The 144,179-nt window shown below is 39.2% G+C and overlaps 1 protein-coding gene across 1 annotated transcript; it reads right to left on the bottom strand.

The window, feature by feature from the left end:
* Positions 1-34,974: 34,974 nt before the first annotated feature.
* CDH20 (cadherin 20) lies at positions 34,975-110,932 on the bottom strand. The gene is made up of 11 exons (XM_063298777.1): positions 110,601-110,932; positions 82,965-83,259; positions 80,961-81,080; positions 78,204-78,371; positions 73,990-74,177; positions 71,874-72,127; positions 60,607-60,743; positions 57,759-57,880; positions 48,951-49,068; positions 36,905-37,156; positions 34,975-35,623 (listed from the first exon to the last, which is right to left on the bottom strand). Exons 1-11 carry the CDS (start codon positions 110,841-110,843, stop codon positions 35,124-35,126), a joined length of 2,397 nt encoding a protein of 798 aa, XP_063154847.1. The 5' UTR covers positions 110,844-110,932; the 3' UTR covers positions 34,975-35,123.
* Positions 110,933-144,179: the final 33,247 nt, after the last annotated feature.

Raw genomic sequence — 144,179 nt, 5'->3', positions numbered from 1 at the left:
CTAAAGCACCCTCAGGGAAAAATTTATGTTTTTTTAGAATTAATAATTTATTGCAAATAGTGACGGAAAGCAAGGGAAAAATACACAAACTTAAATCCAAAACTTCTAAGAATGTTAGTAAGACTCTGACGTGTGTTTTGGGAAGTGGCTTTATTGTAGCCTTTCAGGTTGTTGGAAAGTGTCCTATTATTTGAGGCTTTTTTCAAAAAACGAACAAGGCTAAGCTAAAGTTAATTCTGTGCAAATCTGTTTTATTTAAAAAGAATGGAGTTCATGCACATTTAATCCCTCCATCATTTTTTAAAAGAGATATAAATGTTTAATTTTTCATGTGCAAATCCATCAGACTTGATGAGGCATTCATGAGATAGTTTACTTTCAGGTAGGAACAGATGTTTTCCATAGGTTCATCTTTGAAACTAGATGTCTTTATAGTCAGCATCTTCAGACATGATCTAAAGAGTGCCAGCCTGCTGTCCTCCAGGCATTTCCCATTTTGTTGTTTATTCGTTTAGTCGCTTCCGACTCTTCGTGACTTCATGGACCAGCCCACGCCAGAGCTTCCTGTCAGTCATCAACACCCCCAGCTCCCCCAGGGATGAGTCCGTCACCACTAGAATATCATCCATCCACCTTGCCCTTGGTCGGCCCCTCTTCCTTTTGCCTTCCACTCTCCCTAGCATCAGCATCTTCTCCAGGGTGTCCTGTCTTCTCATTATGTGGCCAAAGTATTTCAGTTTTGCCTTTAATATCATTCCCTCAAGTGAGCAGTCTGGCTTGATTTCCTGGAGGATGGACTGGTTGGATCTTCTTGCAGTCCAAGGCACTCTCAGAATTTTCCTCCAACACCACAGTTCCAAAGCATCTATCTTCCTTCTCTCAGCCTTCCTTATGGTCCAGCTCTCGCAGCCATATCTTACTACGGGGAACGCCATTGCTTTAACTATGCGGACCTTTGTTGTCAGTGTGATGTCTCTGCTCTTAACTATTTTATCGAGATTTGTCATTGCTCTTCTCCCAAGGATTAAGCGTCTTCTGATTTCCTGACTGCAGTCAGCATCTGCAGTAATCTTCGCACCTAGAAATACAAAGTCTTTCACTGCTTCTACATTTTCTCCCTCTATTTGCCAGTTATCATTCAAGCTGGTTGCCATAATCTTAGTTTTTTTGAGGTTTAGCAAGCCAGCTTTTGCACTTTCTTCTTTCACCTTGATCATAAGGCTCCTCAGTTCCTCTTTGCTTTCAGCCATCAAAGTGGTATCATCTGCATATCTGAGATTGTTAATGTTTCTTCCAGCGATTTTAACTCCAGCCTTGGATTCCTCAAGCCTAGCATGTCGCATGATGTGTTCTGCGTACAAGTTGAATAGGTAGGGTGAGAGTATACAGCCCTGCCGTACTCCTTTCCCAATCTTAAACCAGTCCGTTGTTCCGTGGTCTGTCCTTACTGTTGCTACTTGGTTGTTATACAGATTCTTCAGGAGGCATACAAGATGACTTGGTATCCCCATACCGCTAAGAACTTGCCACAATTTGTTATGGTCCACACAGTCAAAGGCTTTAGAATAGTCAATAAAACAGAAATAAGTTTTTCTGAAACTCCCTGGCTTTTCCCATTATCCAGCGGATATTGGCAATTTGGTCCCTAGTTCCTCTGCCTTTTCGAAACCCAGCTTGTACATCTGGCAATTCTCGCTCCAAGAATTGCTGAAGTCTACCTTGCAGGATCTTGAGCATTGCCTTACTGGCATGTGAAATGAGTGCCACTGTTCGATAGTTTGAACATTCTTTAGTGTTTCCCTTTTTTTGGTATGGGGATATAAGTTGATTTTTTCCAATCTGATGGCCATTCTTGTGTTTTCCAAATTTGCTGGCATATAGCACGCATTACCTTGACAGCATCATCTTGCAAGGTTTTGAACAGTTCAGCTGGGATGCCGTCATCTCCTGCTGCCTTGTTATTAGCAATGCTTCTTAAGGCCCATTCAACCTCACTCTTCAGGATGTCTGGCTCTAGCTCCCTGACCACACCGTCAAAGCTATCCCCGATATTGTTATCCTTCCTATACAGGTCTTCCGTATATTCTTGCCACCTTTTCTTGATCTCTTCTTCTTCTGTTAGGTCCTTGCCATCTTTGTTTTTGATCATACCCATTTTGGCCTGGAATTTACCTCCAATGTTTCTAATTTTCTGGAAGAGGTCTCTTGTCCTTCCTATTCTATTGTCTTCTTCCACTTCCGTGCATTGCTTGTTTAAAAATAATTCCTTATCTCTTCTGGCTAACCTCTGGAATTTTGCATTTAATTGGGCATATCTCCCCCTATCACTGTTGCCTTTTGCTTTCCTTCTTTCTTGGGCTACTTCTAGTGTCTCAGCAGACAGCCATTTTGCCTTCTTGGTTTTCTCTTTCTTTGGGATGTATTTTGTTGCCGCCTCCTGAACAATGTTGCGAACTTCTGTCCAGAGTTCTTCCGGGACCCTATCTACTAAGTCCAGTCCCTTAAATCTATTCTTCACCTCCACTGCATATTCCTTAGGAATATTAGTGAGCTCATATCTAGCTGATCTGTGGGTCTTCCCTAATCTCTTTAGTCTGATCCTAAATTGTGCAAGAAGAAGTTCGTGATCTGAACTACAGTCAGCTCCAGGTCTTGTTTTTACTGACTGTATAGATGTCTGCCACCTTTGCTGCAAAGGATGTAGTCAATCTGATTTCGGTGTTGTCCATCTGGTGAAGTCCATGTATAAAGCCGTCTCTTAGGTTGTTGGAAGAGAGTGTTTGTTATGCAGAGTGAGTTGTCTTGGCAAAATTCTATCAGCCTATGTCCTGCTTCATTTTGTTCTCCCAGGACATGCTTACCTGTAATTCCAGGTGTCATTTGACTGCCCACCTTAGCATTCCAGTCTCCTGTGATGAAAATAACATCTCTTTTAGGCGTGCTGTCCAGTAGGTGCTGCAGATCCTCATAGAACTGCTCTACTTCAGCTTCTTCAGCATCTGTGGTTGGGGCGTATATTTGGATCACTGTGATGTTAGATGGCTTGCCCTGAATTCAAATTGAGATCATTCTATTGTTTTTTGGATTGTATCCAAGCACTGCTTTAGCCACTTTACTATTAGTTATGAAGGCTACTCCATTTCTTCTGTGGTCCTCTTGTCCACAGTAGTAGATCTGGTGGTCATTTGATGTGAACTGGCCCATTCCAGTCCATTTCAGTTCACTGACGCCCAAAATGTCTATCTTTAATCTTGACATCTCACCAATAACCACATCCAATTTGCCCTGGCTCATAGATCTTACATTCCAGGTTCCAATGGTGTGTTGATCCTTAGAACATCGGATTCGCCGTTCACCACCAGCACCGTTGGCCGCTAGCCGTCCTTTTGGCTTTGAGCTAGCTGCGTCATCATGTCTGGGACTAGTTGAACTCATCCTCTGTTCCTCCCCAGTAGCATTTTGACCATCTTCCGACCTCGGGGTCTCATCGTCCGATGGTATACCGACATATCTCTGGTTGTACTGATCCACTGAGTTTTCACGGCAAGAATACTGGGGTGGGTTGCCATTACCTTCCCCAGGGATCACGTTTAGTCTGAGCTCTCTGTCATGACCTTCCCGTCTTGGGTGGCCCTTCACGGTTTAGCTCATGGGATCATTGAGGTGCTCAAGCTCCAGCACCACGACAAGGTAACGATCCTTTGCTGAACCCTTTCCCATTTACTTCTACTCAAAGACAAACATAACATTATATTAGACTCTTATACTGTGGCTGCAAACATCTAGACCAGTGTTTCCAAACTTGGCAACTTTAACATGTGTGGACTTCAACTCCCAGAATTCCCCAGCCAGCCATGCTGGCTAGGGAATTCTGGGAGTTGAAGTCCACACTTCTTAAACTTGCTGAGGTTGAGAAAAACTGATCTAGGTTATCACTAGATGACAGCAAAAAGATACAGAAAAGAAGCTCATGTCTTCTGGATTTTTGCAGCTGAAATAGGATAACTCTATTTGTTTGTTTGATTTATAACCTGTCTTTTTATGGGAGCTCTTATATGGAACAGTTCCTTTCAGGCTCTGTGCTTCAACATACAAAATTATTTAAGCTGCAACAATATATTTGCCTATTGTATATGGAATTCATCTGCCAGAGTGAAGGGAGGATTAAGATAATTTAAACATTTTATCATTTATTAAATTTGTACACCCCCAAGGACTTTGTAACATGCTGTTTCTAACAATAGCCATGTATTACACACAACTGCAGCACAATACCCCATCCAGATAACTCATTCCCCATAGGGGGAAAAGAAAGGCTGTTAGCACATCCACAAGGGAAATTTTCATGCTTTTTATTTAATTTTTCTTAATGTTTGTTCTGTCAAGGACTTTTATAGGTTTATCAAAACTCAGTAATTTTTCTGTCCTTTTTTACTGTTGCACAATTGCTATGTAAATTACAGAGTATACTTGAATGTTTGAAGTCAGGAATTACAAAAAAAATCTGATAGGTTGGCTCAGTTTCTATGGTAATCTGAATAACTCTGAATTAATTGTGGGCTGTTGCCTTGGTTCCTGATGATTATTCCATGTTGATAAGACTTGTAATCTATGGGGAAATGCTTTATTCATGTCTTTAGTACCTGTCTACATATTCTTTAGGATACTTGAAGAATCTATTAGAACCTTAATTGGGATGTTAAAAGATATTTAAATTATTCCCTTTCCAACCAAAGCTCCATTTATGTAGGCCAGAGAGAAGTAAAGTGAAGCCAGAAGTAAAGTGAAGGTTATACAGGAGTTTAGTTCATATACTGTATAAAAGTTGATTGCTAGAGAATTCTTTCAGTGTCAAACAATGCTAATTCATTAGCAATTGCTAAAAGTGGCATCTTCCATTACAGTCATGAAGAAAAGATCCCTATCTTACTCAGTTTGATGAGGAGAATTTGCTTTTGAAATTTCTTTCAAAGGAAGAGAATTTCTGTGCAATGTAGTGTACGTGCACTTGTTTAGGTATGAGGCAGTGAGCAGTGTGTACAACGCCTCACTAATCTCAGCCTTACTAATCTCAGGTTTATTATGAACATAAAATGTGTGCATGGAGGGCCCAAATAATTTATACTGTCTTGGGTTTTTGAAGGAAAGGCAGGATGACTATGAAATAGATGAGAGCGTATAGTAAGAAATAATGTGGTTATTTATTTATTGCATTTATATCCCATTTTTCATCTGAGAGCTCAAGGGAGTTTAAAAGGGAGTCTTCCCTAATTTTTTCTCACAACAACAATCAAAGGCACTTAGTCTATGTCAGTGTTCTCACCCTTAGCAACTTTAAGATGTTTGGACTTCAACTCCCAGAATTCCCAGACAGCATGCATAGGCAGTTGTCCGGGCTGAAAAGTTAACTTGTGTATGTGTGTGCCTGTGCACATTATCCATCACACTTGATGGGTTATTATAAAATAACAACAAGAACAACAATTGTTCATAAGAAAAACAAAAAAGTCTGGGTAGTGGACATTGCAATACCTGGAGACAACAGAATAGAAGAAGAACTGGAGAAAATCACAAAATATAAAAACCAGCAAATAAAAGTAGAAATGTGGCAAAAGAAAGCAAAGATAGTACCAAGAGTAATAGGCATCTTGGGTGCAATTCCCAAACATCTGGAGCACCACTTGAACACCATTGGCATTGACAAAATCACCACCAGTCAATTGCAAAAGGCAGCTTTACTTGGACCAGCTTATATCCTGCAACAATATCTTTAACACCATCAAACAACAACATCTGCCTATCCCAGGTCCTTGGGAAGGGCTTGATAGGTGGACAAAAATGCCAAATCCGTGTGATCAACTGTAATAATAATAAAATTAAATTTACATGCTGCCTGACTCCCAGTGACTCTGGGTGGTTATATGTATAGCTAAATAGTTTTGTTTTGGTTGCTGTTTTTACCAAGTCTTCTCCTGAAACAGAGTTCTATCTGTCTCAATCTGGTCTTCCCCTCCAGATCTTTGGAGATTCTAGTCAATTAATTCTGAGGCTGCTGAGAAGATGAAACAAACCCTGTTTCTTTTCTCCACCTCTGTTCCCAAGTTCTGCCCTTGTTTTTAAAAAGACAAATAGTGTTTCTCTCTAGCAGAAAAGGAAGGGATTGGAGGTAATCTCCCTCTATACAGGATCTCCAGCCATGCCTCATTTGACATGATGGTGTATGGAATGCTGGTGACTTGCTTGCCCATTCACTAGTAAAATAAATCTTTCCCTTAAAGGAAGAAGACTTTGTACACAAGACATTTCTTTCTTTTGTTGTGACTCTTTGACAGAACAATAATTGTAACTTTTCAAGTATTTTTATAGATAAGGGAAAGGGCTTTTTTTGTCTACCTTCAGTATGGAAAACCTGTACCACAATGTCTTGTCTGGTTAAGGGCATTGCTACACAACAACTTTCCCCAGTCTGGTGCCTTACGGATCTGTTGAAATACTGAGCATCTCACCTCCCACCCTATAATCTCCCTTCGCTCTCATAGCAGAGCAGAAGATTGAGTTAACTTTCCCTGCAAGAGCAAACTTTCTTCTTGCATGAGTCAAGCATTTTCTTTCCTTCTGCTTGATGGTTGCATCACGTAAGTTTCTTTACTTGTTTATAGGGCACAGCTGGGCACTTCTGCCCTACTTGCTAAGTATAGGATGGTGTTTTAGCTACTGTAGCATGAAAACACTGTTGATTTGTGTATTTCTGCACAGCAATCCAAGATGATAAATAGTATTGGTCATCATTACTGAATCTTTTAAAAAATGTAATGACAAAGAGTTTGTCTTGTCTTGTGAAAAGGTGCATCCAGCTTTTAGGAATCTCTGTGGGATGAAAATGGGTGTTAGAATATTTGCCCAAGAGGAATCGATAGAGAAATTAAGAGGAGAGAAAGGAAACAGGAGTTTCAAATTTATGCCCTGGGATTCTCTCCTTTTCTTCTTTTAAGTTGTCCTGCCTAATCCTTCTCCTTTATGTATGAAAAAGGGGTATTTTGATAAATCTTCTATAATACCCCATTTTTATCCTGGAAAGCAAACACATACACACACCCCTTGCAGTGAATCAACAGGCTGATGTAGCATGTTGTGCAAACCCTTCTGGTGATGTTTTATTCAATAATCTGTGGTTACAAACGCAAAGCCTAGTGTAAGGTGAGAATCCTTACAATGTGTATATTTTTGCACTTTCCCCAATTGGTGGATCTTGGAATTCAAGCAAAATGCAATGGATCCCTGCAATCTCAATCTACCAGGCTTGATCTACTGTGTTCCTTCCAGTTAGTTTTTAGAGAGTGGGGTCTATTTATATAGGATTCCACTAGCAGGCTAGATGCACTCACTAACTGCACCCATGCGCACACACACACACTAACAAATGGCCACCACTAGTGTTGGAAAGAATTCCAGAAGCCACTTCATTTTGGGTGGCTTATCAACTTGTACAAACCAGGCCATTGTAGGTTGGCACAAAATGTATGGAAAACATTTTGTGCCAACATGTTATTGTAGCTAAGGCAGCTTTCCCCAATTCGTACACATTGGATTCTAGTTCCCCAGACTCCTAGCAAGCATGGCCATCAGCTGGGAATATTGGCAGTTGAAAAAACATATGGAAGGCACCAGACTGGAGAAGGCTTCCTTAAAACACTGGGTGAAGACCAAGAAGTTTATTTTTCCTTAACTCTTTCAGTGTCCAGAATAGACTGACCTGTTTTTCCCTATTAAGCACACAGCAGAATGTGAGAGTCATTTAGGGCTATTTAGTCAACAAATTTCACACACAGAGTGCTATGCTGTTTAGAGGGTTTCCTTCCTTTGCTTACACTTCCTTGCATAACTAGATTTCTAGTGTTTATGGAATAAGGTCTAACCCATATGACCAAAACAATCCATGACTGACTCAGAGGTGACTCTTAGGGAACATTTGCCAACTCCTGAAGCAATGGGAAAAAATCCTTTATTTTGACTTCCTTGAAGAATTATTGTGGCACCATGTACATCATTTATACCATGCGCCATGAATCTTATTCAGTAATATTTGCAACAACCGTGTAGGGTGAGACTATTACTTTAGTGTTATTGAGCAATTTCTACTTGATTTATCTTGGCAGCAGGTGCCCATTCTAATAATAAATAAGGTGAGTCTTATCACAGTGAGTTGGAGTGCAAAATGCTGTAGTTGGTAGTTCTAGCCAATCAACTATATCTTCTTCTAGAATATTCCAGGCTATGTTGCAGCGAAGGATCCCAGATACTTTACCAAAATCTGCCTTATATTTCCTCAAAAAAAATTCTCATGTGGACAAGGATTTTGCTTTTCTTCCTTATTCTCAGGGCAGGCGCTTGAGAATTTCTTTCCATTTTCTTTTGATGGTATTATTATGGTTGGTCACACAGTCAGCCAGATGTTAAGACTGGATTTGGCATTTTTGTCCACCTATCGAGTCCTTCCCAAGAACCTGAGATAGGCAGATATTGTTGTTGTTGTTGTTGTTGTTGTTATTTTCCTTGTGACTACATGTACATACAGTTTTCAAGGCAATGTTTTCACAACTAGGCTAAGGCAGGACTGGAACTCACATTTCCCTGTTTCTAATCCAATACCTTTACCTCAAGACCAAACTGGCTCTCTTTATAGAGCTTTCTTAAAGAGTCACAGGGTGCCACTGCTGGTGTTGTTTCCTGTTACACATCTTTTTCTTACTCTAGCTCTCCACATTTCCCGGTCTGAAAAAGTCTCATGAAAGGAATTCTCTTCTTTGGAATCTAACTGACATCTGCTCAAACTTGGGGGCTGCTGTATGCTGAAATGATTGCCCACTGAAAGACAGAGCCAGCACCACCTTTAACTAAACAAATACATGAACACCACACTCCATCTATAAGAATTTCACTTCAATTATTTTCTCTGAAAGAAATTTCAAAAGCAAATTCCCTTTTATCAAACTGAATGAGAGGTTCCTGCCTCTTGCATACCACTATTTCAAAATACAGTATCTCATGATTCTATCTTCCTACTTTTCTCTCTCCTCCAATCCTCAACCACCTTTATATGTCCTAAAGTACTGAAGGCCAAACCCACATTAAATGAGAGAAAAATCACTTCAGAAATTCAACAAACAGTACTCAGACTATGGGTATAAAGATGTTTACATGAAGGGAAATGTGAAATATGAAAATACAGGCAGGCTTTTCTGCAGCTATTTTCAGGGGGGCTGTATTTGCAAACTGAGGAGGAAAAGAGCGAAAATAAATGCAGGAGGAACTGGACAAGCACAATACTGGCAGATATGCCCATCCCTGGTGACAGGAAACTTTTTCTATTGTACCCTTATTTATTTTTTATCCTCAGTTACTTATGGTGCATCCTTAACCCATCAAACTGCACCATTAATACCACAGTCAACTGAACAAAAAGCCAAACCAAATATATTTCATCCTATTGTATTTCCACACAAATACTATTTTCTGCTATCCCAGTGGCCGCACTGAGTGGCCTAGGGTTTGCGGGTTTTTTTTCCAAGCCTTATTTTAGTGAGAATCAAATGTCCTGTTGTGTTTGTCTTCTTTGACATCTATGCATAGACTATTCATAATAAGCATATTTCAGCATGTCTTAATGTAGTTTATCTTGACTAATTGAATTTTGCAACATTTTAATTAGTTCAGGCATGCTCTTGTTTGTGTTATCAGTTCTGTATTTTTTAAAATTAAGCTTATCATCCCATTTTCCCTGAGGGTGAAATATGAAATGATTACATTTAATCAATCCATATAAAAGTTCAAACAAAACCATTCAAACCATAACTTAGGCTTCAGTCTTAACTCTGTGGATGATGTTGGAATAAAATGAGGAAAGGTTTTATGTACTGCCTTGAATTCTCAGGGAAAAGTGGGAGATGAGCAAACAACAATAATGATTATAATAATTTAAAATAATTCCAGTTCCCTGGTTTTGTGAAACTTGCTCCAGTATGTGATACTTTGGTGTTAAATTGGCCAGGTTTCTTGATTGTTAAATAAGTAAATTTCAGTAATTTGAAGAAAGAAATACAGTCATACAGCATCACCATCATTGTCCTGGCTTAAGCAAAAAACACACTGTGATGAGGAAAATGTCTCTAGTGTTTATTAAACTGTTATTGTAGACAGAAAATCCTACCAAACTGAAGAAGTGGGAAAACCCAGACAGATAAACCCCCAAACTCAAGGCGGGTCTAGCATGCATTTTCCCTGCATGCTTTTTCCCCCCTGGATAGGGGCCCCCTCCTGCTCACCATCCGTACTCATAACAATCATCATCATCATCATCATCATCATCATCATCATCATCATCATCATCCGGATCATGGGATACCATCTTGGTCAGGCTTGGTGAACTTTGAAAATTTAGTTTTCCCTTTTAAAGACTTATAAAGTCAGGTGAACTTGGGATATAGGTGTAATTACAACTTCTTTGTTTTTTTCTTTATGAGTTTATTATGTAATATTTTTTCCCTTTATCTTTGGTGAATGTTATGTTCATTTTTATTTTATGTATCTTTGTTTGAAAATTGATTAATTTTCTATTCAAATTTAAAAAAATCATGGAATACCATCTTGTCATTTGATGAGGCTTCACATCCTCAAGAAAGCTAAGGCTACGCTAGTGGTAATGTCAATATTGGCAAGGTTCCCTAAGCTAGACAGGCCTTTACTGAGATTGAACCAAGAGCATCCCAATTACTCATTTGAATGGTGAATACTAGAAAACAATTCCATATCACATCAGCTGTTGCCTGGCTCAGAAGGGCTGCATCTGATGCTATGGCTCCTGGAATCAGGTGACAAGTGGGTTACAGAGTTTGGTTCCCTCGGCTAGGCAATCAGGGCAAGAAACTGCAGTGACATGAAGGAAATCACAATAAAACAAACAAACAAACAAATAAATATAAATGGCACTCAGTGCAAATCAAGCAATTGTAAAATGGTATTATGAATTGGATCCATTGACTTCTGGTTTCTAGAAACGAATGTATGACATTTGGAAAATAAAATATCTGGAATCACATGTCACTGAACAATGACTTATGGTTCATAGATGTTTCAGGCTCAGAAAAAAGGGTCTTTATAGACATTGAACTTAATAAATTGGAACAAATATAAACAATACCAAAAAAATGGAAACTGAAAAAAATGTATAACCAAAGCAGTAGAAAAACAAAGAAACATAACCATCCACTTGGATGCAGTCAATGAACATTCTGAACAGCCAATTCAAAATAGTGAAACAAAACCGTAATTGTCTGAATATCAACAGCAATTCAGTAAAAAACTGGAATGTATGAAAGAAACTGTAAGAGAAAAATTACCTCCTTTGAAGTCCACTCAAAAGAAATATTTAAATGATTTTTTCATGATGCATGTATGGTTGCTCAATTAATTATGACAAAAATGATCAAAGAGATGAATCAGCCCATGTACAGCCTTACCAAAATAATAACAGAACTGGATTATAAATTGAAAGCAAGCTGCGAAACCAAAAAAACAGATGGAAAAGTGGAAAATTAAAGTGGAAAATAAAATAGATCAATTTTGAAAAGATATGCGTGACCTACAACATTTAAATAAAAAGAAACTGAAAAATGAGAAAATAAAACAACTTTGAAAAAGCAATACAATCTGCACAGCAAAATGATTGCAGAAGTCAAGGAGGAATTAAAGCAAAGAGTAGTGGTAGCTTCTAAGAAAATCGAATTATATGGAAGTAGGATCAAGCAATTTCAAAAAGATAGGCAGTTTCAAACAAATTAACGATGTTGTTTCAAAGCCAGCTGAAAGCATGAAACTACTGAATCCCCTAAAAACAAGGAAGAAATATTGGAATTTTGGAAAAACATTTGGGTAACCAAATAAAACACAATGAAATGGCCACACATATATTTGTCAGGAAAACTTGAACAAATAGAAAATATTTTAGTAACAACAGAAACTGTAAAAGAACAGCCTAAAGGTGAAGAATTGGAATCCACCAACAAAGTCTGAGCTTCGTGGATTTTGGCTCAAATATCCCTCCATATTACATTCTTGTCCTGCAAATCATTTCAATCAACTGTTGTAACAAGGATTAATAGATGACTCGCTCACTACAAGCCAAATATTTCTGATCATGAAAACAAAACAAAAGAAATAACACCCATAGGTTTTCTTCCAATCATTTGCCTGCCTAAAACATTCAAGCTGTTAACAAGAATCACTGGTGGTAACATCTACAGACACCGGATATCAAATTCATTGTACCTTGTGAAGCAAAAAGGAAATTTAAAAAATTCTACAGGTACAAAAGGCCAACTTTTGATTGATAAAATAATATTTTAAAAGAAAACTCTAAAAGACATATGATTTGGATTGATCATAAAGAAGGCATTTGATTCACTAATCAACAATTGGATTTAAAATGTTTGGAACCTTTTTGAATTTGGAAGTTTAACTGAATTCAAGCAAGAATGGTTCCCATATATACAATATATTATGCAGCAAGGCAAATGCAAACACTTACAGTATAGTTTCTAAGGGAGCCTAAATGTGTATAAACACTGCAAATTGGTTGAGGTATAAAGAAGGGGGAAGTTAGAAACTGAATAGCCTTTTTTCCCTTTTTTTTTCTTCTTTTCATTTTTCTTCTTATCTTATTGTTGTCAAATTTGCTTTGTCTATCTTTTTTTTTCAACATGCACAAATAATAAATAACAATACCGTGGACACCTTAATACTAAGTGATCAGCTTAAGCCAGAAACCCTTATTGTACAACAAATATTTTGACATAATTTGCAGTGTTTTTTAAACATTCAGTTTTGTATGCAAAGCCAAATAATCTTATGCCAATTAACGTTGACATTTTTAATCATAATTAATGTTGATATAATACTTTCTCTTTTTTCTGCCTTTAATGGTCTAAGTTACAGGTAGTCCTCGACTTGTGACCACAGTAGGGACCAGAAAATTCATTGTTAAGCAGTGTAGTCATTAAGTGGCCGCACCTGATTTTAGAACATTTTTGCAGCGGTCTTTAAGTGAATCACATGGCTAAGTGAATCACATGGTTCCCCACTGATTTTGCTTTTGGAAGTCAGTTGGGAAGGTCTCAAATGGCGATCACATGTCCCCAGGATGCTGCAACTGTTATAAATACATGCCAGTTGCCAAACACCTGAATGTTGCTCATGTGACCATGGGGATCCTGTGACAGTCATAAGTGCGAGGACCGGTCATACTGTATGTCACTTTTTTCAGTGCTGTTGTAACTTTGAACTGTCACTAATGAATGGTCATAAGTAGAGGACTATCTGTATCTAAACACTAATGCTAAATAAGTGTTAAAAATCTTTAGCCAATACTATAGAAATACCACTGTATCAAAATAATACAATGTGCTATATATGTTTTACAATATAATAAAGTAACAAAAAGGAATATTAAAAAAATTAACATTTTAGAAAACATAGTTAATATTGACATAAACTTTTTTCTTTATCTTTAAAGGTTTAAGTTATCTAAATCATCTGGTCAATACTGTATAAATACCACAGTATCTCAATAATATAATATACCACTCATGTTTTCTAATAATACAAACAATATATTAAAAAAATAAGAAACTAAATGGGCCAGTGATGTAACTAAATGTCTAGCTGCATATATGAGCAACCCAGAATACCTACAAACTGAGGCAGATGAACCATTGCTACTCCACTCCTATGTGTTGTTTTTTGGGCATCCTTTTCAACAGTACCTAGCTGTGATGAAGGGGGAGATTCATTTTGCCTAATGGTAGGGGTATGAGAGCCAGTTTGGTGAAGTGGTTGAGGCATCGGGCTAGAAACCAGGAGACTGTGTCCTACCTTAGGCACGAAGCCAGCTGGGTGACCGTGGGCTAGTCACTCTTTCTCTCAGAGCTGGGAAGGAGGCAATGGCACACTACTTCTGAAAAACCTTGCCAAGAAAACCTGCAGAGATTTGTCCAGGCAGTCTCCAAGAATTGGACACGATTGAACAGATTAAAAAAACAAAATGGTAGGGATGGCTCTGTATGTATGGCTTGACAAGGCACTCATGACTTTTTCTACTTATCCCTTCAGCCTTGAGCATCTTCTCCTGCATTCTGCATACCCAAAGTTCTGATAGTAAGGCAGGCAGAAGGAGGGTTGAAGGACCTAATTAAAGCAAGGTATGTGGCTTTGTCATGTTTTACTGCACTGTTAGCTTAAAAGTATCCCCATGTTCTCTGGACTGTGTCCTGGTAATTCTACAAAAGAAATACATATTTTGCTCCCTTTGTCCTTTTTTTCTATTAGAATGTTGCAGGGATCTGCAAGATCAGCGAAGATACTAGAAAGCTGCTGATTTCAGTCCAACAGCACCTAGCTGTAATGAAGGAACATATGTTCCCAGCCTCCTTGCAATATTAAATAGACAAAATATTTATTTCTTAATTAATCAACAGCTGCTACCACCCACATTCATTTACCTTAACTGAATATATGGAAACGATACCTGAGACTTTTTTCTTTTTCTTTGGAGAACAGAAAAAGCTTCTAATAAGCAAGCAAATTGCTTGGATATGAGAAAACAGCACATGAATTAAGACCCAAGAAAAAATATTCAGTATATCTGAGAAAAGATGTAAGAGAATTACACAAAAAGAACATTGAGGCTTAGCTAATATAAATGCATACTTTCGTTATTTTCAGCAAATTTGTTTTAAGCGCTAAGGTGTGTGGAAAGCATCACTGAGATGTGCAAGCAGGATTTCTCAAGACAAAATAGACACCTATGCCGAGTTCCAGGATGGTTAATGAGAGATGCCAGAAAGTAAGAATCGCATAGGTATAGAACCCTGGAGTTATTGGGTGCAATGTGTATATATAGATAATAATGAAACTCAATTTTTAATTGATAGAACTACAATATAAACTTGAGGAAGTATAAACTGAGGAGAGACCACTTTTCCATCTGTTCTAATAAAGCTCCATTACTGTGCAGATTATCCTCCCCCTGTTACAGAATAAGGAGTGTTTGGATCACCACTTATTTCAATTAGAGCAACATTTCTCAACCTTGTCATCTTTAAGATGTGTGGACTTCAACTCCCAGAATTCCCCAGCCAGCATGATTGGCACCTGGGTCGTCATGATGATGGGAGAGGGCTGAGAAGCAGGGAAAGAAGGAGCACAAGGGCTTTTAATCTGCTCAGGCAGTCTGTCCTTCCACAGTAACTTTACAGTGTCCAGGAACTAAGTTTATGAAAAAAGTTGGAACACCACAGGACACTGTAAGCAGGACGATGACATGATGTTATGAAAGTGTGCAGAATAGAACTTCAGGGGTTATTTATTTTCATGTCTGGTGTGAAGCTTGCAGATATTTTGTTTTGTTTTCTTAGTGTGTGAAGTGTGCTTTCTTAATGGTTTAAGACCCAAATTTGAGGGTGTGACTTCTTGAGTGGTTGTGGTGCCACAGCAGGTGCTGATCTTCATTGATCACTGGCAAGCTAAGCTGGATCAGACCTGCTAATGTTTATTTATCTACATCATTTGTTTACTGCTTCCCATTAAAACTCTCAAAGAGGTTTACTTTAAAAGTCAAACAATTAAAACAGTAAGTTGAAAACAATTGATAAAAACATATATTAAAACATAGAAAATACTGTTAACAAGTTACACAGTAATTTAGAAAATAAAAGCAGCAGTAAAAAGTGAAAATATCACAGCAGCATTGTTAAAAGGCCTGGGAGAATAAACATATGGAAAAGATAGTAAAGATGGTTCCAGGAATATCACACTTGGTGGTGGGGGGGGGGGGGAGGTCAAACTGCTTTCATATTACTACCAAGTAAACTACATGGAAGGTTCCATAATCACTGAGTATCAAACTCAAGTTGAGTTTGATTTTTTAAAAAAATGTATTTTAAATGCTCAGAAGAGAACATATTTCCATAGCCTAGGAGTAATACAGGAGCAACCTGTCCTGCATGCCAGTTGGATTAATCTGAAATAATACAGGATCTTCATAGCAGCATCTTCTGCAGACTTTAGCAGCTAGATTGATACAACTTTGGAAAAGGATTGTACCTATGTATATTATAGGTCATATGAAGAATGTCTGATATACTGTTTGCCTATTGTGAAATGGGAGTGGACAAGTCTCATTCCAGAATACACTTATGGGCATTTATGTACATACTTCTTATTTTCTACTCAGACAGAATGGTTAGGGAGAATGCTCTGACACCTGCTTCTTATGAGCAACCTGCACCAAGCAATAGCTCAACTTAAGTATTTCTTTATATATACAGTACATCATACTCTATTTAGGTGTATTGTAATTTGCATATATAGGTGCCAAGTTGTATCTATGGGCATAAGCAATAGAGTGTTTCCAACCCTGACATGCATATATAAAGTGACCAGTATATAGTTTTCTTTATATTTAAGTGCCCTTTCCTCTTTAAGTACCCATGTAACCATTTATGTAAGATAATCCATTGTAACTTCTGGCACTTATTCATCAAGGCAACTTTAAACCTCATCTTCAAGTTCAAATGCCTTTTTAATCCATTTGCCCACAGCTCAGTATGTTACAGAAAATTAATCAAAAGCAGTTAGCATCTGGAGCATGATTCCTCTGAAGACCTGACACATCATTATCATCAGCAATTTTCAAAGGATAAGAAAGAGAAATGGTGGGCAAAAAAAAAAAGCTTGATAACTACTGCTACTGTTTTCTCGGAGTTAGTCACTCTAGCCAATTCATTGTATTCATGTTTATGTCACATTTAATTTGTCCTGAAAAGTTGATCAGGTGATCTATCCAATTCACTTCAGATGATTGTTTGTATTCTATTCCATGTAGAATCAATGTGCAAGGGGTGGTAGTGGTCAGAATCTTAGAGTAAGGATGTTTGAACTCTTTCCCTGTTACCTTCACACATTGGGGGAAGATGGACAACTCTCGGTTAACAGAAGATCAGGGTTCTGCATTCAGCCCTCTCTTCCCCTCTCCCAGCAAAAGGGATCAACTTCTGGAAAGTGAAACAGTTAGCCCTAGAATATTTTATTTAACAGTTTGCTGTCTTTCAAAATGAAGTTTCCTAAGAAGAATTAATTGAATGGAATAAATAACCTTAAATAGAGCCAGTTTGGTCTAGTGGTTAAGGCAACGGGCTAGAAACCAGGAGATTGAGAGTTCTAGTCCCGCCTTAGGCGTGAAAGCTGGCTGGGTGACCTTGGGCCAGTCGCTCTCTCTCAGCCCAACTCACCTCATAGGGTTGTTGTTGTGGGGAAAATAGGAGGAGGAAGGAGTATTAGGTATGTTTTACCACCTTGAGTTGTTTATATATAAAAAATAGTAATAAAGGCAGGATAGAAAATAAATAAACAAACCCTTTAGAACCAATATCTAAACATTAAAACTAAGAATAGCAAATTAAACAAAATGAGACATTTAAATAGTAGTAACTGCTAGACACTAGAAACTAAAAGTATGCTTTTCCTCACTCTCTTACTGCTTTGAATCAGTGGAATGCCTAGTGGAACACCTAGATAGGTCTCCTGTCAAATAATCACATTTTTACAGTGTTGTATAATTTAGAACAATAAGAAATTGTTCTACCTGCTACATGCAAGACTAGAAGACCCAACCTTCTGCAGAACTCCACAAAAAGAGAGGACCTTCCTCCTGTCCCAATGCAGATGTGGTTGACTTAGTCATTGTCCTATGTTCTAGTACTACCTAGCTCTGAGGATATCCAGATTTATTTATGGGTCAATATGGTGTGCAAACCCATAAAACTGGGGTAGTTCAATAAACCCATGATTCAATTAACCATTGATAAACCCATCATGTAAACACAGCTGACTGGTAAACATAAGTGCTTCTGAATATGCACTTTCAAGTGATACAGCTGATAATGTGGGCTGAGAGCAGGGCTATTATATCAAGGATGGCCAACCTGCTCCCAAGATCACATGTAGCCTTGAGTCAATGTTTTTCTTGTCCTCAATGCACTTTCTGAGTCTGATGCCTAAAAACAGATAGCACAGTCTCACATTTATTTACTTAAAATATTTCTATATCAGTTCCTTTTCAAAGAAGATCTCAAAGCAGTTTACAATAACAAACAATAATTTACAAAACATGCAATAAAAACATACATTAAAATGTCATATGAAATATACACAATAAAATAAAGGAATAAAATAACAAAACTACAACAAAACGCAGCAATAGAAGGTTCAGATGATGGTGGTGATGATGATGATGATGATTGGGAGAGTAACACTGTCTTTTCTTGATAGGTAATAAAAATAGTGCCAGGTGTACTGGGAGGAGATTCCAGAGTTGGGGAGCCACCCCTAGAAATTCCGCCTCCTTGATAGTCACCCACTGTGCCTCAGCATGGAGGGCCCCTGGAGTAGACCCTGTGAAGATCCTTAGGATTCAAGAGGGGCAAAAAGGAAAGGTGTTCCTTCCAAGATTGTGGTGCCAAGCTGTGAGTGTTGGAAACACACATGGAAAATGTAGAATAAGCCTTTAAATAGAGAAATTACAGTTTAAAAAAAGAGAGAAAACTCTCAACCCCTAGTCCCACCCAGATGAGGTATGGTCCTTGGGAGGCAAAATATTGTTGCCTGTTCTTTCAGTGCCTGAAGGGCTCAAAAACTCTCATCGGACTGATGGGAGAGAGCTTGGCCTCTGCAACATGTTTGTTGATTTGCTGCATGGCATCTGGAAAAACAACCCACAAAGGTCTTTTCCTTGGTAGCTCTCACATTCTGGAACAAGATGCCTCTGGAAGTACATTTGGGTCACTTTCTCCTTGCATTTACAAAGCCATAAAAACTGTGTTATTACAAATTGATTGTGGGTACCTATCTTGGGTATGTTCATATGCGAGCAAAACAATGCTTAGGGTCATGCAATACAAATTAAACCTTTAGATGGAAAGAGAAATGCCAGATGTTCAAGCTGGCTTTAGAAAAGGCCAAGGAACAAGAGGCATTTTAGCAATGTACGTTGGATAATTGAAAAAGCCAAAGAATACAAAAAAGAAGCCAATACGTGCTTGTTGATTATAGAAAAGACTTTGTGTCAACCATGTCAAGCTGTGGAACGTCTTTAGGAAAATGGGAATCCCAGAACATCTCATTCTGCTCATGCTAACCTATACACAGGTTAGAAAGCCACAGTCTGGATGGAACCTGGCAAAACAGATTGGCTCCAGGTCAGCAAAGCAACAAGGCTGTGTACTCTCCCCTTATTTATCTAACTCATATGCTGAGTATATATTGTGGGTGGCTGATTGAAAGATGAGCATAAGTTCTGCCAAGTGTCCAAGCAGTGATCAGGTGCCCAGACAACTGGTTCTTTAAGCATAAACAGTATAACATAAAGAAAGAAAAATCATAACATACCAAGCAAGTTGATAGCCAATCCATTTCCACAGCACCCAGCGCTCAGGTCTGTGCAGAAGCTCCCAAACTCAAAAGGCAATCCTCGGGTTTTTATCAGAGTCTGGCCCTAAAACCTCGTGACCCTGTTTCCATGGTACCGAGGCTGCAGGATCTGACCTTGACGGGATAGTTCCCAGGGTCTGGAGCACCTGTTTAACCCAAGAGCCTGGGAAAGTATACAGATAAGTCAGTGCTTAACAAACATCTTGGGGTTTTCTCTTCTCCCCCCCGCCCCCATTTCAAACAGAAATAAAAAACAAGCCAGCTAAACATTAGCATAACTCAAAAATAAACTCTAATCTTCGTCATGTGAGGGAGAAAATCAAAATATAACACTTAAACTCCCCGAAATAACGATCGTCTTCCACGTTGCCACTACAGCATAGTTAAAAATGGATGAAGAAACATCAGTAACCTGTGCTGTGCTGGTGACAATATTCTGATAGCTGAAAATGCAAAGGATCTGCAAGCTTTAGTAGTGAGAGTTAAGGAGCCCAATGAAAAAATGGGCTAAGATTAACTATAAAGACCAAACTAATGACAAAAATTTGACAGTGAAGATTCTGAAGTGATGAATAGCATTTGCCTTTTGGGATTGACAGTAAAGGAATCGGCAATCAAGAAATACTGCATTCCCTAGGGTAGCACCAGGTAGAGTAGCAATGAAGGCTATGAGATATGCAAGTTTTCCCATTACCTCTCTGATGTCTACCTAGTGAGATTCTGAAAGGAAATCTTTTAGGTATATTTCCATTTTTCATTTGGGGGAAAAGGACCTGAATGGTTTCAACATCTCATCCTTCTGCACATTTGCTTGCCGTAATGATATTGCTACCTGTGTAACTAAACTGTTATGTGATTTAAAATCACACCGAGTGCTGTTTCCCCTGGCAGCTTTAAACAGAATATAATGAGAATTAGGCATAATGAGCAAATATTTCTGTCAATCATGTTTTCAAAGTAGCACCTCAAAACCATTTTACAGCGTTCACTTCACTTCCAATTGCTTCTATCCCCAAGATATAACGATAACTGAGGAGCTTCTTGTTATGCGATAATGATGTGCTGATGCCAAAATAACATTCTGTTGTGCCAAATGATTAACGAGGCAGACAGAGTCATTTCTTTGCTGAATGTTAATGTGCGCATGAGAATTTTTCTCACCATACCTTTACTGGAAGGCTGGATTCCAGTGAGGTTTTGTGTACAGGCCATTTGACGTAACAGCCAATAGGATGCTCTGTCTCTTCCTTAGGACACCAATGGCCACCTGTTTCTTAGTTTTTGTCTACTGGCATCAACAGAACATGGATTTTTTTTTAATTATTATGTTGCAAATAAATCACTCAGTGCAATCAGACTGCTTGATCCTGATATTGATTGGGTTTTCTAGAAGTGCTGATTAAAGGATGGTGAAGGTGAGATAAGCAAACACATCAGAGAATGAGCGGAAGGGAAGCAGTGATAGAAGATGGGTAGCTAAATCAATAGCTTCTTCTTCCAAAAAGTATGCAAAATGTCATCCTCTTAAGAGTTCCAGGTAATCTATCAATTGGCCTGAAGTTATTTCCCCCCCCCCCCGAATTCTCCCCCATGGAGCTGTAGTACAATACATGGTCTATATGGAAAAATTTTAAAGTTCTGCAGGGACCGGTCTTTATTTATTTATTTATTATTCCAATTTATATCACCACCTCTTGCACAATTTAGGATCAGACTAAAGAGATTAGGGAAGACCCACAGATCAGCTAGATATGAGCTCACTAATATCCCTAAGGAATATGCAGTGGGGGTGAAGAATAGATTTAAGGGACTGGACTTAGTAGATAGGGTCCCAGAAGAACTCTGGACAGAAGTTGGCAGCATTGTTCAGGAGGCGGCAACAAAATACATCCCAAAGAAAGAGAAAACCAAGAAGGCAAAATGGCTGTCTGCTGAGACACTAGAAGTAGCCCAAGAAAGAAGGAAAACAAAAGGCAACAGTGATAGGGGGAGATATGCCCAATTAAATGCAAAATTCCAGCGGTTAGCCAGAAGAGATAAGGAATTATTTTTAAACAAGCAATGTGCGGAAGTGGAAGAAGACAACAGAATAGGAAGGACAAGAGACCTCTTCCAGAAAATTAGAAACATTGGAGGTAAATTCCAGGCAAAACTGGGTATGATCAAAAACAAAGATGGCAAGGACCTAACAGAAGAAGAAGAGATCAAGAAAAGGTGGCAAGAATATACAGAAGACCTGTATAGGAAGGATAACAATATCGGGGATAGCTTTGACGGTGTGGTCAGTGAGCTAGAGCCAGACATCCTGAAGAGTGAGGTTGAGTGGGCCTTAAGAAGCATTGCTAATAACAAGGCAGCAGGAGACAACGGCATCCCAGCGGAACTGTTCAAAATCTTGCAAGATGATGCTGTCAAGGTAATGCATGCTATATGCCAGCAAATTTGGAAAACACAAGAATGGCCATCAGATTGGAAAAAATCAACTTATATCCCCATACCAAAAAAGGGAAACACTAAAGAATGTTCAAACTATCGAACAGTGGCACTCATTTCGCATGCCAGTAAGGTAATGCTCAAGATCCTGCAAGGTAGACTTCAGCAGTTCATGGAGCGAGAATTGCCAGATGTACAAGCTGGGTTTAGAAAAGGCAGAGGAACTAGAGACCAAATTGCCAATATCCGCTGGATAATGGAAAAAGCCAGGGAGTTTCAGAAAAACTTATTTCTGTTTTATTGACTATTCTAAAGCCTTTGACTGTGTGGACCATAACAAATTGTGGCAAGTTCTTAGCGGTATGGGGATACCAAGTCATCTTGTATGCCTCCTGAAGAATCTGTATAACGACCAAGTAGCAACAGTAAGAACAGACCACGGAACAACTGACTGGTTTAGGATTGGGAAAGGAGTACGGCAGGGCTGTATACTCTCACCCTACCTATTCAACTTGTATGCAGAACACATCATGCGACAAGCTGGGCTTGAGGAATCCAAGGTTGGAGTTAAAATCTCTGGAAGAAACATTAACAATCTCAGATATGCAGATGATACCACTTTGATGGCTGAAAGCGAAGAGGAACTGAGGAGCCTTATGATGAAGGTGAAAGAAGAAAGTGCAAAAGCTGGTTTGCAGCTAAACCTCAAAAAAACCAAGATTATGGCAACCAGCTTGATTGATAACTGGCAAATAGAGGGAGAAAATGTAGAAGCAGTGAAAGACTTTGTATTTCTAGGTGCAAAGATTACTGCAGATGCTGACTGCAGTCAGGAAATCAGAAGACGCTTAATCCTTGGGAGAAGAGCAATGACAAATCTCGATAAAATAGTTAAGAGCAGAGACATCACACTGACAACAAAGGTCCGCATAGTTAAAGCAATGGTGTTCCCCGTAGTAACATATGGCTGCGAGAGCTGGACCATAAGGAAGGCTGAGCGAAGGAAGATCGATGCTTTTGAACTGTGGTGTTGGAGGAAAATTCTGAGAGTGCCTTGGACTGCAAGAAGATCAAACCAGTCCATCCTCCAGGAAATAAAGCCAGACTGCTCACTTGAGGGAATGATATTAAAGGCCAAACTGAAATACTTTGGCCACATAATGAGAAGACAGGACACCCTGGAGAAGATGCTGATGCTAGGGAGAGTGGAAGGCAAAAGGAAGAGGGGCCGACCAAGGGCAAGATGGATGGATGATATTCTAGAGGTGACGGACTCGTCCCTGGGGGAGCTGGGGGTGTTGACGACTGACAGGAAGCTCTGGCGTGGGCTGGTCCATGAAGTCACGAAGAGTCGGAAGTGACTAAACGAATAAACAACAATCACCACCACCTAAAAAGGGTGACTCTGGATGGTTTACAAGGTCTTATTCCCTTATGGGCTGAATTAGATCCGCCGTTACTTGGATTTCATTGCATTTTACACTTATTGATTACTGGTATTATTTATGATTTTATTGACTTTTAAATTGTTTTTATTGTAAACCGCCCAGGGTCCCCCATGTGGGGGAAATGGGCAGTGATAAAAAGATGATAAATAAATAAATAAAATAAAAATAAATAAAAGAATGGGACATCCCACAGCTTCATTCCTTTCTGTGTGGTGGCTCAAGGTGTTCCCTAAGGTCACAGCATCCATATTTGGTAGAAAGTTCCTAAATTATGGTGGTGTGCTTTCCTTGCCCTTTTAAAGAAATCAGTAATAAAAAAAGTCCACTGAGCCTGTGATATGTATAACACATCTATTTGTACTGGCCCATCTCTGAATTCCATATTGGTTTTAAAAGTTTGAAAAAATCCACCTCATATCCTTGGTGGCATCACTCTTTCATGGGCATACCTCCTGGCAGCTGCAAAAAAAAAAAAAGTATAATGCTGGCTGCAAAAATTTCCCTATCTTGGGAGTGAAACTCTTGGGACAAAAATTGTCTAGGAGGGAACATTACTTGGTGTAGTGGTTGGGGCACCAGGCTAGAAACTGGGAAAATGGGAGTTCTAGTCTTGCCTTAGGCACAAAGCCAGCTGGGTGACCTTGAGCCAGGTAATCTCTCTCAGCCCTAGGAAGCAGGCAAGGGCAAACCACTTCTGAAAATCTTGCCCCAAACTGCAGGGACTAGTTCAAGCAGTTGCCATGAGTCAACACTGACTCAAAGGCACGCACACACACAAAATAAGTTTTGAAGAACATGGGTAGAGAGAATTCAGAGGTCACCCAATGAGACTGAGCAAACCACATGTATATTTGAATATTCAGTTATACAGCTAGTCTGCAGCCTTAACATTTTTCAACATTCTCATAACATTTATTATTTCTTTTTCATTATTTTTTCTTGTATATTAACATTAATAGCATTTGGCATATCATTATCATTCCCATACAAATGTTTAAAATACTCCTGCTGGCACTTCACTTTTATCCCAAATAATTTTGTAACTTAACTCTGCTGGAGTCTCCTTGTTAGCCCTTTTTACCTACTTCAGAAGATGTTTTTATTTCCCAAAATAATACAAAAAAAGTTTCTTGCTCTCCTTCACTACATTCTTGATACATAGGACCACATCTTTCTTCCTCATTTTTGCAGCTATCATTCTCTTACATACATTTTTCTCATTCACAGCCTTTTTCACTCCATCATGCCACAAAGCATCCTGTGTTATACTTTTAATATAACTCTGCATACTTCTATGACACATAGTAACATACTTTTCTTCATTCTGTTCCAATCAGTTTCCAGATTCCCTTTCCTTATGTCCACTTTCCATTCATTGCACTGAGAGATTCATCTCTCTTCTAATACTTTTTCATACAGATTCATATTTTCTGTTAGAACAGACATTCTTCTTTCACCCTAATCTCTTCTTTCCTTTCTTTCATATCCATGATGGATATCCCATTCTTCTAAACTTTTCCATGTAGACAGCGTATTGTACTACAGGCAGTCCTCATTTAGTGACTGCCTGTAGTACAATACGTTTATTCACCATTCACAGTTATGATGGTGATGAAAAGTAACTTTGAAACCAGTCCTCACATTTACGACCTTCACAGGTCTGTAAAACAAAGAAAAGCTGAAGAATGTAGAATCGTAGTGTTTCACTTAGTGACTGCTTTGCTTAATGAGTGAGTTGCTGGTCCTCATTGTGGTTACTAAACGAGGACTACCTGTACTGCTCCATGTGGGAGATCCAGATCGTCTCCCACATGGAGATCTGTTCTTGACACTACCCAAGAACAGTCTGTCCCACATTCAGAACTTCTTATCAACCTTGAACTAATCCTTCACTAATTCTCTCACCTTTCATTTCAAACAATCAGTCATACTTTTAGGTTCATTCCTTTTCCATGTATAGGTTGGAATAGATATATGTTTAAAATCGGTACATAAAGCAAAGACAATTTTTTCTAAGCAAATATTCTTTAGTCATGTGTGGAGTCCTTGGTGCTCTCCAAGCTTGGTTATTTGCTTGCAGACGTTTCATTACCCAACTAGGTAACATCATCAGTGCGAGTGAATGTGGGGTTTGCTCCCTGTTTATATACAGTAGCTTACCCTGCCCGTATTGGTGGGGGTGTGGTTTTCTCCTTGGTGGTTCCTTGATTAGGGTATTGTTTTCTGCTTGATTGTTTGTCTGGTGTTAATCTCTGCTTATCTTGGTGTTGGCTGCTGGTGAGGATGCGTTCTGGTCTTTTTGTTTCTTTTTATTGTCAGAGTAACATGTAACTATCACCAACCTATCAATTTCTACTTTCATCATCAACTTGTGAATTCCTACTGCAAGCTATACATGACATTGATTCAAACTTTCTGACACACAGTTTAGCCTTTTCATTCATGATTAAATCTACATTTTCAGTTCCATGTGTGTTCATCAACACCATTTCCCAAGATCAGACCTCCTTTGCTCAGATGTATTACATCCTTCTCTTCTCTCTTAAGCCTCATAGAAAACACAACATATCTATTTTTTTCTTTCTTTCCTTTCATTCATTAATCCATGCTCTTCACCATTTACTGCTCTTACATTCCAAGTTGTGTTCTTGCAGGACTCAAGGTCATTATCAGATCTGTCCATAGATATTGACCTCTATTGTCTATCCTAACTTTGATCAATCAAGGCTTTCATGTAATGATTTTTAGGAAAAGAAAGAAAGAGAGGAATGGGTTACCCAGCTTAGTCATACCCACAACACATGCAGTATTCCTTTGTAACAGCAAGGAGACTACCAGTCAGTTCTGGTACATTTTGGCTACAAGCATAAACAAAGCCCAGTTTTATCCAAAGCCTGCTGATGTTATTCTGTGCAAGCTAGCAACTCTAACCTAGAGACATCCTAGCAAACTAACACAATGTTGTCCAAATCTCACCAACTAGGTGGTATATGCAGTGTACTGGCACACTAGCAACAATTAATCAGCAAATCAGATTGTCAGATCCCCCCGATCAAAGGTTTTACGAAACCCCTTATCGGAGCACCTACCATCATTTCCTTCTCCAAGGAATGGACTCCGTGTTGCCAGATGGGAGGGGGTGTGAAGTTGGAGTGTGAAGTGGCTTATTATGGCTATGGCAGACATCAAGGGCACGGGGTTGAGATATGCCAGGAATACCATCTGGATGGGAAGGGGTGTGTGTCATGGTTTCATGGGAAAGGGGACTAACTAAGAGAATGTAGTTTTTTAAGTTAGGTTTGAGCGGGAACTCTTTATTCACAGCTTGCCTTCTGTACCATTCATTACGCTTCATTAAAACAGTTAAAGGAATCCCAGCCTCCTGACTGTGATTGTGTGAATGCTCGAATGATCAGGTGCTGACACAGATAAAGAAAGAAACCAACATCGAGACAGACAGCAAATGTGAAGATTGTTCAAACTGCACTGCTGAAGAAAGCAGGGCTGAAAAGAAAAGAAGCCAACTCTGCCACATCTGGCTACACTTTCCTTGCCAGCTTTACTTCTTGGTGTCTCTTCCAGCCTAAATGCCATCTTCCCCCGCTTCTCAGTGGAAGAGAACACTAGCTTTCTGGAGCAATAAAACACTGAAAGTGACCCCCCAGCCTGCAAGTCCCTAAATCCACTACAACTCTGCTTATTTAATGGAGCTTGCATGTTCTAGAGCTAAGTGCTGCTTTTGAGAGCAGATGTTACACCAGCATGAGCTCTGGCATAAATTAATCTCTGCGCACGGTATGATGAATCACATGATCCATATCTAAATGGGAAAAAGTTTTTTAAAAAATCCAAATTCATGTTGAGTTCTTGCTTGCCATGCAGGTGTCAAGGACGTAGGAATGCTGTCAACCTGCCCCGCCCCCACTTCCAAATACAGTTACCATTTTAGTCTGGCAGATGGCTTAAGAATATCCATTATTATACAGTCACATTGCATTAATACTGTGTATTCTGAAAGAGAAATTATTTCAAGGTATTAGAAAAAATCCCTTCATATATCACATTGCACTAAAATGGAAACGATTTCAAAGGACTTAGCTTTTTCAGGTATTGGGCAATGTTGTTCCACTCAGTGCTACACAGCCTGATGACTTGATCTTGTTTTGAAAACACCCTGCAAGTTACTGTATTAATTTATCTTCTTCCATTACTGCTGCACAGTCCATAGGCCAACAGTACCACCCATGTGGATGAGGGAGGAAACCCAAGGTTTGTAGACTCAAGGTGGAAAAAAACAGCCTTAGAAGATCTTAGTATGCTCAGTGGCCAGGAAATATTGATCAGTCATTGGGGGGCAGGGATAGAAAAGAGGGAAGAAATAAAATATTAGCTACTTTCCTGAGTGCCAGCATGCCACCTTTCAATATTTTGTGGTAGGTCCAATATCTTTTATACTAATAACTGTTGGTGCTTTTTGTCGATATGAAGAAAAGACTTCCTTGATTCAGGTTTGACTCCTGGTGATTTCATGGACATGTCTATGTTAATTTTCCTGGCAACATTATAGAAGCAATTTTCCACTGCTTTTGTCTAAGATGCTTTTGATTTGCTAGTCTAGAATACAACTTTGGAATTTTCCAGTAGTCTGCCACCTGACTATGAACCAAGTCTGACCCTGCTTAGTATTTTTTGAAATCAATGAGAGATTCACACAAATATTCTCTTTTTTTTATGAACTGATTTTTTCTCTTGCATTTTTTTCTCTATCAAGGATAGATATTGTGCAAGCATTTGGGGGTTAAGAATGATTTAACATACGTGGCTTAAACATTCCTATTTGACATCCACATGAAATCTGGGTGAGGTCATCTGACACCATGGGGTGAGGCATCTGCTGATGATACTGAGCTTTACATCTTTGCCTCTGGCTGACCAGGTAACTCTTTGGAGGTTGTGTCTCAATGGGGAAGAACAGGCTTCAGCTCAAGCCTTGAGTGGCTGTGGGTTTTAGGTTCTCCTGGACCTAGGATTTTCCCATCTTTGATCTGGATAGGGTTACACTACTTGGGGGTTCTCCTGTACTCTTGGGTCCTGTTTGAAGAGCTGGTGGCAGCTGTAGGGAGAAAGGCTTTTGCACAACTTTATTTTATGCACCAATTCTGCCCATTCTTGGACCGTGAGGCACTGCTCATCATCGCGCATGCCCTGGTCACCTCCTTAGTGGGTCACTTTAATGTGTCCTACACAGGGCTGCTCTTGAAGACTATTCAGATGCTGCAGCTGGTCCAGTGAGCTTATGGTTATAATTCAAGGTGCTGGTTGTCATCCATAAAGCCCTTCATGATATGAGGCTGGGTTATTTGCAGGACCACCTCTCCCTGGTTGTTTCCACCTGTTCCACTAGATTCAACAGGAGAGGCATGCTCTGTCTCTCTTCAATTAAAGAATGTCATCTTATGGGACCTCAGAAGCATGCCTTTTCGGTTGTAATGCCTGCCCTCTGGAATACCACATCCACCGAGATCAGATTGGCCCCAACCCTGCTGGACTTTCAAAAAGATCTGGATGTACTCCAGGATCTGCAGGTCAGGAGGTTAGATGTCCCACTGAGAGTTTTTGTAGTTTCTTTAGTCTGAGTTTACCCTCAGTGACCACTATAGGTTTTTACCCTGTTTTTTAAATTTTTTAAACTTGCTGTTAGCTCCCTAAAGTTGGATTTGTGAGATAGGTGGCCATATAAATTGATTTGATAAATTAAAAAAAGACTGCTTTTTAGATATTTATAAGACTTGTGCATCATGATATGACCCAAGAACTTCACTCTCAGTGGGAAACCTTGGTTGTGTGAATTTATTTAACATGTCCTTTGGGGCGGGGGGTGGGGGAGCAGAGTAACACAAGACAGACTTATTCAACCACACCAAGATTTTATCTATTTCAGCATGCTACAGGAGACGACTTATTAAAGTTGAGGCCAACTTCCTAAATGATTGCTGTTGTACCCAGTTCAGTTATTAACTACTTATGCATAATTTCCTATTTAAATTAAGTTCCCCCCTTCATGAACTAGGGAGGCAAATTATACTGCTGATCTTCTGTTAATTACACCCCCCCCCTTTTTTTTTTGCAGAAAAACAGCAGGTGAAGTCATATTTGTTGTGGAGAATATGACTCCATTAGTGGTTTGGGGCAAATGATTAGATATAGTAATTAAGCTTGCGGCTGTACCAGCAGTACAGATATGTAACTCTTAACATACTAAAGGGGAAAATGGCAAGATAAAAAGAATAAAAAGAACACCTTATTTATTTTGCATGTTTTACATTTACTGAGGCAGAGCTAGCAATACAGTGTACTTCTTTAGCCTTTCATTTTCTAGGCAACATAATATACCTGTTATGCCAAGATAACACTAGGGCACTGTCAGATTACATGGCTTTCTGTTCAGCTTTGATTTCAATTTGAAACAGAACAGGCAGGTCTGAGTGATTTGGTCCGACTGTTAAAGTTACTAGGATATAAATAATGTTAGTCTGTAGTGCTTGCAGAGAATCAACAGATAATCAAAATGGGCCCTTCCCTGCCAACAGGTGAGCAGTACAATGCTTGGCTATTGGCTAGTAACTGAGACTGAGTGAAACCCAGCTGTATCATCAGCGACGTTTGCTGGTGGAAATAGGAGTTCCTGGCTGGCAATCAATCAATGGATCAATCTGATTCAAGCAGGTGAACAAAATACCCTAGTGTGATCACATACACTCAGCAATGGTGTTTCTGAATATTAGGTGAATCAATTCCCTTTGCAAGTGGCTTTGCGATGTCTGAAAGCACCCCAAGTCAGACTATTGTTGATCTAGTTCATTATTGTCTGCACACTGATTGGTAATGTTTCTCCAGAGCTTCAGAAAGGTTTCATTCTCATCCCTACTTAAAGATGCAAGGAACTGAATCTGGATCCATAACTTAAGGTCCCAGGACACATGAAGCCTTCTCATTCAGTCATGAGTGTGGTCATCAAAGTCCCTCATTTGTAGCTGAATTTATTTAATATTAATTGATTCATGAAATCATATTAACCATATTTAATTTAAAAAGGTAAAGATGCCTGTGAGTCGAGCTTGATTCCTAGGGACTGCATGGTAATAGAGATATAGTTTTGTTGGCAACAAGGAGTGGTTTATCATGCCTTTTTCCAGGATGTTTGATAACTCCTCAGCTGAGTCTTCAGGCACTCCTGATGTTCTCCCACCAAATACTAACCAGAGCCAACCCTGTTTAGCTTTTGACAAGGACAGGCAGATGCTGCCACCTGCTGGAACTTGTAATTTTAATTTAATGTTAATTTCATTTGAATGGAATTAAATGCCTTTTTCTGCTCCTGCTCTGCTCCCTTTTTTGAGTACACCTCATGCACACTAAGAACTGCTGCTATGCATTACATAAATTGGTCTCTCAGCTTCAGTTCTCCACATGGTCACAAATCTAGATTATATTCTGGAAGGGAATCCCAATGAATTTAAATTCAGTGATAGATTAGAGCAGGATTTATGGGGGCTAGGTTAGTCATCACCATCTCAAAGGTGATTTCCGTTGATCTATAACATCTCAGTGTGTATGGAATTATGTGGCAGAAGGTATGCTACATATGATGGACTTGTTTGATCTGCAGTTGGCTCACTAAATTATCCATCCCTCATTCCCCAATTCTGTTCTCAAACTGGAACACAGTTAATCATAAAAAGGTATCCTTTTCCAAATTTTGCAATGCAGTTTGCAACTCACAAATGTGTACAATCTATATATGTAGGTATAAGGGAGAAGACACATGGAAATTATATTCAGGAAATAATGCTTGCAAAAATATATACCTTGAACAAATAAAGTCACTGTATTAGCAAAAGGGAAAATAAAAAATGTGTATAGTTCCAGAAATGATGAGTTCCCTTTTCAAATCCTACCTGTTTGCTATTGCATAACCTTGTTAGTGCATACATATAGAAAAATAAATATATATTCCTGGGAAAATATATGATGTCACCATTAGGTGGCACTGTAGTTCAGCAAAAATAAAAATCCAGGCGCTTCAAAAGGGGCCAAAGTTCACCTTTTGTATTACTGTAGGAGTCTGTGATTCTAAAGTAACAGGTCCATCCACCTTGTCCAGTGATTTATTTAAGATGTTTATAACCTCCCCATACTCCTACAAATTTTATGGTAGGTTTTAATACATACAATAAGCAAAGCCCAATAGGAAATCCAAGGAAAATAATAATAAACAAGAGGCAGTTAAGAGACAAAGGGGTTAGGCTGTAGATAGTAAATCATGAACATGAAAACAAAAAGTAAATGCTGCACCAATTCTTGAAAGGTGTCAGCATCTAGGCAAAGGGCATTCTAAAACTGGTGTACCACAGGAAAGAAGACTGACTCCCACCTCCCCACACAGTGTGCCTTTTACAGGCATGGGATGCTGAAGAGCTCCTGCTGCAGATTTAAATGTTTGGGTAGATACAGATAGTCCTCACTTTAGCGACTGCTGTTTGCAATTGTTAGCTGTTTAGCATCTGCAGTTACGATGGTGATGAAAAAGGAACTTTATAACCAATCCTCGCATTTACAACCTTCACAGGTCTGTAAAGCAAAAGAAAGCTGAAGTAAGATCATACGCACAGTTGCAGTTTCACTTAGCGACCATTTCACTTAGCAACCAAGTTGCCGGTCCCAGTTGTGGTTGCTACACGAGGACTACCTGTACATACTGAGAAAGATTCTTCCTTAAATATGCAACTATTCTGTTAATGGTCTTGATAATTATAGTATTAACATTCTGAAGATTGACCAGTAACAGAGAGGCAGTCAGTGCAAATTTTTTAGGACTGATGTTAGTGGCTTCTAAAAGGTTGTGGGATAAAAGTCTTGTTGCTTCATTCTGTTTCTGAGCTATCTTCAAGGACAGACCCATATAGAGTGTATTGCAGTAATCTAGAGGTAACCAGAGCATGGTTTTCTGAGGCCATGTCTGTCTAGGAAGGCTCACAATTGCTGGACTAGGCCCAGCTGGCAGCAGCGTACTGGGTTATTGCTATAACTGATTGATTCAGCATGCATGTGGTCTTGTATTATTACTCAGTTATCTTGGTCTCCCTGTATACGTGTTCTAACTCCTACGGATTCACTGGTATTAGTTCTAGAAGCTTTCGTGTAACAAACAGCAGAAAACCCTACTTGTAGAAAGGTCCCAACACTGGTCAATTGCACTCCATGACACCAGTGCCACATGGACCTCAGGGGAGAAAGATGAATTCTGGATTAAATCAGTTAAGCATGTATAATGTTCTTACAACTTCATTTCTCCTCTCACAGGAGGCTTGCCAATGGGAAAGTGGCAACTGATTAGGTGCTGTCAAGCTGTTTTTGATTCCTAGTGACCACATAGATAGATTTTCTCCATGATGATCTATCCCTAACCTGTATATATGATCCAAGAAGATATAGGTGTTTATAGTTTCTCAACATGCATCTTAGGGGTTGGTAATATATTGTAGCTTTGTCCAGTTCAGAGATTTTCAAGATTTGCAATACGGGTGGCTTCCTAAAATGCTAAATGAATTTGTAAGAGCTTCCCCATGAATAAAATTAATGATTTCATGGAGGTCGAGGATGGCTGGGCAAGAAATAAATATACCCCTGACCTTTAATAATTAAATTTTAATATCTATATCATAAGGGGTTCTTAAACTTTGCAGTGCTGCTTTTGCTTGTTTTGGGCTTGTGCAGGCAAAGTGTGAGCACTGTCAAAACTCACTCCCATTTTGCCCAAGGAAAGCCCACTCTGGCTAGGACACACAAAGCAGGGAGCAAAGACTGGAGTGAATCTGAAAGGGCTCCCTGATCAGCTTTAATTAAATTTTTCAACTTCCTTCTAAGCTGCTCCTGATTCATTGGTGGATTGTGATCCACAGTTTCAGAACCCCTGATATAGTGAAATGAATTGCCTTAGAATGTCCTCCTTACATGTCATTAATTCAGAGAGGCATGGAATTGCTTATGTGCCATCAAGTCATTGTCGACTCTTAGCAACCACAGATTTTCTCCATGACAATCTGTCCCTAACTTGGTCTTTCAGGTCTTCCAATAATGTACTCATCATCACTGTAACTGAGTCCATCCACCTTGCTGCTGGTCATCCTCTTCCTCTTTTTCCTTCCACCTTTCCCAGCATTACTGCCTTCTCCAGAGCTGAGTCTTCACATAATGTGTCCAAAGTAGGGTGGAATGGAAGTAGGAGGCATGGAAGATCAACCCCAAACATAGATTGCTGTTGATAAAAAGCACATGGAATCTCAATGAGGTGCATTTACACTCTTTTTTTGGGAGTGGTGGTTTAGAAATTGTGGGAAACAGAATATTAAAACCATAGGTGACATTGTGTAGCTTTGAGACCACAGCTTCCAGTATGCTGAGGCAGCAATAGGGATAGGCATTCTGGAAGTAGTGTTTCCTATACATCTGAAGAGGACCAAGTTGGATTTCACAAACATGGAAGCGGGATTGCAATGGCTTCAGCCAAGGTGCCCTTTAGCTGTAACAGACCAGAGACCATTTGCAGATTCTTTTTCCTTCAATTTAACTTTTATTAAAAGAGTTCTAAGGTACTGTATCCAGTACGTGATATTTATTACCAAAATTATTAACAAATATACAAAACTTATGTATGGAATATTTATTACATCCATTTATTCCTCTATAATACTGCATTTGTTCAAGTAGGTCACCTACAGTGTAAACTTCCCTCCGTTTGATCTTGACTAGTTTGGGAAAGGCCCTCTAACATCATGTAGATATGAAATAATTTTAAAACTTTATTTGGCTTTTACTGGTAACATCTGATTTTCACATTTGGCATGTGGAAGAAGTATCTACAGTGCAGGAATGAGGCATTTTTTAAATTTAGTTTTGAATCATAGTTTTTAAAAGCTAAGGAGAGAGACTCCATATACATTAATTTGATATTAGTAATAATGCATATGACATGTGGGTCAGGTATCATTCAATTGTTTCTCCCTCCCACTTCGCTCAAGTCTTCTGCTATTCAGTCTTTTCATAAGGACTCGCTGGTAACAGAAAATCCTCTGTTTTGTTGGTGTCTTCCTGTATTCTTTCACAAATGTTTCTTTTATAAACAAAGAGGAAGGTATCGTCTACTGGGGAAGGCTTTCTACACACAATTCCTTGTGAATTGAAATGTATAGGTTTTTACACTCAGATGTAAAAAAGTTAATAAGTGGTCCATGTGTGTGAGTGTGTACTTGTGTTTTAAATCAGCAACATGATAACGTCATTCTAAACCAGAACAGAATGTTTGTGTGTAGTCTTTAAAATAAAATAAAAAACAATTCCCAGGAAATTCTTCCCTTTTCTTTTCTTTTTCTTTCTTTCTCTTTCTTTCTTTCTTTCTTTCTTTCTTTCTTTCTTTCTTTCTTTTTCTTTCTTTCCTGTTTATCATTGTTTACAAATGTAGCTTAAAATAATTTCATAAAGCTGATCTAGAGAGTGCTTTGATTTAGTTGCACTCTTCTGCATTCTCCCTCAAGCATCATATTGCTATTTGTAGGAGGCCATCTCACCAATGTCTCATATCAGATGAGTACAAATTTGGATGGCGGCATTTGAATACCAAGTACTTGGCCCCTTCCCTCTTTGTTACCAAAGAGCCCCACTCCCCTCTGTGGCACCATACATTTCGGCCAGCTTCCTAAAGCGAGGTCCCCAGTCTGTCAGATAGTCATAGCTCTGTTCTGAGTCCGTAGTTACAGACTGTAAGGAACTGAGCGATTCGGCCACTGAGCCATTGCCCTCAAACATATAGGTCTGGAGGGAGTCAAAGGGAGGTGCCCAGAGGTCCATGTCTGCTTCATAGAGTTTGGCCAACACATAGCTGTGAACACTGCTGTCCATCGTGCAGGCCTGAGGAACGTATCTTGAGAGGCTTTCAATTTCTGGCACCATGTCTTGTCGGCTCTTCATCATTACTTGGGCCTCTCTGGGATTCCACAGGGCAGAAATGTCAAAAGCTTCAGTGTCTTCTTCCCCACCCCCTTCATCATCATATCGGACAATGTTCTCATGGATATTCTCTTCCTCATCAATCATGTAAGGCTGCTTCTGGTGTCTTTTCATGGATAAGATCAGTAGCACCAGAACTACAAGTAATGAACAAAGATACAGAAACTTAGACAGCAATTCGTCCCTAATATCACCCCATCTCTTGGTCAAAGAAAGAGAGAGGATTTCAACACTGGTGGTAGTTCATGAAACATGGCATTTTTATATACTTTATGTGAGGAACTACCTATTTCTGTGCTATACTAAGGAATCTTCTGGTAACAATATTTTGCTGAGTATCTAATGTAACCATAGATAATGTGCTAACTTCTAGATATGCTGGACTTCAATTCACATAACTCCCCAGCTGAATGCCAAAAGATCAAGCCAGTGAAGAGATTATGGAAGTCCAACCCATTATGAGAGGATACCCAGAATGCTGATGAAATGCATGGGCAATATGGCTGTGTGTGCTTCAAGATAGATTTGGAACAAGTGCTTTGGAGTTTGTGCAAATGGAAGCATAGCACTTGTTATTAATTAAAGCAGCTTCTACCTTTCTCAGCCTTTCACATGAGCCTGCGAAAGAAGTCACTGCTTAAGGAGTCAGCTAATAAAAGTGACTCTTAAAACAATGGCATCTTTTTTCGAGCTTGCAGCAGAAGATTTACCAGTGTTAATGAAGAGCAGAGAGATGTTTTGCTCATGTGAGGTCCAAAGTACATCTTCTGGATCATTTCAGAAGCAGGTACAAGTCCTAATGGCTTCTAAGGAAGTATCACATTGAAACCCATCAACCACATTAATGCTGTGTACACAACCTATTTTGTATGTTTTTTACTAGAACATAAAGTCCATCAACCACAACAAAATACAAAATATGCCTCATATGGTAATAATGAAGCATGTGATCAGTCCAAAAATTAATCATCAATACATGTCTTGCTTAGGAATTTGTGATCAGTATCAGAACCAATTTGGAACGGCTGTGATAAAAAATCCAACTCCAGGCAGTTCATTTTAGCAGTGCAATTGGAGACAGGGAGCTTTTAAACTTGCAACTATTATCTGATATTTAGGATTAAGAAGCCTTTGACTATTACGCTGCAAGTCACCCACGGATCTAGAGGACAATCCATGCTACTTTTTTTGTCCATCCTTGGTCTAGCCAGAGTGTAAATGTCCTAAAAGAATTACAAGACAAATCAACATGAAACATTTTATACATAATGGTAATCAAAAAGACCTAGTTTTCTCCACCAAAATTGCTATCGCTGTAGGAATTAGCATTACAGTCCAGCAAATATTGCTGCTTCCCTTATTTTGCCTGAAGAATATGTAGATTTACCTTTTGTTCACAAAATGGTATGTATACTTACCTAGCAAAACAAAGATGCAAGCTAGAATGGCAATAAGAGCTCCTCTGCTCAGGCTGACAGGGAGTATGTAGGCCTCTGCATTACAGGACATCACAAGACCTTTTTCATCACAGCTGCAGACGTGAATGGTTACTGTCCCAGTGCTACTTAGCACAGGACGTCCATTGTCAGCTATCAAGATGGGAAGATAAAAGGTATTCTGCTCATGTTGCCGAAAGCCTGATTTCTTCGTTAAAATCCAAGCTGTGTTGTCTAAAGTTTAAAGAGGAAAGAGGAAAGAGAGAAAAGAAAGAAAAGAAAAAGAAAAGAAAGAAGCCAATATTTATTCACAATATTAAAATATCAGATATACAGTATGTATTGCAAAACTAGTTTTATAAACTTACATTACTATGTTTACCTGGATCTACTGCTGCAAAATAACTACTTCTGGAAACATATATATTGAATCTGCAATTGTTTGTGACTTACTCTAGACTTTCAGTGACAAATGTTTCTCTGCCTTTGGAAGCTGGCTTGCTCATGTCCATGCTGGGAATGCTATTATTAATATTGTTAGTGAAACATTTATTTATTTATTTGCTCAATTTATATGGCCTCCCACTAGCCAGGTCACTCCGTTCACTTTACAGTGACCTCAGAGATATTATTTCACCCCTGTTTCAGACAATGAATTTAGTTGCACATAAGAAAATGAGTGAAAAAAGAGCCAATGACAAGAGGGGCAGTGAAAAGAAAGGAGGGAGGAGAAAACAGGAAAGGAAAAAAAGAAAAGGAAGGAAGGAGACAAAAGAATTAGTGAAAGAGAGCCACCTAAGACTCTCTATTTACATTAATTTCAGAATTTCTGTTTAAATATCCTGCTCTCTTATAAGTGAAACCATTTTGAAGTTTTGGAGAGTTTGATGTTTCATGAACAGACATAGTAGCTTGTGTAATGGTTGCCTATTCTAAAGCACTGTCAGACTCATGAACAGGAATTCAAAGATATCTGATTTATTAAAGAATAGTATGCAGGATCACAGAGAAAGCTGAGAATGATGAAAGCGTGCCAAATTCAAACTAAAAACCCTCGGTGCAAATGAAATCCCTCCCCCCATAGAGTCTTCTCAAGTTCACAATCCCAGGTGCTCCTAACGGTTTCTGATGGTCTGCCTTGAACAGAGAACATAACCCAAACACATTCCATTGTAATGAATACAGATACAGAGCTTGGAACAAGGTTTCACAGCAGCTCCCTCCCAAACAGAAACACGCGTCAGTGCCATGGCATGTGAAACGTTATGATGTATAAACTACATTGAAACAGTGAACATGACATACTGCCCTCCCCAAATAAAGAATACATTAAGCAGCAGGCTTCAAAGGGTAAGCAAGGTGGAAACGCCGAACTAAATCAGGAGCATTAACATGGTGGGCAGACACCCATTCAGGATGAGGAAAGTGTTTCCATCAGACCAGATACTGAAGGGTGCCTCGAAGCTTGCGAGAATCAACGACGTCCTTGACTTCAAAGTGTTGTTGGCCATCAATCATAATTGGAGCGGGAGGAGGAGGTTGAGGGTGCCAACATGGTGAGTGGTGCACAGGCTTAAGCAAGCTGCAATGGAAAACAGGGTGCAAGTGTTTCAAATTGTGAGGCAGTTCCAATTTAACAGTAACTGGATTGACAAGACCAACAATAGGAAAAGGACCAATGAATTTGGGAGCAAGTTTTTTAGAGGGTTGAGGTGATTTGATAAATTTAGTAGATAGATACACCTGATCCCCAACTTTGAAGTCATGTTGTAAAGAGTGATGCTTATCAGCTTGAGACTTGTAAGCAGCTTGGGCGTCAGCCAAAGCTTGCTGAATGACTGGCCAGGAATTAGACAGCTTAACAGCCCAGTCAGATGTAGAACATGTTTGGGAAGGGGCTGTGGCAGTTCAGGGATGGGAACAAAGTCGTGACCAGAAACCATGTGAAAATGGGTTTGTCTGGTACTTTGATGCACAGCATTGTTATAAGCAACTTCAGCAAAAGGCAATAAGTCCACCCAATTGTCCTGATGGTAGTTAATGTATGCTCTTAGAAACTGTTCAAGAGTGGAGTTCAAAATCTCAGTAGAACCATCAGTCTGAGGATGGGACAATGTGGATAGTGCTTGTTTGGTGCCAATCAATTTTAAAAATGATTTCCAAAACTGGGAAGTAAACTGTGTCCCGTGGTCACTGACCAAATGGGAGGGGCTACTGTGGAGGCGGTAGATATGGAGAAGAAATAGGCACACCATTTGTGGGGCTGACAGGATGGATGCACATGGAATGAAATGCACTTGCTTGGAGAAAAAATCTTTTATAACCCAAATGACAGTTTTCTTCTGACTGGGAGGAGGATCCACAATAAAATCCATAGAAATCTTGTCCCAGGGACGGGATGGGCTGGCCACTGGCTGTAGAAGCCCCTGTGGTTTCCCCCCCTTTCATTTTGACATGGCACAAACAGGACAGGAAGCAACATAGTCTTTTACATCATGTCTTAAGGTTGGCCACCAAAATTGATGATGAACCAAAGGCAAGGTTTTGACAAAACCAAAGTGTCCAGCAAGTTTATCATCATGGGAATGCTGCAAAACATCAGCTCTTAAAGTTTCAGGAACGTAAAGGTGGTGTTCCACCCATGCCAGACCATTTTCAAAAGAAACATTGTCTCTATTAGCTAGCAACCAAGTGTCAGATTTCAGTGCCTGGAGAAAGTCCTTCTGTAACTGACAAAGAACTTGCACTTTCTGCTTCCCAGACTGGGCTGGGAGTGGGGTTGCCTGTGCATGGGTCTGGCTCCGAGTGACAGCAACCAAGCCCAGTTGTGGTTCAGTGAGAACAGTCCCAACCACATCTGCCACCTGGTCAAGGTCCTGAGGTAAACGTGACAAAGCATCAGCCAGAAAGTTTTTCTTTCCCGGGATAAATTTTAACTGGAAGTTAAAGCGACTGAAAAACTGAGCCCAGCGAATTTGTTTAGGGCTGAGACGCCGGGGGCTGTGGAGGGTTTGCAAATTCCTGTGATCAGTCCAAACCTCAAAAGGGCATTTAGCGCTTTCAAGGAGGTGATGCCAGGTTTCCAAAGCGGCTTTTACAGCAAACACCTCCTTTTCCCAAAGTGCCAATGGCGTTTGGTTTCAGAAAATTTCCTGGACAGATAAGTGCAGGGTTTTAAGTGATTTTCAGAATCCCTCTGTAACAAAATAGCCCCAGCTGAGGAGTCAGAAGCATCAACTTGGACCACAAAGGGGCGTTCAGGATCAGGGTGCTGTAGAATAGGCTCAGCAGTGAAAAGGGTTTTCAACTTTTCAAATGCTGCCTGGCATTCAGGCATCCAATTCAGCATGGCCCCAGGGTGTTTTACTTTGCGTGTCTCCCCCAAGCCCATGGTACGGAGTAAATCAGTGAGGGGCAAGGCAATCTCAGTGAACCCCTGGATAAACTGGCGATAATAATTACTGAACCTGAGGAAACTTTGCAATTGCCTCTGGGTGCGGGGATGTTCCCAACTTAGAATCACCTGAATTTTTGCAGGGTCCATCTCAATACCCTTGTCAGACACCCGATAGCCCGGATAGTCAAGTTGGGTTTTGTGAAATTCACATTTGGAAAGTTTGGCATAGAGTTTGGCATCTCTAAGTTTGCATAACACCTGTTTGAGGAGGCGTTCGTGTTCCTCCTTGGTTTCAGTGTAAATGAGAACATCATCTAAGTAAACCAGGACCCCTTTAAACAAATGATCATGTAAAACTTCATTGATCAACTGCATGAAGACTTCGGGTGCCCCTGCTAACCCAACAGGGAGGACTTTGTACTGAAACGATCCTAGTGGGCAATTAAAAGCAGTTTTCCACTCATCCCCAGCTCTTATGCGAATGTGGAAATAGGCTTCGTGAAGATCGAGCTTGGAGAAAATCTTGCCCTTTGACAAATGAGCTAACATGTCCTTCATGAGCGGGAGAGGGTACTTGTTGATAATAGAGGCAGAATTTAACCCTCGATAGTCTGTACAGAGTCGAAACGTGCCATCTTTCTTTTCCCGGAATAACACAGGGGCCCCAACTGGGGAAGTAGCAGGTTCAATAAATCCCCTTGACAGATTTTTGTCAATGAAGTCCCGTAATGCCTCAAGCTCCTTCTGAGTCATCGGATAAATTTTAGGCTTGGGCAATTGAGCATTGGGGACCAACTCTATTGCACAGTCAGTTTTCCGGTGGGGGGGGGGGGTAGCTGATCTGCTTCCATCTCCCCAAATACGTCTGCAAAGTCTTGGTATTGATCAGGCAAGCCTTCTAAATGTGGCAAGTTAGGGTGTGGCGATCACTGCCCTTCCAACCCCCGCATGTGCAACTCTCTCCGCTGCCGGAGCTTGGTAAAAACCATCTTTAAAAGTCACAGTTCTGTGCTCCCAGTTTATATAGGGGCTTCGATAGGTCAACCAGGGGATCCCCAGAATTACCAAGGGATTGCCAACAGGTGCTACAACGAATTTCAAAGTTTCACGGTGGCTGCCCATTTGCATTGCGACAGTTCCAGTGAAATGGGTTGCCGCCCCCCCCCCCACCGTTGAACCATCCAACTGTGTGAAGATCAAAGGCTGCTGGAGGGGGAAGCTAGGCAGGTCCAAAGCAGCAACCAGATCAGGGTGAATTAAACACCTGGAACACCCAGAGTCAACTAAAGCCCATACCTCTGTAGTTTTTGTGCGGGAACCCAATTTCTCTTTTATGCTAAAGTGGGACAATCAGCACTCACCATAGCATCTTTGCGCCCATCCTCCTCCACCTGCCCACAGGCGCTCTTCATGGCAGGGGGCTGGCGTTTCCCGCCGGCTCCTTAGAGTTGTCTTCAGCCTCTCCCGAGAAGTAGATTACTTCCTCAGTGTTGGCTGTCCCCTTGGCTGCTGTCATCCGCCGCGAGGGGGGGGGCGATTTCACCAGCGGCTTCCCCGCTCCATCTCCAGCTTTGGCTTTTGGGCAATCAGCTGCTCGGTGGCCCTCCTTTCCGCATTGGAGACACTGACCCCTCGCGTAGAGCCAATCTCTCTCCTCATCCCAAGCTCTATAGCTTGGCCGGGCAGCAGTCGTAGCACTTCGGGGTCCCCTCATGGTGGCGGGTGGTTTTTCAGATTTTCTAGTTTGCATGAAGGTATGCTGAGCGTGCTCAGCCTTGCCTGCCAGACAGATCCAGTTGTACAATGACTCTGGGTCATCTCTACACAACGCCCACCATAGGATGTCCCAGTTGAGTCTCTCTTTAAACCGTTCTATTAGGGTTGACTGAGACCAGTCAGGGATTTTCCCAGCTAAAGCCTTAAACTCCAGGGCGTAATCAGCTACAGACAGCTGGCCCTGGGTAAGATCCTTCAGCGCCTTCTTAGCTCTTGCCTTGGCCAGAGGATCCTCAAAATGCAGCTTTAACGCCCACATGAAATCATCAAAATAATCAAGTGCAGGGGAGTCAGCATCACTTAACTGAACATACCAGTCAGCCACTAGACCCTTCAACTTGGTAGCAATGGCAGTTATTTTAGCCTCTTTGGAAGGGAAGTATGCTCCAAACTGCCTCATATAACTTTTAGCATTAGTTAAAAAGAAAGATAACTTTGTTGGATCCCCATCAAACATGACAGAAAAGTCTCTCACCCGCACTCCGGTTGGAGTGGAATCAGCAGCCACTTGAGTGTTTGGGCCCCAGGTTACAGTAGCTTTCCCTCTTCGGGGTGAGGACACTGGTGATCGAGCCCTGCAGGGTGGAGATTCATCCTGGAGCTGTCTCCAGCCCCGCTCTGCTGGCGGTCCGGATGGGAGGATGGAGGATGGTTGCGGGAAGCTGGGATCTCCTCCGCGCCTCCCCTGCCCCTCCAGTGACAGAGACAGGTTTCTTAGCATGTACTCTATTGATTCTATTTTGGCCTCCATCACTCTTAGCCTTTCAGGGGTTTGAGAGTCCTCCCTCCCTCGTGTGTTCGGCTTTTTCTCTGTTGACACCATAGTAGATTCTTTGTCTGGGGTTAGTGGGAACCGATACTTCCAGGACGCCCCTGACGTCCCTGGCTGGGGTTCCCCTACTTCATCCAAGGTGATCAACTCTGCGAGCAATTCACTGGGGCCCGGTTGCTCTGGCTCTTCCCCATCGTTAGATTCCTCCACCTCAGAATTGGAACTCGATCCATCCTGGGAGTCTGAAGGTTCTGGGGTGAGGTTCAGTTCTCCGCTCTTGACCGTCAACTTGGGCATCAAGCTAGCCATCTCCTCAAGTCCCCTGGTCGTGAGCTTGGACTCAGCCATCGTTAACTATTTTCCCTTGCAAGAAACTGATCTTGGTAGGAGCTAACAGTACAACTGTGGGGATTCTCAGCTTTATGTAATGGTTGCCTATTCTAAAACACTGTCAGACTCATGAACAGGAATTCAAAGATATCTGATTTATTAAAGAATAGTATGCAGGATCACAGAGAGAGCTGAGAATGATGAAAGCGCACCAAATTCAAACTAAAAACCCTCAGTGCAAATGAAATCCCTCCCTCCATAGAATCTTCTCAAGTTCACAATCCCAGGTGCTCCTAACGGTTTCTGATGGTCTGCGAGAAAAGGCCTTGAACAGAGAACATAACCCAAACACATTCCATTGTAATGAATTCAGATACAGAGCTTGGTACAAGGTTTCACAGCAGCTCCCTCCCAAACAGAAATGTGCGTCAGCGCCATGGCATGTGAAACATTACAATGTATAAACTACATTGAAACAGTGAACATGACAGCTTGGACTTCAGCTTGATTTATTGATTAACCTTCTGCTATTAATTTATGTACAAAGAAGAATGAAAAGCAGGGGAGTCTAGGTGGTTTCCTAGAGATTCATCTTCCAGAAATGGTTATACTTGTCCTGCCTGTCCCAACTTCCTTTTTGACTAGCTTAATGTTGAGCAGGCATCCACCTCATTCTTAACTGAAATTTCTAGGCAAGTTGACAAATTTACAATTCTGGTGTGATGCACATGTGCTAAATCCTCTTTATGCATGTCTCATGAGATTCCAGAGGGATTTGATCCCATCATATTGTTAACAAGAAACCTTGATAAGGTATGAATGTCAAAAATATGACAAAAAAAAATCCTGTTTCTTTTCTTCCAAGACTGGACAACAGCTTCTGCTATTTTTTTAAAAATAAACTGTTTCTTTATACAGTTAGCTACAGAATATAGACCACCTACTTCTGAAAGGACTTGAAGCAGCTTGCAAAGGAAAAAAAAACAGTTGCAACCATCAACAAATCAGCTTAGGTGTATCAGTACCCATACATTCAGAGGAATAAAAAACATCTTCACCAGCTTCTTGAAGGCTTGGAGGTAGGGGGTAGTCCTTATTTAGGAGGCAAAGGGTGGAAAGAGCTACTGAGAAGGGACACTGTTAAGCCCCCATCCCCTCACCTTCTGAGGGTTGTGAACTTTCAATATTCCTTCTGTCAGAATACAAACAGAGTGGGCTGACTGGGTGGGACAGATGGTCCCAAATGCCAAGCCCTTTAAGGATTTAAAGGTGAAAGCACTTTGGATTGCACCCAGAAACAAATCAGTAACCAATGCAGCGACCTCAGCATAGATGATACACCAATAAATACGTTACCCCAAGCTAGCAGATGGACTGCTACATTTTGGATCAGCAGAAGTTTCTGAGTAATCTGCAGGTTCATGTAAAGCATATTTCAGTAGTATAAGTGCATGTTCATGGGGATGTAAAACACTGTTGTCAGAGCACTCTGGTCTAAAAGGGCTTTCAATTGGCCTACCAGCCAGAGCTGGGCAAAGGGTCCCTTGAATAAACCTTCTATTTGCTGCTCAAGCAGTAGCCACAAGTTCAGGAAGACCCCCAGATTGCAGATCTGGATCCCATCCAGAGCCAAGGTAAACGCTAGATCAATCACCAAAAAACCCTGTCTCGTAGGATTTTCTCTGAGCTTGTTTTCACCCATCCAGGCCCTTACAGTCTCAAGGCACCAGGCCAGAATGTCAGTGGCATCCCTGGTCTGGTCCGGTGAAGTACCACTGAGTATCATCAGTATAATGATGATACCACACCCTAAACCTGATGTATGACCTTCCAAAGCAGCTTAATACTGTGTAGGGATTATTCATATAGATATTAAATTGCATGGAGAAGAGGACGAAGCTCTGCAGGATCCCGCATTAGAGTAGTTATGTGTGCAGCCACTCTTCCTCCATATATGCTAACTGAAACTGCCCATTTAGGAAGGAGGAAAACCACTGCAGAATAAGGCCTCCAAACCTCAATTCTTGCAATCAGTCTGGAAGGATATCTTGGTCAATGGTACTGAAGGCCACTGAAACATCTAAGGAAACCAGGAGGGGGACACTCCCTCCCTCCACTCAAGTGCCCTCAGAGGTGGCAGGTCCCATGCTCAGGCATGAATCCTGTCTACAAGAAACCTCCCAAATCCATTTCATTTAGGATTCTCTGTAGCTGGGTCACTTTTAGTAAGAAATATTTACACAGTGAAAGCTGTGTTTATACAAAGCCTCCTTCCCAGGGCTGAGAGAAAGTGACTGGCCCCAAATCACCCAGCTGGCTTTGTGCTTAAGGCAGGACTAGAACTCATGGTCTCCTGGTTTCCAGCCTGGTGTATGGTGTAGTATGATTCATTTTACTGAATCTAAATTTAGTTATACTTAGGAGACACCAACTAAAATAAATATTTGGCAATATTTGTTGTTATAAATAGATCCAAGCATTGACCTATTTCCCTTCATCTTTTTGGGATGGTTTTTGCAAATAATAGGTTGGACCCAGATTAAACAAAGTAGATCTACTGAAATTAAAGGGATGTAAGTTAGTTGAGGGTTACATCCCTTTCAGTTCAATCAAGCTATTCAGCTATTATTTGCAGAATGTTGCATTGCACAATGTAAATAATATTTTGTAAATAATATTTTATATTATGGCTGCGATGACTATGTTGTAATACATTTTAATGTCCTATTTTATTCTAATCTATAGAATAAATCTGAATCTAATCTATAGCACTTCTAAGTATGAATATTCATCATTCTGAGATCCTTATTAAAAATAATGAAAGAACTCAGCATTGAAATGAATGGCACCAAAGGGCAGAACTAGAACTCCTTATTCTTCTGCCTGACAAAAAGGATGTGCCTGAAAACTGCTTTTTGACAACAAACCTCTCTTGTCATTCCTCATTACAGATGTTGAAATAAATAGGCGAGAGAGAGAGAGAGAGAGAAAGAGAGAGAGAGAGAGAGAGAGAGAGAGAGAGAGAGAGAGAGAGGGGGAATTTTCTCATTTTTTTCCCTTTCTCCCTGTCCTATAGCTGAAGCGTTGTTTTAGCAGAATGCCCCAAGTATTAAATGAACCTAGATCAGCAAATGTTTTAGTGCTGGCCTCCTTCAAATTCATCACTGGTGTAAGTTTAAGCAAAGAAGACAAGGGTCACAAATACGTTCCAGCAAGGCAATGTCTTGCAAACCTTGACAGCAATTTCCAAATAATTAATCTGGGCACTTCACTGCTGTAGACTGATGATGTGAGAAGACACTCCACTTTCTGAAAGTTATACCCTTTTAAAAATTCCAGTTTTGTCATTGAAAGGTAATTAAAGTGGCAAAATACATCATTTTTATATTACATCGATTTTCGCCATGTTGAGGAAGGCTGTTACAGAGCAATAGCTAAGTGTGTAAATTCTTTGCTAGGGAAAAGATAAAGTCTCCTTCAAGTTGAACTTGATTCCTCATGACTTCATGGGCATCTCCATGTAATGTTCTTGGCAGCATTTTGAAATGTTTTCCAATGTCCCCTGCTTAGCTTTTTGAGATCAGTAAAGGTTAGCTAGATGTGAACTTCTGGACATGGGAATATGTGCCTACCCTCTGCCATGACCTTTCCAGGCTGAACTGAGCAGGGTTGAAAAGAGTCCATACCTTTTGTGCATGTCGGTTCCTGAGCATGCATGGATAATATATGACCACATGGTGAGGCCAGTTGTGGAGAGGTTAGAGGTTCTTAATTCCTTTAATGCAACATCAAACTGGTCAAACTATTTCATAAAGTGAAGATTTAAAAAAAAAAATGGAATTGAAACAATATGACAAATAACTTTCGGAGAATGGAACGATGTGAAAAACATAGTTTTCAAGGAACTGCTTGGGAGGTTTTGTAAATCTTACTTTTTCCCTGCTTCTCCATTAGGTGATGCTATAGTGCTGCTTATTTCTCTATCATTTCCTACATTAATAGCTCATTCATTTCCCCAACTGCCTTATCAAGTTAAAATAGCATCATCCACTTAACAGAGGGAGGAATCACCAGACCCAGGAGAAACTCTTGGTCTGCATAAGGTATTTTTAGAAAGAAAAATCTTTAAGTAGAAACTACAACTAGCCCAAAGAAACTTCAACATGCTCAGGAGCCAAGGGATTTGCTATTTGAAGAGGAAAAATGGGAATTCCAGAAGAAAGGAAAGGGAATAGAATGGAACCTGCTGAATGTATGCATAGCTGAATGCATATTGATTCTTATTACAGTTTAGGCTCATCAGAAAATATGTTTATTCACCTCAATATTTGCTATCTCAGTTGCACCTCAATGACACTGCTCTGACACTCTTAACAACTAGTTACTTTTTAATTGGTTTTATTGTTTTATGATTTTTTAAAAAAATGTATATTATTTTGGGGGAGATGCCGTTGAGTCATTATTGACTCCTGGCGACTGCCTGGACTAGTCCCTGCAGTTTTCTTAGCAAGATTTCAGAAGTGGTTTGCCATTGCCTATTTCCAAGGGCTGAGAGAGAGTGACTGGCCCAAGATCACTGCTGGCTTTGTGCCTAAGGCAAGACTAGAACTCACCATCTCCTGGTTTCTAGCCTGATGCCTTAACCACTACACCAACTTGGCTCTCATGTATACTATATTGAACCCAATATAATTTTTATACACTCTCTGGAGATGGTTTGCATGACATGATAGATAATCTTAGAAACAAACAGCAAACAAAGTATACATTTCTTTTGTTATGCACAGTTGCCTAATTTCTTATTCCTGATTCTTATGACCAATTTTTTTCTGTCGCTCCTCTTGGTTTTTCCCCCTTTCTATTTCTTTAAACATTTTCTTTGACCTCTGTACTAAGTGTCTTGCCATAGGAAGTCACATTTGGTCACACTGGATCTGAAGTGAAAAGGTTCTTTTGAAAGGGACATGAGTATATTTGTTACACCTATTGGCTTCTCTAAAAGAAGATGAAACTTTTTCTTGGCTCGCACAGCAGCTGTGCACTCCCAGGAAAATACATGTTTGAGGTAAGAAGATAGTAAGGAGGTGCTGACAAGTTATAATGGCCTTGTTGCCCCCTGTCTGTGCCTCTTAAATTCAAATGCATATTTTTCTGGGACTATAGAATTGCTATGCGTGCCAAGAGCAAAAAAAGTGGCTTCTTTAAGGAGGAGGAGGTGCCACTAGATGCAGCAAATGGGCCACATCCTCTTTGAAGCCTTTTTTCTGTTTTGGATCTTCACACCACCAGAAGGAAGGAAATCTGAAACAATAAGGCAATGACCTTTTCTGTGTTCTGAAGAAGTATAGAGAAAGTGCAGGATTAAGAGAGAACGAAATAATATTCATCTGGTCATCTCTCCTCCCCCCACCCCAAATTCATTATTTAAAATGGAAGTTTAAAACATTTTGTACTAAGTCCATTCACTGAAGATATCCACAACATGATAACAAGGGTAACAAGGTTTGGATTTGCACAACCTTGGTATTGTTCCTCAAAATAAAAGGCCTTATCACTGCACTGAGAAATATGAGGCAAATAATTTATAACTGTTCTGAAAACAGAATGATACATCATTTCATGGCTGCTTTTAAGGAGCAGGTGTCATTTGGTATTATTTGCAATGGCTGGCTCATGAAGCAGTTTGAAATAGCAATTCAACCTACTTCTGAAGATATTAATTAGCAAAACAAATTGATGTCTAGTTCAATTACCTTGATTGTCCCTTAGAGTAAAATTGGGGTTGTTTGCTGTCTCAGGAGCCAAGCTATAGTAGAAGTGCTGTCCCTCTTGTGGGTCATCCTGGTCTACTGCGCTTACTGTCTGAATCAGCTGTAGGACAGGAGAACAAAACAATTGATCAATGACAATTCCAGTGGAGATAAACAGTTTTAAGAATTACACTGAAAGCAACATGAACTTCGCTTTTGAATAATAGCTTGTTGTAGAGGGAGCAGAATGTTATGAGGGCAGTCAAAATCTTGCAGGCATCAATGATTAGGCAAAAAAACAAAAAAACAAGAAAAAACAACACCTGGACTTGATTTGCTCCATGTGAGGACAAATTTGTACGATCCATATCTCAGTGGAAGAGCACATACAGATGGTCCCTGCAAGAAAATCAGCTAATAGGGCTAGGAAAGAGTATTTATTATATATTACATTACACTACACTACACTGCACTGCACTATATTATTATATTCATTATATTGTTATCCTATTAGATTATATGGTATAGATATCCTATTCCATTGATCTGCCCCAGGCGACTGTTGGACCCAATGCAGTTTTGAAGAGAACTTGGTTTTTTTCCTGAAGCTCTGGCACATGGTTCAGCTGAGGCCCTGGTTGCGACTTAGAATGAGCATGTAGCAAGGGCCTTGGACTGGATTGTGCCTGCATGGACTCTCTCTGGTTGCAGATCTCATAGAGCACCTTGGTTTACTCAGGAGCGCTGAAAGGTGAAGCAACAAAGGAGCACCACTGGAGAAAGAGGAAGAGCGAAGCCAACCAAGCACAGGTAAGAGACTTTATTAGGTCTTACCTTGTGGCAATAAGAGTGGTGAGGCAAGCTTACTTCTCTGCTCTTATTGTATATGGAGATAACTGGCTGGCAGCCCTGTTTTGGGTGACCAGGTCCTTCCTGGGTAAGGAGGCAATGGGGGAGTCCCTGCAGAGCCACTGTGGGGAATGTTCTTGGTATATGTCAGACAAAGTCACTCAACTTTGCTTGGAGTTGAGCAGGGCAGTTTCTTTGGAAGTGACCAAAACATGTCTGAGCTCAGTTATCTGGGAAGAGTTTGAACTACTTGAAGAGAATATTTGTAGCTCAGGGTTGAACTGTGGAGTCCTTGGTGCGCTCTGAGCCTTGTTTTCTTGCAGATGTTTCATTGCCAGACTAGGCAACATCTTCAGTGTTGCACTGAAGATGTTGCCTAGCCTGGCAATGAAACGTCTGCAAGAAAACAACAAGACTCAGAGAGCACCAAGGACTCCAGAGGTTGAACTGGTTGATCCTGAGGAAGTGGACAGGGTCCTTGCTACTGTGAACTCTGCCACCTGTGTTCTTCTGGTTGGTCAAGGCCTCCAGGAATGTGGCATGTGATTAAGTCCAAGGGGTGATTTGCTCTTTTGGTTTTTATTTTTGTTTTGTGAGCCACCCAAAGTTGTAACAGATAAGATGGGCAGCCATACAAGTCTTTTAAACACCTCTCATCTCTATCTATCTATCTTGGGAAGAAGCTTCTGGTTAGAAAAGATAACATTAGGACCAGTGAAAACCCATTCTTGACCAATAAGCCACAACCTGATAGGTTGAATGCAGATTTAATTATACTTAGAGAAGACACATGAATGGGACATCAGTTATTTTGGGTCCATTGGAGACTTGTTAAACAGCAGCTCTTGGAATCTCTCTGATCTCTGAATGTTTGTTTAATTGGTAAGTCTGGAGACTTTCAAGTAATTTCAAATAAAATTCAGTATCCTTTCAAGTAATTTTTGATCACATATATGGAATGCACTTTAAGTGTATCTACTGAAATCTTCTTCAGCAAGGATCGTTACCTTGTCATGGTGCTGGAGCTTGAGCACCTCAATGATGCCATGAGCTAAACTGTGAAGGGCCACCCAAGACGGGAAGGTCATGACAGAGAGGTCAGACTAAATGCGATCCCTGGGGAAGGTAATGGCAACCCACCACAGTATTCTTCCCGTGAAAACTAAATGGATCAGTACAACCAGAGATATGTCGGTATACCATCGGAAGATGAGACCCCCAGGTGGGAAGATGGTCAAAATGCTACTGGGGAGGAACAGAGGATGAGTTCAACTAGCCCCAGACGTGATGACGCAGCTAGCTCAAAGCCGAAAGGACCGCTAGCGGACGACGGTGCTGGTGGTGAACGGCGAATCCGATGTTCTAAGGATCAACACACCATTGGAACCTGGAACATAAGATCTATGAGCCAGGGCAAATTGGATGTGGTTATTGGTGAGATGTCAAGATTAAAGATAGACATTTTGGGTGTCAGTGAACTGAAATGGACTGGAATGGGCCACTTCACATCAAATGACCACCACATCTACTACTGTGGACAAGAGGACCACAGAAGAAATGGAGTAGTCTTCATAACTAATAGTAAAGTGGCTAAAGCAGTGCTTGGATACAATCCAAAAAATGATAGAATGATCTCAATACGAATTCAGGGCAAGCCATCTAACATCACAGTGATCCAAATATAAACCCCAACCACAGATGCTGAAGAAGCTGAAGTAGAGCAGTTCTATGAGGATCTGCAGCACCTACTGGACAACACGCCTAAAAGAGACATTATTTTCATCACAGGAGACTGGAATGCTAAGGTGGGCAGTCAAATGACACCTGGAATTACAGGTAAGCATGGCCTGGGAGAACAAAACGAAGCAGGACATAGGCTGATAGAATTTTGCCAAGACAACTCACTCTGCATAACAAACACTCTCTTCCAACAACCTAAGAGACGGCTTTATACATGGACATCACCAGATGGACAACACCGAAATCAGATTGACTACATCTTTTGCAGCCAAAGGTGGTGGACATCTATACAGTCGGTAAAAACAAGACCTGGAGCTGACTGTTCAGATCACGAACTTCTTATTGCACAATTTAGGATCAGACTAAAGAGATTAGGGAAGACCCACAGATCAGCTAGATATGAGCTCACTAATATTCCTAAGGAATATGCAGTGGAGGTGAAGAATCGATTTAAGGGACTGGACTTAGTAGATAGGGTCCCGGAAGACTTCCTGGATAGACGTTCGCAACATTGTTCAGGAGGCAGCAATAAAATACATCCCAAAGAAAGAGAAAACCAAGAAGGCAAAATGGCTGTCTGCTGAGACACTAGAAGTAGCTCAAGAAAGAAGGAAAGCAAAAGGCAACAGTGATAGGGGACGATATGCCCAATTAAATGCAAAATTCCAGAGGTTAGCCAGAAGAGATAAGGAATTATTTTTAAACAAGCAATGCACGGAAGTGGAAGAAGACAATAGAATAGGAAGGACAAGAGACCTCTTCCAGAAAATTAGAAACATCGGAGGTAAATTCCAGGCCAAAATGGGTATGATCAAAAACAAAGAGGAACTGAGGAGCCTTATGATGAAGGTGAAAGAAGAAAGTGCAAAAGCTGGCTTGCAGCTAAACCTCAAAAAAACCAAGATTATGGCAACCAGCTTGATTGATAACTGGCAAATAGAGGGAGAAAATGTAGAAGCAGTGAAAGACTTTGTATTTCTAGGTGCGAAGATTACTGCAGATGCTGACTGCAGTCAGGAAATCAGAAGACGCTTAATCCTTGGGAGAAGAGCAATGACAAATCTTGATAAAATAGTTAAGAGCAGAGACATCACGCTGACAACAAAGGTCCACATAGTTAAAGCAATGGTATTCCCCATAGTAACATATGGCTGTGAATGCTGGACCATAAGGAAGGCTGAGAGAAGGAAGATAGATGCTTTGGAACTGTGGTGTTGGAGGAAAATTCTGAGAGTGCCTTGGACTGCAAGAAGATCAAACCAGTCCATACTCCAGGAAATAAAGCCAGACTGCTCACTTGAGGGAACGATATTAAAGGCAAAACTGAAATACTTTGGCCACATAATGACAAGACAGGACACCCTGGAGAAGATGCTGATGCTAGGGAGAGTGGAAGGCAAAAGGAAGAGGCGCTGACCAAGGGCAAGATGGATAGATGATATTCTAGAGGTGATGGACCCGTCCCTGGGGGAGCTGGGGATGTTGATGACCAACAGGAAGCTCTGGAGTGGGCTGGTCCATGAAGTCACGAAGAGTTGGAAAAGATTGAACGAATAAACAACAAACTGAAATCTTCTTAAGTAGACATATGAATTATCACAGCAATAATATACTTCTTAACCACTATTTTTAATATCTCAATCCTGACTTAATTAGGTAGATAATATGGGGTCTATCATTTTATCCAATGCTCCTGTAACATTATTTTCAGGAAAATTTGTTCTATTGGTTTAATATGACATTTAAATGCATTATAATTGAAAGATTTACCCTTTATTAACCAGTTAAAACAAGATCGTGAGGTTTTGTTTTTTTTTAAATCCTACTTGGAAATATAAAATGCTTTTATGTCTGTTAAATTAGGTCATCTGTATAAGTTTATTGGCCTTTAGGCTAAGGCATCAGCAACAACATAATATTATTCTACAGTGAAGGATTCTCAGGGCAATGTATATAATGATGCAGATTCAATAAATCAACAATTCTTAAATTTTTATACCTGACTCTAGAATGCTAACTCAATAATTCTTGATGAGTACATTGATTTTTTTAAAAAAACAAGATAAATATTCTGTAGATTTTGCAAGATCAAATTGCTGGTTTGACTGCATCACTGTTACTATAAAATCCATGAAAATAGAGAAGGTCTAGATATTTTTCTATAATGGTGAAAGACACACATGGAGTGTTTTATTCCTATATTACCACATGGAGTATTTTATTCCTATATTATAATGTATTATAAACAATTTTTTAAAATATAATTTTATTGAAAGTTTTAAAAACAAGAGTAAAAATTAATACAAACTAAAATAGAATAAAAAAGAAAAAAGGAAAAAGGGAGAAATAAAAAAGAAAGCTAAAGTGCAAAAAGAAAAAAAAAGAAAAAATGGTAGAAGAAAAATAGAAGAGAGATATAAAGAAAAAAGATATAAAGAAGTGGCTTCCGATCTTCTTTGCAGCAGTTGTAAGTACAATTGTAAAGTTAGCTCTTTCTCTAAAGTTACATCATGAGTCGCTTCTTTCTATAATCTATCCTATCTAATCGTCAAAACCATAGATCATAAGTTCATTTTTTTCTGTTTTATGCAAAAAGTCCATAAGGGGTTTTCAGTCAGTAATACATGTGGATGTTGTCTTTTCTCTAATCAAACAAGTCAATCTGCCATCTCAGCAAGTTCTCTCATCTTCACGAACCATTCCTCCATTGTAGGTATTGCCAAATCTTTCCATCTTTGTGTATATGGTAATCTTGCTGTGGTTATAATATATAAAAACCAAATTCCATAACTTTATTTCCAACTATTTATCCCTCAGTCCCAAGACGAAATGTTCTGGTTTCAGTTGTATATTAATTTTTAAAATACTCTGAATTAGTGTATGCATTGGAACCCCAAATCTTCTAGTTTTGCACGTCCTCCAAGCATGATAAAATGAGCCTTCTTGTTGTTCACGTTTCCAACATGAATCAGAAGTACCCTTATACATTCTAGATAATTTTTCTGGTGTATTCTGTACCAACAGTACATCGTTTTATAAAAGTTATCTTTAAGTTTATAACATAGTGTAACTTTCAGTCCTTTCAACCACATATTTTCCCATTGTTCCATCTGTATAATATAACCAAATGTATTATAATGGATCTTCACTTAAATGTGTGGATATTATACAACAGTTTGTCAAATTAGGAGGTTGTTTAGTTAACTGGAACAAGCCCACTATACTTCCAGTTAGTTGGAAATTTGTAAAAAAGGGATTCAAGTTCAAGAAAAGAAAAAAAAACAAGAAAGAAAACTAAAGTTATGAAATATAATGGTTTCTGACCTTCTCTTCAATAGATATAGAGCAAACCTATTGTCTCCCCTCCCTCTTTATCTTCCAGAAATCCCTTTAACACTTTATTTAATTCTCATCTGTTTCAGTCATTAAATCCATAAATCATCATTTCATTTTTCCTCTTTCTTTCAGGAAAAGTCCATAAAGTCTTTTAAAAAAAGCACTTATTGTTTTCTCCCTGACCAAACAGGTCAGTTCTGCCATTTCTGCTAGTTCTGCCATTTTTACGATCCATTCTTCCATTGTGGGAACTTCAATACTCTTTCATCTTTGTACATATAATAATCTTGCTGCCATTACCAAACTGATATAAACAGATGGTGGAAAAATCCCATGAGTTTATGGGAAATAATAAATATTAAAATGCATATTACTTCTACATTGATCGATAGGTGTGACTGTGTCTACATGAAGAACTTTGGACTTACTTATTCATTTATTTTATTATTTTATATACTGCCCGACACCCAATGACTTTAGGTGGTTCATAGTAAAAAGCATTAAAAACAAAAAAAGTACCATAATAAACAAAAATAAAGGAGTAAAAGATGGCAAAAATGACAAGGACAGGAACCAAAAAGAACAAAACACCAAAGGCTTGGACGAAGAGCCAGGTCTTCAAGACCCAGAAATACCAGCAGGGTGGTGGCCATCTGGATCTTGCGGGGAACCTCATTCCAGAGATGAGGTGCTGCTGCAAAGAAGGCTCGTTTCTGGATGACTTTGTTTAATCGAAGGAACCTGGATTGTGCCAGCTCTGCCAGATCAAATTGGCCAGGCAGATACTGTGGGAGACAGGCAAGTAACCAGGCTCTATGCCATGAAGGGCTTTATAGGTAATCACCAGCACCTTGAATTGCACCCAGAAGCAAACTGGCAACCAGTGCAGCTCAAAAGCAGAAGTGTTACATGAACATGCCAAGGCATGTCCATCACTGCCTGTGCTGCTGCATTCTGGATTAGCTGAGGCTTCTGGGTGGTCCTCAGGGGCAACTCCATGTAGAGTACATTGCAGTAGTCAAGCTGTGATGTGACCAGGACATGAGTTATTATCTGAAAAGCCTCTCAATCTAGGTAGCCTCCCAATTGCCTGGGGTGAGCTGATTGAAGAGGCTGTCTCCCTGTAGGGAGGGATGACACCAGTGAATTGAAACGCAACCAGACAGTAATCTGTCTGTAGTAACAGACTGATGTCAATGTCCTTGTTTCAAATGCCTCGAGACAAAAATCAGATCCAACATGTGGTCGCTGCTATGCACTGGGCCATCAATGACTTGGGACAGGTCCATTTGCCATGGAGGCCACGAATTCCTGGGCCACCCTGGACTCAACATCACCAGGTGGCAAATTGAAATCCCCAGGCACCAACACCCTAAGGAACTCTATTGCCAACACAGCAATGGAATTCAGCAACTTGGACAGGGATGATGCTAGGCAGCAGGGAGAGTGGTACACCTGCAGAAATCCCAACTGTTCCCTTGAGCCCAACTTCAACCAGAACACCTCACATCTGGTTATTTGCTGAACGGAGCCTCTGAAAACCTCTAACAACTCACAAATGACAACAGCCATCTTTCCCCCTCTCCTGGGCTCTTGGCTGGTGCAAAACCTGAAACCCAGGTAGGAGTATTTCCAAGATGGGATTGTTCCACCCTGAGGCCTAACCAGGTTTCAGTGAGACATGACAAGTCAGCACCTTCATCCAACGTAACATTATGGATGAGGGCAGCTTTGCTGCTCACTGACCTGGCATTCAATGGCAGTAGCCGAAGATCTGGCAGCCAGGCACTGGGGTGGAAGCTGAGGGCTGAACAGCAGGACTGCTTTCAAACAATGGGCCCAATGTTCCAGATTGCAGCCTGCCTTCAGGTTCATGACATATCTCCCTCTGCCTGTCACCGTCAAGATCGCCCTGCCTGCCCCCTCAGCTTCCTTGTCCTTCCCCTCCATGCTTCCCTCCCTGGCCCAGGCATACATATACAAAATCCCACACACACACTTCAGTCCCTCCAGTGACCTACCCCCATCCTGCTGGCAACCCAGCCACCCACAACGCACATGCCAAATCACTTGGTGGTCTCAGGGAGATCTAAGCCCTGGTGGAAAAGACCACCCTGATCCCAGCAACTACCTCATCCCCTGAAAGAGAGCAGACACCCTAATGATGGAAGGGTTGAGGGAACCCCACCTTCTAGAGCCCCATCAACCAAAAGGCCCAGAACAACTAGGTCCACATGACCAACTCTGGGGTGTGGGGAAGTGGTTAGCAAGGATCTAAACTCCACAATGACTGCAAAGTCTGCCATGTTTAGTCTGTCGCTTGACAATAATGTTGTGTTATTGGAAAGAAATTGCAGCCCTGGATTTGAAATCCTGGACTGAAATGTGTCCATTCTCAGCCTTTGAAATGGCTTTTTATTGATACAATGGAAAGACTGATCAATACGATTTCTTCTGGACAAAATTTAATTCCATGTTTAAAAGTGGAGTTACTTTTACTTATCTATTGTATGTGTTTTATTGAGATTCTTCCTCCCTTTTTATTATAGCTATAAAATACATATTTTAACATTCCTGATTCCTTTGCCACAGTTTGGAGGATATAAGAAATTAGTTTTACTGCTGCTTTGCTGCTCTTTTAAATATTGCAGGGGATTTAATTTAATATTTAGCATTATATTCTATTGCAATTGTAGTGGGAATGAACACACTTGTGTGCGAGGAGACGTCCCTGTGTTCCCATTCCTTGCACTTACTAGCTACCCTCTAAGATCTGCTTCAGAAGTTTCAGAGAATGCAGTTCATATCTAGACAACATCAGGTTGGGGATAAAGTCACAGAGAGTGGTACCAGTTTTAAATATAAAACATTTTTTTAACATCTCACCTGTCCAACTTTTGCATTTTCACAGACAAATGCCTCATAGAACCTGGGAAATTCTGGTGCATTGTCATTTACATCCAGGACTCTTATTGTCACTGAAACACTGCCAACCTGCGAAGGACTGTCTGAAAGGAGATAGAGTGAATAAAAATCAGGGGTGTTCTTTCTTAGCATAAATTAATCCTGGGACTATGAATTGCATGAGAGATCTCTGGAGAAAGCACTGGCCAGATAGAATAGATGGTATTTACTGTGTTAAGGCATGTACTTTTGAACTTCTAACTTTATCTATGTCTACATACTAGTCCATATTATGCCAATCCTCCCTTATTGTACTTTCCAAGGCCACTGGTTACACCTTCAAGTTCATCTCAACTGTCTGGAACCATCCCTCCCTACTTGCCTTTTCCAAGACCTTTGGTCGCACCCTTTATCCTGGCGCATGTCTCTCATGATCTGATCACATATGCTAGTCAACCATTGGTAGTCCTTTTTTCTCTCTACCTTTCACCTGACACCCATATATGCAGACGTGGGGGTAGGCAACTAGTCAAGGTTGAGCACTGTGCTTGACTCCTCAAATTCACCCAGGCGGATTAGTTCTTAATGCTTGTTAGACATATTCACCAATAGTACCACACATCCAATACAAAAAGTTCTAGAAATAACCAATGATTACAAATCCAAAAGCAACAAAACACCAAACAATCTACAAACAAACCCAACAAAATTACAACCATGAAACCCATAACAAAAACTTTACGGAATAACTGCTCTAACTGCTACGTATAATCATACATTAATGGTTTGCCCCATGGATATCAAGCAGGAATTTCCCTTTTAACATTTTAGCCTAAAAATGCCTTTGTACATAAAATCAGTACCATATTTAATGGTCATTCCATGCAGCAAGGATTATAGCTCTTCTTAATAACCATGCCTATCCCGTTCCTAATGGTGTCCCTTGATTTCTTATATATCTTATTGATTTCTTATATCTTAATAGTGGAATAATTTTTTCTACATCAAGTTCACCATGTGATGTAACAATGTCATAATTTTCCTCCTGAAAATATGATGGTATCTCATGGAATGTTTAAGTAGACAATAAATCAGAATGAACTAGGATGTCCATATTTTTTTGATAGTTCTGTGTCCACTGTGGATTGTATCAGGTCTTAAGTATCTAGTTCTGCCATGATTTTTCTATTATTTCTAGGAAACTTACTGTATGTCATGATATGGGGGGAGCAGTTGTAAAACTCACAGCATGGTGATATAATGTTTGACAGTGAATTCCACTTCATAGGAAAATGAGAACTAAGCCCAAAGTAAGTTGCTTTGATAATCCTTCCCTGATTTGGTGTAATATCCAGTTCCACTCACAAGGGAAATGTTTTCAGAAAAATTGCTGTAATTCTAAAGCAGAGGTGAACTAAAACCAAGTTTTGGAACATACGTGAGATCCTAGCAAGTGTCTTTTTCTGTCCCAAATAATGTTTATTTTTTATTTTTTAATTTTCTGCAGGCCAGTTAAAACAAACAATTGTTGTTTGCCATTGGCTCAAGGAGTTTTTGAACCAGAGGCCTAGAAGTGAAAAGCTCTGAGCTTATTATCAATTCCCTGAGTCAGCAAATCCTCCTTGATATTGCTGTTTTCTACTCTGATAAACTCTATAATATTCAAAGCATCTGTTCTGCAACTAATTATTCCTGGGGAGAGTGGTATACTTAGCTCTTATCTGAACTGTATTACAGAAAATGACAAAACCTCCCTTACACTCTAATTCCCTTGAATGTTAACTATTTGAGTAACCAAACTTCATAGAGCCCCTAGGGGTATACAAATGCTAGTTTCATTATCTGCATCAGACACAACATGGGGTTTCCATTGCAGTGCATATAAATATGCACTGGCTTCTTAATTGCAGTTGGATGATCGAAAGCTGGTTTTGGGAGGCTGATCAGATGAGGCCTAGATTAATTGTAGTTAAGGTTAGCCCTAACGTATCTTTTCACTGTGCTTTAGGGAGGCAAGGACATTTTCTCCCCAGAGGAAAGAGACCAGGAGATGGCAGTGACAATTGAAAGCTTGCCCTTAATGATCTTTAATCACTGCTGAATGGAAGTGCTATCCACCCATCCTTGGTTGGGTGGATAGCACTTCCATGGTTGGGTGGATAGTATGTGATGGTTGGGTGGATAGTATGTGATGTCCCCTTTGTTGATCCCTCTTCTGCCTTCACTGCCTTTTTCCCAGTCATACCACTGCCAGTGATTTTCTCTAAGGTAATGTGTGACAAAGCCTAACAGATTTTATATACCTTGAAATTGCCTTTGGAGTGCTTTGAATAAGGGGGAAAACAAAATTGAAGTCTTACTACTTTAATACTGATACAGATAAGGATGACTTAAAGCTGTCTCACTCATTAGCTATGAAGAAGATCAAAGCTGTATCCCAGGGACATGGCAGAAATATGGTGTTGCTCAGACTTGTTCGTGTCATGTTGAGGTGAAAGTATGTACATTGGAGCAAACACATTAGAAATATAAAAGGGAAATGATTCTACTTTTCCCTTGTTTCTTTTCTTTCTTCTACTCTGTGCATAAACATACTTGTTTTCCTTCCAGAAAGGTAAAGATCCCTTACCAATACAATCTTGTTATACAGAAACATATACTCTCTCTCTCTGTCTCTCTCTGTCTCTCTCTCTCTCACACACACACACACAAATGTGTATGTGTATATTTATGTGTGCATACATACACACACACAATAAGAGTCTATTGGAGTTGGGCAGCCAATAAATTTAAACAAACAAACAAACAAACAATAATTTGATTGCCTTACTCATTTCCACACCCAGCACACTGATATTGTGCCATGAAATGTCTTCCCGATCTAGAGGTCTTGCAGTCATCAGAGCACCTGTTATAATGTCCACATAAAAGAAGCGTCCAGGATCGCTGCTTCTATCAATGGAGTATCTGTAGAAGTTCACATTCAGAAAATGTTGTAGTTAGAAGCTGCCATTGCAAACTGAGTTCTGATTTAATCTCATCAGTATTTTTTTTAGCTCTCTGGACTTAATTCAGTTCAGATGCCAATTTATGTGTGTAGCTTACTGGCTCAATCGCTTAATCCCTGAAAAATCTTTTAACACTGACTAGTATGGTAGGAATAGAAGGAAATAATGCTAGTTCATTTTAGATTCCACCTTTTTGTCTCTTCTAGCAAAGAAGGACAATAGAATGCTTTGCTTGTTGCACTTACACAAGGGATGTGTTTAGATATTTCATTTTAAAAAGGGTAAAAAATTAACATCAATATTAAACTAAGAAATATAAAATTACTGAAGGTTTGTTAGACTTTCTTTGAGAGAGAATAAATTGCATGGCTCTTGTTTTAGAGTTTAGGACAATTGAAAACAGTTAAAATGGACAGAATTAGCAGTTGATAAGATTAGGAAGAATTAGATATCTTTCTTTGTTTAGTAATTGACCTTTAGAGACACCAAAATTATATTCATAGTGGGTCCAGGGCAGAAAAAAAGCATTATTTAGTACAGTATGTAAACATGCTTATTAATGAAGTAATCACACCGAACACAGGGGAACTTGCTTCTAAATACTCATGAATTTACTCAGGACAGTAAAACTGAAATCTTACCCATGCAATATAGTTCCACAAAGTTTCTACAAATTAAGCACCAATGTTTTCAGTGTGACATAGTTTCAGTTAAGAGTCTGCATAGGGTTGCAGTTTTAAAAATCATACAGTTATGCAGGAATAGTCAGTGCATCTCCTGATACCAAAACCAAATTCTACAGTGTACTCAAAAAGTGGTCATTTAAGTTTTCATTAAAAAGGTCTAAAACATGGAAGTCCATTCCCTAATAAACTCCACTGAACGTATTTCAGAATCAAAAAGCATAAAACTGAGCTTCTGTATAATCCTGGAATGACTGAATGTAATTACAGAATCAAGGAATCAGAAATTGTTTTGACTTCCAATCACTACTGATGTAAGAAATGCCATATCATGCCATGTCAGTCTCAAGGAAAACCATCTACTATCAGCTTTTAAAAGCTGTATTAAAGGATAGCTCATTTCCAATGAGCTCCACTGAATAAAATTGGATTTACTTCTAAGTAAACATTCATAAAGTTGAGTTCAAAGTACAGTATATTCAAAATATGTGATCATAGCCTCTTTAGAACAAGACAAGGTAATTAGATGAAACTTTCTTTCTAAAAGCATCCTGTCCCTATTTAACAGGAAGTATATAGCTTTTACTATTTCATCCTTTCTGTGACCTTATTTATCATCACTGAAAAGAGAAAGCAGTAGCATTCATATTTTATTTTCAGTGAAATGCAGTTTCTTTAAAAAAAGAATTAATGTACACTTGTGATTCTTTGGTTGTAAATCTGTTGCTTCTTGGAATTTCCAGACTGCAGAATAGCAGGCCATAATATGAAACAGGTACATCTTTCTAACTGGAATTTTTTATATTTTTTTTCCTATCCTGCCTTTATTATTTTTATACATAACTTAAGGTGGCGAACATACCTAATACTCCTTCCTTCTCCTATTTTCCCCACAACAATAACCCTGCGAGGTGAGTTGGGCTGAGAAAGAGTGACTGGCCCAAGGTCACCCAGCCAGCTTTCATGCCTAAGGCAGGACTAGAACTCACAGTCTCCTGGTTTCTAGCCTGGATCCTTAACCACTAGACCAAACTGGCTCTGGAATATTAAAGTAAAGGTAAAGGTTTCCCTTGACATTAAGTCCAGTTGTGTCCGACTCTAGGGGGTAGTGCTCATCTCCGTTTCAAAGCTGAAGAGCCGACGTTTGTCCGTAGACACTTCCGTGGTCATGTGGCCGGCATGACTAAACAGAATGCCGTTACCTGCCTGCCGAAGCGGTACCTATTAGTCTACTCACATTTGCATGTTTTTGAACTCCTAGGTTGTCAGGAGCTGGGACTAGCAACGGGAGCCACCCCGTCACGCGGATTCAAACCGCCGACCTTCTGATCGGCAAGCTCAGCAGCTCAGTGGTTTAATCTGCAGCGCCATGTCCCCTACTTCTGGAATATTAGTCACATTCAACTTACTGTTTGAGATATAACAGCTCAATCCAGCCAAAGTTTAAAATGAGAGCACACTCTTGCATTTCTTCCACTGGATGCCAATGAGACTAAACAAGTTTTTTTATAAGAATTTTATTAAATTTCAAGCAAAGATACAAGCTACAGAAAAACAAAAAAACTACAAAGAAAAAAAAAGAAAAAACTAAGGAAGTGTAGAAACACAAGAGAAATTTTTTTTCAAAGTTACAAAAAGAGGTGACTTCCAACTTTTAACAGCAAGGATATACAAAATTTTCCATAATTAGTCCCTTATTCTATATTAAACCAAAATCCCATTATTTCTATAAATCATTCCATTGGCACATTATAAAAATCACTAAATACAGTTACTCCCTCCCCTTATATTAAAAGAAAAAATAAAAATTTATATAAACCTCCTAATCAACTTCCCCCGCAAAGATAGCATTTATTTAATTATTTCCTTCCTACTACTATTTTATACATTTCTAGTACAATAAAGATCAAACTAAAAAACATATAAACACCTGCCATTGTACTTGATAATACAACAACTTTAATAATCTTAATCATATTAAAACCCAAACCATCCAAATAGACATTTTTTATTTTTTTATTATACCTTAATAATCTTAATCCAAATAATTAAAGGTAAATGAAATCAGCCAAACCCTAAAAGCAATCCAGATAAATATTTTTTCACCCTAATCTCACTTCAGAATAAACCAGAGCATTTACATATCCCCACAATGCGCACAGAGCTTTTTTCTTAAAAAAAATTGAACAGCCCAACTTTCCCCCTCAAAAACTCCGACTTCTCTTCAGGAGACCTCACATACATAATGACCCCTTCTTCTCCATGGCATTCCACCAGAAAATCAGTTTCACTTGTGGCTTGCAACTTACTCTCTCCCTTACATTTCTCCAGCTCAACTATCCGATCTTCATCCAGCATTTCAACAGAAATCCCGATCTCACTCTTAGAAGAGACATTTCTGTCACTGTTAAATTCCTCAGTTTCATCCACTACATTCAACCAGATGACACATTTTAGACCTCATATTTTTGACAATGTCCTGGATGCCTTGCATAAAAACTTGATACGAATCAGAAAGAATCCATTTAAAATCTTGGTGGAAGTCAGAGAAAGTCTGTTTAAAATCCTCCATGCCTCATGAAGTAGATTATGGGGCCCCCTAGGAGCTTAACCAGTGAAAGTTGAAGATATGAAAGAATTCTGGAATGTGTTTACATAAGCAAAAGTGAGATATGCAGACAGTTCCTCAGAGAAAGTATAAGCAGAAAACTGAAAGTTCAAAACAGATGATTGAACGTGTAGGAAAATGCTAATATCTTCAAATTTAGTAGAAAAATAATAACAGGGAGACAATTATTTACTCTCAATCCTCCTTAATATTTGGATGGAAAACAAAGTCCAAAACTTAAAAAGAATTTTTTAAAAAATTAATCCCAAAAATAATGATAAGCATTAAGAAACCCCTCTTCTTTTTGCTGTAGAAAGCCTCTCTAAGGATATGCGTTCTTAAAAGAAATACAAATTGGTAATTTAGAAATGGGGTGGCCAGTCCTAATGTCTCTTGAAGGTTACAGTGCAACTTGGAAAATAGTGATGTCCCAGCCTCTCAGCTAGCTCTTACCAGTTGAGCGCAAACTCTGTTTGTGATCTTCTGGCTGCAAGCAGCTGTCCAGAGGACAAATAGGGTGATTCCAGGTGTTTTCCTTTTTCCAGAAGAACACTGCCTGAGCCTGAAAAGATTACCACGTTGTCAGTTCTGCCCGCTGAGCCAGCAGGCACAGCTGTTCAGTCTGCCATGTCCCGACTGGAAGTTGAGACTAAACAAGTTTTAACTTCGGCTGGATTGCCTCCAAGATCTTTGCAATTCCAAATTAATTATCTGCTTAGTTGGCTGTCATCAAGAAAAGCTTGTCACTGCTGGGGACAAAGTAATTTCAGGAGACTATTCATCCAAAAACTTGCTTCTCACTTTCTCTTCTAAACACTTTTTTTTTTTTTAGAATTAGTAACTCTCCTTTTGAATATTTTGTAGATACAGGTAGGTTGCAGTTAGTGTGTTTGAATAGTGCAAAATTTGATTGAGTGCGATTTATAAATTGGTATCAGGCCATGTTTAACGTGAGTCAAAATTCAGTTAGTGTGAGGCTGGCACACAGGCAGTTGAGGCTAGCACATGCAGTTGAAGTTTAGATGCTAATCATTGTTTGTGTAAAATGGGAGGTTCCGTCCAAGGAAAGCTCAAAAAAGAAGAGGCTGATTTTGAAGAACTACAGCAGAATACAGGAGATAGCAGGTATGCTTTGGATATAAGTTTATCCTCTTTAACTGTTATATAGTATCTCATCAATAAACTTATAAACACGTATGTTTAAAAATTTTAATTGTCTATTTCCATTGAGCTGGAACCAATTACTTGTGTGTGTTCTGCTAAGCTGGGAAAGCAATAGTGTTAATATGTTTTCTACTACAGATTAAGGTTACTATGGTAACTAATCATTTTGGCTGGGTGAAGAGGTTGAATCTAATTGTCCTCTTTTCGGATGTTAATCTTTGCACCTGGGGGGAAGAACTTGCCTGGACTTGTTTTAGTTTCAGTTTCCCTTCTGTGTAGGCATGTAGAGAGTTAAGCAGCTTTCACTGAGAGCCTGTAAATATGTTTGCTTTCTGTAAATAAAATTATTTTTATAGAAATGCCTGGTGTGTGACTTTTCTGATCTCTCCTGGGCCAAAGGCTTTCCTAGCAATCTGCTAACAGGTTATGGGCCCGGTAAGCAGCCCAGTAAGCCCAGTAAAACCCAGAGATAATAGAGAGATCAGCTCCACACCTCATGCACAATTTAAAGGCAGGTAGCAAAGACCTGTGAAGATTTTCTTTGGAGCCACCTGGAGATTTTCCAGCAACTGCCGGTCTACAGGACAAAGAAGCAAGCTGAGGTGACTTGCAAAAGAAGGAAGAAGCCATGGCTACCTCCCAGCCCTCAGCAATGCCTCTGGAGTGCCTATCAGAGACCAACTATTTGAATTGGGTCCTGAAGATGGAGATGTATCTTCGCAGAGAGAACCTTTGGCTGCCTATTGGTGAGCAAACCCCCCAAAACCCCAGTGCTGAATGGCTTAGACAGGATGAGTGGGCTAGAGCCACCATTATCCTGGGAGTTGAGGACAATCAGCTAGTCCACGTGAGAGGCATGCAGTCTGCAAAGCAACTTTGGGAGGCTTTGAGAGACTTATATGTAAAGGCAACAGCAGGGAGTAAAGTTACCCTGACAAAAAAGCTGTACAGAGCCTACCTTGCAGAAGGAGATAGCCTTCCTGAGCACCTGCATTATATTCAGCAGCTGTTTGTTGAGTTGCAGGAGAGAGGCATGAAATTTACACCTCTCACAAAATCCTATATCCTCCTGTCCTCACTGAATGAAACATGGGACACCCTGATTTGTACCCTGGAGGCTATGCCTGAAGCAGACCTCACCCCATCGTATGTTACACAGAGCTTACTCGCTGAATGGGAGAAGAGAGAGGAAAGATTCCCCCCATCTCTTCTGGAAAGCTGCAGTACCAGAAAACAAGGGAAAAGAAGGAAAAGGAAGCTGAGTCCACAGCACTAGCCAGCCAGCGATGCTTCACTTGTGGTTCAGCTGGACATTTGCAGAAGACTGTGCCTTGAGACCCAAGAGTAGAAAGACAGAGAAGAAGAACACAAGGGCAACACAGAAGAAGGCTCTTCAGACAACCCAAATTGCACAGGTTGCTGAGAAGGGTAATTCTGACGTATGGGTGTTAGATTCTGGGGCCAATTGTCATTTATGTAATTGTAAAAGCTCTTTTGTGTCACTGTCTAAAACTGAAAGACAAAGTGTATCTTTGCCTGATGGGTCTGTGACCAAAATTATGGGACAAGGTGACTTATATTTATCCTGCTTGGGAGAAACTGTAAAAGGTGTGTTGTATGTGCCAAATTTACAATCAAACCTTTTATCTGTGGCACAATTGGCTGCAACAGGGTATGTCATAACATTTAAGAAAAATGGTTGTGAGATATGTAAAAATGGAAAATTGTGTTCTACTGGTATATTAAAAAACTCCTTGTACATTGTGCAAAATGCAAGGAAGCCAAGCTGCAAGGCTGCAGTTGGCAACACGCCATATCATGACCAATGTGTACACCTGATGCACAGGAGATTTGGTCATGCTAATTTCAAGTATATAGCACAAATGCCACAGCTGTGTGCTGACCTAAAGATAAAACCCCATGACAAATACTTAGATTGTGCAGTTTGCAAAGAATGCAAAACACTAAAAGCTCCTGTGAGTAAGCACAGTGACAGAGTTACAACTAGACCTTTGGAAATTGTACACTCTGACATTATTGGTCCTTTTGCTCCAAGTCTTAGACAAACAAGGTATGCAATGACCATCATTGATAATTTCTCAAGATACACATTTATCTACATCTTAAAACATAAAGATGAGGCATTTGAGAAATTTAAAGGTTTTGTGACATGGGCAAATGGAAAATTCCCTAGGCCTGTATCTGCACTCCAATGTGATAGAGGAGTAGAGTATCTTTCTCAAATTCAGAAGGTTCCTAGTGGAAAAAGGGATAGAACAAATTCTTTCTAACCCTTACACCCCTCAGCAAAATGGTGTTGCTGAAAGAAAGGGCAGAACCTTGCAAAATGCAATGGAATGCATGCTTAAAGATTCACATTTATCTTTTAAGTATTGGGGAGAGGCAATATCTACTGCCTGTTATGTACAAAACAGATTGTATAACTCTGTGATTCAGGACATTCCATTCCATTTGTTTTATGGTGTGAAACCAAAGGTAAACCATCTTAGGGTGTTTGGTAGCACTGCTTGGGTTCACATCCCAAAACAGCAGAGAAGGAAAGGAGGCCCCACAACAAAGAAAGCCATCTTTGTTGGCTATGAACAAAGCCAAAGGAGCTACAGGTTCATAATGGCAGAGAAATTAATAATTAGCAAAAGCGCTTCTTTTGCTGAACAAAACTGGGGGAGAATAAATTCTAGCTCTCCAGTTGATCTGACCACCACAAGAGAACAGCAAGGACTGCTGATAGTGATCTTTTGCCTGATGAGGACATTAAACCAGAAAAGCAAACTGAAGATCTGTCTGATGAGACAGATGCTTCTCAGGAAAGTGATAGGAGTCAAAATTTAAGCCCTGTATTACCTCGCAGATCTCAGAGGAGTAATAAAGGCGTTCCTCCATCACGTTTTCAGGATGAAACAGTAAAGGCTTTTCACATATTCACAGAACCTGAGTCTTTAGAACAAGTGAATGCTTTACCACCTGAGATTGCACAAAATTGGCATTCTGCCATGCAACAGGAGTTAGCATCCTTGAAAGAAAATAAAACATGGAAACTGGTAAATCTACCTCCCAATGAATGCTGTCTAGGTTGCAGGTGGGTTTTCAAACTGAAAAGGGATGCTGATGGCAAAATCCAAAAATATAAAGCAAGGTTAGTCGCAAAAGGGTTCACTCAAAGGAAAGATTTAGACTTTGACAAGACTTTTGCACCAATTACTAAAGGTGAATCAATTAGATTACTGTTAAAAATTGCTGCACTCAAAGGAATGTCAGTTCACCACTATGACATTCAGACTGCATTTCTCTATGGTGATTTAGACCACGAATTATACATGCAGCAACCCCCTGGCTATGAAAAAGGGGAGAATCTAGTCTGTGAACTGCAGAAGTCAATCTATGGGTTAAAACAAGCTGCTAGATCCTGGAACCAATAATTAGATGAAAAACTGCAGAATTTTGGTTTTGAAAAAGGAAAAGCAGATCCATGTGTATATATGAAGAAAGACAAACAAGGCTGTATGTATCTCTGCATTTATGTTGATGGTTTGCTGCTGTTCACACCAACAGAAAAACAAAGGCTTGATTTTGAAGCCTGCATGAAGAGCCATTTCACATTAAAAAGCCTTGGAACTGTAACAAATTACCTAGGTTTAGAAATACACAGGGAGAAGGATGGTAGCTTTCTGTTAAACCAACGTAAAATTCAAAAGCTCCTAGAGGATTTTAATATGCAAGACTGTAAACCAGTCTCTATTCCGATAACACATTTTCAGAAAGATATAGGAGAAACTCAATTAACTGAGACAGAGAAATATAGATCTGCAATTGGAAGTTTACTGTACATTGCAAATCACTCTCACCCAGATATCTCAAATTCTGTGGCCATTTTAAGGAGACAGGTAGAGAAGCCTACATCTACTGGAAAAGCAGCATTGAAGAGGTTAATGAGGTATTTGCAAGGAACAAAGAATTATTGCCTGAAGCTAAATGCCTCTGGAACCGAGAAATTGCAGGCTTTTGCTATTCTGACTGGGGAGCAGATGTCAGTGACAGGAAATCCACTTCTGGGATTTTAATTCAATTTGCTGGGTCTAGCTTAGGCTGGCATTCTAGAAAGCAAACACTTGTTGCTCTTTCCACTGCAGAAGCAGAGTTTTATTCTCTAACACAAACCTGTAATGAGGTTATATGGTTTAAACATTTGTTAAAAGACATAGGCATGGAAGTGAACCAGCCTGTAACTGTTTATGAGGATAATCAAGCTTGCATTGCTATGGCAAAATCTGAAGCCTGCAAAAATAGGACAAAACATATCGATATTAGATATCAATATATCAAAGATGTGATAAGCAAAGGAGAAATAATGTTGAAATATTGTGAATCAAAAGACATGATTGCTGATATTTTAACCAAACCTCTTGCTGTACCAAGACACAAAGAGTTAACAAAGCAAATTGGTTTGCATCTTATTCTGTAGTATAAAAAGGGGAGTGTTAATGTTTTCTACTACAGATTAAGGTCACTATGGTAACTAATCATTTTGGCTGGGTGAAGAAGTTGAATTTAATTGTCCTCTTTTTGGATGTTAATCTTTGCACCTGGGGGGAAGAACTTGCCTGGACTTGTTTTAGTTTCAGTTTCCCTTCTGTGTAGGCATGTAGAGAGTTAAGCAGCTTTCACTGAGAGCCTGTAAATATGTTTGCTTTCTGTAAATAAAATTATTTTTATAGAAATGCCTGGTGTGTGGCTTTTCTGATCTCTCCTGGGCCAAAGGCTTTCCTAGCAATCTGCCAACAAATAGATCTCTTTTTATGCTGGTTAAGTACTAATGGCTGTAATGTGCTATCTAGGTTTTTTAAAATCTGTCATTCTCTTTTTCCCATTACACATGTAAACTATACTAGAAATATTATCAATATCATGTTTTCCTCATAAAATGTATTAACTCAGTACATAGGATGTTTGATGGTAGAATATTAGAATACAAGGCATCTACTCCAAGTTTAATTTCTGGAGGGAATAGGGACTGAAGATTTGGGAGGTGTGAGTAGAATGATAGGTCTGAGAGAGGATCAGAATCCAAGCTGAAAAAAATCTTCTAACTGTAGTGTTAGAGATCTTAGGATAGACATTTATTGCCAGGAAACGTAAAGATCAGCAGCCTTTTGACAATATAAGGCAATAACGGTAATCTTGGAATAAGAATATTCTAAATATTAATCTAGGAGAATATGCTAAAGGAGATAACCTAAATTGTAATCTTCAGGAAATCTGTTCACAATAATTTAAAATTATGTAATAAATGTTAATTTGATTTTTTTTCAAACTCTAAAAAATAGTGACTGTTTTGTTTTATACTTTCCCCACATTCCACCAAGTTATCAGTTTATACATTTACACACACACACACAGCCTTTCCGTCCTGAATTTCCAAATCAGAAAAAGGTGGCAGCAAAACCAATAGCTCCTTTAAGGATCCCTCTTGATTATTGTGATTATGCTATAATTTTGAAGATAAAAAGAAACTATATGAACAGCAATTAGAGGATGCATGGATTAATATGATACTGATAGGTGCTACTCTGAAAATAGTAAAGTATTTGTCAGCAGAGAGGAGGCAATTTAATATGCTTGTTCAAAGCAAAGATGAAATTTAATTGATTCATATTATCAACATCATACATAACTATAGAGTTTTATTCATGGGAAGAATGTAAACTGCATTTTGTCCCTGGATTATGGGAATTATTTATTTATTATTTTATTAATTTTTATTTTAGAAGAATACAAAATATAAACAAAATATAAACCATATAATACTATAATATAATCAGATATAAAATATTATTGTAAAATACAATAAAATCTCTGCTAAAGAAGAACACATTGCTTTATCCTTTGATTCATGAAAAATATTGCCTTTTCCAGGACAGATTAGTTACTCATTTCCAAAAGCCACTCTTTAACATCTGGAATAATATAATTTTTCTAATTTCTCACTCTTCCTATTTCTAGGAATTTGCATCTTTTTAGGAATGTATCCTTTGGTATACCATCAGGGCCGCAACTAGGATCTGTGTCACCCGGGGCAAACATGGATTCCGCACCCATTTTGGTGCCCCCCCCAGCACTCATTTTGGTGCCCCCCCCAGTGCTCATTCTGGCGCCCCATCAGCGCGGCCCCCCGGGGCACATGCCCCGGTTGCCCCCCCCCCCCAGTTGCGGCCCTATAAACCATGGTGAGCCACATACTATGTTTGCCATGCAAAGACACCACAAGAGATGGATTGTGTGGAATAGAATGTTGATTGTACAAACTATTCTTTTCCTCACATAAAACCTCCTTTGAAATCCCATAGTGGCCTGCAGTCTCACAGTATCTGTGCTACAACGGTAGTAGATTAGCTTTCATGTACTGGAGAGATAGGTTTTAATAAATGTTGACTCTGATTCAAAGGGTAGTATGATGATGATTTTGACAGAATAAACTGGCCCCAAATAACAAAAGAATGTACAATGTCCTTATTATATTATATTTCATTTGTCATTGTGAACCCCCATTATTCAACCAAACTGAGACTCCAAGGAATTAACATAATGGGCATTAGAATGATTAAGGAAAAAAAACCTGATTGAGTTGTTGATCACATCAGGGTCCTTGGCATATATCATTTGTATGGTGGTCCCAATGTCCACATCTTCAGGTACCTCCACAAAATAAAAGCTAGGCTCAAAGACTGGAGGTTCATCCACATCTTCCACGCTGATATGCACAGTTGTAGTGTCACGAAATGGACCTAGATTCAAGAAACGCATTTCTAGGTGTGGATTGGCACCTTCCACTTTTAAAGTGTAACTTTTCTTGGTCTCAAAGCTCAGTGGCTGGAAGAAGAGGAGAAGAAATAGAAGACACAATCATAAAGCCATCTCTGCAACTGAAATGAACCTATTCCTCATGCTTATCAATACTCTTAAAAGAAAGCATTTCACTTCCATTTCCATCTGTATTGTTGAAATGTCTAAGCTTATTCACGCATGATATTGGAGAGCTCTGTCTCACTCTATTATTTAAATGTTTGAAATCTCAAGTTCTTTCCATTCTGTTTATGGAAAGAAAAAAATGCACAGATTTTGGTAAATTCTTACTCAAAAGCAAGCCAGGTACAGTTCTGATTCATCACACTAGTTAAACACAATAAAATAACTATTTTATTAGGACCAGCATTTAGAGAACAATGTTCAGGATCAGTAGAAGCGATCACACTAAGAATATACCAGAAGTGTTACATAGTCTGCACATTTTTATATTTTAATGGCTATAATCATCTGTGCTTATACACTATTAATCCCACTGATGCTAATGGAGTTATGCACATGCTTAAGCATTTCACTGAAATTAATGAGTTTCAAATATGTTATATGTATTTGGATAGTTTATAAGCCTTCTATTATTATTGCTGAAACTCTTAAGGAGACGTCTTTATTATAGAGCAAATGGAATGAAATGAAAAGTATCATGCTAGGCTCTCCCTTTTGCAGATCAAATTCTGTTCCACGCTGAGCTTTCATGCCTTTTTGCTGGGTACGTTCTACCTCAGAAGAAAATGACACCGATAATTGTATTGCACTGATATATAATGTGCGCTTTTTATGTGTAACAGTAAAAGGATAATTGAAAAGAATCCTCACGACAACAGCAAAGCAAGCTCTAGGAAGGACCAAAGAATCTTCATAAAAGTGGATATGGAAATGGGGGTTGCAAAGATCTTATACAATGTTATGAGGCCTCCAGCTGGTAACTTAATTTCCAAGAATGCAGTGGTTATATGCTCTTTACTTTTACATAATGGATACTTTGCTGAATATTAGCAAAATGGAATCTTTTTAATTGGCACAGACCTTGATCAAAACAAAATGTCTGCTAGTTTCAGAAGTTGTTGGTTTTAGAAACAACCTCTAATTTGGAAGAAGTTCGATTTTGCTCTCTATCCATATTTTCACATTCATGCACTGAGCAATGTCAGATCCAAGTTTAATAGGAAACTATAGGCATGCATTCACATCTCTGTGACAGCTACCATATGTACATTGTATACATATATATGCAAATCGCTCAGTACACTGCATATAACCAAGAATCCGGGAAGTTAAGAGAGTACTAATTCCTCCCAATCTGCGTAATTTCTTCCTCAATTGTCCTTCTGCCAGCTACTGTTAACCCTGCTGAAGTTTTGCAAACCCTGGTGATGTTTGCAAACCAAATTCAGAACACTGGTAGGCAAAGCAAGATTATCAGCTTGGAGAGTGATATAAAAAGGGAAAACCTGTTTTTCCATTCCTTCTGATGCAAATCATGTCCTTTCAAGACAAGAACTAGCAAAGTTTGCAATCTCCCTTGGGCCTTGAATGCTTACTAGATGAACACGGATGGGTCACTATCTTTCAAACTAACCCATCAACAAGGACTGTGGAGAGAATAAAAAGGGAATGGACAGATCCTTCCTTAAGCTTACTGCAAGAAAGCAATTTGTGTGCCCCTTGGCAAAGTTAAAGCATGCATGCAGAATGTCTCACTTTATCATCACTTAATCTGAAAAATGGAGAAACACTTATTTTTTTCAATGGTGTGTTTGAGTTTGAAGAGACTTCAGTAAATCAACTTGCTGGCCAGAAGAGACTTGCCACATACATACAGATAGTGTCCAAAAAAAGTTTGGACACTTTTGAGAAACATAACCGATTACCCTTCTCACAGTGATGATGCCAACTTGGTAATTAGGATCGGTGGTAATATCAAAGACATCCAGTCCATCCCCATCCACAAAACTGTATTTCATCTCAGCATTAATGCCTTCGTCCAAGTCTTTAGCAAGAACACGACCCACAGTAGAACTGATTGGAGCAGATTCCAGTACACTCATTTGATAATGCTCTGGAGGAAATAAATGAGAAAAGAAAAAGAAAATCAGTGCCAACAACAAATAAATTGGGAAACAATCGAAGCAAAGTTAAACACCTAAAGATTCCAGTGGGAGAATTTAAACAAATTACTTATTTGCCAGATTTATATCCTACCTTTCATTCAAGAGTTCCAAGTGGCATAGATAATGCTCACTCCTCTCATTTTTCCCTGCAACAACCATCTTGTGAAGAAGGTTGGACTGAGAGAAAGGGATTAATCCCAAATTACCCATTGAATTTACTGGATTGAGGGTCTCCTTGGTGCTAGTCCAACATCTTAACTATTATATCACAGTGGCTGTTTAATTTGGATGGAACTGTACCCTAATTATATAAATAAATGAAAGATTTCCAGACATGAAATGCACCAGTCAGTGTCAAGAAGTCTGTAGAGAATCAGGTCTGAATGTTCTTTTTGCTAGGTAAGAATTTACAAAGCCAGTTTCACTGGATAAAGACCAAACAAATTTAACTCCAATTTGCTGAGTTTCAGTCAGCTTCCCAGCACATTGGGAACATATCATGTAGTTCTTGTCAAAATATTCTTGTTTCTTGTGGCAGCTGTTGCATACCATTAAAGCCTAATGGGAAAAGAGAAATATGCGGTGCTAAAAAATCCTCCTCCAGCCCTTTGATCTCCGAAACTTGAATGGATTTCTTTTACGAGCAACTCACGAGCTGTACTATTTTTTAACTATGCTATTTATTTTTAACTATGCTATTTATGCTATTTAGATATTGGGAATGATACAATTTGTTATCATAAGCTTTGGGGCTAGAATAGCAGGGAGAAATGGTGGTGTAATATTATCATGTGGAGAGACAAATTAAATTTGATCTGAGAAGCACGGAGTCGATTGCCAGTAGAAGTGACAGAACTTCTTATGAGAAGAGAAAGTGTTCCTTCCCTCACCACAAACTCCATTACATTTATAAAAAGTACCATTATCGTTCACAGAGTATCAGTTGGTCTCTAGTCCTCAAAAACTTCTGTTACCTGACTGTAGATTATTGTACGGGAGATTCTATGATAGTTCAATCATCCTATCCTGCTTATTGCAGTAAGGGCTGGAGATGATTTCTTCTATATTTTCTCAAACTGATCTCTCACATCATGTTGCTCCCTAAATGTGTTAGCTTGTTAAATGCTCCAAGAGTTTTGTATGTTTTGGCTGCAACAGAATACCAGTCAGGAAATAACAGGTCCTACAGATGCATTTGGAAGGACAATAAGTGAGTCTTTCCTGGTGATTTCTGGAGGCTTAAAAATGTAAATAAATTAGAATTTGTTTGCAACTATATCCATATCCATATACACACACACACACACACAGGTTAGTCTCCTGCAAATTGAGCTTGACTGCTGATTACAACAGGGAAACATCTGTATAGCCTTTTTTTTGGCAACAGTATGGAAGTCGGTGGCTGCTTTCTTCCAGAGATTTTTTTCAAAGTCCTATCTAGCCTTTAGCCCTGTCATTTGTAGTGGTCTCCCATCCAAGTATTAATGGCATCTAATTGCTTAGCTTTTTCAAGATCAGCCACAATAATATCTATGTTCAGTGCCTTTAGCACATCCCCCTTTGTATCGGAGTAATTGCTGAATATTTCTTAAATGGCCTGTGCTTTAGAACTGAAAATAAGCTCTACAGTAACTGTGATCTAAGACCAACCTATAGTTACACAAGGTGGAAGCCTTACAAAAAAGGATTTCTTCCTGTCCAACTCTTCAATTCTGGCCTTCTGAAGCAGGGCTTCTGAAATTGTAAGTCACAAGCAAAATACGCTCCTGGATAAGTTGGTTGTTGGCTTGTCCAAGTAGAGGTGAAGTGCAGTCTGGCCATGATCCAGCTATGCATGTCCAAGTTAAGCTAAGGCACCCAAAGCAGAACCGTTGTCAGAACTCATGCTGCCAAGGGTGACCGTGTGATTTACTGTTCCCTGAACTTCCCTTACTTCTTATTCATTCACCAGCCACACTTGCCAGCACTCCTCTTTTGTATACTTCAGCCTATGTTGCTCTGTTTGCTGCCTTTATATTCCCTCCCAGTGGCTTCTCTCTGACTGCCCTACCTGGAGGGGGCAACTGTAGAGAAGACTGAAAGGGAATGGCTGCTTCAGCAAAGGGGGAGGAGAGGTGAGAAGTAACAGCAGTGGCTGCTCAGGTGTCTCAGCAAACCTTGGTGAGTGTGGATGAAAGAGGAATATGCATTCTAATGTGAAGGAGGGGGGAATGGCATTTTTATCCAGTTGGCAGAAACAAGGATGTACTCCTGGCATGGTTCCTATCAGCTATGCTCAATTGCAGGGCCCAAACCAAGCAGCTGTCCTCTGTAGAGCTCCAAGGCTTTTCCTTATCCATTGCCCAAACTGCACCTAGATGGGGACTCTGCAACAGCCCTGACCTCTCCTCTAACTGGCACATCCCCCCACACACACATTCCAAAGGAGTTGGTCCCAGTTTCTGCCTCAGGCTGGCAACTCTAAACCTCCTCCCTCCCCTTATGACAACCCTGAAAATTGGGTGAGACTAGGCCCCAGGTTCCTGTGGCTGTGCTGCAATTTGATGCTGTTCCCCCTTTCTTGCCACAATGGCAGGCTTAGCAGAGCCTGGGCTGGTGGAAAACATCTAGGGAAGCCCACAGCAGCAACCAGCATGCCTGCCACATCTAAATGTACCTGGGCAAGATTCACTACTTGGTGTAGCTCTGAGGCTGCCTTGGGACTGCCTGGGCAGGCTTGCCTCCATGACAGAGACTACTATGCTGGTGGAGTTGGTTCATCTTCTGGCCCACATTCCCCAAAGGGTCTTCTGGGTACAGGTGGTACCAAAAGAAGAGGAGCTGACATATCCTACCTGATCCAAATCAAATAGTAAATAGATACCAAAGAAGCAATCAGCTTAAGAACAACAACAATCATAAGAAAAATTTCTTCAGGATGTTTTCAGCACCTTTGTTTGCTTTCCAAGCCCTACTGACTCTCAGTCATTTACTATTCTCAGCTCCTCTTAAAACTTTAATCCTTTCTTCAATAATACAACTGAAGTTACACTATGGAATTTTCTGTCCTCATTTTCTCCATTTTCCAGGTCACAATCTTCCCATGGTTCCTTCAGTCCCATGGTTCCTTCAGCCCCTGGTTTCTCATAAGAAGCCAATGGCATGTTGCTCTCCTCCAGATCCAGATCTCTTCCAGATCTAACCTCCTTCATGTCTTCCTTTTCTTTGCTCCCCAACTCCTTATGCCATATCTGTCATCATTTTTCTCTTCACCCAGGGTGCATACAATTCCCTCAATTTTTCCCTCATTCCTTCCTCTGTTTCATGCCACCTCCCCTTCCTTGAAAAATATGCACCATTTCACATAATGCTGGATCAAGATATTTCGCCTAGACATTTGGGGAGTGGCATTTCTGGGCTTAAAAACCCTTATAAAATTGGATTAATATTTAAAGAGGGATAACATCCCAGAATGTTAAAATAGGGTTGGATGGGTAGTTGTTAATGATAAAGGACCAAAGAAAATCCCATTTTTAAGAGAGAATGGCTTCCTTGCTGTTTCAAGCTGTGACTAAACTCTTTTCAGCCCCTGGTAGTGGCTCAGATTGTTTTACAAGAATAAACACGTTTCATGACATATTCATTTTCAGGGTCATTATCTTTGTCTACCTCTGTCTTTTCCACCTTCTGCTTCTTTATCTTATACTTTACATTGTAATCTTTTGGTGCAGGGATTTATCTCGCTGTTACTTTTGCCATGCCTCACATACTGACTAATAAATACAAAACTAATACAAACCAGACTTTATTATGCAAAGTAAATAAAATCACTACTTCTTTGAATAACATCCCACAGATTTTCAGATTATAGCCGATACTTACTGGGTAGCAAATAGATAACAAATAATAATGTATCAGCTGAAGCATATCTTCAGATTGAGAGATCTGTTGAGAAGCTGGGGGACACCAAAATACAAACAATGGATGGTACTTACTTTGTGGAAATCTGGGTGGATTATCATTAACATCAGAGAGAGAAATATTGACTGTGGTTGTTCCAGCTAATCCTCCCAGCTGTCCACCCATGTCTTTGGCTTGGATAATAACTTCGTAGTATTCTTTTGCTTCTCTGTCCATGTTCATTAGTGCTGTCCTAATTAAGCCTATTGAAACCACAGAGAATAACACAGAAAAAGACAATTTACTAAATAATAATATATTTGAAATTAACTGGAATTAGTCTTGATTTGAAAATAGTGCTTTTTCAAAATAATTATTTAAAAGATTTCCCAGAAAGAATGATCTTTTACTAACAGAGGACTGACTTTGTTGATATCATTTTTGATTACCCAAAGCAATTATGAGGAAGGGTTATCTCAGAAGATAGCGAATCTCTCTTCTTACTGAGATTCTAGTAGGAAATTCCATTTATTTTTGAAGAAGAAATTTAATTTTTCAATAGGAAATGTAAATGAAACATTAAAAACAAGCTTTCCAGTTAGCATTAAATGGTAATTACTATTTGAAATATCTCATACTTTTTTCTTATCTACTCAGTAATGCAATATGCATATGAATTTTAACTCATAATGATTTAAATCAAATACTTGTTATTTAATTAGTTATAATGCAATTTCTTTTTAAATAAATGTTGCCTTTCTGATCTTAACCGCATGCATATTTGATGCTGTAAGGAAGTCAATCCATTATCGTTGGATCCATTTAAGAAATTTTGACTGGATGTTCAGGCTGTTACACAAACAATGCTTCAAAACTTTATTATGATGCTCCCACACTGCTTAAAGAGATGCCAATGCTTTCCCCCCAGAACCTGATAAGCCATTAAGCCAATTGCAATTAACAAGTATCTCATGTGCAACAGAACTTCAATCTGCACAATAGAATGGCATATCTGCTCTTGAGAATACAAGAAGATGGTAATGTTCATAGAAATAAAGACAAGATTTTCCCATGTCTAATTAACATCTGAAGTTATGGAAATAAGTTTTCTTTTCTGAGAACTTTACTGAAAGAGAACATGAGGGGGCAGCAAGATTTTTCTGATAAATCCTGCGAAGAGCAACTGCTAACTTTACTGAATAATGTTGCTCTTGTGTATAAAACAGCAGTCAGAAGTCCATAAGGTCTCCTGGCTGTTTCATGGTTGAACAGGATTTAAATGTAGGTTTTTAAATTCACCACTAATTTAATTTAATTTAATTTTTAATTTATTTTTTTATTCTATTTTAACAATTTATGTAGCTGCCCATTTTACACCAGTCTGGGTGGCAAACAGGGGATTAAATCCAACAACAACAAAAAAGTAGTAGCCTATAACAACAATAACAACAACATAACACACAATACAATACAATACATAGGTAAAGGTAAAGGTTTCCCTTGACGTAAAGTCCAGTCGAATCCGACTCTAGGGGGCGGTGCTCATCTCCGTTTCAAAGCCGAAGAGCCGGCGTTGTCATAGACACTTCCGGGTCATGTGGCCAGCATGACGACTCGGAACGCCGTTACCTTCCCGCCGAAGCGGTACCTATTGATCTACTCACATTTGCATGTTTTCGAACTGCTAGGTGAGCAGGAGCTGGGATTAACAACGGGAGCTCACCCCGCCGCGCGGTTTCGAACCGCCGACCTTCCGATCGACAGCTCAGCGGTTTAACCCGCAGCGCCACCACGTCCCTCCAATACAATACATGCCTGGGCCTAAAAATCCAATTATTAATCCATACAGATCAAACAATAAATCTACCAATAGGACTGGTTTAATCTCTCAGCTCCAGTGCCTGAGGAAACATTCAGGTCTTCAATGCCCTACAAAGGCCAGAAGGATCAGGGCCAGACTGATATCTCGGTGGGGGGTGGGGGGAGTGTTGTTCCATAGGGCATGTGCTACAACAGAGAAGGCACAACACTGAGGTCCAACAAGATGACATTTCCTGATGGAAGGGACCTGGACCATGCCAATCCTGCCAGTTTTGGTGGGGTGAGCAGAAATGACTGGAGACTGTCCCATAAGTATCCTGGCCCAATGCCATGTAGGGCTTTATAGGTGACAACCACTGCCTTGAATAACATCCGGAAGCCTGTGCAGCTTGTGGAGAAGAGGCATCATGTGCGTGTATCATGAAATGCCCCAAACCACCTGCACCAGTGCATTCTGGACCAGCTGTAACTTCTGAAAGCTCTTGAAGGGCTGCCCCATGTAGAGTGAATTACAGTAATCCAGCCTGGAGGTGACTAAGGTATGAGTTCTTTAGTGTTTTATTTTGCTTTTAGATATTAGTAGTGTACTAGTAGCATTAAGACTCAGCAGTATTATACTCCTGTTCATCTGTATGATCAGATCTTTGCCTGCCACCTGCCTCTCTCCACTGACCTTGAAAGACATAATAAGCCACTGCTTCTAGTGGGAAAATTGTATTTTTATACCAATCACATTTTGTGTGTGTGTTTCTTCTAACCTTGATTTCCTTACATACTTTACAGTAGTTCTATTAGATTTTGATACAGCATTTACTCAAGTTAATAGTGCTGTACCCATCTGCTGTTGTTGCCGATCCAGTCATGTTATTTTTCATCAGTGCGCTCAATGCTTTAGTGCTTGGTGCTTTAGTGAAAAATGATGGGGCCCATGGTTACTGACCATTTGGTTTTTGATGATGAAGCCCAAGCTGAATACGCCATGACAGCTAAGGGGAAATGTCACATTTGGGGATGATTTTGGCTGAAATTACCTGTTCTGGAGTCCACAGAAAAATATGGCTGTCCTTGGAGAACACTGTAGACTACTCTGGCACTGTTCCCATAGGTAGGATCATCAGCATCTGTTGCTGTCACTTGGATAACAGAGGTGCCTGACAAAAACAGTGCAGAGCCTTGTTAGATTTGTAGCTGGGGAAAGAGGACACAGTTCTAACAAGGATCAGTGAATTGTAACCTTTGCTCATGAGAAGGTTCTGTTTCTGATTCTTAAGAAAGTTGTACTCATGAGTCATTAGTACTAATTTATTATTTATTTATTTTATTCAATTTGTATAGCCACCCATCTCAAACCAGTGACTCTGGGCAGTGAACAATCATAAAAACAATTAAAACAATAAATGCAATACAAAAAGAAATTAAATACAAATAGCAGCCAAGAGATATTAAAATCCATCAGTGTCAGCACAACCAGAAAACAGGGCCCTTCACATACTTGGGACCCCAGGCCTAGGCACATAGCCAGGTCTTCAAGGCCTTCCAAAAGGCCAGCAGGATCGGGGCCATCCTAATCTCAGGAAGGCGAATGTTCCAGAGGTCAGATGCTACTGCAGAAAAGTTACATCTCCTTGGCTGACAGGACCCGGAGCATGCCTATCCTGCCAGACCAGATAGGATGGATAGAAACAACTGTGAGAAGATGGTCCCTCAGGTAACTAATGGGAGTAACAGGTAAAAATTCATTAAACATTAGAAAGTGATCTGTAGTGAAACAACACATGTTGTTGGTTCTCTGTTAAGAGTTATGTGGATCTTTATTTGGTATTTTTTTGCCTCCTTTCTATCTTTTGTTTTATTGCTTTAAAATGCACACACACACGCACACACACACACTGTACATACATACATATACACAGTACATACTGTATGTATAATGTATACAGTACATACTGTATATATACTGTATATATATGTTCTTGAGTGAATGCTCGAGCGTGTGGATCATTACAATATACTGAATATATACTGTATATACACTGTATGTATGTATGTATGCATATATATGTATGTATGTATGTATATGAATAAATAAATAAATTCTTAGCATTTTATCAACCAAATGTTGTCTGTTGCAACCAATGGATCAACATTTGGTTGATCTGAAAGAACGGGCCCTGCACCTGCGGGAAAAATGCTAGGAAGAAATTTTTTTAAAATATACTCATTATTTTATAATAAAAAGTAAAAGTGGGATGAACCTCCAGAAATATTTTTACAACCATCTGTATATCTGCACTATTTCTAATCCTAGAAGCAAAACAGTGTATGATCACCATCATCATCTTATGGCTCCATTAGGGTTTCTGTTTTGTCAGCTGATGAAAAGTGTACCCTAACTGATGCAAAGTGCAATGAAAATGAAGAGGCCACTGACTATATTGATATAGCAGGGTGACTTTCCTAAAGCGAATACAGAACTTTTAGTTCTAGAGATGATCTGAACTTAATGCTATACGCTATGATCTTTCTCCCCAAACTATACAGCCAATCATCGTGGCAGGAAAATTTCAGCAGATCTTTAGGATCATTCACAAAAACTAGACTTGCTCCATAACGACCAGTCTTCATAACTACCATTCTTCTTCCCTGCTTGTACTCTGATTTGCCTGAAATTACCCTCTAGATTGTACATCTAATTTTTATTCTTCCTTCTGCATGGTTGTGTTGTGTCTAAGGTATTGGAATAGATGTAGGGAGACCCAGAGTCTAGCCCACCCTTAGCTGCAAAAGCTCACTGGGTGACTTTGGGTCAGTCACTCTCAGTCCGACCTACCTCAAAGAGTTGTTGTTGGGAAAAATAAGAGGAAGAAGCATTATGTATGATGTCTCAAGCTCTTAAATGAAAGCTGGGATATAAGAGAAACAAACAAACCCAATTGTTCTGGTCAAAGAGATGGAATAAAGAGCAAATATTCATCAAGTGTATTTACTGCATGGTTTAACACATACCAAAAACAAGTTCTTTAAGTTCTTCTTACCTACTGGTGACATTTCTGGAACTGAAGCAACATATGGTCCATCTAGGAATTTGGGTTCATTATCATTGATATCTTGGATTTTGATAATAAATTCAGATTCTGGTTCCATTGGTCTTCCTGTTCGTCTGTCCAAGGCTTGAGCCCTTAAGGTATACTGGGACCTTTCTTCTCGATCTAGTCTCTGAATGGCATGGATATCTCCAGTAGTGTCATCAATAGTAAAAACAATTCCTGCTCCTTCTCCTGAGAGAATATATTTGATTGATCCATCTCCTCTGTCCATATCTGAGTGGAGCTGCAAAAAGTAATTAAATATAATTGGTGCATGCAGTAGCACTCATGAGCAGTTATTTAATGAATTTGCTTTAGGATGTTTGCGATCATATGGTACCAAAGGACCAGTAAGTTTAAATATTGTAATTTTGACTGTCATTGTTGTTGTTGTTGTTATCATCATCATTATTACTAGCAAGCAGCAACAGCAGCAGCTTTGTGGCATTTGCTTTAGTTGACAAAGCAAATGTTTCCTGCTCCACAATCCACAGATTCTTATGACACAAACTGACATGTGGTAAGTAATATTTTATACTTGGGGAAACAACATTACTCAGAAATGAGATGTATATTCAGGTTCTCTGGGTTAATTTGTTAGAATTAGTGGAGGAGGGAAGAAGTGACATTCATAGCAAAGGTCAAATATTCAGACTTATCATTATTTTCAGTACTTGAATATAGAATTGGGAATAAATGAAAGAATAATTTTCATAGACTTATCCTGATATGGAACTAAGTAGAAATAATTTAGAAATTCAAAAATCTAAAAAACAAAGGTCAGTTGCTGTTTATTACATGAACAACTGAGGCAAGAAAAAAGTACCAGCTCTTGTTGGCTATGAAAAAAAAACATTAATCAGGGCTCATCATTGCCAAATAATATCGAAAATATACATTACAGCTTTTACTTATTGCATTTCTCTCATGCCATGTTCTCTCCAGACTGTGAAGATTTCTCTATAAACTTTAGACTGCAAGTTTTTGGTAGTAGTAGGTGCCTTCTTATGTGATGCTGAAAAGTGTCATGTCCCTTAATGGTAGCCAAAGCCTTATCCATCTGGCAACCTTCCATCATCCTCAGCAAATATAGCTGCTATGAATGGTCACAATTGCTTTCCAAAAGCACATTGGAGGCTGTCAGGCTGGGTAAGGTTGTGGTAGCATAACTATGAAATGTAACTGAGGGGGTAGGCTATAAATAAGAGCTGGCATGATTCTATGGAACAAGATGTGATCGGGAATACTTAGAACAGGGAACATATTAAACGAATGGCTGTTATTAATTCCAGTGGAGGAAAGCAATACACAATATTTAGGAATTACATTGTAAAAGAGGCAAAACCTGCCTACTACCTCTTTGATTGGGTGACTTAGCTATCACTGACACAGACCCTATAGAGAAGGAGCTCCCCCTGGAAGTCAAGGGTTGTAAAAAAAATGCTGATATTTGCTTCTAAAAGAGTGATCTCTTCTCTCTTTTCCATGACCTGAAGACCATTCAGCATGGGGCATACTGAAATGTATGAATACGTATCCTTTTCCTATGATTTCTTTCTCTCTCTAATTTATTTAAATTGTAATTTAATATATAAATGTAGATTTAAGTTATTTGCACATCATTTTCACTACAAATAAAGAATGGGCTGATTATTATGTCTATTTATTTGGCAGAGCTGACATAAGCTGGATCCAGCCTATAACATACTGTACATATAAATATTTCTAGGGTGTACATGAACACAGCAGAAAAACTATTATCTTAAAAGAATAGTAAAATACACAAGAATAAACAAAGGTCAAAAAGCATGCATGAGTTCATGCACACAACCCCATACCCTCCCCACCACCTAATTACAGTAAAACAATACAGGTTTAAAATATAGGAAGTTCAAAAAGCTTAGGAACATCAAATTGTCTTTGCTTGACACTAAGGGGATATCACAGTGGGAAAGTAGGGAAGCTTCTTAATGGAAATATTTCAAAAGCAGTATAAGATGACTTAGAAAGACTTCTATCTAATTACAGGTTATCACATATCTTGGGGCATCTAAATACCATAGCAGAAGCTTTGAAGTCTGCCTCAGAGAAAGGACAAGGGTGATGCAGGAGCAGTTCATAATAGCTTGGATTTGGAAATGTACATAGCTCTTGATCTACAGTGGCCTCAGTGGTGGAAGGAAAAACACAGTGCTGGAGTTAGGAAAAAGCACTATAACTCCCCATTGTACTGTCCTTTCCCTTTCCCTATCCCACCAAACTGCAATTAGTGTATCATAAAAATATACACATAAAATAAGTCATAGAAAAAAATAAAGCTATTATGAGCTCTACATATTCCATCCAAAGCAATTGCTTCTTTGCATTATATTATAATGTCCCACTCCTAGTTACCCAAGATTAAATCTAAAATACAAAAATAGCATTGTGGCAGTAAATTGATTTCACAGAATATAGTTAAGCTACGAAGAAATAATAAAGTTATAATGTGAACATTGTTAAAAAAAATAGGATAAGGGAAATACAGTAGTTTGGGAGATCTTTATGCACTAGCACAGCTGCTACGGATGATAGCGCATGATAAAATGTTAAAGGGAGTTAATGAATTACCACACTGCATGGTAATTAATTAGTTCTGAGTACACATTGATAATCTGGGAGGCAAAAACATTGATCAGCAAAATAGAGTACCCATTATCTTTTACAAAAACAAGAAGAACAATTCAATTAATAACAAGTTTCCTTGCTATAATAATTGAATAAATATTAAACGTAACATAATTTGTGACTTGATTAAAAAGCCTGTGGAACCATAACTAGCAGCAGAAGAGTTAACAGACATTTATTATCTATAATATCGTTTGTCTTTCCAGAGTTTACATATACTGGTAGAAAAAAAGTTGAAAAACATAATATCACAGCACACCAGAATCAGTATCAGCCCTTTAAGGTAGTCCAGACCAGGAAACTGAAAGCAAGAATCCTAATACTACCTTTATTGTAAGGTTACAGTAACAGAATCTGGAAAAGTTGATGTTTCAATTTGCTTATAGATAAGGGATGGGATATGGGATGAAGAAATAACTGTTTGTAACCTTATAGTGGGTGAAGAGTTACTAAATTTGTTTATACTCGTGATGAAGGTTGGAAGTCACTTCTTTATATATTTCTTTTCTTTCTCTTTATTATATCCTATCTTTTCTTTTTCTTTTTTTCTTCACTTTTTCTTCTTTTTTCTATTATCTTTCTCTAAGTTTAGTTTGTATTAGTTTTTACTGCTGTAATCAAAACTCTTAATAAAATTATATTCAAAAGGAAATCTTTTTGCTGTAGAGTCTTTGCAGAATGTAGAGTATATACCATGGATCAGTTAATTGGGTTGCATATTATTTCATAAATGTGGTGTTGCAAAGTAAATATTATTTGCCACAAATCTGCAAATGATAGATTTTCAATTATTTAACTTTTGGCATCTAGATATAGGCCAGCAGTCCAAACACCTTCAGAATCCATAGCCTTGACAATATGTATCTTTGTGGTCAGGGTGATAGCCAAGTATGTTAACATTTTCTTTAGATCTATCACAATCTTTCTCCCTAGTAGCAAACTTCTCTTTAATTCATGGCTACAATCATTATCCCTGTGCAATTTTGAGCCTAGGAAGATAAAGTCTTTTACTTCTTATTTGCTGCCTATTTGCATTTGTGGCAGCATTGCTTATTCACATAATCTTAGTATGTGCTTATATGTGTGTGTGGGTGTATTAGCAGAATGAAATTTTCACTTTTTTTTTTACCTTCAAGAAGCAATTGCTTCAGTCTTCCTTGCTTCCAGCCATCAAATTGGTATTATCAGGATATCTGAAGATATTTGAAGTTGTTGTTTCTCCAAGCAATTTCAGCTTTTATTGTGGTTTACACAGTCAAATGTGCTTTTGGAACCCCCTTTCCCATTATTTATCAGATATTAGCAATGTGATGGGAAGTGTCCCTGCCTCTTTGGAATCCAGCTGCTTTGTCTTGCAGGTCTTGTTCCATGAACTGTTGAAATCTGGATTACGAAATCTTCAGTATTATCTCAAAATTATCTTGACTGAATGATTAATTGATTATGTGCCACTGAGTCAGTGTTGACTTTTAGTGACCATGTAGACAGATAAATTATCCTTCTCCAGGATAATCTGTCCCTAACCTGCCCTTCAGGTCTCCCAACAGTACACTCATCACCGCTGTAATCAAATCCATACACCTTGCTGCTGGTTGTCCTCTTCTTCTCTTTCTTTCTACCTTTCAAGCATTATCAGTTTCTCAAAAGAGCTAGGTCTGCATAATGTGTCCAAAATATGATAATTTGAGCCTGGTCATTTGTGCCTCAAGTGATAACTCTGGATTGATTTGTTTGATAAACTATTTTTATTTTGCTATCCGTGGCATTCTCAGGAGCCTTCTCCAACATCAGCATTAACATTTAAAAACATCAATATTCTTGCTATCCTCCTTCTTCAAAGTCCAACTTTTGGTTCCATAGAGTGCCACCGGGAAAACCATTGCCTGCAGATTCTGATCTGCATAGGTTTAGGCATGGCATGGCATCTGAGTATCTTTTCCAAGGCCTATTGATAGTTGATCCTATCCACCACTTCAGTATATTCATTGTTACTTCTAAGGCTGGTGGGTGTACCGGCTGTCACTAGTTTGATCTTTTTTTATTTAATCTTAGTCCCATTTTTTCACTGTGCCCTTTGACTTTCATTACTACAGCTTGCAATACTCCCATTCAGTTATGGGAGTAACATCATCAGCATAGCACAGACTATTGATGTTTTTTTCCTCCAATTTTAATCTATGCTAATTTATTTCCAATCCAGCCTCCTTCAATATTTATTCAATTTATTCAGCATGTAGGTTGAATGAATAAGGAGAGAGAACCTTGTCTCACTCCTTTTCTGACCTGGGGCCAGTCTATTTCACCATGTTCCATCTGGACTGCAGCTTTCTGTCCTGTGTATATGTTTTGCATAAGATGTTCCGGGATTCCCATTTTCCTAGGGACATTCCACATCTTAACATGGTTGACACACTCAAAGGCCTTTTTATAGTTAATGAAGTACATATTGACTTAATTTTGGTATTCTTTGGTTTTCTCAATTATTAAGTATGCTTCAGCAATTATGTCTCTAGTTTCTCAGCCTTTTATAAAAGGAACTTCAGGTATATTTTTTCATGTAGGGCTCTAATTTGCATTGGAAGATCCTCAGTATTACTTTGTTAGCATGTAGAATTAAGGATAGTTTGCATACCATGTCAAGTCTCCTTTGTTTGGTATTGGTATGTAGACTGACCTCTTCCAATCTGTATCATTCTGCTCATTTGTTGGCACAGTTTGGTGAGAACCTTTACTGATTCTTCTGTGGCTTGCCATATTTCTGTAGCTATTTCATTAATTCCTGTAGCCTTCTGACTCTAATCACTGGAGTGCTGATCTAGCTATATTCTTGTACTAGATTATTGTAGATACGCAATATATTCTAAGGTATCTTCAGTACTGACATCTCTGTGATAGAGAATTCCAGTATACATCTTCCATATTTGTTGATCTTTTTAATGAGTCAGTTAGTATCTACCTATTGACATCCTTTAAAATACCAGTTCAAGGTTGGTATCTCCTTCTGAATTTGGAGATCTTTTGGAAGACTTCCCTTGTTTTTCTGTTTGTGCTTCCATTTTCAGTGTCTATAGAGAAGTCACTGTAAATACTGTTTCTTGTCTCTTCTAACAGCTCTCTGAAATTCTCTGTTAAGTTCTTTCCTGAGGTCTTTGTCTTTCTTGGCTTTGGCTTCCTGTGTCAATTTCTACCATCTGTTCTGACATCCACTTTGCTTTTTTCTGTTTCTTGGTCTTTGGCAGTATCTTTTTACATTTATCCTTAACAGCTTCTTTAATTTCATTCCTTCTGGTTCCCTGTCAATGAGGTTCAGGATGTCCAAGCAATTCCTGGTTGTTGAAAATGGTGAGTTTATGTCCCCCTGTTTGTGGGGAGATGGGTGGTGATAGAAATTTGAACAATAAAAATAAATAAATATGATCAAGAACATTTCATGCTAACTGGTTGGCTTTGCTGTCCTGCTTTAGCTTGACTTCAAACTTTCACATGAGTAGTTTATGATCTGTTTCATAGTCAGCTCCTGGCCATATGATGGAAAATCTTTTGGTACAACTGAAGCAAATACATTCATGGAGCAAATAATACCTCTGTACTTTTAGTTGGCTGTGTCTTCACTTCTTTCACTAAATATTTGACATAAAGTTTTAACATTTTCTGGCAGCAAAGGAATGCAATGCAATACACATCATTAGGACAAAAATATATAATTTGGAATGAAAATATTTAATAATAATAATTTATTAAATTTATAAGCCATCCAACTATGAAAGAGAAAAGTGAAATAATGCAATTTTAATTCAAAATCAGTTACTTTTAAATTATACCTGTTAAATCTGAATTAAACACTAATGGATTTCTTCCTCATATAGAAATCTACTAGAAACTATGGCAGATGATAAATTATACATTCCATGAAATAATAAGCCACTCTATGACAGCTATCTACATATCTTTAGAATATAATTATGTCCAAAAGGCAAGAAATATGGTTGAAGAGGTAAGAGATAAATCATACCAACTATACCTTATGGGGAAAAAAAAACCTAACAGGAGAAAACAGGATGGAAATTGGAACAAAAATATAGACAAATATTGATGCAAAGGGAAAAAAAAAGTTTTTATAGCCATATAGCTTGGAACATTTATATTTAAACTAAGAAATATGCTACAAATAGAAGGTAATTTTCCTGATTCCCACACAGATTGCATCACATCTCTTGTCTGATCATCAAATGCTTATGAGGAATCAAATTACCATATGCCCTATATCTTTGGAGTTTTATAGACAGCAAATGATGAATACCAAGCCATCACAAGCAGAAGGCCTGGCTTTATGATTCAATTAATGTTTGGAGAATATACAAGTTCTTGCAGTCTAGTCTGTGTAAACTCTACTCCTTTTATTGAATTTAGAAGATGTCAAGTAGTAATTAGGAAAAGCACCAGGAGCTGATGGCTTATCTGCATTGTATTATAGATGTTTTGAGGATCAGATTCTTCAACCTTTTAAAAGACTGATGAACTCTATTTTGTTAGATTCCTCAATGTCAGATTCCTGGGAAGAAGCCAACACTGCATTTTTACGAAAGGAAGGACAAGACACTTCCTTAATTAAGAATTATAGACCAATTTCATTGCTGAACAATGACTATAAAATATTTGCTTCAGTATTGGCTGAAAGAATGAAGAAAATTCTACAGGAACTTATCCATCATGATCAATGTGGGTTACTACTCAAAAGACAGCTAAAGGATAATGTAAGAGTTGTTTTGGACATTATAGAATATCTACAGTATCATAATGAATGCCAGACAGTTCTTATCTTCTTAGATGCAGAGAAAGCCTTCGATAATCTGAATTGGAATTTTATGTTTAAAGTCTTGGAAATTATGGACTTTGGAGAACATCTTATCCAGGGAATTAAGTCAATTTACGCACCTCAAAAGGCAAACATCATTGTGAACAATGAGTTATCTGAATCATGCCATATATAAAAAGGAACAAGACAAGGATGCCCTTTGTTACCTTTGCTCTTTATTTTGGTGCTGGAAGTTTTTAATAGAGACATTAAAGGAGACAAACAAATAAAGGGCTTAAAGATTAAAAAAGAGGTTTTTAAACTGAGGGCCTTTGCTGATGATTTAATTTTAGTTTAGTTTACAGGACCCTTTGGATACTGCAGAACATCTGATGAAGAAACTGAAAGAATTCGGGTCATTGGCGGGTCTTAAAGTAAATAAACAAAAAACAAAAATGTTAACTAAAAGTATGACCTTGTCCAGTCAAGAATTGCTGATGGGTAAGACTGGTTTCAAGATTGAAAAAAAGGTTAGATATTTGGGGGTGATTTTGTCAACTAAGAATAGCATGTTGTTTCAGAATAACTATGTTAAAATTTGGAATGATGTGAAAAATGATTTGTTAAGATGGGAAAAATTACAATTGTCTCTTATGGGGAGAACATCTGCCATTAAGATGAATGTTTTGCCTAGGATGTTGTTTCTTTTTCAGACTATACCGATTCTGTCAACAGATTTACCATTTAAACAATGGCAGAGAGATATGTCAAAGTTCATTTGGCAAGGCAAGAAACCAAGAATTAAATATAAATTGTTACAAGATGCCAAAGAACAAGGAGGTTTGGGTTTACCGAATTTAAAATTGTATTTTCATGCCTGTTGTTTGCTTTGGATGAAGGAATGGATAACTTTGAAGAACAAGAAATTATTACAGCTTGAAGGACATGAACTGAGATTCGGGTGGCACGCCTACTTGTGGTATGATAAAGTTAAAGTTAATAAGGATTTTAAAAATCATTTTGTCAGGAGTGCCATACTGAGTGTTTGGGACAAATATAAGGCAAGATTTTCTCCTAATGTACCATTATGGTTGTCACCTCAAGAAGCATTTGTTAGAAGAGAAAATGTGGGAGGAGTAAATTGGTTAAAGTATAAAGATTTGTTAAACTTTGAACAGGGTGAAACTTAAAACAAGGAAAATGTTAGAGTTGGAAGGTTTTACATGCCATTGGTTTACTTATGTGCAATTGTTAGAACATTTTAAAGTAGATAAAAAGAACTTTAAATTTGTTAATGAAACAACTCAATTTGAAATGGACCTTTGTACAAATGATTAACATGTTATTACAAAGATGTATAAAATGTTGTTACAGATGAATTTGGAAGATGAACATGTCAAAGAATGTATGATTAAACGGGTTAACAATTTTGGATATAATATGTTGGAGCAGTGGGAAAATATGTGGAACAAAGGTTTGAAATTTACTTTGAATTACAACTTAAAAGAGAATTTTTATAAAATGATGTATTGTTGGTATCTAACCCCTGATAAGTTGTCAAAAATGTATAATGGTGTGACGAATGTTTGTTGGAAATGTTTACAGGGTGAAGGAACTTTTTACTATCTTTGGTGGACTTGTGAGAAGGCTAAAAAGTTTTGGGACCAAATATATATTACTATTCAAAAGATCCTCAGAGTGAACTTACAAAAAAACCCAGAACTATTCTTCTTGGGTTTCATGGAGAAGGAGCTTGAGAAACAATATGGGACTTTGCTTTTATATATGATTACAACAGCAAGACTTTTATATGCACAGCAATGGAAAGATCTACAAATACCTACAGTGGAAGATTGGATTATTAAATTAATGGATTTGGCTCAAATGGCTAAGTTAACAGCATTAATAAGAGAAAATAGTGTTTCTGGATTTACCTCTACTTGGCAACCACTTTTAGATTACTTGCTTGTGTTAGAAAAAAAATGAAATTTTGACTTTGGGGTTTAGCGATTAAATGGTTTGTTTTGATAGAAATAATATTACAAAGATTTAATTAATGGTAAGAGATTATATTTGTAAACTTATCTATATCTGTATTGGAGAAAGTTGGAAGTCATTTTCTCTTTCTATTTTCTGTCTATTTGTACTTTCATAGTTTTTTCTTTTTTCTTTAGTTCTATATTCTAGCTTTTCTATATTTTCTATTTTGTATTTTAACTGCTGCAAGGAAGCATAATTTGTGAAATAATATATAGCCAGATCCAGCCAAGTCCCCCAACGTGTCCTGACAGGTTGGGGAGGGAGAGTCAAAGTAGAAGCAATTTCTTTGAACTTTTGTACTCGAAGTAGAGCTTTAATGAACATTTTTTTCCCATTCGAAATTATCTTATCTACATCAAGGTAGTTGCTTCGAATCTCTTTGGCCACTCTGTGTAAACCATGTGCAAGGCATGTGATATGGATCATTTTTGGGTAAAGAAGTTTAAGTCTCTTGGCTGCTTTAGTCATGTATGGAGCAGCATCTGTTACAAAGAGAAGGATATTTCCCCTTTTTACACCATCCGGCCAGAGTAGTTTCATAGAATTGTCAAAGAGCATAGCAATAGTGGAATTGTTTACTTTTTGTAGAGTTTCACATGTTAGAAGAAATACTTCACCAGGCTTGTCACATTTCAGAGTGCCAATGATAACATTGGCTACATATCTTCCATTTACATCACTTGAAACCCATATCTTATTGTTTACATCTTATTGTTTACATATCTTCTGTTTACGTCATCTATTGAAACCCATATCTTATTGTTGTCAACAGCAGATCTTATCTTTTCTAACACATCTTCATAGCAGGCAGAGATGTAATTTTTCCTTACAGTTGATTCATTTGGAATTCGGTGACTGGTGTACTTCTCCAAAAAATGCCTGAGGCTACCACTACCTAATTTCCTTAAGGGAATATTTGTACAGAGATCCTTACAAAATTCTGACTGGGTATTTGATGAACCTGCAGTTGAAGAAGAAGCTCTCTCGAAAAGGAGACATTGCCTGTTCTCAGTGAAGGTAGATCTTGCTAAACAACTCTTGTGTTTCACAGTGTCACAATGTTGTTGAATATTAAAATGCTTTTGGGCTGATACCTTAACTTCACACAATTTACAAAACAAAATATCACCATTACTACTGAAAATCTGCTCCCCAAATTCTTGAACAAGATGCCATAATTTCACACTCGCTAAACATCTACTTTTAGGCATGTTGAAATCAGATTGCAGCTCTCACATGAGTCCACCACCTCGAACACACACACACCTGAGTTGGGGAGCAAATGAGAAAAAGAATAAAAAAAAATAGGCAAATTCTCACTCCTTTTTTCAGGCCTGGTCAGGGGAGAAGTCACTGCCTGCTGAAGTGATTTTGAAAAAGGTTGCTCTCCCTCTCTCTCTCTTTTTCTCTCTCTCTCTCTCTCTCACACACACAGAGCTCTGAGTTGAGGAGCAAATAAGAAAAAGAAAAAAACAGGCAAATTCTCACCTTTTTTTCAGGCTTGGTCAGAGGAGAAGCCTTTTCTCTTTCCCTCCCTCCCTCACACAGACCCCTGAGTTGGGGAGCAAATAAGAAAAATAAAACAAAACAGGCAAATTCTCACTTTCTTTGCTGGCTCAAACTTGCTGGCTTATTAGGAGGGTTGCCAATGACCAAAATATGACCAAAATATGACGTTTGTTAAAAAATTTAGCAGAAATATGATGTAACACCTTTAAAAACTCAAAATATGACTTTTCAGACAAAATAAAAAGCATCTAATTCTCACCAGATTACTCTGAAACATGTTTTAACTTATAAATTCAAATAAAGTTTCCAGAAAAAATATGACATGTCATAGAAATCCTCACCATAAATAACAATAACAATAACAATAATAATAATACCCTCTCCACCCTTCCTGCATCTCATTAGAGTAAAACTTTTTAGAACAGTTGGGTTGTTCAGCAAATATGCATGGAAGCCTTTGCAAACAAAAGCTTCCTCTTGCCTATTCTGCTATACATCTGCAAAACTCCATCCTAAAAAAAGAAATCTGTGAATTCCATAAAACTATCATATTGATACTTCGGGTACTGTATGAATATTCCTGTGGAATGGATTGGGTGAACAAACAGCCAAAGACGCAGGGAAAAAAGAAGATAGTTTAAATTAGGATGAAATTTAGTCCAAATGGGAATGCAGACGCTTTTTTCTTGGTACCACTAGCACCATGAGCTTCACAATGGGGCCAATTCTTTCATGCTAACACTCATCAGTTCAACATCTCTGAATTTCCTCCTGCACACTGCCTTCCCACTGTGCCAGCTAATGCAATAATACTCACATGTCAGGCCATAGATTTTATATCATATCTGGATTACACTGAGCAACAACATGCCAGAACAGAATTTGCCCATCTGGCACAGACTTGTAGAGAGGGCCTGTTGAGGGTCCTCCCTCTTTGTAAGATAAATGGGAATGGACCAGTTAATATACCTTCTCAATAGTGATCTCTTAGCCTTCAGGGTTGTTTGGTGAACCATCATACATAGTAGTAGTAATTGTTGTTGCTATTATCGTATGTTTTAATATTATATATCACACTGTTGTTCACTGCCCATAATCTTTACAGATTGAGATGGCCTCAAAATAAATAAAGAGAGAACCCCAGCATGTGAGCAAGATGCCCCCTTTTGCTTAGGCTGTGTTAGGCATGTTGAAACCCTAAAAGGAAATAGGGTTTGGCTACCTCCTGGCCCTTTAGTGTTGAGATGCTTGACTAGCAAAGTCAGCGTCTGTGCAGAAAGTTAGACCGTGCCTCAGTCAACTCCTAAGAACCTGCACAGTCCAACTCTAAATGGATACAAACACCTTTATGCAACAGATAATCTGGAATATTCTTCACAGAGGCTCTGGCAGATGTTCCCCGGCCTCTCCCTTCCCAGGAGGGGTTAAATCACCTTAAATAGGGTTGCCAGCTGATTATCTGCAGATAAGATAAGAGCAGAAAAGTAACCATGTTTTGTTTCAATTATTGCCCCACAATAAACCTTAATAAAAGATTTTACCTCTGTTCATTCAGATTCAGTTCATCCTCCTCCACCAGCGCTCTAGGCTTCTCTTTTGCCACTACATCTCCCATTGAACCAAGGGGAGATAAGAGAGTCCATGCAGGCACAATCTGATCTATGACCACCATTGCTCCCTCATTCCAGGCAGTGACTATGGTTTCAAAAGAACCTTGTATCAGAGCCTCAAGCATACCCCAAAATTCCCTCTGAAACCCAAAAGAGCTTGTCAAGTGCCTGGGCACACTGATCAAATAAGTTCTATCTTTCTGTGAGGAATGGCTACAGAGGACTTCAAAGTTAACAGAGAGTGATCTGACCATGACAAGGGATTAATAGTTAACATCCCCCAACTCCAGATCACATGGTCACTGCCTCGAGACAAAAAACAGGTTTAATGTGTGACCATTGCTGGAAGCCAGGCCTTTAATAATCTGGGTCAGGTCTTTGGTTGCAAGTGATGGCCATGGACTCCTGGGCAGCTTCTGACTCCATACCCAGATTAAAGGAAAATGGAAATGCACAGAAATGTACCTCTGGGGAACTCCACTGCTAACTGGCCACCAGCTTTCTTTCAGGAAAGGAGGCAAACAAAGCCTCTTTCCTTTTCTGCCCTCAGGCTGAGATGCCCGGAATTTGCATCAATGCATTTATGACTCACTGAAGGGCCAGCTGTTGCTTTTGCCCACGGCTGGCCGACTCCTACCTGCTGCTCAGTGCTGGCTTAGGGAAATGCCTAAATTACCTGAATTGACCATGGGATCAGCTTGATGTTAAAGTCCCTCCCTCTGAACACCTTGGGCACTTAAAATCCCAGATCATGCCAGACTTTTCCAGGTACCCAGTAAGTCTATGTTTAGTCAATCCTGAACACAGCTGTGATTGAGAAAAACTATTTAAAAAACCGATATATTTCTGTACAGCTAAGGGTAATTTAAATCAGTGGTTTTTCAACCTTGGCAACTTTAAGATACGTGGACTTCACCTCCAGAATTCCCCAGCCAGCCAGCAATTCTGGGAAGTCCACATACCTTAAAGTTACCAAGGTTGAGAAATGCTGATTTAAACACTGCCTCCATCCCAAAGGGGCTGATTCTGGTTTCTGCCCCACCTGTGACAAACATGGTAGGTGAGGCTTAGAATAAAATCTTAACTTGATTCAACCCCCCAAAACCTCCATGCTTTTCCATTAATTAGGACTAAAAAGCACAAATGGCAATCACTTTTTTTCTCCCGTGTGAGACTGTATCTATTTAATCAATTTTTAGCCCACATTCCATTAAAAGTAATCTGAAATAGAACTAAATTTGCAGAATTATAGCCTCTCATGAGATTGTGACACATGCCAAATTGAAGACAAAACATGCTTTTTTTCCCCCTTTAGAGAGAATTGCCAATAACATTTTATTTCTTGGCAGAACTGAAAATAATATTCAAGCACAGTTGACTCTTCTGAGGGAATAAATTCTGCCAAGTTCAAGGGTTTTATGCTGGTATCCTGGTTAATGAAAAATGCTGTAAGACAAATGGCCAAAGCAAAATGCAAAAGAAGCTGTTTCATAGTAGAATTTTTAAAATTAATAAACATGTCAAATGGCATGCTGTGATACTCTTCATTTTTGACTCACTAGTGACTCTTTGATCAATATATGAAAAGTCTTCAGCACTGTGGCCCTCAGGCTAATGAATTAGTCCTCAGACAGCTCTTGTGGTGATTTGCAACCCTTGCTCTAAAGGAGGGAAACTAGAATTGTGCCTCTTCCCTTTCTATAGAAGTTCACATTTGTTCTATGCAAGTGATATATGCTAGTGAGAGCCACTTTGGTCTAGTGGTTAAGGAACCAGGCTAGAAACCAGGAAACTTCGAGTTCTAGTCCTGCCTGAGGCATGAAAGCCGGCTGGGTGACCTTGGGTCGGTCACTCTCTCAGCCCAACTCACCTCACAGGGTGGTTGTTGTGGGGAAAATAGGAGGAGGAAGGAGTATCAGGTATGTTTGCCACCTTGAGTTATTTATAAAAATAATAAAGGCACGACAGAAAATAACAAACAAACAAACATACATACATACATACAAGTGAGGACAACTCTAAGCCCTCTGCAGTGGTTCTAATCCAGATGCAGCCACCTATGTGTAGATGTAGATCTTGCCTTATAAAAAAAGATCTCATTTCTTTAATTAGTACCCCTTTCATACAATGAATTTGTATCTATGATGGCTGACAAAAAATTGAAAGTGGAGAGGATTTAAACATACAGACATTTGGCTCAGAGATTGGCTGCACAGCATTACAGGTGGCTTATCATCTACAATACCCTCAGATGGCATTTGTGGAGCTCCACCACCAAAATAGAATTGCCCCAAATCTCAACAATCATGGCTCATACCAAGCAGTGTTCTTTCAGGATGGGAAAGCTGAAATTGTGCAAGATTTGGTGATCTCATGAAACTGCTTTTTAAAAATGCTTTCTTGGTTTGGAGGGTGCCTATGCCATCATACAAAATTATATGGTGATATCCAGCACCTGAAAGGGCTGCTGATGGCTATTACTCCCCAGCCCTTTTCTAAGAACTTAATCTTTATGGTAGTACTGAATTACCCTCCAATATACTGTGATAAACATGAAAGTGTTTTTAGTTCTGTCAGAAGTGTTTCTCTACTGTGCCCCTTGTTTGTCTTTCTCCAACAATTGCTGATAAACTCTTCCTGATATTTTTTGAGCATCTCAGTCTTTTAAGAACCAGTGGGTTTCCTTACAACCTCCACAGTCTGTTGCTGGTTTGTGTTGTTGTTTATTCGTTTAGTCGCTTCCGACTCTTCGTGACTTCATGGACCAGCCCACGCCAGAGCTTCCTGTCGGTCGTCAACACCCCCAGCTCCCCCAGGGACGAGTCCGTCACCTCTAGAATATCATCCATCCATCTTTCCCTTGGTCGGCCCCTCTTCCTTTTGCCCTCCACTCTCCCTAGCATCAGCATCTTCTCCAGGGTGTCCTGTCTTCTCATTATGTGGCCAAAGTATTTCAGTTTTGCCTTTAATATCATTCCCTCAAGTGAGCAGTCTGGCTTTATTTCCTGGAGGATGGACTGGTTGGATCTTCTTGCAGTCCAAGGCACTCTCAGAATTTTCCTCCAACACCACAGTTCAAAAGCATCAATCTTCCTTCGCTCAGCCTTCCTTATGGTCCAGCTCTTGCAGCCATATGTTACTACTGGGAACACCATTGCTTTAACTATGCGGGCCTTTGTTGTCAGTGTGATGTCTCTGCTCTTAACTATTTTATCGAGATTTGTCATTGCTCTTCTTCCAAGGATTAAGCGTCTTCTGATTTCCTGACTGCAGTCAGCATCTGCAGTAATCTTTGCACCTAGGAATACAAAGTCTTTCACTGCTTCTACATTTTCTCCCTCTATTTGCCAGTTATCAATCAAGCTGGTTGCCATAACCTTGGTTTTTTTGAGGTTTAGCTGCAAGCCAGCTCTTGCACTTTCTTCTTTCACCTTCATCATAAGGCTCCTCAGTTCCTGTTCGCTTTCAGCCATCAAAGTGGTATCATCTGCATATCTGAGATTGTTAATGTTTCTTCCAGCAATTTTAAGCCCAGCCTTGGATTCCTCAAGCCCAGCATGTCGCATGATGTGTTCTGTGTACAAGTTGAATAGGTAGGGTGAGAGTATACAGCCCTGCCGTACTCCTTTCCCAATCTTAAACCAGTCCATTGTTCCGTGGTCTGTTCTTACTGTTGCTACTTGGTTGTTATACAGATCCTTCAGGAGGCAGACAAGATGACTTGGTATCCCCATACCGCTAAGATCTTACCACAATTTGTTATGGTCCACACAGTCAAAGGCTTTAGAATAGTCAATAAAACAGAAATAGATGTTTTTCTGAAACTCCCTGGCTTTTTCCATTATCCAGCGGATATTGGCAATTTGGTCTCTAGTTCCTCTGCCTTTTCTAAACCCAGCTTGTACATCTGGCAATTCTCGCTCCATGAACTGCTGAAGTCTACCTTGCAGGATCTTGAGCATTACCTTACTGGCATGTGAGCTGGTTTGTAGGAAGGGTTATAATTCAGCCAGTACAAACTGTATTATTAAAAAACCTCATACTTGTATTACTCATAAATAAGATGCTTCTGATTGCATCATCTAGTTTTATTCCAGGTCAGGAAATTAATCTTCTTACTTATAATGTCATGAGTAAGGATGGCGAGCAGGGGGCTCCCATCCAGACTGTTAAGCGCATGTGTAGCACTGAGGAATTAGGTAGCCATTCAAAGAGACACAGATTGGGACCGCCTTAACCTTTGGGGTTTATATGGCTGGGTTTTTCCCACACTTCTTCAGTTTGTTAGGATTCCTGTTATGTACAAGCAATAAAACATTAGAGACCAGTTTCTTGTCTCAGTGTGTTTCCTGGCAGTTAGGACATATAAGTTTTACCGTAAGCTACTTTACAAGTCAAAGCTAAACTTCACCCATATTCCAGTACAGCCCAGCATGAACTCATTCTGTTCTAATCACTCCTGACCATCATGTCTGCTATCCGTTTTCTAATATCACTGACAGGTGGACTTTTATTGCACTACTGAGGTGCCACAGACCCTGAATATATAAGCCCCCCAGAAGCTTAATGTCCTTTTTATCAAGACTGTTATTTAGTATGGCAGATGTGGCCTGTGTGATGTTGTCAATGATAGTCCAGAATCAGATTTAACATCCTGGTATCACTAACATGTGAGATGCCATAGCCAACAGGATTTAAATAGCAATGCAGGTTAAATGGTGCTGGGGAATTATGGCACAGAAAAAGTATGGATGTATTTGCTGAAAATGGAAGACAAGTTTCAGACAGGTCTCTTTAGAGCTGAGTGAAAATCCTGATAGAATAAAATTGAGTTTCATCCCAATATTAGCGAATACTTCTATTTGCATGCAGATACCTAAAAAATGGCTAGAAAACTAATGTTTGCCTCCAAAATTTATAAGCATATAGAAAATTACTTTTTATAACAATTTTGATGCCACAAAAATTCCATGGTTTTTTTAAAAATATGTGTATGTATATGACATAATATACCTGACATACATATACCCTAGAAAATATTTTTCTATATATTTTAAAAGAATTTGTTGTGACACCTAAAATACAGAAAGAAAAAGAATCTGTTTATTTGCTGATCTAGAACAAAAGTCAATTTAAAGTTGATAAGACTATTTGGGAAGTAATTTGGGAAGAGGATATGATCCATTAAGGAATTCAGTAGCACTGTTGTACTTTACTATAATGTCTTAAAATATTGTTGTTTTTTAGAAAAGGTTTTGATGCAGCTAAATTAAAGATTTTGCAAGATGTGTAATTTTAGGAAAACTGGCCCTTGCCTTAAGATCTTGGCAAAGGTTGCAATACATTATAATGAAGAACACTTCTATGCATGCTTGTTGCAGCATGTTAACATTGTCAGTGAGTGATTTGAAGAGTTTACTTTACAAGAGTATTCTCATCACACAGCCCACACACCACAGAAATACACAATCAAGATTGGATGTACTTCTCACTGCTGACCTCTTTGATTTTGGAAAATTCAGCAGGGCAGGATCCACCCTCCACCTTTCTAGCATACCTTTCTCAATTATATATGAATTCTCAGATCACTAATCCATGTAATCCAGTACCCTCTACTCTGATTGACTACAGCTCTGCAAGCTTTCCTTTCCAATCTGAGATTCTTTTAACTGGAGATGCTACTCAGGGAATCTTGGACCTGAAACTATCACACTAAGGAAACCATTGGAATATTCACATGCAGCATCACTGAAACAATATTTATTTCAAGTATGGGAAATCCACCACTAAGAAATGACTTACAGGTAAGTCTGAAGGGTTTTTAAAGCGCCAAGGAATCACCTGTGAGGAGGATTGTGATGGTGATAATGATCTCATTTCAGAATGGAGATATCAATTTACTGAAGCTGTGGTAGGAACAAAAATCTCACAAGGTATGCCCAAGCTCACAGGCATATCTTAAATAGTCCTCTGTATCCCATCCTTTTAATATTTTTATTATATAAATAATACAATGCTTTTTAGTGCATAGATTCATTCCATTGTGTGTTAAAAATACAGAGCAAATATTTGTGAAATGATTGCTCTGGAAAATATTAAGACCATATTGTAAAATGAACAATATACATTGTTTAGCAGTGTTCTTTGGGAATATCTATTATCCAAACAGAATGCTGGAATGACAAAAAGTGATTAAATATACAAATGTTTTTACCAGACAACTCTGCAAACAAACAACTTATTCTTCAGTCTCAGAATAAGAGGCTAAAATTGAAGCTGACTGGCAGTGATATGAACTAGTTGGGAAGAGTCACATTTCCCAGCAACAACATACCTCTAGCAACAGTTACAAATCACATTTCCCACTATCGACATATCTGCAAGGTGCCCCTACTGCAAAGAAGTTAGCTCAATTCTGCACAAATTAGTAATGACTGCACATTTATTGGACTGCAAAATAGTTGGCTGCAAAGGACCTTTGAAATCCCCATTTTGTACATCTAAAGTAAGATTGCTCAAATAATTCTTTGCAGACTTCACTATGAACTAATTTGCTCCATACTTCCCAGACTTGGTTGCAGATAAGCTCTTAGTCATTGAATAGCTTATACAATCCCCATATATATGACACACTTTTTGGCAGTTTCAAAATATATTTTAAAATATATTTTGATATAAAATATCAGAAACAAGTATTTTAAGAGAAAATACAATTTCAAACGTAGATTTAAGTACAATGTAAATGTTATGGCAGATAAAAATAATTGTAGGTTGATGACAAAACAGGATCAAATATTATGGGTGAACACATGTGAAAGTGACCCAGACTAGAAATCTTAGCCATTTCCAACTAGTATTCTCTACATATGATGAACAAACACCCATCCCCATATTTCCTACATAGCATGGCTAATAGGAGTTGTAATTCAACACATCTGGAAGACTCCTGGTTTGGAAAAACTGACCCACTGATAATATAGAGCAGCAATTCCTAGAGGTTGTAAGTATATGGATGATATTCTCAAAATGCCTGATTCAGGGCTGGATTAAGTTCTTTGTAAGCTCTAGCCACATTTCTTTCACAAGCCCTTTGGTGGATGCATTATGGGTAAATTAATTTCTGTAGGTAAACAGGTGATCAACATGTCTTGAATTATGGGGAGTGGGGCTAGCAAAACAGTGTTGAACATTATTCTTGTCAAATTACATAATGATACGTTGATCACTTGTATCTACTGCCCTGTTCAACAGCTTTCCATATGCATAAGGAGCTCTAGGGATGTGTCTTGCCATCTTAGGTATGAATTGTGAAAGGGAACATACTTTTTTTGAAGCTAAAGCAGGTAAAAATTGTCTCTGATCAACTATGGGACAACGATGCTCGCCTTTTTTTGTTCGTCTCTCCACTGAGAATCTGATTGTGCCACAAATCTGTTACTGCTGATTTTGCAATCAAAAATATTGAAAAGTTCATCTCTATGAATGTTTTCTTAATTTCTTTCACTTCATTGTAAAAAATGGACATTGACATGATTCTGCCTCTTTGTGTATGTACTGCACCTACCCTTGAGATCTCTCTCTCATTCTTTCTCAATATATATATCTTTGTTAATGTTTTTAATCACACAAAGAAAGGGAAATATGGTTCTTTTCATTGCCTTTAGCTTTTGTAGGCCCTAGGTTCAGTGCCCTGGGCCTACTGAATAATAGAGCCTTGGCTGAGTTATTTAAGATCATTAGGAATGGAATATAAAGAATGCTTTCCTATTACTTCAAACTAGGTCTCTTTGGTTGATGTTACAAACATTCATAAAATATCAGAAAGGCTATACCATACTGAATGGAACCCACATGTATAAGATCATAAATGCATAATCCAAAACTGCATGATTAATTATTTTCCTGTAGACTTGGTGGTGTGATTTCTGCCTACTGTATATCCCCATGTAAAGAACAGCAATTTGTATTCTGCAACCATTGTAGAGTTTTGTTGTTTATTCGTTTAGTCGCTTCCGACTCTTCGTGACTTCATGGACCAGCCCACGCCAGAGCTTCCTGTCGGTCGTCAACACCCCCAGCTCCCCCAGGGACGAGTCCGTCACCTCTAGAATATCATCCATCCATCTTGCCCTTGGTCGGCCCCTCTTCCTTTTGCCTTCCACTCTCCCTAGCATCAGCATCTTCTCCAGGGTGTCCTGTCTTCTCATGATGTGGCCAAAGTATTTCAGTTTTGCCTTTAATATCATTCCCTCAAGTGAGCAGTCTGGCTTGATTTCCTGGAGGATGGACTGGTTGGATCTTCTTGCAGTCCAAGGCACTCTCAGAATTTTCCTCCAACACCACAGTTCAAAAGCATCGATCTTCCTTCGCTCAGCCTTCCTTATGGTCCAGCTCTCGCAGCCATATGTTACTACAGGGAACACCATTGCTTTAACTATGCGGGCCTTTGTTGTCAGTGTGATGTCTCTGCTCTTAACTATTTTATCGAGATTTGTCATTGCTCTTCTTCCAAGGATTAAGCGTCTTCTGATTTCTTGACTGCAGTCAGCATCTGCAGTAATCTTTGCACCTAGGAATACAAAGTCTTTCACTGCTTCTACATTTTCTCCCTCTATTTGCCAGTTATCAATCAAGCTGGTTGCCATAATCTTGGTTTTTTTGAGGTTTAGCTGCAAACCAGCTTTTGCACTTTCTTCTTTCACCTTCATCATAAGGCTCCTCAGTTCCTGTTCGCTTTCAGCCATCAAAGTGGTATCATCTGCATATCTGAGATTGTTAATGTTTCTTCCAGAGATTTTAACTCCAGCCTTGGATTCCTCAAGGCCAGCTTGTCGCATGATGTGTTCTGCATACAAGTTGAATAGGTAGGGTGAGAGTATACAGCCCTGCCGTACTCCTTTCCCAATCTTAAACCAGTCTGTTGTTCCGTGGTCTGTTCTTACTGTTGCTACTTGGTCGTTATACAGATTCTTCAGGAGGCATACAAGATGACTTGGTATCCCCATACCACTAAGAACTTGCCACAATTTGTTATGGTCCACACAGTCAAAGGCTTTAGAATAGTCAATAAAACAGAAATAGATGTTTTTCTGAAACTCCCTGACTTTTTCCATTATCCAGCGGATATTGGCAATTTGGTCTCTAGTTCCTCTGCCTTTTCTAAACCCAGCTTGTACGTCTGGCAATTCTCGCTCCATGAACTGCTGAAGTCTACCTTGCAGAATCTTGAGCATTACCTTACTGGCATGTGAAATGAGTGCCACTGTTCGATAGTTTGAACATTCTTTAGTGTTTCCCTTTTTTGGTATGGGGATATAAGTTGATTTTTTCCAGTCTGATGGCCATTCTTGTGTTTTCCAAATTTGCTGGCATATAGCATGCATTACCTTGACAGCATCATCTTGCAAGATTTTGAACAGTTCAGCTGGGATGCCGTCGTCTCCTGTTGCCTTGTTATTAGCAATGCTTCTTAAGGCCCACTCAACCTCACTCTTCAGGATGTCTGGCTCTAGCTCACTGACCACATCGTCAAAGCTATCCCCGATATTGTTATCCTTCCTATACAGGTATATTCTTCTGTATATTCTTGCCACCTTTTCTTGATCTCTTCTTCTTCTGTTAGGTCCTTGCCATCTTTGTTTTTGATCATACCCATTTTTGCCTGGAATTTACCTCCAATGTTTCTAATTTTCTGGAAGAGGTCTCTTGTCCTTCCTATTCTATTGTCTTCTTCCACTTCCGCGCATTGCTTGTTTAAAAATAATTCCTTATCTCTTCTGGCTAACCTCTGGAATTTTGCATTTAATTGGGCATATCTCCCCCTATCACTGTTGCCTTTTGCTTTCCTTCTTTCTTGGGCTACTTCTAGTGTCTCAGCAGACAGCCATTTTGCCTTCTTGGTTTTCTCTTTCTTTGGGATGTATTTTGTTGCCGCCTCCTGAACAATGCTGCCAACTTCTGTCCAGAGTTCTTCCGGGACCCTATCTACTAAGTCCAGTCCCTTAAATCTATTCTTCACCTCCACTGCATATTCCTTAGGAATATTAGTGAGTTCATATCTAGCTGATCTGTGGGTCTTCCCTAATCTCTTTAGTCTGATCCTAAATTGTGCAAGAAGAAGTTCGTGATCTGAACTACAGTCAGCTCCAGGCCTTGTTTTTACCGACTGTACAGATGTCCGCCACCTTTGGCTGCAAAGGATGTAATCAATCTGATTTCGGTGTTGTCCATCTGGTGAAGTCCATGTATAAAGCCGTCTCTTAGGTTGTTGGAAGAGAGTGTTTGTTATGCAGAGTGAATTGTCTTGGCAAAATTCTATCAGCCTGTGTCCTGCTTCGTTTTGTTCTCCCAGGCCATACTTACCTGTAATTTGAGGTGTCATTTGACTGCCCACCTTAGCATTCCAGTCTCCTGTGATGAAAATAACATCTCTTTTAGGCGTGTTGTCCAGTAGGTGCTGCAGATCCTCATAGAACAGCTCTACTTCAGCTTCTTCAGCATTTGTGGTTGGGGCGTATATTTGGATCACTGTGATGTTAGATGGCTTGCCCTGAATTCGAATTGAGATCATTCTATCATTTTTTGGGTTGTATCCAAGCACTGCTTTAGCCACTTTACTATTAACTATGAAGGCTACTCCATTTCTTCTGTGGTCCTCTTGTCCGCAGTAGTAGATCTGGTGGTCATTTGATGTGAAGTGGCCCATTCCAGTCCATTTCAGTTCACTGACGCCCAGAATGTCTATCTTTAATCTTGACATCTCACCAATAACCACATCCAATTTGCCCTGGCTCATAGATCTTACATTCCAGGTTCCGATGGTGTGTTGATCCTTAGAACATCGGATTCGCCGTTCACCACCAGCACCGTCGGCCGCTAGCCGTCCTTTCGGCTTTGAGCTAGCTGCGTCATCACGTCTGGGGCTAGTTGAGCTCATCCTCTGTTCCTCCCCAGTAGCATTTTGACCATCTTCCGACCTGGGGGTCTCATCTTCCGATGGTATACCGACATATCTCTGGTTGTACTGATCCATTTAGTTTTCACGGCAAGAATACTGAGGTGGGTTGCCATTACCTTCCCCAGGGATCGCATTTAGTCTGACCTCTCTGTCATGACCTTCCCGTCTTGGGTGGCCCTTCACGGTTTAGCTCATGGCATCATTGAGGTGCTCAAGCTCCAGCACCACGACAAGGTAACGATCCTTTGCTGAAGATTGTAGAGTAGAACCTTTTTTAAAAAAAAAATTACTGTAATGGTATATGGGAATGACCTTGGGAGACAGGGTGAAGAGATGCTGTCTGTCAGATAATACAGCATAGCCCGCAGCTGGAAAGCGGGCATGGCAAGAGGCTCAGAAGGGACCCTCCCTAGTTTCTCAGGCTGTAAAGGAGATGGTGGGAGAATTGTACTTTCAGACTTGCAAGATTCTGTTAATGTAAAGGTAAAGGTAAAGGTTTCCCTTGACGTAAAGTCCAGTCGTGTCCGACTCTAGGGGGCGGTGCTCATCTCCGTTTCAAAGCCTTGGAGCCGGCGTTGTCCATAGGACACTTCCGGGTCATGTGGCCAGCATGACTCACGGAACGCCGTTACCTTCCCGCCGAAGCGGTACCAATTAATCTACTCACATTTGGGATGGGTAGGTAAGTTGCCCCTCTCATTCTATTTGATGGAAAAGAAATAATTGTAACATATTTCCCAAAGGAGAAGACAGTTGAATTCTCATGGGTAGAGTATGGGTTTCTTTAAACTATAACTTAGATTATAAAGTACTAGTGGAAATCTTGCTCTTTGTCCAATATTTTTCCAGTATTCTGTAACCTCCCTGCCTTCCCAAACCTATATTAAACTACACAGAAAACTATGATAGGATTATTCCCATGAGCCATTTTCACTTAAGAAAGAGGAGCAGCTGTGGATGCTGAAGGATGGTGGAAAGAAGTATAATGAGAAATAACAAGATTAAACTAAACAAGTAATGAATGAGATACAACAATGCCAGATACATTCTTCCTCATGGCAAGACGCCTTTATTTCTATGATTTACAAAATGGGGAACAATCCAACTTGTTCAGAGGTGTATCGATCTATCTCTGTATTAAATGTGGATTATAAGCTCTTTCCAGCAACACTTGCAAAAAGATTAAATTAACTAATTTAAGATATATTAACAAACTTAATATATCCCAATCTGATTGGACTTTTTTCCCCAAAAAGATACATGAGGGACAGTATCAGATATACTTTGAATGCTATTGACAATGTAAATCAGGAAAACAAGAAAGTAGTTATGATGTTTCTTGATGTGGAGAAAGTCTTTGATAATTTGAAATGGCCTTTTATATTCACAACATTGAAGAAGATGAACTGTGTGGATTTTCTTGCGTGAGGCAGAGCATTTAGAAAGAACAAGAAGCTAAATGGACTTTTATCACAATATATAGTATAATGAAGAGGACAAGACAAGGCTGTTCCCTTTCTCCTTCCTTCCTTCTATTGACTTTTGTGAGGAAGATATGATAAGAAAATATAGTTTCAGGAATCAAACCGGCAAATCAAGAACTAAAAATTCTGTGCAGATGATGTTGCACTTACGGTTACTCATCCAAGGGATTCTTTAGAATTGATAAGCAGTATGGTTTGGTACAGTATAAGGATATTGAATTAATTAATCAGAACAAGACTGAAATGGAGTTTACCTAAAGAAGAAAAGCAACATTTGCAGCAAATGGAAATCAATTAAGTACCTAAAAATGTACTTAATAAAAACAGTAAATATTTTTTAAAAGAATAATTATTTACAGACTTGGAAAAATATAACGGCAGATCTTTGATAAAGATGGATAAAGTTAAAATTGTCCTGGTTAGGAAGAATAGCAGCAGTAAAAATGAATATTTACCAAGACTCAATTTTCTATTTGGCAGTACGAAATCTCAAACAGTACTGTCAAGCCAGCTGTCTAACTTGAATCACAGACTGGATTTATTACCTTATGGCTGGGTTACTTCTACTGGGAGAACAGGACTCCCAGACAGCTTTAGTTTGATACAAATGGAAATGCAATAAACTATATTATTCAGTCATAAGCAGCAGATTAAAATATGGAATAAACACAGAAAAAGAATGAGCCTAGAATCATTGCCCTATGCCCCAATATTAAATATTTATTTACATGAAGGTGAATATACAAAAAAACATAATCACTGGATGTGATAATAATTCATACAGACTGTAATACCTAATTCTTAATAAGACAAGGATGAAATCCTTTAAGACTCTCTCTTCAGAATGGTCAGAATCATCTTATCTTGAAATAAGCAGTATAGTTCAAAAGGAATTGCAAAAACAGGGCAGAATACTTAGAGACCTGACTAAATTTGACTTGTAGCACAAAATTCTGAACATCTTGCAGGGCTTGTTTACAAGCTGCTGTTGAAATATTACTCAGAAACTGAACAAGTTAAAGGCTGTATGATTAAATGGATGCAGAATTTAAACAGGATAATTGATATGCAACAATGGGAATGTCAGTGGAGGATGAATATTAAATTTAACCTAACCCGAACACTTAGAGGAAATTGGGTACAAGATGTTTTACCATTAGTACTTTACCCCAGTGCTGATTGTCAAAATAGGTAACACATTTTCTAAAAATGCAATAATCTGGTTGGATCATCCATTCATATTTGGTGAAAATATTGTAAATAAAAATAACATAAATAAAAATCAAATAAAAATCCTGGGTGAATTACATTATTTGGAAAACACAACTGATGCCAAAGGCTTGAATTATATGATTAATTTCTTCTTGTAACATCTATTGATCATCTATTTGCGTTCTGATGTTATAACATTCTGTGTTCCTTATTTGCTGTGATTTGTTGTTTGTCATTGTTAAGTAGCAGGGGAATGCACAGTGTTGTGAAATCAACACATAGTTGAGAGGGAAAATTAATTTCTGCTTTCAATAGCAGTTCACAATTAGTACAATATGGTTTTGGTTTAACTTCAGTCTTGGCTACAGGTACTTGGGAAATGGTTGGGGAATATGTTCTGAATACAGAAACTGTTCTTGCTCAAAGACTTTCACAAGGAAGCCAAAATAAGCCACTGCAGTCTCTCTTTGTCCCCAGTCTTTCTATATCAATCTGTACCAGTCTGTGCTCTGACACTGAAGCAGTTCAAATAAATGCTGTCAGAGATTTTGTTAGGAAGATGTCAATTACAGCTGATAATTGTCAGTGCTGATCTTTGGGAAAAAGGCAAATCATTGACAGTCTTTCAAAACAGACATTACTCTCAGTTCAGGGTGACATGAACAGGAAGCTCTCAGATATAAATCAGATGTCCACAAATATATATATCACTGGAAGTACAGAACAGAAAGCCTATATTGTCCTATCTCTCTCTCAACTTTAAAAAGTCTTTTGTGAAACTCACCATAAACAGAACTAATTCTAATTTTGTTTAAATCTTTTTGCCCTTAACCATCCCATGACTACAGTAGGTCTTTGATTTCCCCATCCCATGTTCAGCTGCTTAGCTTTCCTTTTTTTTATATAGTAATTTTATTAAACATTACACTTAAAAAGATAAAACCTAATACAAACTAAGAAAAATAAAAGAATAAAAAGAAAAAATAGAAAGTGCAGAAAATAAAAATAGAAAGGAAAATAGAAAGGAAAAAAAATTAGAATATAGTAAAGAAAAAGAAAAGAAATATATAAAGAAAGAGTTTCCCCTTTTATCACAAGTATAAACAGTTTCAGTAACCTATCACCTTCTCTTAAAATACAACAAATGATCTCTTCTTCCCATGTCTCATCTCTTAATCTATAAACAAATCCTTAAAACCTCATCATTCAGTCCTGATCAGCAAAAGTGTATTAAGGATTACCAGAGATAACAACATATCTATTTTAACCTTGATCAAATAAACCAATATTATATTCCTTTCAGCTGCTTACCTTTCCAACATACAAAGGATCTGTTCCAGTGTATTCTTCCAGAACAAAGAACTGGTTCCACACCCAACTCCTCTTCATTCGTTGATGCAGAAGCAAGTTGTCTGAGAGACTTTGTCCTTGTCCTTTGCTTGGAGGTCTGCTGGTTCCAGATAATACTGTCGTAATGAGGTTCATCATAAAGCAAAAACTGAGTCCAAGCCATTTCTTTGCATTGTCCATTCTGCTTGATGTCCGCATTGTCATATGAGGATTGTCCTCTAAAGAATCCAATAGATAGGCCTGTGAAACTTCCAAGTACAGCCTTTCAGTGATACTGGGCAAGCACCTTAAGGAGAATGGTATCCTGTAAAGTTAAAGAAAAACTACTATCAGCTTCTTGCAAAAAACTCTTAAAAAATAAAAAAGAGTATTTGATCTCCCTCATAAAAATGTAGGCCTACCGCATATAAAGGAAGCTTCTTGTTTGAAATGAAGGTAATAATTGACTAGCTAGAAAGGAAGATCTTGCTAGGAGAACTGCTGGATTTCACTGTATTATTAATTGACTTGGGTTAACAGATTTTTTTTCTTGGAAATATTTATGACCAAATGCCTTTGATAATACTTATATGGAGAAATTCAGGTCATATAAATTATAATTCATAACTAATTCCTCTGCACTGATTTGGTTCGCTTTCTCTTTTCATTTGACTTCTGCAACATTTTCTTTGTCACCTACAACAATTTTTTAAATCAATGATACTATAACTCTTTGATTTAAATTTAACAGCTGCCATTTATTTTTCACTTTCATTATTTTTTTAGTAGCCAACCTTCAACTGCTTTAAGCCAGCTTCACATTTTTGCTTGCTCTTTGAAGAATTGGTCACCTCAGCTAATGCAACATTTCTGAAGTTTTGAATGGTTGGTTAATCATAATATTATCCACAAAAGTTCTCCCAACACTGATAGAGTTGTGGCCATACTGTTGTGGGCATAGACCTTAGTGATTCAACTTATATTTTCTTCTTCCTTGAGCCTGAAATACTAATTTCGACCAAGGATATTGACCTCCATAAGAGGACATCTCATCAAAGATCTTTTGATGTTATATTAGTTGATGACTTTTTCCAGGACCTGCTTTGTAACAGTCTTTTCTTTCATTGTTTTGATAGACTTAATGAGGTGGCAGTGCAGCCCCTACTCTGTCAGAGTAATTCAGGAACATTCTCAGCACACCTTATTTTCAAATGTTCTTTTGGGGAGAAGTGGGAGACTTCGTATTCTCTTGGGTTAGACTGCTGGCTGGGGAATTCTGGGAGTTGAAGACCACACATCTTAAAGTTGCCAAGGTTGAGACACATTCTCAAGAAAGTTTATTTTTTAAAGTCTACTAGGATCTTACTCTACTCTCTGTTATGAAATTAGGTTACTGATTTGACTATCAGTTGAATTATTTTAACTACATGGATGAAAAGAGAACCAAGCAGGAGATGCCAATCCCATCCTGCTTTTAAATAATTTACTAACTCCCCCCCCCTGCCAAAAGCAAATATTATTGTGAAATTATTATACTACTCTGGAAAAGATGCATGTAGAAGTGGTAACCCATGAAAATTCATGAAAATAAATAGAAGTGGTAACCCATGAAAATTTACAGGCATGAGAAGTCAGAAAATGGATGGGCACTCAAGTGACAAGTCCAATTAATAGAGAAAGAAAAATCAATTGCAATCATTATTGACTAAGCATTGCTGGATATATTTTGTGAACAGAAGTAAGTGTAAGAAGAATAAATTCATTCAGCATGTGTTCTGAAAATACATTAATATTTCTGGATGCAACCTGGAATCCTTCCCCATTCTTTTAACCTAAGGCTGTTGCGGCTGTGATGAAAACAACTCCTATGGTCCAACATTTCATCATCTAAATCTGTGATTTAGGCTGCTTTGTGCTGCAGTGTGCTACCTGCTGCCATGAGGCAAAATTAATGGTCTGAGTTTTGAAGGTGAAAAGTAAAAATGTCCAACTTTCATATTTGTTAAGCAGGCAAATTGTGTTGAGCCACATGTGTTTCAAATTGCAGCTTTGTAGCTGCATTAGAAATGCCTAAGTATTTTGATTCTTTTCTCAGCGATGCAAGTCAGTGAGTCTTACCAATTCATTTTCTGACAGGACTACCAAAATACGATATGATTCACAGTAATATAGATTTCTCTTTCCCTCTCTTACCTCCTCCCCTTCCAAACTACTAGGACTATACAAAACTTCAAAGGGGTGCTTTAATTCAAAGAAAATTGGATCAGATTACCTCTATTGAAGCGGCTTTGGGAATCGAAACAGAGACTCATTCAATGCAGCAAATCAAAACAGATGGCTTCACAGATTGGATGGCTTTTCTACTGTTTCTGTGGTCCTTACAGACTATATACAATGATGTTACAATTTCACTTCTACGTAGAGAGAATACCAAAGTTTGGTGGGAGATGTGACATGATGTAATGGGTTTTCTGACATTGATCTGAGTAGCTGGCCAGTGGGTTTTATCACCTCATTGAACTCTCAGGCTATCAGAGCTCTGTAGTATTGGCAAGGCTACCAATGCTTTAGGCCTCATTCACTTTCTTGGCTCTTGAGTTCTTGAGTGTGGCTAGTCACAAGCCTTTACTTTGCTCTCCCTTGGGCTAACAAAATGCTGAAGATTTGTGCATCTCCTGCTAGCAGATCTGAGAGTCCAACTCTACTCTCAATACCCTGACTTAAAGTTGATGAGCCTAGTAAGCACTCTTGGTTTGGTCTTAAAATCTACATGGTTGTGGCAGGCTTAAATCTCTTGATAATAACTGAACCGGTGTCAGAATGTCACTTAAGGAATTGGCTCAAATGTTTACTGCTTTTAAGAATATGATAGTGGCAAGGCTATGAATAGGATGATCTCTTTCTCTGTGGCCTACCAATGGCATTTTTCTCAATGTATCAGCCTGCCCCTGATCATTAGTCGGAATGGAGCTTGTCCACAAGCCATAATCCTGATACAGTTTATACTAGGGTTTCTCAACCAGAGAACCCTAGGGTTCCATGAGAAGTCACTAGGGGTTCCCTGGGAGATCACAATTTATTTAAAAAATATTTCAAATCTGGGCAACTTCACATTGAAGAGGTAAATTTCATTCCTTATTTTTAGTTTAAGAACACTTTAATGCATATATACAGGCCTACACATGAAACGAATATAATAATTTTGTAACTTCTGGCCTATATTTGAGCCAGGGTTCCCCAAGGTCTGAAAAATATTTCAAGGGTTCCTCCAGGGTCAAAAGGTAGAGAAAGGCTGCTTTAGAGAAATTAAAATATTGTTAATTATGCATTCCATTAATCTTGCAAGTGATATAGATCTCTGATTTCTGCTAAATATAAACTTAACTATGTTCATGCTTTGGAAGCTAATTTTTTTATTAAATTGCACCAGGCAAGGAAACCTGGAAAGAAGAGAAAAATCCAGTAAGCTACTTTTAGATTCCAATCAGGTTTTTTTTTTTTTTTTTGAATTTGCACAGCTTAATATCATGGCCTTCCTAAGCAAGGCTTTAATCCTATTACATTTTTATCTTGGAACTATTGCCTTGATAACTAAAGATGTTAAAATATTAAGCTAGTGGCTGCCTGGAGCCACATGTTATAGCTCATGTTTCTGGCAATGCCCAATAGTCCAGCCTGATTTTATAGCGCACCATCAAGGTACTGATGATGTCAGGTTTCTAACTGGTATAGTAGCTTTAATTCAAAATAAGACATAATCCAACAGCTATTATTTCTTTCAGTTGAAAGCTTTGATAAGGTTTCTTGGAAGTTTTTGAAGTAGATTTGGGTTTATTGTGTTTTTTTTTGTCAGAGTTATAAATTTTGGATAGATATGCTAGACAAAATGCTAAAAAACAGTGGCCGCAACTCAATCCTTTCATTTTACCAGAGGACCACAGCATATCCCAGCAGCACTGAAGCTATATTCAGCTAAGGCTCATGTACAACTACTCTTTGGTGCCCAGCTAGGACCTTACCCTTCCTTTACTCCTCTGGAAAGGATTCAATTCAAATTCCTAAGGGCTATATTTTAGGTAGCCCTCTGCATTCCAAATGTAGTATTAAGAAGGGAGGCAAAGTTGTCTAAAGTCAAAACAGGTGCATGGACTTGTATTAGAGCACATTGGCTGAAATTACTGTTTTTTCCCACAGATTTGAGTTCTTTCCTTATTGAGGACAATTATAAATCAGTATGGTTCAGGACTACACAAAAACTGCAACATCTTGGCTTCTCCAGGGAGGTGTTCGTAATAATGGGCTATAAGCGTGCACTTACTGCATTTAAACAATGTATCAAAGATCTGGAAGTCCAACAGAACCAGTCTACTCTACCTAAGAATGTTTTCCTGAGTAGTCAAACCCATTTTTATAAATGAGCGAGATAGTTACGTTATATAATTGTCTCCAAATTCTGAAGGGCATTAACTTGAGCATGTTGCAATGCTCTTCCCACAGCAGTTTTGGGGGGCCGATACAAAAAATTCGATATGACCTAAGATTGTTCCCCTGTGGACAAGGGGCTATTGAAACTACAGTTCATGTCCTCCTATACTGTACCTTCTATAAGGACTCAGAGACCCATTTTATAACTCCCTATTTGATAAAACACCTGGGAAATTCTGATCTTTTTAATGTACAGTTGTTGCTATCTGATCAGTATGATTTAGTTTCTTTGAATGTAGCTAAATTCTGTTATACTGTCCGTAAAATTAGGCAGACTTTGATTGCCCACTGATGGTCCCACCATCAATATTACCATGTTTGTTTTATTTCATTTTAATGCATTTGTATTTGTACAAATTTGTATTTTATTTGTAATTCTGGTCTGTGACCGTAATAAAATATTGATTGATTGGATAGATACAGTTTATTCAACCCATGTAGCACATGTGTTTACTACTGGCATGTTGCATCCTTTATAAATATTCCATCTTTCTTCTTTTCTCTTTTGGTTCAGAATCACTGGCTTATGCAATTAGAGATTCTGAAAAATATTAAAGGTATTGTAGATGTGACACAGAGTGTAAAATATTGATGAATGAAGATGATGCATTATGTTTCATAGATAACCCAGAACTTCTATTCCTTATCTTTTTTTTGTTAAAATAAGAGTTTGATATTTTATCTCTTTATTCCATAAATTGGAATAAAAGTTATTTTATCTCTATTCTGTAAATTGAGATAATCAGATTTTATGCCATTCACTCTCAATAATAATTCAGACACGTTTACTGCTTACATTGCTATGACAATTTCTAGAAAGCTTCCTCAACCAATAAATTTGAACAACTATTTTGGTTCTGATGGCACAAGATTTAGACATATGTTCTGGCATTCCTTTGAAGATCTGGGACAAGATGTGATTAAGATAAACTCCAAGATAGATTTATATTTTAAGAGGTCTTCCTATTGTTATTTCCTGACATTATTTTAAGAAATTTTATATGCTGCTAAACAATTTAAAGTATGATTTTGGCAAGGTTATCCTTCAAGATTTTTACATTGAGTTGCCTACTGGGAAAGGTGAATTTAATTTTCCATACTTTAATTGGTCATTTATGCTAGCTTTTTTTTATACTAGAATGAAGAGTTTCATAATTCAGTTCCTCTTTAGGCTCAAGTGAAAAATTATTATTTCATCTACTGAAATATTGGCAGTTATTTTCTTTTTTGTTGGATATCAGTTTCAATAAAAGTGCCCAAAGTTATCAGATATATGTAACATATTTAGTCAGAGTATAATTTAAATCCTTTTACCCATGAAAAACTTACATTATGGGATATCTTCAGCATAAGAATAGCTGGAAATCTTGGGGGCAGGGGAGATTAATTGGGTTTCTTACAACTTTATTACTTTGTATCAGCTGTTGAAGCTGTTTTTAAAACTTCTGTAAAACTAAAAACCATGTTTAATATACTTCAAAATGCTTCTTCATACAATTTAAGCATTTGGTATTTGAACCCTTTGGTCTCAATCTCTTGCCACTTCTGAAATTCTGTATTGTTGAAGATCTTGCAAAAATTAACTGAGGTTCCCAACCAGAATCTTATTTTAATAAGAAGTTGGAGGAAGTAGATAAAATCAATATTAATTATTTATGTGACCTTTGGAATAATGCATTTCAAACTCCTATTCTTGCAAATGAATACCAGTTTGTTTGAAATTTCCAGTGACTGCAACTGATGCCTGGCATAGCATCCTGGGGAAGTCATTCCCTATAACTTGAAGAAATGTCTCACAGGAAGTCCTTTTCTACAATTTTCATCACTGGAGGTGCCATTGACAGCAGCCAATCCTTCTACTGCCAGTTGGCTATTTTATATGACCATCCTCCTTTGTGATTGGAATAGGTAGGTATTATCAGACCTGGGGTTAAGCTGCTGTGTCAAGTCCAGTGTGCTACTCTATCAGGTATTTCATTTTGGGGGGGAGAGGGGAACTCATGGGCACTAACTGCCAGCAAAATGTCTGTCTCTACTTCCTTTTTCTCTCCTGAAGGAATGTGATGCTGCAGAAAATTGTTGACAGTACTTCAGATAGCAGGAAGAACAAATCATTCAGTACTGGATCAAATAAAACTGGATATCTACTGGAAATACTAATAATGAAGATGACATTTAAACATTTTGGACACATAGGACTTCCAAGGGAGAAATAGCAGATTGAAGATGGCTCTGCTTTTTGCAAAGCTGATGGCCATGGCAGATAAGGGGAGATGGCACAGATTTCAACTCTTTGGAACCTTCTCCGGATCAAGGAGAGGACTGGATCACCCACATGTACTTCATACAGAGGTTCTCTGAGTAGAAATCACTTTATTGTGATCTTCAGTGGGTTGAAGTCAAGGGAAGAAACATCTTGCTAATGCTGTGGTTGGGACCCTTTAAAGTGACAGTAGATTCACTTTCACTTCCTCTCTTAATTACCATCGGATATTATCTATTAAAGTTTTCTTGGAAATTAGGAACCTTCTGAAGGGCAAGTTTCAGCACACTGGGAGAATTTCCTTCGATCCTTAATGTAAGAAGATTTTTGTAAATTTAAAGATTAAAAAGAATAACTTTGACTTTTAAAAACAGCAAAGGAAGTTTAGAATTGGCTTTGAATAGCTATAGCTCCAGAAGGATTTGTAACAAGTTTTTTTATAGATTGTTTAAAATTTTATATTTTAAGATTTTGAAATTAACTGTGAGAACTCTCTCCTGGGAAAGTCCTGCCAGTGAAAAATAAACACATAATAAGAGTGGACTTTGAAGCTTAACTAGAAGGATCCAGAGAGCATTTAAGGGGAAGATACCTATTAACAATGGAGCAGCATTTTCTAACTTTAAGAGAAATCAAGTCTGTTTGGGAACAATACACTCAGGATTTACTTTTAAAAATATCTGCTACTACAAAAATGGAGTTAACAGAGGCTACAGAAGAACAGATGCTATGGAATAACAGAGAGACTGAGGCAGTTTCGGATGTGGATTTGAAGCAGGATCGCAAAAGTGATATGGAAGGAGATGCTGTGGTTTTGAAAATTGATTAAAAATGTCAATGTATAAGAGTGATGTGGAAAAAGATGTAAAAATGGAGAATCAAAGGAAAGGGACCATACAAATAACAAATCAGAAGAGTGACTGGGAAAGTTTTTATCTCAGATTTACAAAAAGTGTGTGTTAACCCAATGATGCTGTTTCTGGGAGGAGACAAACAGAAATTAGTGAGACTGTTCCTGAAAGGAAACAAAGACATGATAAGAAATGAATGTGGGGGACATCATTTGACAAGATTAAAGATTAAATTCTATAAAAAGTAAACAGAAGCTCTATAAGGTGAATCTATTTGATCAGGGTTAAATTTTACATACTGTGCTATTTGGTAGTTATTAATGGGTTTTCTTTCTTATCAGGACTGTATGACAAGACTTTAAAGATTTGTCTATAAATGAAGACAGTCTTCTCTATTTTTTAGAGAAAAGGATAAATTGGATTATAAAATGGATTTTTTTTGTCTGGAGGAAGGGGCAGTGTCATCTTTTATATATCTTCTTTTTCCTGTCTTTTTTCTTTTTTCTTTTTCCATATTTCTTTGTATTCCTTTTTTCTTTCCTTTTTATATTTTCTTAGTTTGTATTAGTTTTTTATCTTTGTATATGTAAACTTTAGTAAAACTATTATATAAAAACATTCTGGACACATAAAGAGGAAGAAAGGGTCTTTGGAAAATGCTTGGAAAAATCAAAGCCAATAAAAAAAGAGCCTGAGAGAAAATAAGATGGCTGGATACCATCTCTGATAACATAAACATGAACTTAAAAGAAGCAATGAAAAATACCTGGTGAACAACTGACCAATAACAGAAGTGTATCATGTGTATTACCCTCTCTCAAACTGTCTCACAGCAATAAATAATAATGCCTAAATTATTATTCATTAATGATAGTAATAGTGCTTGTATAAGTTAGGTTATTTGCAACATTGTCTCTGTAAACCAAAAATCACATATCATACAAACAGAAAAATTATAAATTTAGTACAATGAGACAGAAATGAAAATCTAATGATAATAGTAAATTATTGATACACACAATAATAACATGATAAAGAACGATAAAAGAATTTGTTTCCAAATAAAACCTGGAAAATGTAATATTTGAGGAGAACGGGTAGAGAATTGGAAGGACTGGTCAGAAGGAGGAGGACTGGCTAGAATAAACAAGAAATCAGGAAGCCATAAAGCGACTCCCCTCCCCCAAATCTTTTCAAAGGTTCTTGATCAAGTGAGAGTAACAAACAAAACAGAACAAAGTGGAGCAAAGCATGATGTAAGATCCAAGTTCCATCCTCTATGCGTGGATAGATCTTGATAAACTGTTCCTTGTAATTAGAAGATCAACCTATCGATCACTCATTGATGAAAACTACAAATAAACTGCCTGTCTTTGACTCAAACAAGAAAGAAAAACCATTCAATTGTATTCCCACACTTCTTTTCCAGAACTTAATTGTGTTTTCCATATATAGAAAAGCAAAAGCAAACTGGTTATTATTATAATAGTTTTTGCAGACCTGCTCTCTGTCTTTTTGCAGCTTTCTGAAGCACCGAATTACTCAGGGGGCTTTGAAACAGCCTAAGTTCTGCTTACCTTGGAGAGCCACAGAATCTCTCCAAATCAGCTCAATTCATTTTGGGATTTGGGATTCATCCAAATCCAACCCATAACCCTAATCCCATGATGCAGGGATCTTAGAGCACAAGCCACCAGGAGGTGATGCTTGACATCATCTTGCAAGCAGTCTTGTTTATTGAACATCTGGGCACTTCAGTAAAGTTTAGGGTAATAAAGAAAACAAATGATCCAACATTAAACTCATTCTCAATGGAAAAGGAAGGATTTAGTTTGTTTGCTTCTGCAGGTAAAGTTAATTGCCACGCTTCTGAGCGCAAGGTCAGATGCTTCTGCACAAGGAGACATACGTGAGCATGGAGAAATGGCTCTGGCTGGATTTTCAACAGAAATCCTCTTTCTTCTTCAAGAAATGTCAGTCAGATTACATATGAAACAGCATAAGTAAGGACTTGCTCAAATTGATCTCAACGGCTGGTAACTTCATAGACATATCCATGTAGTTTTCTTGATAGCAATATAGAAATGGTTTGTCACAGCTTTCTTCTGGGATGTTTGTTCAACTTCCCAGCGTACTGCTATGCTAGGATTTTTCTGGCAATCCTGACTTTATTTCTGTATCATGTGATGATACAGTGGGAGCCACTGTGATGTAACAGTTAAGGTCTTGGCCTAGGAACATAGAGATCCAGGTTCTAGTCCACCTTTCGCCTTGGAAGCTCACTTTCTCGGTCATTCTTTTTCAGCCCAACCTTCCTCACAAAGTTGTGGTACTGTGTTTAGCTATAAGTGGGTATTAAATAAAAATGCTAACTCTAAACACCACTATATCAATTTAAAGTTAGTGTGAGTTGAGATATATTATTTCATATCTGTAAGCTGCCTGGAGTCACTGTGTGTGAGTTGGGCGGCTTTGTTTAATAATATAATATAATATACAGTGTGTGTGTGTGTGTGTGTGTGTGTATACACACACACACACGCACGGACACACATATACAAAGTTATAGATATGGAATAGTATAGAGGGTGACACCAAAGCAATCTCTTTTTTCTATACTCTTTTTGATCATGCAGAAACTATGGAAGATGAGCAGGCTTTTTGCTCCTCTTCTGAGAAGCTTTTACAGCCCTTCTTTCTTTTCAAGGCCCCATGCTTTGTGTAGATATTGCCCTATTACAAAGCGGGTAGGAAAGATTTGGGGTATAGTAGCCTATTTGATCCTTCAGATCCAGAACCTCTCCTGGCTTGGGATGAAATAATTTTTTTCAATCTGAGGTTGTTCATAAAATTATCCAATTCCCTTATCTTGAATTATAATGTGAACCTGAAGTGATAAGTGTAATGAAATTTGCAATATTCAGAATGTTGCAGTGTGGTTCAAGACTCAAAACATGCACAAGCATGTAAAGTAAGAAATTATGCAGAAAATATATTATATTATATTAGGGACAATCACTTGCCGAATGTCTGCATATTTGGAAAGTTTATAGGTTTTTATGGAGATTTTTTCTTTTCTGGCCAAAATTACTTGGTACAGAAATAGAATGTAGCAAATGTGCAACATCAAAATGATAGACTCACCTATCTCTGCTAGTATACCTGAGTGAGAAATTGTATAAAAAAGCAAATATAAGGAAACAAAGCTAAATAATCTTTAAGGATTCAATTTAAAGGTAACCCTTCTGGATCAGTTTGACCCTGTTGATAACTCTTCCAAGTGTCCTTGTTGTGGGTCCTTCTAGGTGTCCTAGTAGTGGGTGTGAAATGGGTAGCAACTATGACAAATGTATGTTGCCAGCTGGAGCAATAGCCTGGACTCTATACACTTAACTCCATTACCAAAATGGCCATCTTTGAAATCTCATTGCTGATAAAGGCTATATGCTGAGCAATGCAAGGGAAATAAATAATAGTGTCAACAGTAATCAAATGTGGGCACCAATCTTTTCAGTAAAGAGGAGAAGATTCTAGAATTTCTAGAAGGTTCTCTCAATTACTGCATGCAATCCCATGAATGTCTACTGAAAATAATCTCCACTGAAGAAAGTAGAAGTTACTTGCAGGGAAATATTGCATGATAAAATATACATTAAATTATTTTGTACTCAATTATATTAAAGCTTTTGTATTTCCTTAAAAACAAAGCCAGCATTTACATGAAACCAGCTGCATAATTTCTTTTTGACATTCATTCTGAGAAGAGACCTCATCATCAAAGATGTACTGTAAGTACACATTGGTTTTGATTAACTGGATTACATCAGCCTTTTGAAAATCATCTGTCTTATTGTCTTATTCCTGCCAAACACCAAACATGGGGTAGTTTGCATATTAATGTGAATGAGTGCAGTAACTTGAGAAACTTTCAATCCCTTGTTGGGCTTGATGCCCAAAGTTCACAAGCATCATAGGATCAAATCCTTTCAACATTATCATTATTATTATCTTTTACTTAGTTTGATTAATTAGCAGAGCAAAGGTAAGATGCACTCTGTATGCATGTATGATTAATGGATCCATTTACTTAGGTAGTAAAAAGCAATTACTGGCTAACTTTTTTTCTAAAAGTTTCACAGCTCAGTTCAGATATATAAAAAGCAAAGCCTGTAGGGACATAGGAATAATATGTTTATCCTCATGATTTCAGTGCTCCATGTGATTGGGAATTCTACACAGCCAGAGTTCCCAATCATATAAAGCTATAACCATGTTCAATCTAATAAAAAAATAATTTTATGTTAGAGCTTTCCCATCAATATGGAGATCAGGGACAGAGCTGGAGAATGCATCTCTTTTCCCCACCCATACTAAGGATTTCATAAAACCTTAATTAGGGCTTCTGTTATGCTGCACATAGTTTCCCATCTTTGGGGACTAGTGGATAATGCCATTGGAATTTTGAGGGCATTATGGCTGCTCGAGATGAAGCCAACTGCAAAACCCTGTTTCACAGAATTACAAACTGATAAAGATTCAGATAATTTGTATTACCCCAAAATCATAAATCTGATCTTGGGAATGAGTTCTGTCTCCCATCCTAGATCAATTATTGAAACCTTTGTTATGCTTACTCTATACTTCTACCAAATAAGACATATTCATCTCTCTCTTTGAATCTCAGGATCCATTCAACTTTGAGCGCACATAGAAACAGCCCACTTATCTCAACTGCATACAGGCCTCAAATGTAGCCTAGCTCTCTGCATTTTCCCCTTCACCACAGGATAGCCTTTACATATGAATTAGAGCTTTGCTGAAGGAGAGAAGAAAATAACCTGAATGGAATGAGAGGAAATGGCATTTATTCTACAAGAATTCCCAACAAGGATGTCTTCCCTCTTGGCCAAAATCTGTTAGACCCTGATCCACCTGGCTGGAAATATTCAGTGAAAAATGTCAGAATTCAATCATAATGTAGTATGTTATGGTTCTACAGCTTCAATCAGTTATTTTAAAAGTTTCATTCACTCACTCTTCTATTCCAGAACAACTGGCCTGGCATTGATTTCTCTGCATACCATTATTCTTTTGTCATGTAATCTTAGACAAGATGAGAAAACTAGGCTAGAAAGCAAAATGGAATGTTTGACCTAATCCCATAGGCACATTTTTTTTAAATGACCCAAAAAGTTTGAAATGTCAATAAAACAAAAACTTACTGTACTAGGTAAAGATCCCGGGGATCCTCTTCTTTAATCATACACTCTATGCCACAAGTAGTACAGAAACAAGTCAATATGCTAAGTGATGCTGAATTCCTTAAATAGTTATAAACATTAGTTCAGACTGACAAACATTCAGGGAACTGTTATGCAAACAGTTGGTGGCAAGTTTCTCCATTATGAGTGAAGATATCTGCTTCTCTCCTAGATCATAAGAAGCTCTAAGAAAGAAAATCAGAAAGTTTCTACTCTAGTGTACATGGGGTTATATTGGTTCTAAATGGAAAACAGTGTTGTGGGAATTCTTGTAATTCCATCTCATTCGTCTCAATAAATCTTGCTAAAGAACTCTTGAGACCAGTGCTTGAAAAGAATCACTTACAGTTTTAGGCAGCTGCCAAGAACCTGACAATGCTGCAGTACTGACAATGATCAAAAGCTGTAGCTAGTAAAAAAGAAGACAGGCGAGAGTGAATGCGGGGAAGAGTTAGGGATGCCAAGCAGGAAAAACACAAAAAGATGCTTCATTACAAAGGAACAGATCAGTTGTGGTGTTTATGGGTTTATAACATTGTCAACTGGATGCGTCCTGGCATACCTGAGCAAGTGTAAAGGAGTACAGACACAACCTTGAAGAAGGAATGCAAAGGAATTACATAAACATCAGTTTAACTCTGAAAGGGAGGAGGGGGTGAGAAAGAAACTCAAGACTGCCCCACCTTGATTCTCTTTGGCACATGAGGGGAGAAAGAGAGAAACTCTGCCAGGCTTTCAAGATTCTGTTGTTATACCCTGCAAAAAGAAGATAGAAGTCCAGTAGTCCTTGTGAAGTCAATTTCCTGACCTGGTCTACCTCTGTGTGATGACAGTAACATGCCAACAACCTTGGAGCTGCTACTTAAGATGTTCCTTCCTCTTCAGCCTAAAGAAGGGCTTTTTCCTCCCTTTGAGTTAATATCATTTTGTGGCAGAGGTGAATGGAACACCACTGTTGGAGTCTTCAATTTTCCGTTGTTTTATCCCTTCTTGCTAGGTTTCATTAGAGCACAGACAGTGGAGATTTCTATTTTCTAGTAAATCCAGGGCTAATGTATCCTTTTGTCTCTCTGTGGGACAAGAGATCTCAGATCCTGGTACAAATAATTCCCGATGCCTCCCCACCACTGTATAGCTGATAACATCATTATAGAGCTTTCTATGGAATAAAATGCCTCAAAAAGAAACAGGACTCGTTCTCCATAGAAAGAGGCAGTGTGTCAAAAAGATTTCTAGGATAATGCTTTATTAATATTTGAGGATCTGTATGATAGATGGTGAAGATGGTGGTTATGATTAGTACTGAAAATACTTAGTTGAAATCTCTTGCTCTGAAGAAGATTATAGACAGATTTGCTTTCTTGTTACAAAAGCATATTCAGGTTCATTGATTAACTCACAATCTTTCCCCACAGCAATCAACTACTAGTTACCCCAAGATGTCTTCATTTCAGCAGTATAATTTAGGGGAAGGAACTCTTTTGCTGCTATTGTTAGGCAACTGGTAATCAAAAATACTTACTGATCAAATTGCATGGCTCTATATGTATAAATCCTAATCTACCATTTCACCATCCCTACTATAAAAGGCCTCCCTAAATTATTATCATTCATTTAATCTATAATTCTTCCTCTTCATCTTGAGCAATTAAATCACAATTATCGAAGTGTAAGAGCTAATGTCTTAAAGCAGTAGACCATAACTGGGGAGATCCAGATTCAAATCCATTCTCAACCACAGAAGTGCTCTAGGTCTTTGGGCAAGTAACTATCTGTCAGCCCAATTTATATCACAGGGTTATTGTTATGGGGAAAAATGGAAAGAGTCCCATGCATGTTGCCTTCAGTACCAAGAAGAAAGGTAGAGTATAAAACAATCAAATAAATAAAAATCAAATAAACTCATGCTGATATGATCAGAAAATAACTTTTATGTTGTTTATTCGTTTAGTCACTTCCGACTCTTCGTGACTTCATGGACCAGCCCACGCCAGAGCTTCCTGTCGGTCGTCAACACCCCCAGCTCCCCCAGGGACGAGTCCGTCACCTCTAGAATATCATCCATCCATCTTGCCCTTGGTCGGCCCCTCTTCCTTTTGCCTTCCACTCTCCCTAGCATCAGCATCTTCTCCAGGGTGTCCTGACTTCTCATTATGTGGCCAAAGTATTTCAGTTTTGCCTTTAATATCATTCCCTCAAGTGAGCAGTCTGGCTTGATTTCCTGGAGGATGGACTGGTTGGATCTTCTTGCAGTCCAAGGCACTCTCAGAATTTTCCTCCAACACCACAGTTCCAAAGCATCGATCTTCCTTCGCTCAGCCTTCCTTATGGTCCAGCTCTCGCAGCCATATGTTACTACAGGGAACACCATTGCTTTAACTATGCGGGCCTTTGTTGTCAGTGTGATGTCTCTGCTCTTAACTATTTTATCGAGATTTGTCATTGCTCTTCGCCCAAGGATTAAATGTCTTCTGATTTCCTGACTGCAGTCAGCATCTGCAGTAATCTTCGCACCTAGAAATACAAAGTCTTTCACTGCTTCTACATTTTCTCCCTCTATTTGCCAGTTATCAATCAACAGCATTTTATAGTCAACAGAAAAAGGTTTATAATGGTCTATAAAGGTTTATAATATGTGATCTAATCAGACCAAGTATTACTTTCAGAGTTATATTCAGTAGTGATTCTTTTGTGATTTTTGTGATTTTTTTCATTAGCCTACTAAAAATAATTCCATACTATCACCTCTTAATGTATTTCCTTTGACTACTACCCTTAGTTCTGATAAACTCACTTTAGCTCTTTAAATTAAAGTGTCTGTGTGTGCTTTCAATTAAATGTTTCACTTTTGTGCAAATACTCTCTTTCCTGACTTGGCAGAATATCATAAAGTCTACTTGGTCTGTGTGTATCAAATTGCCCCGGTAAAAGGTTAAAGTAGTACAGTAACAAATACTTGATTGTGGAAAGGAAATACAGAATTATTCCATTTACTTAGGTTCCAAAGAGTCTTTAATTATAAGAAGAATCAACCTGATTATAAAGTGCGGTTTGAATGTTGAAGGTTTTTCATACCTATTGTAGATGTAAATTTTTTTTTAAAGTAGATTCTTGCTCTTGTCTACCCCCCTCACCCCTTCCCCCCCCTCCAGCAGATCTGGGACTTTGGGGGATAACTTTCCCTTCCCAGCATAATCCTGACAAAAATCATTGCACTGAAACTGCTAGATGCATCAGGATGAAGTTTTCATTAGCCCCAAGACTTGATAATACTTGATGCCATAATGTTGATGGACTCCTGCTTCCCTCCACAGGCCATACATCCCAAGGAGAAGAAGCTCTGCAATACCAGGTGTATAGCTGAGTCAGCAAGCAGTGAGAAGGAAAAAGAGGAATGCAGTCAAATTTATAAAACTGCATATGTATCTATATTTAGATTTGATTTTATACACATCCACATAGTAAGCAGTTTTTAGCAGCATATACAATGCTGAAGGAGTATATTAGTGAAGACTGACTTCTGTGGGTAATTGCTTCTTTTAAAGAGAGTTTTCATATCCTTATCCTGCCTTAAAGAAAGCAAACAGCTTAGTAATGAACACAGTAGGAGGAAATTGAAGCCAAATGTAGAGTTTGCTTTAAGTGAGCTGTTTATCTTGCCTCTTAATTTGTTACAATATTTAACACTGAGAGCAGGGGGTAAGTACTTTTCTTCATTAAGGGACTTAATTTTAGTGCTTTCCTTAGCGTTGTTGTTCTCTTATACACCTTTTAATAGTTATATCATTGACCTGTAATTCGTACCTAGAAACTCCACGAGGACTGAAAATAAAATGAATAAACTGCAATATTCTTTGTTTTTGAATATGAGCAACCTAGTTATTAAAGTAGCTAATGTACAGTGGTGTTTTCTGCACTAATGTAATGTCTTGCTCACTGGTGCTGCATGTGATACATTCACTAACCCATTCTCCTGAGTCTATTTCTGAATGTTACCTTTTCCCAAGCTAATTTTTGCTAATTTATTTTGATGTTTGTATTTTTTTATTGAGTTATATGTTCTAACCTGGCAACATTTTAATTCTGGTGACTATGGCTTTTAAAACATGGAGAAAGTATTTTGAAAGAACACTTCATCCTTTGACCTCATTCAGGTGAGAAAATAATGGATGCTTCTTTTTTCACATGTACACAATAGCACAGCTGTGAACAGCCACTCAGTGCTTTAAAGTTGTATGGCTATGGAGCTACTGTATGTGTTGTACTTCCTTGTTTTTGTTTTTGCTTTGGGGGGGTTGCATTTTTTTAGCCTGATACAGCAACATGATTCCTTAGAGAAGACTAAGCTCAAACTGGTCTCACTGAATTCTACTGGAAAAGAAATTAAAAGCCATTAGCTAGAAAAATTGAACCCATGGGGCTCTACTGGAGGCTGATGGCACAAAGTGACCTGTATTCAAGGTGGTAAAAACTTAACGTGAATACAGAGCGCACAAGAAGGCTCTTTCTAAATTGGGTGATTGTCACAAGCTTTTTAAAATTAAGAATTTTCAAAGTAACATTAGATTAGTACTGCATATAAAGGTAATCTTATATCACTGTAGCACTTTATTGGTATGATTTTAATCACATCTTTAAATGTTAGTATTTAAAGAGTAATAAATCAGAATAAACAATTAATAGGAGTTTCTACCAAATCTGAGAAAGTCTTTCCTTACTGTCAAGAATCAGGCAAGATCTAATGTTTTAAAACCTTAAATTAAGAGAAACCCAAACCCAAACTTGGATGTCATACAAGTCCATGTGTAGAATTATAGTTCATAAATGGTTCCCAGGATAATTAAATCAGACTCGGTTTTTTATATACAATGTTATTTTTGATACTGATGCATATTCCTATAGTTTCATCTGCTATTCTTCTAAGGAAGGAATTATGTATTCTTTCCAATAAGAAGCATACAGTATCTTCGCAGCTCTTATCTGTATATGAAGTATACAGAGCCAGGTGTCATGAGCACTGATGGTGAGCAGGAGGGGGCCTCTATCCAGGGGGGAAAATGCATGCGTAGTAGTGAGGAGTTGAGCAGCCATTCAAAGAGACACAGAACAGACCCGCCTTGACTTTTGGGGTTTATCTGTATGGGTTTTCTCACACTTCCTCAGTTTGTTAGGATTTTCTGTCTAACGTAGCAGTAATAAAACACTAGAGATTTATTCCTCGTCTCAGCGTGGTTCCTGACTGTTAGGACATCAGGTCTGTATACTTTGTCAGAACTGGATGGTTGTCCACCAAATGACAAATGCAATTCGAAGCAAATGTAAAGTAACACACATTGGTGCAAGAACCCCCTAACTCACACATACGCTGATCACTCTGAGCTGTTTGAAACTCAGCAAGAAAAAGAACTTGGGGTCATAGCGATAGCTCAATAAAGACGTCAACTCAGTGTGCGGCAGCTGTGAAAAAGGCAAATTCGTTGCTAGAGATCATGGAATTAGGACTGAACAGGGAATAGGGACTGAAAATAAAACTGCCAACATTGTAATGACCTTATACCTACCTAGGTTATATCCACAACTGTAGTACTGCATGCAGTTCTGATCACCCCATTTAAAAAAGGATATAATAAAGCTGGAAAAAGGGCATAAAGAACAACCCAAATGGCCAAGAGGCTATGTGGAAAGGCTATAAAGCATGGGACTCTTGAGAAAAAAGGCAGTTGAGGGGTGACACAATTGAGATATATAAAATAATAATGCTGATTCAGGGCCTCTCATGGCTGTATTTACACTTAAGATACAGCCCAGAGAATAATTGTGGATTTTCTGATGACACTTGTAGTTTAGCTCTAAGTTCTAGACGATTTGGTATTGAAAGTGCCTCCTCTCCAAATAGTCACTAATTCATAGTCATGTTTTAATACTACTTTAAAAGCTGAACAAAAAGGGGTAACTCACTTATCTGTGGTATCTGAATACAGACTCTAGTATTCTGTGGTTGAACTGAGACTTTAGCCATGTTTATAGGCCCACTGAAATGGATGCAATGTATGTTAGTCTTGATTAACTTGTTCAGCTGACTATATTTATGACTATATCACAATTATTCTTACTAGCTGTAAGATTTTCAGCATCCATCTTGAAATGAAGCATTTCTCAGCATCTAGGTGAAGATAAGTTCCATTTTAAGCAGGATACTGGACTCTTCCTCACTAACAGGGAAGGAACCCTACCTGCTTCTTTCCATGGTCAGTGGGCTGTTTACATATGACTTCAGAAATGGTGAATCTTCAGATACTATCAAACTACAGTTCTAAGTGGCCTCAGCAGCCTGGGACAATGGTGAAGATGCTGAGAGGCATATTTAGAGATATTTGGATTTAGAGATATCTGTTGGAGGTGCTATATATGCATCTTCAAAAGGTAAAACAAAAAGTATAAAAGAAGACAAGGAGGCATAGTGTCATTCCCTTTCCACTCTAAGACAATTGCTTGATGTCTTTTGTTACTCAATGTTGAAGGTTATTTTCCTGGCTGAATGCTGTACGTAAGTGTGAGTTAGTATCTGACACACACACACACACACACATGTGCATTTATTTTCATCATTGAAATAAATTGGTTTCTAACTACTTTTTCTATGATAAACAAACTCTGTCTTTTGGCACACACACAGAAAAATATGGCACATTCACCTGCAGTTCAAATTACTGATGATTTCTGAAGTGATTTAAATTTGGAAAGCTGTATATTTAAAATCCAGATGAATAATAACCTCACTTTGGAATGTTCAAGACCATCACATTTACTATCTTGAAATTCTTAAAACATTTATCCCAAGGCAGAACAATATGATTAACTTTGGATTATCCTTCATATGGGAAGCTGAAGTTGACAGGGATGCACTTAAGGCCACCTATTGAGTTCATGACAGAGATGAGATTTGCAGTTCCTTCACTAAATCATGGTGCCACAACAGCCCCGTTGTGGCCCATAAGGATAGATTAGATAGATTATAGGCACAAAAGAATCAAAGTAGTAAAAAAGAAAAGGAGGTCTGGTTTTACCTAGAAGCAAGACAAAGCAGAAATTCTGATGGCATGTTCTTGCAGCTACCCTTTCCTTTGTTCTGTGGGCCATATGAAAAACACAGCCTCTGCAGGGATGTCAGCTTGACTTTTAACTTCAGGAATTAGGTATTTCAGGGATAAGCCACGCAGAATGTTCTGTCACTCTAGCTACATATTGCCTGGTTTTTAAGCAGTATTTGCCTCGTCATTTGTGATAAACTGATTCCAGGCAAGTGGAATTATCATCTGTAAGACAGTTGTCTCATTCTTCATTCAGTTTGTTAATAAGAGTATGCAAACAAAACCTTTAAACAGAGAGCTAACTTTTCTACAGTGGTGTAGTTTGTTGCAGAATGCTGGGAAAGCCTTTAGCCCAGGAGAGATCAGAAAAGTCACACACCAGGCATTTCTATAAAAATAATTTATTTACAAAAAGCAAAACAAAAGCAAAACATATTTAAAGGACTTAGCTCTCATTCAGAGCTACCTAGCTTGGCTACATATCGGCAGAGAGAAAAAAAGAGGAAGTAAGAAACAAGTCCGGGCAGGTTCCTCCCCCCAGGCGATTGCCATCAAGCACGTGAAAGGAGACAATCAAATACAACCTCTTCACCCGGCCAAAATGATGAGGTACAATAGCAGTACAATAGCGTTAGGAGGAAAACCTCAACACTCCCCTTTTTACACTATAGATTAAGATGCAAACCAATCTTCTCTGACAACTCTTTGTGTCTTTCCATTCATATTACTTTACCATTATCTCCCCTTTGGTTTAACAGAAAGCTACCATTCTTCTTCCTGTGTTTTTCCAAACCTAGGTTGTTATAATTCCAAGGCTTTTTAATGTGAAATGGCTTTTCATGCAGGCTTCAAAATCAAGCCTTTGTTTTTCTGTTGATGTGAACAGCAGCAAATCATCAACATAAATGCACAGATACATACAGCCTTGTTTGTCCTTCTTCATATATACACATGGATCTGCTTTTCCTTTTTCAAAACCAAAATTCTGCAGCTTTTCATCTAATTTTTGGTTCCAGGATCTAGCAGCCTGTTTTAACCCATAGATTAACTTCTGCAGTTCACAGACTAGATTCTCCCCTTTTTCATAGCCAGGGGGTTGCTGCATGTATAATTTGTGGTCTAAATCACCATAGAGAAATGCAGTTTGAATGTCATACTGTAGTGGTGAACTGACATTCCTTTGAGTGCAGCAATTTTTAACAGTAATCTAATTGATTCACCTTTAGTAACTGGTGCAAAAGTCTTGTCAAAGTCTAAATCTTTCCTTTGAGTGAACCCTTTTGCAACCAACCTTGCTTTATATTTTTGGATTTTGCCATCAGCATCCCTTTTCAGTTTGAAAACCCACCAGACAGCGTTCATTGGGAGGTAGATTTACCAGTTTCCATGTTTTATTTTCTTTCAAGGATGCTAACTCCTGTTGCATGGCAGAATGCCAATTTTGTGCAATCTCAGGTGGTGTCATGTTCACCATTTCAATGTGTTGTTAACATCGTAACGTTTCACATGTCAAACCGTTCTTCCGTGTCTTACATACTTGAACGTTTGCTGGTATTTTCCATTATTGCTGTGCTCCTTATTTTGCTACTTTGGAATGTATGTTTGGGTTTGCAACTCTGTTCAAGGTTACTTTCCCAGGCAGATGTAACGGTTGCTAGCACCTGGGAGGGGGTGGTTGCTAACGAGCGCTCGGGGCAGGACTGGGGTGGAAGCAAGGCTTTTAAGTTTGTATTTGGCGCGCTTTTGCTCATTCTCAGCTTTCTCTGTATTTGCATACTATTCCTTTAATAAATCAGTTATCTTTAAGCCCGGGCTTGTGAGACTGAGTATTTGGGATTAGGCAACCATTACATAAAGCTGAGAATTCATTTAAAACATCTTCCGCTAGCCCCATCCAAAGTTTGGGTAATGGGGAGCGCTAGCGATGACAGAACCTCAACTACACGAGAGTGAGGGGAGCGAAGAGGAGCCGGGCTCGACAAAGACCCTGGTAGCTCCGACGTCGCGAGCCCAAAGGGCAGCATGTCGAGAGAAGCGGGATGCCCAATTGGATGAACTATTGTTGGCGGTGCAGGGTGCCACAAGGGGTGAACTTCAACCCAAGGGGGAAGCAAGAACGGGGAGGGAATCACCACAGCAATCCTGGGAACATGAAATCCCCTTATCACTGAGGGTGGTGGTGACAACTAGACCCCTAGAAGAGCCCGTCACCTCTGCCCGCATGAAGGCAATAGAGGAAAAAATGGACATGATAGTGACCCTCCTGAAGGATATTCCCAGAGGGTCGGGGTCCCTACGGGAAGATTGGGAAGAAGACCCCACCCAACTGGCTTACCCGAGAGAGAGGTCCCCGTCACTCAGGGGAAGAAGTAGGACTCGGGCTTCCCAACAATCGAGGGGAAGGGAGTCAAGAGCAACGAGGGAGCGGCCACCACTGGGGGCTCGACGTGCGTTGACGTTTGTGGAGCCATTGAAGCCGGCGGAGCCGATGAGAACCTTTCCACCATTTGGGGTAAAGTTTGATGGCGACCCTACCACGCTCTCTTTTTTCATTACCAATGCTAGACATTACATGGATGATTGGGGGCGATGCTTTCGTTCGGAGCAGGGCAAAATTAATTTTATTGCCAACAAGTTGAAGGGGAGGGCAGCGGATTGGTATGTGCAGTTATGCCAAGCAGAAGTCACGGAGTTAGAGGACTTTGATGAGTTTCTGTGGGCATTAAAACAGCACTTCGAAGACCCCTTGGCCCAAGAGAGAGCGAAAAGCACCCTGAAAAAACTTTTTCAAGGAACCCTCTCCATCGCAGACTACGCTTTGGAATTTAAAGCCCTGGCGGGAAAGGTGGAGGATTGGTCCCAGTCGACTTTAGTGGAAATGTTTAAACAGGGACTGGAGACGGAGGTCCTCCAGTGGGCTTTGTGTCGGGACGACCCCAAAACGTTGTATGGGTGGATTCAATTGGCGGGCAGCGCGGAAAACGCTCTACAAACGTTCACCCATAGCAAGGAACTGAGGCAAACCAGAGTTAGTAGGGGGGCTCATGCCCCTGGATTTTCAAGCCACCCGAAAACGAAAAGTTGGGAAGAGGAAAGGGAACGACGATTTGCGAAAGGTCAGCGCCTAAGATGCGGGAAAGAAGGGCATCGTGCCATTTCGTGCCCGAGATGCAGACCGGAGGAGCGGCTGGTGAAAGCGCCGGGAAAATCACCAGCATTACTGCGTAAGATGAGAGCTGCCTGCGGAGAAGTCGACCCTGCAGAACTCCTATTTGGAGAAGTGGAGGAAGAATTGCACTTCGACCAGCCGGCAGGAAAAGGCTACCACCTGCTCTGAAGGGTGCCGTTGGGCAGGTGGAAGAAACTGGGCGCGACCACGATTCGGTGAGTGGGAATTTTTCTACACTGACTGTCAAAGTGAAATTGGGATCTAAAACCAAAACTGTCGAAGTCTGGGCTATGCTAGATTCGGGCTGTTCACGTTCACTAATGCACCCCGATGTTGTAGCCGCCCTAGAACTGCCTATGTTTCCTTTGCAACGACCAATGATCTTCACGCAATTGGATGGAACTATGGCTGGGGGAAAAGCGGTCACCCACTCTACAGGACTGGTAGCTTTGCAAATGGGTACCCATTGGGAGAAATTGCCTTTTGTCATAGCTCCAGTGGGGGGTCCTTTGGTTATATTGGGAATGCCTTGGTTCGTACAACAAAATCCTTTTATCAACTGGTTGCATAGAACTGTAACATTTGCTGATGAGTTTTATAAAGCACCAGAAAAGGACTTGTTGGAGGACATTGAGGGTGGACGGGTGGCTACCACTACTGTACAGACACTTCAACCCCTAGAAGAACTGCCTAAGCAATACCAAGATCTGGCAGATGTGTTTGGAGAGAAGGAAGCAGATCGCTTACCACCGCACGGAAAGACAGACTGTGCCATTGAATTTCTGCCCAATGTGAAATTACCTCACCCAAAAATCTATCCCATGTCTCCTAAAGAGCTGGCCACGCTGAGGGAATTCATTGATAAAAATCTAGCTAGGGGTTTCATTGAGCCGGCAAATTCCCCGGTGGGGGCACCTGTCCTCTTTAGACCAAAAAAAGACGGGTCTTTGAGGCTATGTACCGATTTCCGCGGGCTCAATGCAGTACCAATATTAAATAAATATCCTTTGCCCCTCATCAAAGATATGTTATCACATCTGGCCAAGGGCAAAATCTTCTCAAAGTTAGATTTAAGGGAAGCTTACTTTCGCATTCGCATAAGAGAGGGGGATGAGTGGAAAACCGCGTTTAACTGTCCTCTTGGGGCTTTTCAATACAAAGTGTTGCCTTTTGGTCTGTCTGGGGCACCTGGGGTTTTTATGCAACTTATCAATGAGGTCTTGCATGACGACCTATTTAAAGGGGTTTTAGTGTATTTGGATGATGTGTTAATTTATACTGAAACCATGACAGAACATATTCACTTGGTGAGTCAAGTGCTTGCTAAACTGAGGAAAGCAGAGTTGTATGCGAAACTGTCCAAGTGTGCCTTCCATCAATCACAGATTGATTACTTAGGGTATAGAATTTCAGCAGAGGGCATTGAGATGGACCCTGCCAAGGTTGAAGCCATTGTGGCATGGGAACCTCCCTGTACCAGGCGGCAATTACAAAGTTTCCTTGGATTCGCCAATTTTTACAGGGCATTTGCCCAAAATTTCACTGAAACCGCCCTTCCCCTTACTGAACTACTAAAAACTAAAGCTCAGGGGGATACGTGATGCTCCAAGAACCCAGGTGCACTCCTTAAATGGACCCCAGCCTGCCAACAAGCGTTCGATGCGCTCAAACAGATTTTCACCACTGAACCTATTTTGCAGCATCCTAACCCAACTAAGCCTTTCGTAGTGCAGGTGGATGCCTCCGACTTCTCCATTGGAGCAATTCTGCTTCAAGCAGACCAATCTGGCACTCTAAAACCCTGTGCTTACCTCTCTCGCAAGTTCACAGAAACAGAGAGAAGGTGGCATGTTTGGGAAAAAGAGGCGTTTGCTGTCAAAACAGCCTTGGAAACATGGCGTCACTTATTGGAAGGGGCTTCCCACCCTTTCGAAGTGTGGACTGATCATAAGAATTTAGAGGCATTAAGCACCAGTCGAAAACTCAGCCCCAAACAACTTCGATGGGCCGAATTTTTCACTCGCTTTGATTTCACACTCAAATTTATACCAGGCAGGAAAAACTTTTTAGCAGATGCCTTGTCACGCAGACCCCAAGATGCTGGCCCTGGGCCAACGGTACAGGGTACTGTATGGACTGAAAAGCAATTGAGTTTGGCAGCTGTGACACGCAGTCAGACACGAGCGCAACAGGCTCAACGCCAGACCGCTCTGCCTCCCTCCCGTCCGGCGTGTCTGCCAATTCCATCAGACTTGAAACAACAGTTGCTTTTCCACCTGAAATCTGATACTTGGTTACAAGCGAATTTAAACACTCTAACTTTTACTGAGGACTTTGCCTGGCGAAACGATCGTCTGTATGTCCCTGAGGCTTTACGAAAGACGATCCTCCAGCGCTGCCATGACGATAAGTTGGCTGGACATTTTGGGTACCTTAAAACCCTTCACCTCATCAGATGTCAATTCTGGTGGCCAACTCTTCTAAGGGACCTTAAAACTTATGTGGCCGCTTGCCCTGTGTGCGCAACAACCAAGCGCAAACCTGGCAAGCCTCAAGGCTTTCTGCAACCTGTGGCGACCCCTGCCTACCCATGGCAGGACATATCCATGGATTTTATTGTCGACCTCCCACCCAGTCAACGAAAAACAGTCATTTGGGTAGTAAAGGACTTTTTCTCCAAACAAGTGCATTTTATCCCATGCGCTTCCATCCCCACCACGCAACAGCTGGCACGCCTCTTCCTCGTACACGTGTACCGGCTCCACAGGATCCCCGCCCGTTTGGTGAGTGACAGGGGCTCACAATTTACGTCACAGTTTTGGCGGGCATTTTTCAAACTGATTGGCACCAAACAAGCCCTCTCCACTGCGTGGCATCCAGAGACGGATGGATCTACTGAAGCTGTTAATTCAACACTGGAACAATATTTACGGGCATTCGTCAATTATCAACAAGACAACTGGGTGGACCTGCTTCCTTTTGCTGAAGTTGCCTACAACAACCCTGTACATCAAAGCACTGGACAAGTTCCTTTTAAAACTGTCTTTGGCCGGGAGTTCATCCCAATACCCGAACTCCCGCACCCACAATCACTGCCAGCTTCTCTCACTGACTGGGCTGAAACCCTACAAGACTCATGGCACAACATTCAACGAGCCCTTTCTCATGCCCAAACCACCTACAAAAAGCATGCCGATGCTAAACGTTCCCCCCAACCTGCGTGTACTGTGGGGGATAAGGTCTACCTCTCCACGAAATTCATCAAATCATCACAACCCTTGAAAAAACTTGGTCCTAAATCTGTTGGTCCTTTTCCTATTATTGCACAAATTAACCCTGTAACTTTCAAACTTGATCTGCCCCACAATCTTAAACGTTTGCATCCTGTTTTTCATTGCAGCCTACTCAAGCCGTACCTGCCGTCGGACCGCTGGCATCCCCAACCGACCCTGCCACCTCCCATTATGATCGATAATCAACACCACTTTGAAGTCAAGGAAATCCTTGACTCATGCCGCCAGCGTTCCACTTTGCAGTATCTCATCCATTGGAAACATTTCCCTCATCCTGAGTGGGGTTCTGCTCACGATGTTCGCTCACCCGACCTCGTTGCTCGTTTTCACTCTGCTTATCCGGCCAAGCCGGCTTCTTAGCAATTTTTTAGGGGGGCGATATGTCATGTTCACCATTTCAATGTGTTGTTAACATCGTAACGTTTCACATGTCAAACCGTTCTTCCGTGTCTTACATACTTGAACGTTTGCTGGTATTTTCCATTATTGCTGTGCTCCTTATTTTGCTACTTTGGAATGTATGTTTGGGTTTGCAACTCTGTTCAAGGTTGCTTTCCCAGGCAGATGTAACGGTTGCTAGCACCTGGGAGGGGGTGGTTGCTAACGAGCGCTCGGGGCGGGACTGGGGTGGAGGCAAGGCTTTTAAGTTTGTATTTGGCGCGCTTTTGCTCATTCTCAGCTTTCTCTGTATTTGCATACTATTCCTTTAATAAATCAGTTATCTTTAAGCCTGGGCTTGTGAGACTGAGTATTTGGGATTAGGCAACCATTACAGGTGGTAAAGCATTCACTTGTTCTAAAGACTCAGGTTCTGTGAATATGTGAAAAGCCTTTACTGTTTCAGCCTGAAAACGTGATGGAGGAACGCCTTTATTACTCCTCTGAGATCTGCGAGGTAATACAGGGCTTAAATTTTGACTCCTATCACTTTCCTGAGAAGCATCTGTCTCATCAGACAGATCTTCAGTTTGCTTTTCTGGTTTAATGTCCTCATCAGGCAAAAGATCACCATCAGCAAGTCCTTGCTGTTCTCTTGTGGTGGTCAGATCAACTGAAGAGCTAGAATTTAATCTCCCCCAGTTTTGTTCAGCAAAAGAAGCGCTTTTGCTAATTATTAATTTCTCTCCCATTATGAACCTGTAGCTCCTTTGGCTTTGTTCATAGCCAACAAAAATGGCTTTCTTTGTTGTGGGGCCTCCTTTCCTTCTCTGTTGTTTTGGAATGTGAACCCAAGCAGTGCTACCAAACACCCTAAGATGGTTTACCTTTGGTTTCACACCATAAAACAAATGGAATGGAGTGTCCTGAATCACAGTTATACAATCTGTTTTGTACATAAGTGGCAGTAGATATGGCCTCTCCCCAGTACTTAAAAGATAATTGTGAATCTTTAATCATGCATTCCATCGCATTTTGCAAGGTTCTGCCCTTTCTTTCAGCAACACCATTTTGCTGAGGGGTGTAAGGGTTAGAAAGAATTTGTTCTATCCCTTTTTCCACTAGGAACCTTCTGAATTTGTGAGAAAGGTATTCTCCTCCTCTATCACATTGGAGTGCAGATACAGGCCTAGGCATTTTCCATTTGCCCATGTCACAAAACTTTTAAATTTCTCAAATGCCTCATCTTTATGTTTTAAGATGTAGATAAATGTGTATCTTGAGAAATCATCAGTGATGGTCATTGCATACCTTGCTTGTCCAAGACTTGGAGCAAAAAGACCAATAATGTCAGAGTGTACAATTTCCAAAGGTCTAGTTGTAACTCTGTCACTGTGCTTACTCACAGGAGCTTTTAGTGTTTTGCATTCTTTGCAAACTACACAGTCTAAGTATTTATCACAGGGTTTTATCTTTAGGTCAGCACACAGCTGTGGCATTTGTGCTATATACTTGAAATTAGCATGACCAAATCTCCTGTGCATCAGGTGTACACATTGGTCATGATATGGTGTGTTGCCAACTGCAGCCTTGCAGCTTGGCTTCCTTGCATTTTGCACAATGTACAAGGAGTCTTTTAACATACCAGTAGCACACAATTTCCCATTTTTACGTATCTCTCATTTTCTTAAATGTTATGACATACCCTGTTGCAGCCAATTGTGCCACAGATAAAAGGTTTGATTGTAAATTTGGCACATACAACACACCTTTTACAGTTTCTCCCAAGCAGGATAAATACAAGTCACCTTGTCCCATAATTTTGGTCACAGACCCATCAGCCAAAGATACACTTTGTCTTTCAGTTTTAGGCAGTGACACAAAAGAGCTTTTACAATTACATAAATGACAACTGGCCCCAGAATCTAACACCCATACATCAGAATTACCCTTCTCAGCAACCTGTGCAATTTGGGTTGTCTGAAGAGCCTTCTTCTGTGTTGCCCTGGTGTTCTTCTTCTCTGTCTTTCTACTCTTGGGTCTCATGGCACAGTCTCTTTGCAAATGTCCAGCTGAACCACAAGTGAAGCATCGCTGGCTGGCTAGCACTGTGGCCTCAGGTTCCTTTCCCTTCTTTTCCCTCATTTTCTGGTATTGCAGCTTTCCAGAAGAGATGGGGGGGGGATCTTTCCTCTCTCTTCTCCCATTCAGCGAGTAAGCGCTGTGTAACATACGATAGGGTGAGGTCTGCTTCAGGCATAGCCTCCAGGGTACAAATCAGCGTGTCCCACGTTGCATTTAGTGAGGACAGGAGGATATAGGATTTTGTGAGAGGTGTAAATTCCATTCCTCTCTCCTGCAACTCAACAAACAGCTGCTGAATATAATGCAGGTGCTCAGGAAGGCTATCTCCTTCTGCAAGGTAGGCTCTGTACAGCTTTTTTGTCAGAGTAACTTTACTCCCTGCTGTTGCCTTTACATATAAGTCTCTCAAAGCGTCCCAAAGTTGCTTTGCAGACTGCATGCCTCGCACATGGACTAGCTGATTGTCCTCAACTCCCAGGATAATGGTGGCTCTAGCCCACTCATCCTGTCTAAGCCATTCAGCACTGGGATTTTGGGGGGTTTGCTCACCAATAGGCAGCCAAAGATTCTCTCTGCGAAGATACATCTCCATCTTCAGGGCCCAATTCAAATAGTTGGTCTCTGATAGGTGCTCCAGAGGCATCGCTGAGGGCTGGGAGGTAGCCATGGCTTCTTCCTTCTTTTGCAAGTCACCTCAGCTGGCTTCTTTGTCCTGTAGACCGGCAGTTCCTGGAAAATCTCCAGCTGGCTCCAAAGAAAATCTTCACAGGTCTTTGCTACCTGCCTTTAAATTGTGCATGAGGTGTGGAGCTGATCTCTCTTGGTTTTACTGGGTTGCTCACTGGGCACATAACCTGTTGCAGAATGCTGGGAAAGCCTTTAGCCCAGGAGAGATCAGAAAAGTCACACACCAGGCATTTCTATAAAAATAATTTATTTACAAAAAGCAAAACAAAAGCAAAACATATTTAAAGGACTTAACTCTCATTCAGAGCTACCTAGCTTGGCTACATATCGGCAGAGAGAAAAAAAGAGGAAGTAAGAAACAAGTCCGGGCAGGTTCCTCCCCCCAGGCGATTTGCATCAAGCACGTGAAAGGAGACAAATACACCCTCTTCACCCGGCCAAAATGATGAGGTACAATAGCAGTCTTAATCGTTAGTAGGAAAACCTCAACATAGTTCAGGTGTAACGTTATCTCCCTAAAACCACGGCTTGTAAATTAGTGACCATAATTAGATATAGACACATTCCTTCATCTCCTTTCTCAGGTGTTCGTTAGATTAAACGGAATGGCTCTGTGGATTTATCTTAACACCCAATGGGTTTGTAACAATCAATCCCAAGGTTCTTGTTCTTGAGCTAGAGAGAGTTATCTTGTAACAGATTTCACCAGAGGTCCACTGGATTGTCTCTAACCACTATGATCAAACCTCAGATCAATATATAGCGCCCCATAAATCTTCTATTCTAAAAAAAGAAAAAGCTGCAACTTTCATTTTTAACTAATTTTCCATCTCCCCACCCATGGGAACAAGTAGATGGGGAGGGGCTGCACAGCAATTTCTCTTTCACAATTAAAGGAAAATAAAAGTTTTCTAGCTGGAAATTTGGCAACTCCAGAATCTATTTTTTTTAAAAAGTGAGTGGAGGTGGCTGAGAAGGAAGAGATCTTTTCTATTTTCAGAACTGTCACTCTGTGCTTTCTCATAACCCCAAGATATGAGCAAACCTTCAAGTGGTGCATATGTACTGACTTTTTATTTTATTCACTTACATTTATACGTATGGCAGGTGTATTAATCTCAGTCTGAGATTTGCTACTAGTTCATCCTGGAGTCCTGCAATGTGTGGTAACCTAAAGGCTAATTTATCTTTTCCTAGAACTGACATTTATAAGTGCTGGCCAGAAGCGACATCTATGCTACATGGTCTTGACCTTACTGATTGCCTTAACTTTAGGAAGCAATACTATTAGCCAAGAAGATAAAGAACATTTTCAGCTGTCTGTGAAATCAACTCCTGGAAAGGAATAAGAGTCTTACACTATATATATAACTATCTAAGGTGCTACAGATAATTCTTACATTCATGCTTCAAAAGACTCCTGGGAATGTAGTATATTAGTCCATGGCCCTGACAGCAATCCTTTAGACTAAAAGAACAAAGCAAAAGAATATAAAGCATCTTGACCTCATTCATCACAGAAGTGTTTTAATACTGTAAAAAATGATGTTTCTGAAGCTTTAAATGCTGGTTCAAAATCTCTGTGTAGAAACCTCTGAATGTTGTTCCTTCCATTCAGTAGTGGCTCTCCTGTAGACCAGAGGCATCTCAGGTGTTACACAATTGACTGAGTCAGGGTGATCAATTATACACAAAAGCCATGCACTTCAAAGCGAATATGCTATAATCCTATAAGTGATTATGCCATAATCCTATAATATTTTCTTTGTTAAAGACTGATGCTGTACAACCCTTCTTGTCTCTTCCCAAAGCTCACTCAAAATGCATACATATAATGTCTTGAGCATTATTTTCTGTGGCTTTTCCATGGCTGCCCCTACCTTATGGAACACCCTCCCCTGGCCCCACCCTTTTAGCCTTCTGGAAGGCCATCAAGACCTGGCTCTTTACCCAGGCACTGGTGGGAGCCTATGGATTGTTGTTGGGGCATCCTGGGAAGGTGATTGAGGTGCCAGGTTTTTAGTTTCAGTTTTATGGGTTTTGTAGTTTTATTGTTGTTATGAGCTGTCCAGAGTTGTGCTCTAAGATGGACGGCCAAATAATTTTTTTAAATAAATAAATAAATAAATAATTTTTAGTGAAAATGCAGTGTATAGTCCAAATAAGCAAGTAGATAAACACCTAAATAAAAACTCACTAAATATATTGACTTTGAGCAGGCTCTTAGAAAAGGCAAAACCCCCTGTGCAGCAGGAGGCTGTGTAAACTCAGTGGAAGGGCAAACACAGAGGTCTCATGTTCTGTCCCAAGAGACTTCAGGTGGAAGCTCAGAAAGAACCCTGTTTGTAACTATATTCAGCCAATATAAATAATACTGAGTTAGACAGACCAAACATCTGACACTATGAATTGGACACTGAGTTAACCAATAGTCAATGAGATTTTGTCCAAAGCATGGATGCATGTCTACCAGCACACTGCATAGTACTTGAAAACATGAGATTGTTTCTTCTATGAGCACTGAGAATACTTATTACATGCTAATCTATCTAAATAAATACTGAGTTATTATCTCCCTATATTTAAATATTCAGTGTTATTTATACATGCACAAATTCAAATGTTTCACATTCTAAGACAATAATTCCAACCTTTTTGTTTCATGTGAATCATCATCACTGAAAGTTTTTGTGGGTCTCCACAAAAGCTATTAAAGCAGAGCTTGTGGGCAGAATGTTTTGCACAGCTCTTACACATGGTATTATCACTAAATAAAAATGTATTTGAAAAGTTTATTTAAAATGGCCCATATCTTACATGATTGATAGTTCTTATGAGATGTTTGTGTTCTTGCTGGATGTCTCACAAGATGTTGGTATTCTTATTTGAAGTCTTGGGAGATTTTGTAATTCTTGTGAGGCCTGATGCTATTGCAAAATTTTAGCCATTTTTAATGGTGGGAGTAGGCAGTACCCTTATGGACTATCATGGCCACTACTTTGGGAAACATTGTTCTGAAACAAATGGTGTCATTCTATGCATACCCTACTCAGAAGTAAGTCCAAATATGTCTGAATGTGACTACACATACCATTCGTAAGGTCAAAAATAACCTTGTGCAGTGAGTCAGCCATACATTATATACAAGGATGGAATCTTTAATTATTTTTGTTTGATGATTTGGGTGCCTTTCACTAGCAAAGCAGAATATAAAGATTTTAAAGAAATGAGTGATTACATTTGAAAGGAAACTGGCTTGCTCTAATCACCTAGTGAGTTTATGGCTAAGTGAGTTTTTCACTGATTTTCTAGTTCAGAGTTCTGTGTATTGCTTCTGAGACATAAGTGGCTCTGAGTGCAGCGGCTTGAACCAATCCTTGTGACAGCTGGGCTGAACAATTCTAAGGTAACTCCAACATGTCCAAAGGCTTGCCAGAAGTAAATTAGTACTGGGGAAGTGAGAGAAGACCAGCATTGTGTTGCCCTGATTTTTCCCCTTAAAAAAAGGCGGCTTTCTGTTGCTTGTGCTCAGTCACTCACCTAAATCTCCCACTACATCAGAGATGGGAGGGGACATTTGGGAAATGTATTCCCTTTCAGGTATTTCAGCATCTGGATTTCAAACATCAGAGCGAGCCAGCTGCAGAAGTGGGAAATTTAATATATCCCAAGTGCCAAGAAGTACAGTCAGAGAGTCAATGAACTGCAGTACTGTACAGGGGTGTCTGGATGTGTGTGTGTAAACAAATTGATATGGCAACTGCAACTGCATGATCAGTGGCTTGTCCATTTACATACATTGCATGCACGGCATATGTAAAGAAGTGGCAGTGTTTTGATTGCATGGACTCCATCTTGACTCTTTTGACCTCCCCTGTAGATGCCCCTGATACTGAAGTTCCTTCTTTGCTACGTAATTTTGAGAATTTCTATCAAGCAGCAACAGGATTAGAGATGCCTCATGTAACTTCATATATTATCAACAAAGATTTGAATTA

Source organism: Candoia aspera, chromosome 3, assembly GCF_035149785.1.
Source record: "Candoia aspera isolate rCanAsp1 chromosome 3, rCanAsp1.hap2, whole genome shotgun sequence".
Classification (NCBI taxonomy): Eukaryota; Metazoa; Chordata; class Lepidosauria; order Squamata; family Boidae; genus Candoia; species Candoia aspera.
Note: the sequence above shows the minus strand (reverse complement) of the source record. Positions and strands in the feature narration are given on the sequence as shown.

What these genes read in the sequence shown, in the direction of transcription:
- CDH20 (XM_063298777.1), bottom strand. Translation starts at nt 110,843, where the DNA reads ATGACAATGCGGACATCAAGCAGAATGGACAATGCAAAGAAATGGCTT. An exon ending in TTCTGTGGACTCCAGAACAG is followed by an intron (nt 78,372 to 80,960) that starts GTAATTTCAGCC and finishes TGGTTTCAATAG; the next exon opens with GCTTAATTAGGACAGCACTA. An exon ending in AAAATGCAAAAGTTGGACAG is followed by an intron (nt 49,069 to 57,758) that starts GTGAGATGTTAA and finishes CCTGTCCTACAG; the next exon opens with CTGATTCAGACAGTAAGCGC.